The sequence below is a fragment of the Aphelocoma coerulescens genome, chromosome 4, assembly GCF_041296385.1.
Source record: "Aphelocoma coerulescens isolate FSJ_1873_10779 chromosome 4, UR_Acoe_1.0, whole genome shotgun sequence".
Lineage (NCBI taxonomy): Eukaryota > Metazoa > Chordata > Aves > Passeriformes > Corvidae > Aphelocoma > Aphelocoma coerulescens.
The window spans coordinates 60,674,632-60,796,527 of NC_091017.1; the positions used below are offsets into that span (position 1 = coordinate 60,674,632).

At 40.4% G+C, this 121,896-nt stretch overlaps 3 protein-coding genes across 3 annotated transcripts; 1 reads left to right on the top strand and 2 right to left on the bottom strand.

The window, feature by feature from the left end:
• Window positions 1-41,106: 41,106 nt before the first annotated feature.
• On the bottom strand, window positions 41,107-45,748 carry SMIM20 (small integral membrane protein 20). Its single transcript, XM_069014314.1, has 3 exons — window positions 45,572-45,748; window positions 42,823-42,879; window positions 41,107-41,549 (listed from the first exon to the last, which is right to left on the bottom strand). The coding sequence occupies exons 1-3, from the start codon at window positions 45,678-45,680 to the stop codon at window positions 41,512-41,514; spliced, it is 204 nt and encodes a 67-aa protein (XP_068870415.1). The 5' UTR covers window positions 45,681-45,748; the 3' UTR covers window positions 41,107-41,511.
• Window positions 45,749-46,214: 466 nt separating this feature from the next.
• SEL1L3 (SEL1L family member 3) lies at window positions 46,215-80,290 on the top strand. The gene is made up of 24 exons (XM_069014312.1): window positions 46,215-46,340; window positions 50,494-51,061; window positions 52,617-52,743; window positions 55,475-55,596; window positions 56,961-57,076; window positions 57,839-57,894; window positions 58,879-59,011; window positions 59,604-59,736; window positions 60,442-60,588; window positions 61,023-61,234; window positions 62,766-62,945; window positions 64,073-64,192; window positions 64,821-64,961; window positions 66,047-66,109; window positions 67,527-67,703; window positions 69,253-69,380; window positions 70,017-70,100; window positions 72,359-72,449; window positions 72,559-72,643; window positions 74,309-74,418; window positions 75,679-75,806; window positions 77,504-77,606; window positions 77,701-77,773; window positions 79,023-80,290. The coding sequence occupies exons 1-24, from the start codon at window positions 46,284-46,286 to the stop codon at window positions 79,187-79,189; spliced, it is 3,321 nt and encodes a 1,106-aa protein (XP_068870413.1). The 5' UTR covers window positions 46,215-46,283; the 3' UTR covers window positions 79,190-80,290.
• Window positions 80,291-95,368: 15,078 nt separating this feature from the next.
• On the bottom strand, window positions 95,369-116,095 carry SLC34A2 (solute carrier family 34 member 2). The gene is made up of 13 exons (XM_069014315.1): window positions 116,037-116,095; window positions 110,155-110,269; window positions 109,915-110,052; window positions 109,316-109,444; window positions 108,279-108,422; window positions 107,565-107,676; window positions 106,303-106,498; window positions 105,488-105,583; window positions 102,974-103,094; window positions 102,117-102,284; window positions 100,617-100,733; window positions 100,404-100,528; window positions 95,369-99,069 (listed from the first exon to the last, which is right to left on the bottom strand). The coding sequence occupies exons 2-13, from the start codon at window positions 110,258-110,260 to the stop codon at window positions 98,494-98,496; spliced, it is 2,028 nt and encodes a 675-aa protein (XP_068870416.1). The 5' UTR covers window positions 110,261-110,269; window positions 116,037-116,095; the 3' UTR covers window positions 95,369-98,493.
• Between the last annotated feature and the right edge of the window lie 5,801 nt (window positions 116,096-121,896).

The following is a 121,896-nucleotide window of genomic DNA, read 5'->3' on the forward strand; positions in this document are numbered from 1 at the left end:
CAATGACTGAGGGTAGAGCCCTCATTACTCATCCTGACATTGGAAGAGGCCCAAAGCTCAACAACTCTGCCTTCCTGCTCATCCCTGCCAAAGACCATGGTGACAAGCCAAGGAGCAAGACTTCCAACAGACTGAGGAAGCTGCAGAGCCTTTTTTGCTTGCCACCCTTGAAAAGGCTCTGCTTTGCCTGTGCTGGCACTTGGCCCTGACTGAAGCCCTCTGCAAACAGTGCTGTCTCCAGTGCCCCCAGCTCTCACTGGAGTGTGGGCCCTGGAGTGCTGGCAGCCTTGGCTGTGGGAGTATAGGAGTTGCTGCTGTCCTTGTGGGCTAAACCTTTGACTCTGACAGGACTTAATGCCAGCTTCATCTGAGAAGGGCTTTAGAAAATCTGTGCAAGTAATTAGGGGATGAACCGCCTCCAAGGAAACTTTCTCCCTAACCCTTATTAGTAGTTAGAGGTTGGCCACAAAGCAAGTAGCTTTACATTCTCAGACTTACAGACACCATTATGATGGACGTCCCGACAGGAGCCAATTCAAAACAGATACACGGTGCTTTGTTTGGTGATGTGGGTGTGCTGGTTTGCGTGAGGTACCAGCACTGCAACTCTTAATGGGATTGACATGGCTTTGTCTTTTCTAAGCACTGGTCTTTAACAGATTAAAAAAGAATTTTTTTTTAATCTGAAGCCAAAATTTTGACAAGACTTCAAAATGCCCTGAAACCAAATCCAGACAATCTACAAACATTTGAAAATTAAATCTGTTATGAAAAATAATTTATTTTTAGGGGATTTAAACATATTGTTATTGACATTTCATGCAGTAGTGTAGCAATGCTGTCTGAAAGGATGTGTAATGTACAATGCTGTCAATATTCTATGAGCTGATTCTCAGGTTTTATTTTATAAGTGGACAGCTGTGTCTAAGTCAAGGCAGAAACCCTTTACTTTATGGATTGGGAGGTCTTCTGTTTGTACTGTGACATTTTTAACAGAGTATTTCAACAGAATTTCCATTCCACGGGAAGTTTCAAACTGTTTTTATTCTGAAGGAGAGCAATTTGAAAAGTGACAATATTTTCCATGACAGGGAAATCCCAGCTTTTAACTCACTTCTGTCCCAAAGCAAGGAACTGTGTGGGTGACTCCTTCATCTCACTCCTAGCCCCAGTGCCACTTCCTGCATTACTTACTGTCGCTTTTCAGCATAGGATTTATGTCTCCAAAGTTAGCAGGTATGATTCTGAGTACAGGAATAGGAAGATTTCATAAAATGAGCACTCCGTATTTTTGGAGGAGTCTCTCTTCAGATCAGAATCACACTCTAAAGCCAAAGTCACAGCCCCAGATTTTATATTGTGTGTGACCAAGCCCTGCATTTTCCAAGTCATAAGAGTTGGAAAACCTGGTCATAAAGGGAGTCAGGTCCTGAGCAGTGCAACTATTTCTCAGATCCTTTTATTTGCATGAACAGCTTCATCTGTAATCATACTTGCACCATATGCAAACTTGTTTGCAATTCACATAAATTATTAATTCACAGCTTCAGCTGCACATTTCCTCTATTAGTCACATTTCTTGGAGGCTTCTTATTACTACAGCATATGGAAGTCTTCTTTCCCTGTGGTGCTGTGCGGTGATTAATTGTGGGAATCAAAGGATATGTAAAAGATATCATTTAGGACCAAACTCAACACAGAAATTTCCCTAGCGCAAACCTTGTCAAGCAAGCAGTAGAGTTACTGAAAGTTTACATTGTTGCAAGCCTTTTCAGTGTTTGAAGACAATGTATTTTTATCTTGTCCAATACCAAATGGACAACAGGAGTTTGAGAACTGTGTGTAGGGACTAATGACTAGCTGGGAGGAGCTGATGGCTCAAATGCAGTTGAGGGTCATTAATTGTGGGCAGTCATTAATTCTCAGACAACACCCAGTGTCAGAGTTGTTACTCTTATAAATAGTTGTTCAAAATCTTGTCTGTGAATGTTTTTAGGGTTAGGTAGTTATAGTCAGCACATCTGGGTCATTTCCAGAAAATTAATGCTTTGTATGTTGGGCAGATTGCTTATGTCAGCTCTCCCCATGGCTCTCATTTGCTAATATATTTTGAATGATGAATTGTGGTTTATGTTTTTATACACTCCCAGTATTTAAGTTACATCTATTGATTTTCAACAGCTTCCGTGTGTGTGTGTGTGTGTGTGCACATGTGCCTTTTAAGAGAGTGTATTTCAGAAGAGAAACTCCGTGTTGATACATCTGACATGACTTTTAACAACCAAAGGAAAGAATTTTAGGTGAATCACAACTGAAAGGGAAAACATCCCAGGATGTTTCAGGTTATATGAATATACAAGAAAAGGACAAAGGAAGGTAGAGCAAGTTGCTGCCAACAGCCATATCAGCAAGGTATTTTAAAGTCAGTTGCAAACATGCAAACACATTCCTGCTGGACACACTGCAGACTGCTCCAAGATGGGGACAGGACTGGTAAAAAAAGTGCAAGTTCAAACAACTATGAGGAGCTCAGGAAAATGATGTTGGCCTCCAATTAAAACCTCACCAATGATGACCTATATAATGTTTTTATGGGTTGTATGAAATGAAGATGTAGTTTCAGTTCCATTCTCAGAAAAGGCCTTTTTGCATCACGTAAGTCATCATCAGAGAAGACGTTTACGTAACTTCCTTGTTGGGGAAGCCAAGACCTAAGGGACTATGGAAAATGAAGCTTCCTTTTTCTATTAGAGTTGTTTGCTCCAGGTTGAGTTGGAAAGATATTGGTAGTGAAACACAAAAAATATTCCTGTCCTATGTATGTCTCCCAGGTATCTCAGCATGCTTGCTTAACAGCTTTCATGACTGCAGTATCCATTTTTAAAGGGCATTTTAAGAAAAGAAAAAGCTATTGTTTTTTTGAATATGACTACTAAAGCCAGCAAGCGGACATATAATAAAGAGAGCACATGAACAGCTGCAGATGTAATCCAGGCAGCCAAAAGACTAGTGTGAGCTTATTTTTCTAGAACTCAAAGCCTGCCAGAGGACATCTTCTCCTTCTCCTTCTCCTTCTCCTCCTTCTCCTTCTCCTTCTCCTTCTCCTTCTCCTTCTCCTTCTCCTTCTCCTTCTCCTTCTCCTTCTCCTTCTCCTTCTCCTTTTCTCCTTCTCCTTCTCCTCTCATCTTGCAGATCTGTTTATTTTCCCTACAATTCCATAGATTCTGGTTTTCCTCATATAAGAAAACAAACCAAAGTTACCAAGATAGGAAGACTTGAAAGTTTTACCGAGATCAAGTTACTGTAAGAACATACCAGTCTCCATTATGACCTTATTAGTAATTTTGCTTCATGCAGTGCTTTCTGTGAGGGCAGAACATTTTAGAAGCATTAGATTGTTCTAAAGGGGAAACTTTTATCTTCTGCACATGGAAAACAGGAGGGTCAAGGAAAGAGGTAAGGAAAGAGTTTAATTGTCAGATAAAATTAGGTACTTAATTCACCCTTATAAAACATAGAGACAGCCATGCAAATCTGAGAGTTGTGTATTTTCATGTCAGGGAAACTACCTCATCTGCAGATGCAGTCGTGTATTTTATGCACACCTATTTGACAGCACAACAGCTCAGATTCTTGATCTGATCACTGCAATGAACTTTTCACAAGCAGGTCCCTGTGCTTAGGTGCATTTTTAGAGAATATGGCCTCTAAGTCTTTCTTGAGAATAGTTTTACGGTTTCCATGAACTTTGCTCAAAAATGTGCCAAAAGACTTCCAAGTAACAAACATGCTTTTGCAATTTACTGAAACTTTCCCCTCGTGTTCCAGAGAAGCAACCTCCCCATTAGTCACCAGAGAGACACATGAGCCAAGGAGGAAGGAAAGGGAATCAGCTCATAAAAACAGGCAATTCCCTTCTTTAGTGTCTACACTTAGTCATTAAATAAGAAATAGAAGTGAAATCCAAACTTTTTTTTTTTTTATCTTTCAAATGGGTCATTACTTCAGTGCAGATTGAATAGATGAGGACTATTTGCATCTTGATTTTGATCAGGAATTTTTGTAATCAGTTGCTTTTTTCTGCACTTCATACCCAAGCGAGGGCTATTGTGCATTTGAGGTACTCTGCATCCTTCCAAAGGAATGCAGTCTCCCAGGTATATCTTTTTACACTTCTTTAAATGACCAGTGAACTATATTACCCAATAAGTAAGGGGGCTGGAGTATTTTTGCCAGATACTAATTTTACTTAGAAAAAAACTGAGTCAAGGCCAAGGCACAAAGTTCATACATAAATCAAATTCATTTTCCTCTAAAGATAGAATGTGTTGCAGTTTGAAGTTTCCAGCTGACTCGTCTTAAAAATGGACATTTAAAAACTTGTAGTGTTGAGCCTGCTTGAGTTCTAGGCTTGGTTCAGTTGGGAAATGTAAATGTAGATTTTGCAAGCTGTGTCACATGGAAGGACAAGCAAAGGAGATTATAATGTCTCTTCCAGCCTTAAGAATATGGCAGTCAATTAGAAGTTGAACTTTCAAAGGAAACTGTCAGTTGATGCATGATGAAATGGTAATTCCTGTTCATTTCCCACTACAATGTATTCAAAGCCCAAGAGTGACATTCAAACCTTACTTCCTGCAAGACAGTACTGTACTTAGTAACACACTGTGTAGTATGAGTTGTACACTTGTAACCCACAAATCTCCCTGCAATTTTTCAAGAATAGTCAGTGATAAGTAGCAAAACCCAAGCACATCTCTCCTTTTTCTTGAGATTTTCTCTGAAACCTTTCTCCACAAAATCACTTGAAAGGTTTTGGTGGGGGCAGGGAGAGGGGGTTAGCTCCTGTACACTCGCTATACTGAAGTGTAGAAATCCATAAATAATCAGTGTTACATTTCAGAGCACGTACTTTCCATGCATCCTGGCCAGAGCAAATTCTGAAAGACTTTCTGGTGCCAAAGCAGTTGAATTAAATTTAAAAATGGCTAAATTTAGCCATCCCTCCAGATCTGTTTCTGAGTATCAACTGGCTGCAGATGGAGGTGCAGAAGGACTCACAATCATGGGTCAACTTAGTAAATCAGCTGAGTCCCTGGAAATACCTGGCTGCACACTTTTAGTTTGGCCAAACGCAGGGTAGTATGGCTTAGTTTAGCAGGCAAAGCTACATCAAATTGCCTTACATTTTCCATGGGCTAAAAGCATTCACACTGGATTTACCACATTTCAGCTGACAGATGGCAACTTATTAAACATCAGTACGCTGATGAATATTTTGAGCCCACAAGACTTCTGAGACTTTGAAAAGAGGTAATTCCTAAAGTATGCAACACAGCTTCCGCCTACAGTGCTGGCTATATGTTTGCAAATGCTTTGTGGGTATGAGGTGCCATATTTGCAAAACCAAGCAGACGTGGCACTTCAGTCACTCTCTCCTCCCTCCTGCTTTAACAAATTATCATCCTATTGAAACAAGCAGGCTGTTTGGCACAGTTGAAAGTGTGGTTATATAACAAAGCCAAAAAAAGCAGCTCCCACAAATCCAAACCACAGCTTAAGTCCAGTTTTAGAAGATAATATGTACAGTAGTGACAATGAGAATTAATGCCATAAGAAGGAACAACTCTCTGGCTCCGTTCCTCACAATCATTATGTTTAAAGGCTCACATCTAAATATTCCAAAATAAAATAAAAGTAGACAATAATAGTCAGGATGGCATTTTCCATTTATATCTTTTCCCCACAGCTATAAGCTCACACTGGAGGTAACTAGTTTGTACTGGGCATTCCTTCACTAACATAATAGCTGTCTCTGGAAGCAGTACTTAACAGCATTTTGTATTTATATACACAAAAAGGTGATGGAATAAGGGAAAGGAAGAAAGGCCATAGGCTTCAGAACTAGTGTGTCTTGAACGTTTTCTGGAATGGTCAAAAAAGTGCACCCATAGAGTCATAAGTAGCCTTTGCTGGCCCAGAATACCGCTGGATTCCTTTCTCAGGCACACATATTTTAGAGACAGATGCACAGCCATGTCCCTCTACTTGTGGGTACTGAGTAACAAGTGTTTCGAGATTTTTGGTAGGTAAAACATTATTTTTCTCACTTCATTTGGAAAATGCTTCTCATTATTACCATTTCCAGCAGTTTGAAGTGAGTCATGAAAGAACTGGTTAGTTGTCAGATAAGCTGAATATGTGGGGCTTCTGAAATGTGTATCCTCAAGTGGAACTTGACAATCACCTAGAGATTCTTCACTGTTTATATTTGTTTTGTAATATTGCATTATCATTATTAATGAGGCCAAGAATGAAAACTAAAAGCTATGTGCTTTGTTCATAGGAATTAGAACAAGAATGACATGTCTTTGGCTACATTTGAATGGAACAGTAGTTGAGAATAAAATCAGAGAAAAGAACAAGAACTTTCTGAGGCTGTAAACTATGATACACAGGCTTAACAAAGTGTCACATATGTCTTGAGATTCTGACCCTATTATGTGCATTTATTTTTTAGTCCCAGTGGCTGATGTAGGAAAAAAATCTGCAGCTACCATTTTATAAAATACTTGATAGCTCTGGAATTGATTATGAATGACGACAAAGAGAAATGAGTTTCAGACATCCCAGAAATAGAGTCAGAGTTCTCATTTAAAACAACACAAAACAGAACAAAAAAACTCACTCAACAAACAGAGCAACCCATTCCTCCAATCCTAAAGCTAAATTGTAGTATATGAAGCACAAGAACTAATTCCTTATTATTACACTAATAGTTGTCTTAGATATGTAGAGAGCTTGAGTGTTGAGTAAGGACTAGATAGACTTATCCAGGACACAATTTCTGATAATTTTTGAGTCGACATAATTCTTTGAGAAGAAATCACAGAATGAACAGAGGGTGGCTGCATAGCAATTTTAAATCAGAATCTTCTACTGGGCCAGAGACCAGTAGGAAAGTAATATCTGTAAGGTTTTCACTGAAAGTGGTCAAAACACAGAAAGCACACTGGCTGAACAAGGTACGTGCCCTACAGATCTTACGCAGAGGACTGAACAGTTTGGAGTGGCTGATGGGAGTGAAACCAACATACCACTTTTTTGGTTTGATTTGGATGCTATCAAGCCCAAGTTTCGCCACTGCTTTCTCAGTTCTTTGGAGTTTTCTCACCAAACAGGTCCGATTCAGAAAAGAACCTTCTTGCTGGAAGTTCACTCACAAATACAGTACAAATAATGCCTTAACCAGCAGCCCAACTAGCTGATATTAATTGTCATCAGCATGTAAATTCCAACCTGCACACACTGATAGGAAATTCACCAGAGTTCAGAGATGGCTCAAGACCAATGAATCAGAAAGACAGAAATCACTCTTGAAAAAGTGTTGCACAGTTAAAACCAGAATGGGTAGTTCACTACACAAAACAGCTCATCAAGCCAGGCAGTTTAGTTGCAGTGTTAGACTGAAGCCCTGGAACCTGTGAAGAATCATCAAGATACAGGACTGGTAAGATCAAATAAATCCACGTAGGGAAAAAATGCTTCATCTTTCAAGAGATACCATTATCTTTTTCATCCTATTCCGTATCCATATGGCAAAGCTTAAGGAAAGTGCTAAAAAATTAAAGCCATAAAAATATGAATCACTTTTGTGGCTTTTTGTATTGGTAACAATGCAGAAGAATTTTGCCTGCCAACGATGGAAATAGTCAGTGCCTCAGTCAGAGAGATTCACCTATCAAGCTCCTTGAAAAGTAAGTCATTTTTCCACTCCTCAGGAAGGAAACATTATCCCTAAAGATGTCTGCAATTGCCATCTCATTTCTGGGCAAAATGATTAAAAACACAGTAATCAGAAAATGCCAACAGCATACAAGTGCCAGGTTTCTGGAGGCCTCACAGTCAGGGTTCACATCAGGACACAGAGTGGAAACTGTCTTTATTGCCACTCTGGCCACCACTAATATAGAAAAAACCCTGATACTCCCATATAGAGCCATATGTAGGGGTGCAATAAGCCATGAAAATGCTGGATTCAGAAAAAGGTGATCCTGCTTGTGGTACCTGCAATGTCTTGTTTGAAGCAGAGTTCAGAACGGTGTGTAATTGTATCTTCTGTCCAGGCCTTCACCTGCAGGGTCACACATATCCTTTTTCTTTGATCTCTTGTGGATACTGCAAGGTGGCAGAGGCATAGCTGGTAACATTGCAAGGATACTCATTCTTAACAGTTACAGCTATTACTATTATTGAAAAGACAGAACACGAACAGGAATTCAGCTCTTTGATAAAGTATGGCTGACTGGCTCAAGCTGAACTCTGACAAGACTGAGTCAGTGTTGGTCAGACTGGGGAAAATGCTTTAAGGGCCTGAAAATACTCCTGAAACTTTAAGAGCTATCACAGCCATATGGCAAAACAGGGTACTGACTGATGCCCTCATAGGTGTGGATGGCTAGAAAGCATCTCTTCCCTCCTTTGATCTGCTGGAAAATTTGTGGTAGTTCCTTACTACTTAGCGAAGATCAACCCATACCTTGGTCAGATCAAAAATCAGGCAGCTCTACTTGCTGTAGCAAAACAAATACAACTTTTAAGCACTAACACACTTCCTCTGTGCTCTTTCTCATGGACTCAGACCCCTGTGTCAAGATGCCCTTCCAAAAGCTGTGGAAGCTGGTTTGAAAACTGGAAGCTGGTTTGAAAACTTGGTCCTAATTTCTAAAGCAGTTGATGGACTGAACTCCAGAAACTAAAATTAATTCTGATCAACATGCCTCTGCAGCTGCTTTATCCTCTGGGGCAATGCAATCAATGCATCAAACCCTTCCTCTGCATCATGGACCTTGTCTCAAATAAAACCCAAATGAATTTGCAGCCCTGCAAAGAACTGTACCCTGAGCACTTTGGGTTTTCTAATGAGTATGGCAATGTACCAAAAACAGCATGAAATTTACTAGGCACGTTGATAATTTTTAGAGATAGCATTTGCACATCATGGTAATAGACAGTGATACTGATCCCATAAATAACCAAGCTCAATATTGAGGAGGAATGAAAACAGGAATATAGGCACTCAAGCAAAAGAGAGATGCTAACAAGAACAGCAGAATAAACATAGGAGAAGCTGAAGGAAAAGGAAAACTTTTTTTACTCTTGTGGAAAGAAGATGGTCAAGAACATAAAGGCAGAAGCACAAGCTTATGAAGATGGGTTTCTCAGCTGAGTGTCCTAAGTATTGCTCACTTTTGTGGAAGATATAATGAAATTTAATGTTTCCACTAGGGAACTTGGATAGTTCCTATCACTTTTAACATGGACCATCCTAAGAATTAAAATAGAAGTGTGACAGCCTGTGTATCTGGGCCAGAGTGAATGGGACATTTTTGTGCCATTCTGGTGATACAGAAGACTGGAATGGACCTTGAATGTGTCTCCACGATTTGACAACCTGGAATCTAAACTGACTTTTCCCCTTTTCCTTCTATTTTCTTTTAAACAGCCCCTCAGCAGTTCTCAGGAGGTACTCCTCCTGCACTGTGTACTAATCATTTCTGTGCTCCTCAGAATTAAGAAGTGACTTCATTGCATGGAAAGTCTTTAAAAACATGTGGAGGTGTGTGTGGGGGGAAGTAATTTCAAGTGATATTCCAAGCCCCTCCTCCCTGGCTCCAAAGAGTAATTACTCATCTGGAAAAAGAAACAACACTGCTATTTCAGTGTAGCTTAGGACCTTGGTCCTGGTTTCATGTTTCAGATTAATGCTTTCTGTGCCTTTTGGAGATTCAGAATAGCAAAAAAGCCACCCTTCAGAGAGAGCTGCATCCTACAGATGCAAGGCCTTCTGGAGACATGTATGACTTGCTGCCGCTTTCCTATTTTCCTGCATCCTATTGAGACATACAGCTATTTTCCCTCCCACTTGAATGAACTTCTAACCTGCATCTACAAAGCCACAGCTGTTCTTCCTGACCCTATGTCTGGGCCTCCAGTTGTTCTGTGATGAACATTTAGTATACTTTGCTGCAACATAACTAATAAAGGAAAACAGATTCAACCAAACAATTTAAAGATGAAGTGCCAACATGAGCTGCATCCAGTCAACTGAAAAATCTGGTGTTATGATATCTTATGATCCTACTTAACTCTAGTGGTAGTGGGGCATGGCTGGCTAGAATCCCAGATCTTTAAAACAGGAGACAAAATTCTTTCTTCAGCATATTATTTCATGTATCAGTTAACAACACATAAGTGTTTCAGTTATGATTCTACCATTTCTTATATGCCAGTGTGGTGGTCCAAGAATATGGACACACCAGGGCAGTGGTGAGATGCCCCACAAGGAGAACTTCAACATCACCTATCAGTCTGAGGAACAAATCAAAGCAAGGCAACACTTTACAGAAACTAGATGGCCTGAGACCAAAAGTTGGAACATGATAAGAATTCCCATATTGTGAGAATAAAGTGAAGAATAAAAATTTCCAAAACTAACACGATAAAGAAATTATCAGCAGCTAAGGAAAAAATTATTAGAACAGTGACTCAGTAACTTGTCTTTCCAATATAATAACAAATCAGAATGAAATACACTATGAACTCTGTGAATACCTGTATCCTCATTTCTACATGTTTAAAGAATTATGGAAAGAAATGGATACAAGTCAAACAGAATTCTATAAACTGTCAGCTCCTTTATTTGTATATTCTAGAAATGGTTTAATATAAGAATTGCCAGACTTACTTAAGCACAAGGTCCATTTAGGCCAGAACACTTCCATTTAAGTGTCCAGCAGGAAAGGTTTCAGTACAGGGCACAAGAAGCCTCACAGCAAAAAAAAAATCCAGATGTGGTATAATTTTACCACATTACCTTTTTTTTACCATTTTACCTTTTTTTTTTAGCCTCACTTTCCACCCCAGCTGTCTATACACTCTCTTCTTCATCACTTAATAAAATATGTGTGTCCTTTTCAAAAGTCTGGGTGCTCTTCCGTATCCCAACAATAAGAATCCATACTGCTATAATTTTTTTTTAGCAACAGTAAGACAGTTTATTTAACAAAAGCATGAGAAGAATGAATTCCCAAAGCTCTGAGAAGGACGTTCACCTATAAATCCCACATACACAGTTGCCAGCAGTAACAGGTCGTAGCAACTAGACTGTGCAGCTTCAGATCCCACCGTCTGCCCTCTGCTGAGAATATTATAGACCAGGTGATTGTCTCTGTGAAGTCTGGGAATGTTTTTAGTAGTGCAAAAGCAGACACACAGACACACCTCAGGTCTACCATATGTGTAGAACAAATACCTGGCTGATTCTGAAAAGTTCAGAGCTCTTAAAAATTCAGGCAATGTGCATTTCACTTCTGCTTTACTAAGGTAAGCCTAAAAAGTCCAAAAGTGACATATCACTACTTCAAATAATTCTTTCATATTTCAATAACTCAGATAATTCAAAATGTTTCCTTGATCTCCAACAGGCTGCCTAGAGATAGTCATGAAGACTCCTACAAAACTTCACATATTGTCACAATTTTCCTCCAGGTGCTAAGATATCCAGAGGTGAAAACTACCATCTCTTAGCTCTTCAACATTGAAAAGTAAATCAATTTCCAAAAAATCCAAATTATAACTCTCTTTCCCTTATGAAAAGTCAGCTAACTCACCCACAGCCAAAACAGGACTAGTTCACCACACAAGTACGTAAACAACTCCTCATTCTTTTTCATGTCTCACGTCCAAGTTACTCTTTGAAACCCCCAAAGCAATTCAGCCCTACCTAATGACAGTCATAAGAGAAAGTCAAAAGCTGTTCCTCAGGTGAGCTTTAATTTTTCCTTGCCTAGGTGCACAAGGGTCTTCCTGTTCTTAGAATGATGACACCAGTGCCACCAAAGTGGCATCATCACTTCCTCCTATGTGTTGCTGCATCTCTACAGGTGCTGCATAAAAACTTGCTTCAATCACAGCTATCTTGCAAGAAATTCAATTTCTGTCAACACTAAACTTAAGGTTTAGCCTTTGTTTAGTGGAAAATATTATTACCTTCAGTCTACCTCCAGAAAATGGTGGGACTTAGTTAGATTTTCTGGAATCTTCCAGGACCTACCACAAATTGCAGTTTCAGGGAGCAGTTTGAAGGACTATGAACCACGTTCCTAGAGAATAATGCAATATAGTGACAAAGTGACTTGGGCAGGGACATAAATTACAGGGAAACTGAATAAAGATGGCTCTTCTTCCTTGTACTAGTATGAGTTCATATCTCTAGCCAAAGCCACAATAGTTAATAGGTTTCTTTTTCAACACAAATAAGTTCACTTAGGGAGAGAATATACACATATTTTCTATCAAGCAAGGAAATTTACCCCAGAAAAAAACTACTTCCTTTCTTGAAGCCATGAGAGATTCCAATCCCATGCCCTTGCAAGCTAAGAAACACACAAATCCTTAGAAGAAATAAAACAAGAGACATCAAGTTATGTAATTCTTAAAACACTTAAATAAACCTGAGATTATTAGGGAGAGTTTTGTAGTAATTTGGTCAGTTAACTATGTGTTTGGACTCAACACCTTTTGTTTCACATTTTCTCTGCTTTTGACATTGTGACTGCAAAATAATTTTTATTCAAGATCACTGAAATTGGAGACAATTTCTACTGCTGTAAATGAAAAAGAAGGAAATATAACCTGAGCTTCAGTTTTTGAATGATGGGGCAACATTTTAAAATCTTCCCATTTCAGTCCTGCATGCCCAAATTGTTTCTCTGGAAGTTTGGCTGCCATAAGTGAATGAAATAATCTGAGGAATCCAAGCTTGAAGTCTTCTAACACCAACCAAATATTACTGCCAGTAAAATGTCTGGATCTTAAAAACTGAGGTTCATCCAAAAGAAGTTTAGGGATTGAATTAAAATACCTATTGAATCTTTTCACAGAAAGTTTTAAAACAAAATCCAACAAAAGATTTCAAGTCGAATGTCATTGGGGTTTTTACTCGTTTCATCCTGCTATGGAATTTAAGAAATTTAGTGGAGTTATGGGGATATTTCTTCCTTTACTTTTTTCATGTCTAATGTTTAACTTACTCAACAAACTTCTTTCCAACTGGGAAACCTAGGGAGCAACATAGCATCATGACTGTGGTGCCCTTGATAATCATGAAGTTATAGAGCAGGAAATAAGCTCTTTATATGTGATGATAACTGGACAGTATAAAATCTTATAATACACTTTCTTAAAAGGAGGAAAGAAATAAAAATACAAAACCAAATATTTTCCCCTTATTTTGATATGAAAATTCATTTCGTGTCAAGCCCCATGGTGGAATTGCAGCAGGATTTCAAGATTTAGTTTTAATTAGCTTTCTATTTTTTCACCTGCTGTATTCACTGCTCTGTCAGAGCTGGTGTGCATAAATTTTTCGTGCACAGCACTTACAAGAACTTGAACATAATGGCTGAAGACATTTGAGGATCAGGACAGATTTTACCTTTTAAAAATGAAGTGGTAGCAGCTAGGACAGTGTAATCTACCAGACCACCAGGGCCCACAGATTTCCAGTGTGTTGGGGTAATTCCTAGATTAATTTCCTAACAATTGCTTTGTCTCATATTTGTGTCATTTCTTATTTCTGTCACCTGTATGTCCTTCTTATTTTTGCTCCCTTTTCTTTACCTAACCTCTTTGGTCTCAGATGGGCATTCCTCACATTTTATCAGTGTAATGCCTTCAATACAAGTAACTTTACTGGTGCATTAGTTAACTGTATTTAAAACATCTACAGGAAAATAATATTAATAGTATCTCCCTTTGCGCCTATTGTGAAATGCAAAGGATTCCTCCCAAGCAATATAGCCCAAGGTCTCAGTGCTACTGCTTTTTCATATTGATCACAATTCCTTGCTGCAGGAATTCTACCCAAAGATTTATTAATCCCTTGCTTTTGTCTTCTTATTTCTCTCTGAAAAAGGAAATAACCTATTTCAAGAGACCAAAGATTCCTCGCTGCCCAGGAGTCATGACAAATTCAGCCCTGGGGAGGAGCAATGGCTCTACGTTAGCCAAAGTATACACTGAAATGCTGTTCTGGCACTTATGGTTTCCAAAGAAGTGTCATATGACAAAGATGTCACTTGGTACTTGATAGTTTAATCAAACCCTCAGGGGTAGAAGACATTAATTATCTCATAGTACAAAAACATTATTCCCTTCCCAAAGTGACATCATTTCAGTATGACAAATGCATCACCCTTTCACTTTTCTGACTGGAAAGCTAACACAAAATAGTTCATCAGCAGGATCATGTCATCTTGAACAGCATTGTTTCTTGGGTGGAAAATATTGCACAAATGAAGAATATTGCCATGAGTACAGAGGCAAAAGTCAGGCCTCTGAAACAGATTGAGGCCTTTCCCATCCTGCTATCTTTTCCTCAGCAGTTGTTAAGCAGCAGGTTATTCTCAGGTCCTATGTATCTAACCGTGGCATCGGGATCCTTTTACCTGTCTACAGATGTTTAGCTCTCTGTGAGATGACTTTTCAGATACTAAGTGCTTGACATTCTCTTTGGTTTTCCATTTAAATGTGCTCTGCTGAGGGGCAAGCTCACTCTGGTTAGCAGGGAGACTTTAATTCAAACAAGCACAAGCATTTTGATATATCCAGTAGGCCAGGCTGGTGCTGAGGGTTTGCACTCACCTTTAACAAATGGCTCTGTTTGCTGCCTGGCCAGATGATATTTCGCCTGGCTACACCCAAGGGACATCAGCGTTCCTGAAGCATCTCTAGCTATCCAGGAACCCAGCCAGATTCCAGCAGCCACCCTCTTCTGGCAGAAGCATTACAGTCCGGTATTCAATTAAATTCCAGGTTTATGACCCAGAGAAGGCCCTCAGGGAGGCCTCGGCATGGAGCAGGCAGGTGCGTCCGTCCCCAGGCCCACAGCCAGACAGCAGCTGCCAGCGCGGCTCCTGCACAGGCTGGAGCTGGTGCTGCAGAGCTGAAGTGGCTGTGAGGGCACCACCAGGGCTCCCACATTTCAGCCTGTCCAGGACCCCATTTCATTATCCTCTAGGGTCATCGGTCCCTGCCCCAGCGGCACTGCAGCAGGACCAGTCTCCAGCTCTCCCTGCCCAGCCACAGGCACCGTGTCCTGCTCCAGCCTCAGCCTGTCCCTGGGAGGGTGCTTGGTGCCCAGGGCTGGTGCTGCCGAGGCCGCCTGCTCCTGGCAGGGGCGGTGGGACAGAACCTGGCTGCCAGGCTCGGCAGCAGTAAGCAGCACTACAGTCAGTACTATCCAAAAGGGAGGCTCTTGCCAGCAGCCCGTCAGGCAACAAAAGCATCTTGGCACCATTTTAGCTGAGGAAAACAGAAAGAGCTCTTGGAGCTGCTGTAAAGTGCCGACAGCTACCAGCATGGCTTTCATTTATTTCTGTGAATGTCCTTACATGCAACCATTACTATGCAAGGGGTACATTTCATTGCAAACAGCTCAGTTTTTGCTTTTAGCTGGAAACTTCTTGGATATTTCAGAGGGGCTGGTTAACTATGGTTTGCTGGAAATGGCCATACCAGTGGTCATGGTCCGTGGTGCCTGGGCTGCCACCCCTGCATGAAATCAGCAGATGTCATCCCAGTGGAAACCCTGCAGCAAAGTGTCCATTTGGGAATAACACTTCTTGGGATGACTGTCCCCTTGAAATGTAGTGAGAGAACCTCTGACTCCCAAGAGCAACACAAAGCTGTCCTCTGGAAAGCCAGGCCCTTAGCAAGCAAACAGGCATTTAAACAGATGCAAGACTGCACTTAGACAGTATTTGCACAGAGCAGGCAAGCAAGAGATACAGCACCTGCTCCCAAGGAGCACTAAAGCTTCTGGCAGCACTGTGCACATTCTGCATGGTTCCTCAGTGGAGCACTTGGGAAGAAGAAACAAAGCACAAGACAAAGAAGAAGAGACAGAACAGACTCTTAGTCATAAAGCTTAACAAGGGGTGAATGAAAGCAGGGTGAAAAGATGGATTTTGGCTTGATGTACAAACACAGAGATTTCCTGTTTTCATGTGGAAGCAAGAGCTGGGCCATGCATGGTCAAATATTCTCATGGAGTTTCCTATCCCCCAGATTCACCCACTCCTACAGGCATGTTTTGTACCACAGACCTGTGTTGATCTCGGGCACACTGGCTTTTCTCCACATGGCTGGCAGATTCCGTAATACCATGGGTACCTTCACAGTGGTTTAGTCCCCTATGCACACTTTTCTGAGTGATAGTAGAGAGTCATGGAGAGAAGAAACAGCAAATATCATGAATCAGAGCCTTCTCCAGCAGTTCTGCTTTACATGTAGGTTCAGAGGAGTTAGAAAAGGATTTCCTCTCCTACAGTGCCATTTTCTCCTCATTCATATCTGTAGGTTTGTCCCAAGTTGCAATCCTATGATCTCACAACCTGCAGTTTTACCTTCTCTTGTGCCTTGTTGTTCAGCACTGCATATGCTATCTCATTCACTTGACCTGCCTACATGACATTTTGCTCCACTGGTCTTCTAACTCAAGTCCGTGCCATCTTGGCATAAGTAGGCTACTTAACTGCACACCAGTACTCCTCTGTCTAGGAAGCCACTACACTGACTCACAGGGTTTACTATAAGGTTCATTGCAGACAGATGTTTCAGCACTCAGGGCCAACTGGAAGCTATGTGGCCATTTTAGAGAAGTGTTAAGCCACAGCTGCAAGTTTATGAGTTGGGCTTTGCAACCTGCTAATTACAGGCACAGCTGAGAGCACATACAGAGGAAGCTCCTATCTGCTGGTGAGTGACCACACAGCTATAGATAAAGGTATAAGGAAGTGGGTAACAATAAGAAAAGCAACATAGAAAAATTTGCTGGAATGAAGATAGCTGGTATGTTTTACTTTGATGAAGTTCAAAGATGGGAAACTCAACTTTATGAAATCCAGCAATGAGGAAATAAACATGTATCACTGTAATAAGGTTATTAATCACAGAAGACTGAATTTAAAATGAACAGGACAAGGTAATAAAGACTATCAGTGGAAAGTGAAACATCACAAAAAACTGGATTATCAAAATAACTGATTTTTTTCAATGACAGCTTGATCTGCATTAGTGGGGGAGAAAAGTGTTTTTTGACAAGAAAAAACCTGTAGATCAAAGTAGACTGCAGTTTATCCTCTCTTATATTAGATTGAATCAGATTATGTGTACCAAGCCTCAGATATGGAGAAAAAAAATCCAGTTTCAGAGGATACCAGGCAAAGTATCCTCTGAGCCTTCAGAGCCTTCCTGGATTCTACCATGCTCAGATCTCAAAGCTTCATTGGTGGTTCATCTTATTCCACCCCTCGTTCCCCTCCTGCTTCCCAGCATTTGGTGCTGTCGTTAGTGATTAGGATATGCTTAATGTTCAGGTGACTTAAGTTACTCCTTCATGGCTGATAGCCACCTCCTTCCCACCCTCAGCTAAGATGTAATACTTCACAACAGATGAAAAATATGTATGTCTTGTCTAGACTATGATTTGCTTACACCCCCCAGAGATGTTTCAGGGTGAGGTATTTTACTTTACCCTGAAGTCAAACGGGAGCATGCATTTAGATACACTTACTTCATTCTGTCTTAGGGAAGAGAGGGATAGGATAACATAGGACTAACATGTGCATTATCTGACTTGTGCTTGGCACAGCCATAAGTTTTTACTATTCCTAAACTACTCGGGTCCCTCATCACATGGAAGAGGAAGTGCAGTCCGCTTTCTGTGATTCCTTCCATGTCCTGACTGCCATGTAGCTTCAAGGCTGATGCTTTAAATCTTTAACTTCTTTTCTTCTAATTTTCCTCCCCAGAGTCTCTTTCCTCTTTCAGGCTTACCTGTAAAGCACATCAGGAAGTGGTGGTAAGACCACAAGTCTCAATACTTGAATTACTAGCCAGGCATCAGCAAGCATCTGCCTACACACAACTACATATCTGCAGGAAGGAAGGGGCAAACCCACCTTAGACTGAAATCACAACCTGCCCAGCTGTAGTTCACAGTGTGTTGTAAGTAAAAATGCAAAAGGTACATATAAATTGCCAAAAAATGTCTCTGTCTTACCACTTAATTGTACATGGCAACTAAGGGAGCCCAAACACAGTAAAAATCAGTTTAATATAGGAAGTCTCTTATGTGATGAGGGACCTATAATACAGTGTACTGTCTTTATATTTTCCTATGCACTCAAAGGATATGCATCTGGTATGGTTACACATTTTCAGTGTATAAAAACTAATTGTATATTTACTAGTCAATAGAAGTCAAACAAATTCAGTATCCTGCATCAAAACTTTGATAATCAAATTACATGTTTAACACTACCCCATAGAATATAAGCTCTGACAGGTCCTGATCCAGCCTCCTCTCTCAGCTTCCCATGAAATCCACATTCTCATTCAGTCTTGGATTAGACTTGAAGAACTGCACACAGCAAAATGGTGTGTGTTGGGAGAAGGCAGGATAGCTGCAGCCATCACACCGGACTGTGTTGTCTGAGAGCCTTCCAGGCACAATGCTGAAATGCCCTGAAGGTGTTATAAAGTGATACCATGTTAAGTAAGGCCACTAAATGGGTTGGATTTATTCTGGCAGTCTCAGTTCTCCACAGCTAGAGGGAGGGAAACAAAATGTCATATGGAACAGATCTCTAGGCACCATCCAGCTTGTCCACTTTATTATTTCTTCTGGTTTTTGTATTTTTAACACAGGCTTGGAAATTTATATAATTTCTTTCTTCTTTACTGTAGTTGAAGATTTACATTCCTCCTCAACACAGTCATTTGTCATAGATATATTTTGGGTTCCTATCCTTTAAAAAGCAAAATAAAACAACAAATCCCATATTGTAAGTGTTGTTCAGTCCTTCCCAGGGTCAAGCAGTCTCACAGAGCAGGCTGTTGCACAGGGAGGACTATATGATATGCAGACCCCATCTGCCCCCGAAGTGTGTGTGCAGCACTGGGCCAGCAGCGTGCTGAGCTGCAGCTCCATTCCACGGAGACACTTTCCACTTTTATTGTTCTTGATTAGAAAAACATCCCAAATTTTAGAACTGACATTTAAGACTGAATAAAGTTCCAGTTAGGTTTTATCAGGGCAAACTTTAAAACAGATTGTCTATTAGCCTTTGTTGCTATATTTCTTTTATGAGTGTGAGTGGGAAGAGCATTAAGGAAGGCTATAAATCAAATGCATACTTCTGGTGAGTGCAGGAAATCCTTTAACCTTTATGTTTCATAGAAATAGAAATAGATGCAGATCTATTCCTATTGTCTACATTTTAAATATCATCCGAGGTGGTATTTCCAGAAGCAAAATTATCAGAAGAAAACAAAGGAAAAAAATCCCCCCAAAATACAGTGGTGCTTAAAGCACTGATTAAAAGCCATTACCTCCTAGACATACATGACAGAAGAGACAAAACCCCCCTTCATTTTTGTTTTCTTTTGTTTTTTGGGGGGCTGAGGGGTAAAAGCTACAACCAGTACTGAGATTTAAGACAATTCTCTTAACACTGATAGCGTGCCAGCATGTCCACTGGAAAATAATCTGCCCTTAGTGACTAATTCCCAACAGAAAACTTGGCTACTTGCCAAAATGTACATATCCCTCATGTATGCAGGAAATCATTTTCAGCAAACCCAGAGCTGGCCTAGCAGGATGGGAGATTCTGAGCAGGGCACCATTCATATATTCTATTGGAATGGGTTAAAAGACACTCACAGCAGCATGTTATGGATGACACCAGCGAGAATTTAAATATGCAGCATAATGGTAAAGCAATTAATAAGAGCAGTTGTTCACAGTTGCACAACAGAGGAGTGTTTTAAAATTCCTGTGTTCTTTAACAATAATGCGGAGAGACGCTGTGAAGGGGAAGGGGGGGAAAGCCTGGCATGGAAGGGACATTCCTTCAGTTCCTCTCAAAAGTTTGAAAAAACCTCTGGATAGGAAAATACTATTGAGCAGCCAATTCTTTCCACATTTGGCTAAGCCCAATGCCCAAAATACACAGAACACTACTTCACTTTGAAAGGATTGCAATACTCCTATCTGAGTCATCTGAAAGCAAATAAAATGAGACCTAAACAAATAAACCTAATTGTGCATGGAAACAAATCCAGCTCTCCAGCTTGGCCATGGCTTTGTTTTTGTTAGTTTAAAGCCTACATATGCAGCTTTAGTGGCATCAGGAGTTACACAAATATTGACAACAAATTGCCAAATGTTGTTTTTTTCCCTTCAGTGCACAGTGTAAAGAAGCTGGGGTAATGCTTCTAGGAACCTTCCCCAGTGCACTGAACCAAATCACAGCTTGATGGGATCCACTCCAGCCTCTTCTCTGAAGGGTAGACACTAATGAAATTGAGGTTGTTGATTGTTATCGTCAAAGAATTTTATTTTTCACCCATGAACTCTGCTGAACACAAATCCAGGCTTTCGAAACGTAGCTCGAATGTTTGCACCGTAGCCAGGTCATTGTCACATGCTCTGTCCTCCACCCTGTGATTTGTTGCTAGTTTGTGTCATCCTTAACCTGCTTCTGGTGGTTTGGCCAGGAGAGAAACAAATAATGATGACAACTGAGAAAACCAAGCTGCTCTCTGACATCCTTCTTTTAAAATGCTATTGCTACTTGCTGGCTGTGGAGAAGGGGCCGTCACCTTGAGATAGAAATCACTTATGAAATCCTGCTGTCATCTGTCAAAGGTATATTTCCATCAAGTTGGTCTGAATCCTTAGCAGCTTGCTAGGAAAAATGAGAATATGTCAAATCTTGATCTGTAACAAGCCAAAGTTAGAAAAAAGATATTTACATTTGACTTTTAAATGTAGCCCAGACTTTCCTCTCACACAGAGCCAATAAATTAACACATTTTCTTCTTCTTTGCCTCACGTTCACAAGATGCCTGCAACTTTTATTATTCTATCTGGCTGGATAACAAGGTTTCCATTTTGCAAAAAACATAAACTTTTAGTCCCAGTGAAAAAGAAAAAGAAGAATTTTAGAACTGGATGAAGACTGAGAGTTTTCACACACAGAGAAGCCACAGAAATGAAACTCATGCATCCTCCTCAAAAGCCCAACACTTAAGAGATTTATCTACAATACTGGAGAGATTAATTCATATTTATATTTCTTCTAATTCATCCAGAGAACTTACAACTCGGTCTTGAACATCTCAGTGATCACCTATGATCAGGTTATTGAACACCCTACAATATACTTTTCTTTCTCTCTTTTTTATCAGAAATTGCACTCTACCTATAAGAGAATCCCCAAAGAGTTTTATCACAAGTACCAAATTTCCATGAAAAGTTTTAGGGCTTAGTATTAAGATCCCCAGCAAAAAAGTTATTGACTAATTGCAAACTTCTTAGCTTTGACTGTTACACCATCCACTCTTCAGTTATTATACTGTTACATGCTCACTATATGCAGGAAGACCTAAGTATATGCAGGAAGACGCATGCAGAAGCATCTGCAAAGGCTTTCTGTACTGCATTGCTTATCATGGTGCAAGCACCCCCAAGCACTTGCACAGTAAAAGGTGGATCACTAAATCAGTGAAAGGGATGGTGGAAATGCATGAGAACTTGGGGGTTTGAGAGAAAGTGAAGGAAAAAAGATCCTCTCTATTTCACTAACTCTGGACCTTCATAAAGAACCAACACAATGCTTGGGACTGTTCATGCTGTGAGCAAACACTGAAATATGACAAGGCATCAAGGCATGTTGTGTTACATGATATTCAGGCAGCTGCTGTGATGGCAGTTTCAATCCACCAACTGGTGGAACGAAACAAATCTGAAATGTAAAAGCTAGATTTCCACCAAAATAGTTCATCAATATTACATGCATGTAAGTCAGGGAACTGAGACTACTAATCCCCACAGCTACCCTAAGTCAGCCCTGAAGGACAAAGCAACAATGCAGCTGCACAGACGGGGCTCAGAAGGTATTCTAGGTTTCAGTTTCCTGACTGAAGTATGCAAAACTTCCCTAACAATGTTTCTTTGAAACTTGTTGAAGGGGAAAAATACACGTTGTTTTTCAGTGGAATGTAAGTATGAAATGACTGTATACCAACATATGAAGATAGCCAGATATAGCCAAATTTGTGTGAACACCTACTAGTGGAAAGTTTCACCCTGCGCAACAGACCTCGGCAATATGCTTTAGGTCAGATGAGGAGAAGAGAGCTGAATCTTCTTCTGTCCTTGACTGCAAATTGAGAACCAAGGAGCTCCCACACCATATGCCACCCTTGAAACCTGGCCTGCACTTGTAACAGTCCCATGCCTGTCACTCAGAAGCCCCACAGGCCAGTCTGTCACCACAGAGTTGGTTGGTATAAGCCCTCACAAGAGGGGCAGCCCCACTGCACACAGCAACAGAGCCTTGCTTACTCAGCCAAAATACCCTGCAGATCCCACACCATGGGGGAGGAGATTTACCTATCCCCAAAAGTAATCACTGAGGCAGGAGAAAGACATATTCCTACTGAAAAAAGAGAGGAAGCAGGTGAGCAGCATTTGAAGCTGTCTATAAAACAGGGTATGTGTGGATAAGATTAGCAGATGTAAAGGGCACCTCACCAGCCTGCTCTCTCCCCACCTCTCTCTTTTTCTCATACACTCACCTGCTCTTCCTTAGGCTGGGCACCTGCTTGTCCACTGAGGAAAGTCAATTAAAACCAAATAAAACTATAATTATCACACATAGGAAGGAGACTCAGAAGCTACTACTTCCAGCTGGAACTGCGCAGGAGCACTGAGTGCTGGCCCTCCTGGTCCTCCCTCCCGCTGGCTCCTGCATCCTCCAGGTCCCACGATGTGGGGATGTCAGTCTCCCACCACAGCATACAAACTGCCCACGAGCATGACAAGGCAAACTGTCGCTTTCCACGCTAGCTGCCACTGGGGGTGGCCATGTTGGTGTCTGCTCGCATTTGCATGGTACTGGATGCTGTGGAGTGTACAAACTCTTCCATATGGCATGGGGAAGGAGAGAGCCATGCTAGAAGTGCATTACAAAGCTGCATTTATGTTACCATATAGAGCCCCATGACTGTACTTTTCTTAGCGTGTCTATTAAAAGGATAAATGAGAAAAATCATACTTCTCAGTTCATGAAAGTGCAGGAAGAGTGACTGGTACCAAGACTGTGCACTTTACCTTGGGTTTTCTACCTGTCACCCCTCTGCTTGGTATTTGTCACATGCTTAACTCTCCTGAGATCTTAATTTTTCATTTAAATAGCTTTTACTCCTTAACTTTCTAGGCTACTTACTTGTTTAATGTCTGATCTTTTCCAGCTAATTAGTTGACTGCTATTTCTGAGACACTGTCAAGTTATTTACCTCGCTGAAGTGACTTAAGTTCCTCCCCCCACGCCCCCATCCACCCCCTGTCTGTCTCATTTCCCCCTCTAGTCTAGCTGAAGTGACACACTCTCTCCTCTAGGCAAACATGTATTTTTACAAGGTATTTTTATACCATCACCTCTTCCCTGCATGTCCCCCACCTACCCACCACAAACATATGCTGTGGTGGGAGGAAATACTGGTTTCACATAATTTGCAATGTTAAGGTGACAAATTTCCCCTCCTTCATGTATTTTTTTTTTCAAGATCTGGTTTGTAAAATGCAAATGGTAATGGGTTAGTTTCTCTTTGCCTTTTTTACCCTGTGCATAGAGATGTCCTTCTTCACTTAGAAGAACTCAGTGGAAAACAAAAACCACTTGATTTATATTATTCAAAACCTATTTATGCTATAATAAAATACAAAAATATACATTGTCTAGATTGATAGATTTCTTTTATTCATCCCAAGGAAGACAGGAATGATGATAATTTCCAAGAAAGTAGGCAAATGTAACCACTCTACTGACTTCATTAGCTGGTCACAGTATGTTTTTCTCTGTATTAAAATCCACATGCAGTCACATTCACACAGTAAAAACAACCTCAAGCACTCTAAGCTTCAGGCTTGGAACCATGGAAAACATGACTGTGGCCTTCACCATACCCAATTAGGGGTATGTGTACTCCACAGTGATTCTGGTGTGGTGGATAAATGCCTAAGCCAGCTTTAAAGCAGGCAGGAACAATCTAGTTAAAACAGCACAGAGCCCAAATTTGGCTCAGCCACTCTAAATATTTACCGTATTCTGAGCTGGAGGATGCAGGGGCATGCATAGTACTACAATTGGAGAACTTCCAGTACCTACATTCACCACTGCAAAGCAAGGTCTGATGTGCTTCACATCCTGGTCATTCTAGCAGCATACATGCATGGAATGGGCCAAATGAAGACTATTTATTAAAACACTGAGTTTATGTGGCAGGATGACTGAAAAATGCTTTTTATATGAAGACTGTATCTATTCAGCACACACCATTAGACTTTTTGAAGTGGGATAATGTCATATTCCTCATCCTAAGACCAAACTAAATACTATTCCAGAATGTAATCTGCATTTTAATTCCCATTTTATGCAGAACTTTTAGTGCAGCACAAGACAACAAAAAAAAGTATGCATCAATAATGCATCCTTGTTAATTTAATCTTGTGACTTTGTCTCATATAAGAAGGGCAAAGAAAGGTAAAATTGAAAAACAAAACAGGGTAGGTCAGCTCACTGCCAGCAGCAGGAGAACAAAATGGGAAAGTACTAAACAGTGAAATTTATTTATACAGTGCAGCAACAGGCTCCAGAGAACAAATTGTTAGCAGAAGGAGCCACTCATAGTACATGCAAAGCTTCCCTCAAATCAAACAGATACGGCTGTCACTGTGGGAAGCCAAGGAGCAGAGAGAATGAAAGACAGAGGAAAAAACCCTCTCCACAGACTGAAAACATTTTGTAGTTAAGGGACTCAGAGCAGAACATGGGTAGCGCCTTCTGTTTCACTGTGGTTCTAGCAAGGTCATCTGGGGAAAATGTCCGCAGAAAACCACAGGAGTGAGCTGAGCAAAGGGAAAGGGAACAAGCAAGAGTTTCTGTGTGCAAATTGGAAAGAACTCGTTGTCTATTCCAAGAATTTTCAGAGATTGCCCCCTTTTGTATGTTGAGGAAAAATGAGTAGAGGACCACCAGACCATTGGGGAGGAGCCACCCACCCCAGTTGTCTGGGGATAGTTTGGCAAGGAAGAGCCATCCTCCAATAATTCTGGAGCTATCAGCCTCCAGGGCTGTGCTGGAAACTGTTCAGGGCAGTGCAGTTCTTCTGGCTCTTAACTCATCACCAAACTCCTGGCACACATGAAGAATCAGGTGATATTTATTTGGCAGCACATTCTTTTCTAGAAAAACAATATGAAATCCTTGCATTAACACCCTCTTGTTGGCTAAAGATACAGCTCTTTTCTGTATACCACTGCAGACTAACAAGTGACCTCTGCATCTCAAAAGAAGCATCCATGAGCTGGTCCATGAGGAAAATACACATGCACATGAAGAGACTACTGCTCTCTCTTCTGAGTCACTGGATTTCCCTGTATTAGACATTACCTGAACATTCACTCAGCAGTTGGACATGGTACAACCTAGCCTGAACCTATTCTCACTAGTGACAGTCTACACAATATTTCACTTTTCTCATTCCTCTCCCCTCAAAAGCAGCAGTAGAAAAGAGAAATGTATCTTTGGGACTGATCTTTTGTCTTCAGTCCAGGTCACAGATCTTCTTGCCTCCTAAAAATAGGACAAATGCATTTTTATACTCAAGTGACCACAGCTCATGTGTATCTACCTGAGCTAGCCATGCAGTGACCTGCTCAGGTCCTGTTACCAATATAACTGCATCAGCATGAGCTTGGCACCAGCAGCAGAAACCATCTATACAGTTAAGGAAATGGCTGGCCAAGCAGCCACAAGAGTACCAAACTCAGTATAGGCTATATGGATGGCAGCATCCAAAACCTGGCTCAAATACATCTGCAAACACAGGCATTAGCCTATCTTTCTTAATGTTTTCAAAATGTTCCGAGATTTTGGGTGAAAGATGCTGCATCAGCACAAAAGCATTCCCAGAGCAGTAAACATACTTGGCTGGACCACTGCCTTTGCTTGAGCTCTGATTTGCTTCAAGTAAATGCAGTCATTTATTGCATGTTTCACCTTCTTGTGGAACAGCTGCTGTCTGCAAGGAGCCAAATAGCAGATGGACTCTCAGTCCTCCTGAGATACCTCTGGCTAACAGCATGCATAGCTTTCCTCAGAGGCCAGCATGTCACTGAACAGTTGGTTTACTCTAAAACACCGCATGCTCTAGGTGTTCCCAGCTGCCTCAGGAGGTATTTGTGTCAAACCCATGTTCCTGAGGAGCCTGTGCAGTCTGAGCCATGTTTTATACCTATCCCAGGAACAATATTTATTTTAAAGCAGTTCTTTCCATATCACAAAGCAGAAAATTTAGAGAAAAATGGCCAGCTCTTCAGGGAAGGCCCAAAGTAGGGTGGAAGCAGAGGCTTTGAGAATTTGTAACATGCTTGTCTTAAGAGGAGAACATCTCTTTAGGAACAGGGAAGGATATGAAGAAAATTATAAATAGAGGAAGACCACAAGGATAGGGGTGAAGTCAAAGTTGCTGGACAGTCAAGATGTACGCAATGAACAAAATGCAAACACTGGCTTGAAAAGCACTGAGGAATTTACATTTCATTCAAAACACAGTAAACCAATAAAAATATTCAAAGGCAAAGGTAGATATGGCAGGAGCCAAAGGAATTTTTGCTGTAGGACTGTCAGCGGACTGAACAGAAAGTAAAGAAGGCAGGACTGTAGGAATCTGGCTGCAAGAAGTCTAGTCTGAATCATGCTGCTCACCACATAGGCAACAGTGTTAGAGATGAGGTCTGAGGGCATCATGAAGCTGCAAAAGAGAGAGAAGCTGAAGCAACCTTTGAAATAGACAACACACATTGCTCCTCCAAAATATGGAATAGGTTAAGGTAATGCCTAAATTCTGTATAATATACTTTTGGAGAAGGTGAGCCAGACTTTTACTGGTTTAGATGTCTGTAGAGTCTGGTTACTTTCATTGTCTGCAAAAGAGCTGCTCTCAGTTTACATCAGCTTAAGCCTTGTACCCCCTCTGCACTCAATATTACCCATCTTAGTTTTAACCATGTAACAGCTTCAAGAAAGAGCAGAAAGTCATGCCAATCCAGACAGGAATTCCTCTGTGCTCCCTCCCACTCAGAGAAGTTTTGGATATCACAAACACATAATGACAGATGGTGGCACACATACAGTCCCCTCTGCTAAACTAAAGCCCAGCAGCTGAGGCTCTCCGTATATATCTGAGAAGGTAGGCACACATCTATTCTTCCATTTCAGCTTTCAAAAGTTTGAGGAGAAAGAGCTGGGGGTTGATGTTTGTTTGTTTGTTTTTTTAATCTTTTTCCAAGCTGTTTTCTTTCACATTAACATGCTGTATTTGCCTGGCCAGTTTAGTATAGATACAGATTTCTTCACACGCCCCTTCCTCCCCTCCCCCCCCCCCCCCCCCCCCCGCTATTTCAGGAAGCTTGCCCCAGTCTAAAATAAAACAGAATAGAAATATCGCTACCTTTTATTAAAGGCTGAACAGTGGGAGCTGCTTCCCCAAGGGCAAGATACACTCAACTAGACAAACCATATCTGGTCTATGTGACAAGCAGAAGCTCCCCATCATCCCTGGGCTCTTCACCTGAGGAGTGATTTGCCTCGGTGTATGGCAGAGAACAGTTCTTGCACCTGCACCACACTGCCTGTAAGAACACAGCCTGCTCCAGGACTCACACTACCAAGCTGAGCTCCAAGAAGTGGGGACAAACAGAGCACACAAGGAGATGATGTGATGAACAACATACAGAAGTGTTATTGTGGCTAAAGGGAAACTGAGGACTCTGTATTCCTATGTGTACCTATGTGTTCAAGAAAAAGCTCTTACTCCTTTTAACAGGCAGTGTTCAGTAACTGACTTGAGGATAACACTTTCTTTAGATAAGTACATCACATGAAGTGTTAGCAGGAAGCAAGAGGTGTGAGCAGAGAGCAAATGTGGCCGGCAACCATGGCCACTCATGTAGTCTGTACAAGTCTGGGGCATCAATAAATGTATAAAAGTGACAACAGCTTTTGCAGGAGAGAATTGGAGAAGATCACCCAAAGGCAAGTAAGGTCATCTTGTCATTGGTACACTCTACAGGCACATGGAAGACTACCAGGGACTAAAACTTGGATCCTTTGCATCCCCATGAGTGTTGTAAACACCTAACTATTGGCTAGTTTGGGGGAGGGAACACACATTTCCATATCTTTGCACAACAAAACTTTTCAAAAGATTTATTTTCATCCTTGTGTAAAGAAAGGAACATAATTTTAAATCTCAGAATTTCAAGGAACAGAACGATTGTTTACGACACATGTTTGTAAGGAAAATAGTGCAGTTACGTCAAAGTTCGTCATTTACCCTTACAGTACAAAGGTAAAGAGCCTTCAAACTATGCTGTTGAACTAAGAGCCAACGACAGCTACATTTTAACCTTGCATTCAAAAAAAACCCCAAAAAACTTGACCATAACTATAAGGAGGCCTACTTGCCCCATCTACTGGTCATTGGGAAGACTGGATTTACACTGCAATTAAAAGCATTACCACCGAGGCCAAAATTCAGTTAATTCTCAGGTTATCAATTCTAAATTTAAACACATGTGGAAGTGCTACTGAGTAGTAAGTAGTAAGCACGAGTGCTCTACCGAACTGGAGCCTGAGGCCAATTATTTAGCACAGCAGAAACAGAAATTACAAACAAAAAGAAAAATGTATTATTTTTGAAGGAAATACTTGGGCAGTCTGTTCAGTAACACTACCTTGTTAACCTCGAAAAATTAAATAAATATGCCTTCTTTTGTTCTGAAGTGGGCCAAGGTAAATTAATGCTATAAGATAGCAGCCTGCAAAACCCTTGTCACAAAGGAGCAATATATACTGCAGCTCAGTAAGGTCATCACAGGGTTTCCATGCCATCTTAGGGATTTTTTAAATACGTATTTGTTTAATAAATAGTTAGATAGCCAGTTAGCTTCCCTAAAGGCCGGTTGACCTTATATTTTTCTACTCTGCATGCAGTGCATACATCCTTCTGAAGTGGGTCTATGCCTTTGAGAAACAGGCTGATGTCTAAAGGGAAAACATAAAGTTTGGGTTAACTCGATGAGACCTTTTACACTACCCCAGGAGCAAGACTTGCTGGATTTCTCTCTTTTAGCACATGCCTCACTCTCATCATGTTGTTCAAGGGCAGTGCCTGCACTAGTACTGTAGCATCCCTCTCCTCCATGACCTCCCATGCTGGTTGCAGGTTCAATCAGACGTGCCTAGAGAAAAGCTGCAGCCAAGGGAAAGACTATAAGATACCCAAGCTTCTTACCAGGTAACCCAATATACCTGCCATCTGACTCACCATGAGATCTTACACACAGCCATCCTCCCTCCATGTGACCCCAGCAAGCCCCTGACAGTCTGCTTAGGCAGATACTCAGTATGCAACTATATTTCCTGTAAGGCACACAAACCTCCTTCTCAAAGGACTTCTGGGTCTTGTAGATTCTAAGCAGAAACAGGACTATCAGCATGCCTACTTAGGCCCAGGCATGAAAGTTCAGAGAGGAGTTATTGTCACACCACAACAGAGAATGATGAACCATCTTCTTCAGCAAGCAGAGCTCAATATTGTCTTCAGGAAGTACAGGTGCAACCTTCTGTTTTGAGGAGCTATGACCCTAGTTACCCAGGAAATCCTGTGAGAATAAACTGGCCACAGCAGGGAATAGATTGTTAAGGAGGAGAAGGAACAGCATCCCACTGAGGTTCATTCAACTCAGCTGATAACTACATTTAAATATATAATTTCTATAGCAGACAGGGAAAGAAATCATTGACAGTAGATCTAGACCTGATGGTAAGCCAAGTGATGGGTTGTACATGAAATTTCAGAAAGTACATGCACTACTCTGAAGATCATCACAAAAGCTTTGCTTAGCCTCCTCCCAGAAGTGTATTTTAGGATGAGTTATTTGCCTTAAGGATATGGTCAAATGTTTCAGAAATCGCTGGAATCCAAACTCTATAATGTAAAAACCAATGGACAACAGTGCCTTGGTGCAAATGCCTGCACAGCCTCACAATTACATTGTAAGCTGGGATCCAGTATTTCTAGATGACATCCCTAGAGGTCACAAAAATGGCCAAGAGATTTTTCAGCTGAAGCATGTAACATCTAACACCTCAGTCATCTATGGACTGAGGTAAAAGAAATACTGTCAGTGTCCAGAAGTGTCTGCAAGGAAAGTCCACTGAAGGCAGGTCCTGAGCTCTCCGAGTTCTCTGAGCATCATGAGCCTACTGAGAGATCCCCTGCTGGCGCACAACTCATTGGCATACTTGCACTAGACATCAGGGGAACCAAACAGCTGACAGCTAAGGTGTCACCTGGGACAGTGCACAGAAATGGGGACTACAGGCAGCACCCACAGCTGCTTGCAGTGCAAGTCAGTTTCCTGAAGAGCAGGTGTTTTGGGAGTCCTGTATCTAAGTTCACCTGACTTCCTCAGTAATTCCTCATCTGCGTGGGACAAGTAGCACAGCTTAAGAGTACTTCAATTCTGCAGCCTATAAAACACTGAGTAATGGGAGAAAGGGCAGTATTTACACCTGAGAAAACAGGTGCCAACTCTGCCTGGGCTTGTGAATTCATGCACAAGTCTCCATGTGCAAAGACCCACCCAGAGAAATACAACTCCTAACAGCTCAGGGTTCCTCTGTCCTGAGAGGATGTACAACATTTAGTTCCCCCAAGCTCCAACCCTGTTGTGCTGGGAGGAGCCCTGAGAGCAGCCAGTCATGTGGAAGGTGCAAGAAAAGGAGCCATCACAGACAGCTGTGAAAGAGGTAACCCTGCTGAAGGAAGACACTGAGAGAATGCTGGCCCATTTTTAATAACCACAGAGTAGTACTGCTCTCAAAAGCAGCCTCCACAGCAGACAAGAGTAAGATTTCATTAACTCTCTAGTCCCTCATGGCAGACACCTTCAACAGACCAAGTTCTGGTTTATTAGGCTAGGAAAACCCACTCTGTTCCCTATGCAAACCAAATTTAGACATCTGACTTCTATCATGGGCCCAAAGTTTATTATGTCAATCCAAGCTGATAAGTAATCCCAAAACTAGCAAAAGTAAATGCTTGGCAAGAGCTTTGAATATAAACGAGGCTCTAATTGAAAGCTATGACCATGACTGCAAATAAACCATTTATTCTTTCTTTTACTGTTGCTATCAATGTACATGAGACAATCCTTATCCCACAACTTCCCAATCTCTGCCCCTTTATCAGTGTTCAGAAACAATCCTCAATTGTTATTTGCATTGCACTAGATAGATTGAGGACCCTTTTTTTTTTCCTTTTTGTAAAACAAGGTGAATGAAACATCCTTGTTCCTGGTTGTGAATAATTCTATAATGAATTATGTTAGTTACATACAGTACCTTTGAGGGGGGAAAATATAGCACTGTTCTCTGAAAGAATTTTCTTGGTTACATAACAGAACTAAACATCATTTGTCTTACCTTTTAACTTTTTCCTGGGAAGAAAGTCTGTATTCTTCAGCTGTGAACTTGGGTTACTGCTTTGTTTCGGGAGTTTTGTTTCATTTTTTTTGTTTAGCAATAAGAAAAATGCACAAGAAGGATACAAAGACAGGGTTCTCTAGAGACTGAGCCACGTATTTTATATCAAAAGAAAATTTGTTTCACTGGAATATAAGCAGCACAGAAAGTGCTAAATGAGAAGTTTCACTTGACATTTAGACACCTAGGAGTAGGCAATTATCCAGCTGGCTAGTCCCTGTTTTGGGGGTTCTTCTGGAGTGCAGGGGTAACTATATCTTTAGCCACAGACATACTAAAATTCAAGTTAAAAGAAATAGGCAAAAATAGTATATCACTTCTGGCTACTACCACAAGCATTAAAAATATTCTTAAACATGCCACTCACTCACCAGGAAATAAACATCAGAAGGAACTGGAAATCACTGCTTTGTCACCACTCAGCTCTGACACTGTTGCTTTTGACCGCCTTGGAGAAGTCCAGCAGCACCTTTCCAAGCATCACCTGCATCAGGGCACACTGTAATGTCCCACAGGATCAGCCAGCTCACTTTGATGTAAAACTAGGCATAGGTGCTAGAATCAGCCCGGAGGTTGAGTCCCAGCTGGCACATCTAAAATGATTTCCAGCCCAAGGGAAATGGGAGAGGAGTGTTTGGAAAGACCTTGTGTGTAGACACTTTCCAAATGTTAGTAGCCCTCCTTTAGAGAAATAGAAATACTGACTAGGCTGAAGACCAATAGATGGTGTGAACTGTTGGAGGTGTACTGGAGGGATGATTCTCTCCTTGTTGTGGACTGGGCTGGGCTGGGCTGAGCAGTCCCCATTCCTTTGCTGGTGAGTTTGCACAAACATGACTGTGGCTCTTGTTTTGCTGGGTGGAGAGAGATGTGACTACCATTCATGCCCCACTGCATGGTTGCCTTCCCGCTGCTAAAGCCCTTCTGTCAGTGAGGCTTCAAAATGGAGTATGGCTGACCAGTTCACCCAGAAATAGCTCCTCACTTCCCCTCTTCAAATACCTCTTCAAAAGTCTGTCCCATTCATACTCTCACTAGGAGACCACTCCTTCATCTGTAGTGAGGAAAGCAAATAGAACTCTCTAGATTTTCTTTGATTTGAATGAGAGTTTTCATTGAACAGGCCCTGCTCAGGTAAAGACTGAGACTTCACCATGACCTTCCACTTCCTTAAAAATACTGCAGATGGAATAGAGCCTCGTGGCAAGACAGATGAATCCATTCACTGGCATGTAGATCTCAGTGTTAGTACCCTCAAGAGAGAACAGAGACTTATTCTAGCACTCATTTATTATGTCATCTAAGTAACACACAGCAAAGGGACAAACGTGAACCCTTGAATCCCTGTAAGGATGTTTTTTCTCTAGGGCAGGCATGTTAAGTCCAGAGATATCAATACCATAGTGCCTGGTATAATTGAATGAGCTTTGTACCAACACACATGATGATACTACCACCTACACTTCAGACTAGTAGGTACTGATTCTGCAGTGCTCCCAGAGGTGATCTTGTGTACTGACTTATCTAAACTTGAGGAGCTAGCTACAAGACAGCACATAATCCTGAGATGCCCTCACACCATATAATCCTTAGCACCTTGATCTGACTCCGGAGTTACCCTGCTTTGAGCAGGGAATTGGATTAGATGACCTCCAAGTGCCATTTATAGTCTGTGATTTCCTGATACCACTGCTTTTGATACAGAACATTGTGAAGAAGCAATGGAAAGACCTCAGATTTGAGATAGGGGGTTCAATTACAATTAACATAATTCTGGCAAAGACTCTTGAAAGCCCTTGTGATCAATGAAATGCAAACACAGTGGAAAACCACTGGATAGATGCCTAAAATTCAGAGCAGACTTGTGGGCTTATGCTTTCACTTTGTTTGAGGCAAGGATATCCTTTCCTGTGCATAATTCCTCTTCAGAAACTCCCTGTCACTTCCCACAACAGCAAATATACAGAACAACACTCTGCTAAACATAGTATTTCCCCAGATGCCCAGACTCTGCAAATATAAGTGTATATATTCCTTATTTTATATGAAGTATCACTGTGATGTTTTCCACAATGATACAAGATGGTAAAGCCATTAGAATGATGAGGAAGACTTTTAACATAACAGCTAGCATTCAGCACAGAAATATTCATATGAAGCTGTCCATAAACAATACACACTTAGAATACTCAGATCATTTTAAGGGCTGTCCCCTGCAGTGTTTCAGGAAGAGAAGTTTAATGGTAACAGGATAGTCAACACATTAACTAACACTAGAAAACAGAGAGTACAAGTCCTCTGTCCATCCAGGTAAAATTAGAAAAGCAGACATAAATATTATCATATCTCTTGTATACAGCAGAGTTACAATTTCATAAGCTTTTCCTACACAAAGGAGGCTATTCACCCAGAACACAGTGTTGAAAATGTCAGAAGTTATTTTCAGATAGTTGGGATCTGAAAGCCTTGCTTGGGATCTATTTCAGGACAGAGTGAAGAAGATTGCTATACTATAAGTAGGAACTATAATTTTTTCCTTGATTTCCTCAATCTCAAAAATCACAGAGGAGACAAAATTGCTGAATCCTTAAAGAATTAAGTGGTTGAAGCTCCTCTCTGTTGTAGATATTTGCCCCAAGAGCCATGGTTCTAAGCAAGGCAGTCCTAAATATCTCTTTGGAATGAAACTGTTTTTGTGGTTATACATTTCTGTACTACCAGCAGACCACTTAACATGGACACTTCTGGTACTGGCACTGTCTGCCTGCAAACATAAGCAGGAAAAATAATCTAGAAGATGAGAAACTTTACATAGGTTTAGTGCTAGAATTAGAACCTAGTTGTGAAGATTCATGGTAGTTTCAACAGAGAGTTGCATGCAAACTCATTTTATCTTGGAAGGCAGAAAATAACAGGAACAAAATACCTTTTGCTCTTTTGAGACTTAAGAGATGATCAGAACTTTAGCTAGACCATGCCATCACAGGAAGATTCCTGAAAAGGGTGGGCAAAGTGACTGACAGTAAATAGGGCATGAAATGGGATAAAGTAAGACATCTTTAGAGTTTCTAGGATCCAACAGGGCATACAGATCACAATCCAAGTAGTTCCCAAAGGATGTGACAGTTCACAAATGAATCACAAAGTGCCATCAGTGTCATTCAACTGAAACTGGTGACACAATTGAAAAATTGCATATTTACCTTTATTTATATCTTTTCTGTGATTCCAAAGGATTGAAGCGAAGGGAAACTTCTTATGTTCTTCAAAATAGTCATTATCTGGTTGTCATGCCTGCCTTGTCAGGAGCCTTTCTAAGCAATAGGCACCCAATGACCTGTGGAAACCAGAACTGGGTGTGAACGCTTTTGCATCCCCTAAATAATTTTTCTAATGAATGCAGATGTGACAATTCACTTAATCACATTTTGTCAATTGGGCTTGCTCACTGCCTTTCCTCTTCTCCAAGTCTGATGAGTGATGGTTTTTCTGACTAAAAAAATCCATCCTTGTGTTCTTGTACTGTTAACAGCAATTTTCTATTAGGAAGCCTGGTTCTTACGAGTCAATAATCAGCAGCAAAAGACAGGATGATTATAAACTCCTGAGCTTTTGAAATAAACTGATAGCAGCAAACACCTCTCCATCCTGCCTGGACTGGAGAGGCAGGTCACTCTCCGATGTTTAGGTACTTCTAACAGAAATGGTTAATTTTATGTGCATCATGATGCATCCAGACAGAATGTCCAGGTACTTCTTTGGAAAACATCTGTCTACCTGTTCTACTTTCTGGAAAAGCATACAAGAATCATAGCAAACTGCAACATAAAGAAAAGTGGGGACAGTGAAAGGTCCCAAAGCAGAATATGTCAGAGTATTAATTATACTACTCAAATCAGGTAACGAGCGTGTCAACCTGACAGAAATTCAAGGGATATATTCCCTTTGGACATTAGCAAAGCATTTGGAATGATGTCACATGGGGAAAAATTAGTAGCTGCAAGAACTGTAAGCCAAGCATGAAAGTAGCTAAAAGCAGAAATGACAAATGGGAAGTCATTGGCCTGGATGGAGTTTACTGGTGGCATTCCTCAAGACTGTCTCAAGACAAATTTAACGTAATTGTTTGGCACAAAAATCGAAGTATACTAATGAACTTTTCTGATTAAACAACTTGAGAGGCAATGTCAGAGCAAAAGAATAGCTGGAATGGTAGCTATGGGACAAAATTTAACTGCTAAGTGCAATAAGGAATAACAAGTTTTTGCAATGAACCAAATATTTGTCAACTGAAAGCAACCAGGAGGAATTCTGAGACATATTGGTAGGATTGCCAGACTTGATGGGAGTCTGTCCCTCAGATCCTCACAGTTCCTTACAGGCTCCTTAATTTAGTGGTGCTGCTGGCATTGTTGCTTTGATCCAAAGGCACAGAGAGGTAGGCAGGCAGGCAGGCAGGCAGCAGATGCCACAAAATCACACAACCCATGTTAAAAACGTACAGAAAATGCAAGGAGTAAAAATGTCCCAAAGGTTCTGATGTGGCACATGGCATTTTGGATTGAACTATAAGCAATTCTTTGTTATATGGAACATCCAGCAAGCCCATGTTAGCCACTCACAGGATAACTCTAAGAACCAGAGGAAGACAGAAGCAGACAGTGAAGATTCTAAGATCAGCTGCTTTCCAGGCTTCAGAGAACTCCTAATGATGCTGTTCAGCCAGAAATGGCACAAATTACAGTTCTTGTATGAACCTTTCTCATATCTGTAGATGTGAGGAGTTATGGACCTAGAGCTGGCCTGCCACAATCACTGGCACCTGAAAATTCATATATAAGTAAGGGAGCAAATACTTCTGGTTAATATCCATAGTGGTTTCTCTTCATTCAGAGTGGAAGAATACATTCCTAGACCGTGTCTGAGCCATCCACTTGTGGATCACTGAGAACTTCTCCTACAGGAATTTCTGAAGCAATGGGAACACCTTCCTCCCCTACCTTGACTGGCACTGCTGATACTCACCTTTCTGAATTATGGGAAGAAGTTGATAGGAGGAACCTTTCCCTGTGACGTGGGCCCTGAAAGACACTTTTCAGCATGAGGTACTTTCCAGCACAAATTATTCTGTGATGTTTGGCCTCTTAAGGTAGGCTAGAGCAAAGGACAGCTATGTAATTCCTCCTTAGATGCTCTCTTCTCATGATAACCTTTGTCTTGCCTAGGTACTTTCTTTAGGAAGGTTTGCTTCCAATCTGCTGGAGAGGAAACAGAAAAGAGGTCAAGAGGTATCCCAATTTGCTCTGCAAGCTGCAAAGCCTATAAAGGCTGTATTCCAATGGATTTATGTCCTATGTCCCTCATGCTCCCATTCAACTGACCAGTATGCTGTCTCCTCTTCATATCCAGCACTTCACTTCCAAGTATTCCTCCAGGGCTACAGCAGCAACACTCTTCCCAGCAGTATCTCAAGTTCTATCTCGCCTCCTTTCACTGTGCCCCAGCCTCCTCTGCTCAGTGCCTGTAGCTCTCTTAGAAGGCTTTCGGTTACTTTTTTGGCATGCCAAGGTCAAAAGGGAGGACCCATTGTTACAGAAAATAAGGGAAATAGCAACTCAAAATATTGAAAATTGCTGAGTCTCACAAAATTGCTGAGGCACCTGGGCCATGAACAAAAGCTGATCACTTTTCTGCTTTTTTGTACAGCTGTACAAAACATTCATGTTGGGTTGGATTTCAACTTACTCAAATTTGCAGATCTTCTAAAAAATATTCGTATTGTGAAAAACAGATGAGTTTTGTTTGCCTCCCAAAATATAAAATTTCCGTTCTCAGAACATAGTATTTCAGCAGTAAAAATATCTGGGAAATTTCATTGTTAATTTCTTTTGGAAAAGATTCTTCAAAACATTTTAAATTCTTGAAACCAAAATACCTGATTCTCACACAAATTCAGACCAATCCTTCCTAACCTTGAGAAAAACTTCTCAGACAAGAAAAAAAAAGTTTTCTAGAGCATCAAAAAACCCCACACTACTGTATTTACCTTCAATTGCAAAGAAGGGGAGCACTACCTATGGCTATTTTACAGATGGAACTGAAGCTCAAAGGCTGAATTACTTACCTGCTGCCAGACAAAAGCGTGGTGGAATATGGAACTGACTACAACAGTCCTATTTTCCAAGACAGTGTCTTAAACACTGCACCATTTTTCTTTCAAGGCCCACAGTCTGCACTATGGAGAAAGAGACCTCGGATCACAGGGTGCTAAGGTTTGACCTGAACTTTGTGTTTTGCACTCACCTGTTGTACACTGTCCACCTAGAAACAGTATATATTCCACAGCACTTTCTCAGAAGCTGGAGAATAATTTCCTTCCACTAGCAAACATACTTTTTGGGTTGTGTGGCACAACAGAAAAAGCCAATACAGCTTTTCATTTACTGCTGTGTCTGCATGTTAACATGAAGGTCAGTAGGAGTGTACATAGTACAGAGAAAATGAGTAGTTAATTATTGCTAGACTGCAAGAAAGGAAAATACATGCTTTAATTTGGTTTAGAAAAGAGCAAATCATGAGAACAACTTCTTTTTCTGGACTGTTTTTTTGTAGGAGGGCATATATAGAGTAAAATCCATGATAACTGGAGACTATTTGATGTGCTTTGAGTATTGCAGATAAAAAAATCCCCCCTCGTCATTTAGAATAATCTCAGTAAATAAGTACAATATTCACCAAGAAAAATCCCACTTGATTTTTCAAAATCCCATGGGATTTCTTTTGCTGAATATTATATTCTTTTATCAAGATTGTTCCTTCTCACACATGTGTATAATCTGGCAATTTGCCCATATCTTTTGCCATATTTACTCCTTCTCAAGTGTTTGTACTTGAGGGTTTCATTGCATCATCAACAGTCTGCAATGCTTCAAAACTAAGCTGTGTTTAGACCAAAATGCCAGATTTGCTCTTTATGGAACAAGTTTTAATAATTTCAAAACATCAGCTTATAACAGGCCTAAACTTAGTACAACCAGTTTCTGCTGGGATCTCAAACCACTGTTTAAAACTTTTCTTCAGTCCTTCAAGTGCTAAAGGTATATTTGCTGTTCACTATATAAGGTATATTTACTACAGTCCAGCTATAGTAAGTAAGCAAAATGCATTCATAGAACAGATATTTTAAAATATTCTAAGAAGGCATTTTTATCAAAACAATCAGAACAACTTGACCAAAACCAGCAAGTTTAGTTGCTCTGCAGAACACAGGCCTAGTCCCTCCCAATCACCAAATTAATAGTAGTTGAAGGTTATGAAAGTAGCAAAGAGCTCTTACTTCCAGAGCAAGGTAAGAGTTCTGGAGAGCACAATTCACTACACTGAACTTCACCTGTCACTGGGTAGCTGGAAGAAGAGGCTTATGTCAAGCACCACGAGCAGAACAAAGCATTGTCTCAAAGCCAGCAGCACAGCTAGGACTTAGCACATGAGATCAGCCAAGTCTCCAGGCAGCTGGCACATGCCAGAGCAATCAGAAAATTACAGTGTAAATTCTGGATAATTATTGCAGTACATTCCTTATTGACTTTTATCCAGACAGGTAGCAAAAATTTGAAAAAGACATTCACCATCCTAATGCTTTAAAGACATGATCCATCAGCCCATTTTATTAGGTAGAACATGAGTAGGAAGTGATGCTCATTAATACCAATGTACACCATTTTTAGAGTTTAGATTCACTTCATAATACTCAACTGATATGAACTGTTGCAAATTCTGTACAAATTGGCAATTACAAAACTTACCAAGCTTTTCTGCACCGTAAGAGATTAGTGATCATGACCAACAGACATGTATAGTTCTATAAATACTAAGTAACTGAGTTCAGGTACTCATGTTTTGCAACATTTAAGTAACATGAAGGCAAAAGGCTCAGCACCTGCCAGCAGCAGCCACTGTTCAGAAGTTATCTAACTTTTTATAGGCAAGATCCAGACCCAGCAAATTGCTCAACTTCACAAAGTAAATGAGTAGCAGAGATTGTCTTATCTCTTAACCCCAAACGAAGTAATTTCACATTCTCTGTCACATCATTTATCCTGATGGTTCTACACTACCATGATGTATGTTTTTAAAGCATTTGTGTCACCAAGTGACAGAAGCTGCATAACTGAGCAATTCCCACATTCTCCTAAAAATCTTCGTTTTGCAGCTTGTCAGTTACAGATGGAGTTCTCTGCATTTCAGCATTGCTTTATTTTCACTGAGGAGGTATTTCAGATGAAAAAACTTTGCTGAAATGGTCTGATGCATGAGTATGTTTTGCTCAAGAAAACAAAAAACCAAGTTTCCCTAATTTTTTCAGTCTCACTGAAGAAAGGTTTAAATGATAAAAACCTCTTCATTTTTCAGCTCTATTCTTCTTTCTGCAGCAAACACTGAATTAGCTTTGTGACAATGTTGCTCTGTAGTGAAACTTCAAACTGAAAGAGGTTAGGTTTAGATGAGATATGAGGAAGAAATTCTTCACTGTGAAGGGTGATGAAGCACTGGAACAGATAGTTCCAAGAAGCTGCGGATCCCCCATCCCTGGAAGTGTTCTAAGCCAACGTGGATGGAGCCCTGAACAGCCTGGTCTAGTGGAAGATGTCCCAACTCATGGCAGCAGGGCTGGAACTAGATCATCTTTAAGGTGCCTTCCAACCCAAACCAATCTGTGATCCCTACACGGAATGAACACCTTCACTCTGGCTCCAACCATCATGCAAAATGACCCGAGAACTCAAAGGATTCAAACATGACCACATTTTCCCAGAAAGCAAACAGGAAATATTCTAATGCTTAGAGTGATAATAGAAGACTAAATAAAAAGTAACTCAGAGGAGGAAAGGTGTGTCTGAGTGGGAGAGTAGTGACAAAGACAGGTAGAAATGGAACAGCAAGTAGCAGAATGGCAGTTTGGAAAACAACACTGAAAACATGGAGTCTTTCATCTGTTGTCCCAATAAACTGTGTGATGTCCAAAAAATAACAAACATCTGCTAATGTTAGGAATAACACTCTCTGCGCGTACATTTTTCAAAACATACAGGATCCTACAGTGGTCTTTAAAATGTTTTATGTCATAATGCTACTTACTTAACAACATTAATTTTCTCCAAGTTGAGTCTGTTTTGCCTGCAAAAGTAACTGGTAGGCAATCTCCTTGTGCTTATCCAGACCCATGAGCTTTGTCATTCTGTTTACTCCCCCAGCCCTGTGGAGAAGCAGGAGTAAGAAGAATGGCCAGGGGGGACACCTGGCAGGTGCCCAAGATACCTTCCATACACAGTTGCAAAACAATGAAAAAAAGTACACGTTGGTTTAAAAATTTTAATGTACAAATTTACACACACCATGTTGTAACTTTCAAACTAGGGAGGAAAGTACAGCAGTCTGCATGATTTATTCTATTCATTATTACAAGTGTCTACAGATTAGAAAAAAATCCTTTTTCCTTTTCTCAAGGAAATAAATATTTCATGTCTATACTCAAGAATCATTCAGCTCTCTAACAGTCTGTGAGCTATGCACCAGCATTCTCTCTTAAAACTAGCGTGTTTTTATCTCTTGGGATTCCAACCAGTTGCCTTTGTTGCTCCTCATGCGCCCACACAGCATATTCAGAATTCTCCTCCAGCGACACCCAAAGACACACTTCAGTGAAAGGAGAAGCAGCTGAAGATGTCCATCTTCAGTTTTGCAATACACCCAACCACCAACATTATTTTCTTCCAAATGGATCCGACCACACTTTTAACCCTACAAATCAAATATGAGAATACCAGCAGTTGATAATTAGACTGTTGGAGAAAAAAAAAAAAGGTCTGCTATTCCAGCATTGTGTATTAAGCAATGAAAGAAGCCAACGATTTCTGCACTGAATTTGCAACTCTGCTTAAACTTGCAAAAATATATAGAAAGACAACCTCATGTTGATCTTAAGCTTCAGATAATGGAAAAATCTATCACAGTCATAGGTAAGGTGTTCTGATATTGTTGGATCAATCATTTAGAACTGCCTCTTACACTTAAATTTGTCTAGGTTTCATTTTCAACTAATGGATCTCATAACTTATCAGCAGCTAAATTCAAATTAAAAAGTTATACTGAGGAGAACTGGTCATCAAGTACGTGCATCTTGGATAAATGAGCCAGTCCAGTCCTCTTGAACATTCAGTAAAAAAGACAGGTTTACCAGATCTCTATTTCACAGTACCCTTCCAATACTTCCCTAAAAGGCAAGTCCTGCACTAATGATCTAACCAATACGTGTTGTAAGATCATGGTTTTAATCCTATTTGATTTTCCCCTGCTGCTGATGTGGGGCTTTTTCAAAAAAAAATACACTACCCTTTAACATATTCAGATATAACCTGTTTCATCAAGACAGGCACTCTCACATCTTTAATCAAGAAGTGCCAACCTTGCATAATGAACAGCCATTCCATTTACCATTATGAAAAAATGAACTATCAAGAATAGTCTGCCATACTTGAATTTTACTGCCCTTGTATGCTTTTCTAAGCCTTCCACTAGCAACAGCAAGGATCCAAAAGCTATTAGCATTGCATTCCAAATTTTCCTTGATGTGTAGTGGATTTCTGCATGGCCCATTCATCCATGAGGCTGGAAGGCACTGCCAAAGTGCTGATGAACTGTGTTTCAGCAGAATTCGGTATTCCACAAAACTAGGGTGCAACATTGTTCTTTACAGCTACAGCGCAACCTATCCATAGTTCTTGTTTGCTCTGAGCTGGTTCAGAAGTGGAAACTGGCATCTATTTAAGAAAGTGTGAAGGCAACAGAAACTCTGCAATTTATTTGGCCAGTTAAGTCAATTTAAGATGAGTGCCACTAAGACCATAATTTTTTAGTGAGGAATTAGCCTGAAAAATAATTTAATGGCAAGTTTATTAAATATGTTTTCTCCTAATATATTCTTCACTGTATTATTTAAATCCATATAAATATTCAGGCGTTACTTCAAGATGGTCTTTAAAACCATCAATGCAAACACATAAATCAAGTGTACCTGCAGGCTGAATATCCTCTTGAACAATACCAGCTCGGTTTATTGACTGTTCTTTCTCTGGAAAACACAACAGAAAGGACACGACTGAAAAAAAGAAAATACCAGATATCTTGATTGCTCCCAATAAAAGAATCTTAAAAATTTTATTCATTCTAGATGCTACACTGTAAATTCTGTTGGGTATCTACCTACACAATGCAAATGTAGTATTCCTACTTCACTAAGAAACTAATAGCTAGTCTGTTTTGAGAGACTACATACAATAAGATAATCATCTTAAAACAATGCCTACTGTTTAATAAAAGATGCCAAAACATCTGCCATGATCCCAGCATTTAATTAATTACTTCTAGAAGCTATGATTCATATGCTCAACATGAAACTAGTCAAAAGTTTTTTTTTCTTTTGGACAATTCCCATTTTCAGGCCGTTGAAAGATCTTGCAAACAGATTTCATGACAGCACCTACAAAATTATTGCGTGTAAACTTTGTGAAATTCAGTATCTGAGGGATATTTCTCCATACATTGGGCCATTCAGGCTTTTCTTTTTTCTCTGAAAGACTCAACCACTTCCAAGAAGAGAAATGGAGAAAATGATACTATTTTCCCTTACTAAATGCCCCTCCTTTTCTTACATACTTCACCACCACAGTGGTACTTTGAAGCAGGAAGTCAAAGCTCAGGTGAATTAACCTTTTGCCCACACCACTGAACTTCTGAGGCCTTTAAGAACCTGCAGGGTGCATATTCTCAGAGGAAGCTCAGAACTAAGCTCACCTTAAAACTGAAATTTTTCATTATCCTATCCCACTGGGAATGCACTGACACTGGCACTACATGTTATCAGGCTGTCTAGGTACAAGCCTAATGCTACTGGAGCCTAGCAGGAATATCACAGTAATTGACTCTCCTTGCAAAGGGACAGGCACTAGAGGCAGATCCACCTTCTCCAGTTCTGTTCACTGAGCATGGTTAATTCCATTTCATCTTTTTTAGCAGACAAAATCTCAAGGAAGTGTCTTAATTTCAAAGGAAAAGGTACAAAACCCAGAAGAGGAGAACAGAATAGATTAGGGCAAGGAATGAGACTTCCTGTAGGATATGAAGGAAAAAGATATTTAGTCTTAAGTGGAAACCTAGATTAGAAGAGAGGCAGGGACCAAAGCAGGAACCAATCTGAGAGTTCTGAGGACACACTTGGGTCGAGCAGCAGGAGCTGTTAACTGGTCAGGCAGGGAAACCAGTGCAAAGAAGTAAGAGATGATAAATATGCAGATAGGACACAGAACAGTCATTAGGGAGACTGATGTGGGGCCTGCAAACTGCTGGGAAGGCAGGTAACTGAAAGAAAGGACAACAAGGAAGATTGAGTCTTGGTGAGAGGAGAGCCACCTCACAGGATGGGGAAGGAGCCAAGTCTCACAATTCAGAAAATCAGCAAATCTGTGAAAATGTCACAAACAGAAGTTGTCAAACCACTGTTTTAATTAATCCATGTGGAAAAGGTCTGTGCTGAAGGTCTCACAGTTTCACAAACATAGCATCCTTCAATAAAAACTTGCTTTTAAGTTAAATTTTACTTCAGCTTTGATGCAAGGCCAAAGCCCCTCCAATAAGATCAGTACGTTTGTTATCATTTTTTATTTTTCCTTCCTAGAAATCTTCAGTTGTCTTGGCAGATTAACCACATGTACCTTCATGTGATCAGCTTGCTTAGTTTCATACAAATTAAAGTGAGGGGCGAGGCTGGTTGCACCAGAACTTTTTTCCTCCATTTCCTTTAGCAGTATTTCACAGAAGTCGAGGAGTAACGGGTGCTCCCCTATGGAACACCCGCCTGGAGCCACTGAGGCTTTGCACCTGGATCTGCAGGTGCTCTCTAGGGCTTCCTGGATGAGTTAGTTGTGGGCTTTTGCAGGTTTTCCTGGAAGGTGTTTCTGGCAGGAAAGTGGGGTTTTCCTCAGGTGTCAGTTTCAGAGACTCTGCAGACTGAGATCAGCTCTAGCAAATCATCACAACTGGTTGCCAAGTTTTAAATCACATTTTCAACTGCAGCTGGAAAACAAAACTCAAACAGCTCATAGAATCATTGAATAGTCTGGGTTCGAAGGGACCTTTAAAGACCATCTAGTCCACCTCTCCTGCACTGAGCAGGGACTTCTTCAGCTAGATCAAGCTGCTCAGAGCCCTGTCCAACCTGATCTTGAATGTTTCCAGGCATGGGACACCCACCACTCCTCTGGGCAACCTGTTCCAGTGGTTCACCACCATCGTAATAAAAAAAATGTATTCATTCTATCTACTGTGAATTTACCCTGTTTTAGTTTAAAAACATTACCCCTAGTCCTATTGCAACAGGCCCTACTAAAAAGACCCCGGCTTTCTTACAAGCTCTCTTCAAGTGTTCTACAAGGTCTTCTCGAAGCCTTCTCTTCTCCAGGCTAAAGAATCCCAACTCTCTCAGCCTTTCTACATAGGAGAGATGCTCCAGCTCTCTGATCTCAATTTCTTCAACTGCATCTCAATCCTCTAAGAAACAGCTGAAGGGTGTTCTAAATCACGTGCTGGCCAATAGCTCGAAACAAGGGTACTGCGAGCTGTATTATTTCGGGTTTTCAGGTATCTCCTAGGCGAGCAGGAAAGCCCTCGGGAGTCACTCACAAGCAGCAGCCCCAGCATTCCCCCAAGCCCGGGCACAGACCGCGCCACGGCCGGGCCCAGCCACGGCCCCCCGCGCAGGGACTCACTGTATTCCTCCGGAAGCAGCAGCGGCCGGAAGTAAATGGGGTAAAAGACGGCTCCCACCACGGCCACGAAGGCGCCGAAGATGCCGAGGGTGCGGGACAGCCCTGCCATGGCCCCGGCGGACACGGCGCGGGGCCTGCGGGCGCCTTCCGGGACACGCGGGAGCGGCGCGGGGCGGCCCGGCCCGGCGGGAGCAGCGCCCCCGCGCGGCCGGCGGGGCGCAGCGCGGGCACGGGCCCGGTGCCGCCGCGCTGTCAGGCCGGCCCGGGCAGCCCGAGATGATGCGCCCCAGGCCCGCCGCCCCGCCCTAAAGCGCCTCGCCCGACAGCGGGAACGGGAGCTAGCCCGGGTCGCGACTGGGCTGGTAACGCAGCGCCGAGGCGGGAGGGCGGGGGCCGCCGCGGAGCCGCCAGGGGAGCGGGCGGGCGCGGCCCTGCGCGGGGATCCTTCCCGGGCGCGCCGCTCCCGGGACGCCGCCCGGCGCCTGCTGTACGGAGCTGCGAGGAACCTCCAAAGAACTGCGCAGCACGGCCGGCGCTCCGCGTCTCCTGGCCCAGCCCCTCCGCACCTGCGGCGGCGGAGCGAGGCCCTGCCCGGCTCTGCCCTGCCCTGCCCGGGCGGCGGCCCCTCCTCCAGGAAGCCGGATCTGCCGCATCCTTGTCGCCGGGCCGGCCGCCCAGTCCTGGGCGTGCTGGGCACCGCCGCAGCAGCAGCATGCGGCCCCCGGCCGAGCCCCGCGGCCCCCCTCCGCTGCTCCTCGTCCTCCTCACGGTGAGTGCCGCCGGCCCCGCACCTGCCCCCGCGCCCCGGCCCAGCCCGGCGTCGCGGCAGGGGCCGGTCCGTGCGGGGCCGGTCCGTGCGGGGCCGCGGGTCGTACGCGCAGGGCGGAGGGAGCCGGCGGCCGGCGGTGCGCGGGGGGCTCGGTGCCGGGGCCGCCCCTCGGAGCCAGCCCCCGGCTGTCCGGCCTGGCCCCGCGCCCCCTCCCCAGGGTCACGCTGCCTTATCGAGCTGGGGGACGCCGAGTCAGCACATCGAAGTGTTAAGCTTTCTGCCCTGGGTAACGATAAATTTCTGGAGTGGATAGAATGGAGAGGCCTTTGACATCTGCTTACAGATGCACGACTGAGCATAGTGCTGCACTGGCTTATGGAAATATCCCCTTTTTAGGGGCACCTACTAAGCTACTTTTTCATCTTTTATGCTGCTAAGCATAAACTCTGGTCAAAGTCTTTGTATGCTTGTACTATGTTGGCGCTGATGGAGAGCAGCAAATCAATACTCCTTTTTGTCATGTCTTCTTTTCACACATCTTAAAATGTAGCATGACGTGTTGGGCATTTGCAGGTGAAGGACTGCGGTTATCTTCAGGTTTTGTGCAAACAGGTGCAGGTTTCATAGGGTTATGCGGAACTCGTGGAGGGTCCTGTTGAGATCAGCAAGTGAAAGAATACTTGCTCAATCATTTCTGTATTATTACACTTCTGAAAATGTTCAGTTTCCTAACACTTGCTGTGTTTGCCTCCCAAATTGATTTTTATACCAAGATCTGATGGGATGACTTGGGCTAATTCATTCAGATTCAGCAGGATTTAAGAAAAGAAAAAAAAAACTTTTGCAGCTTTAGTGGCTAAGTTGCCCCACACAACAAAGCCTTTATATCTGTCTTGTTGAACTTTACATAGTTCATGGTAATATTTCAAATCAGCATAGCTGGCCTCTTTACTGTGCTGGGAAACTTTTGTATTTAAGTCTCATAATCACTTTCAATGTATAATCCTTTCATCCTTACTCTATGTCAGACATGGTGCACATTTAACTCTGCCCTGTCTTACATAACAGGAAGGGAAGAGGGTTCCTCACCAAGTAGGAACATTTAAATGATGGACACTCCATGCACTGTGTAGAGGTAACCAAGTGGTAATGGAGACTCAGTCATGGTCTGAAAGTTTATGGTCTGCAGTCTCTGCCAGGCTTCCATCGCTGTGGGGTTGCTCAGGGTTCTTTGCTCCATGCTGTTTACTGGATGAGCCTCCTGAAGGGTTTGTTAGGTGGGATGGAACAGCAGACTCAAATATACTTCATGCATTTTGGCAGCACACGCCTCAAGTAATACCCAGGGACCAAAGAATGCAAAGTAAAATCTCCTGGAGCCATTTAGCAGATCAGGCACTACAGGAAAGGCACTAGATCAGCAGAGCTGAAGCTAAACTTACGCATCAGCAGCCACGGTGCATTGTGCTTAAGTGCTCTAGGAACATCATGGAAATTGTTCTGCAAATAACTGGCTTTGGGTTTCAGAGCTTACTGCTTTGGGATCCCCACCACAAAATTTCTGCCATTCACTGGAAATCAGATGAACGTATTCATGCACTGCTGCATATTTGTCAATGAACTGTGGCAGACCCAAACTGTCTTTGCTGGAGGCTAGTTCCCATATCTCTGTATTGGATAACCACTGAGAAAATGGAGAGCTGGCTGTGTATGTTTTGACAGTAAGTGTGTGTGGTGTGGTAAGCACACAGTAGTACCCCTATGCTTTGTAGTATCTACCTGGTAGACTTTTACGTCTTGTGATACACACATGGCATTGTGTTCATAGTATATTACCATCTTCCTCATGACACAGCCCCCCATATCACAAAGATTAAGCTACTTACAAGCACTCTTTATTGTAAGATCAAGAAATATGAATGATAACCATCAAGTACAAGAGGTTTAGGATGATCTGTTACTGCTGCTATGGGCTTTTAATGCTTTTGGAAGTATTTAAACCAAAGAATTATTACATTGGAAATGTAAAAGAATAGTATATTTTGTCAAGTCAGGCTCTGAAAGAGACTCAAATTAGTATTAAAATCAAGGCTCTCTCATCAACTTTTATCTCAATATTTGTGTATGTGTGTTATCCCAACATATGGTAGACACCATACTATGTGTTCCAATGGACACCAACTTCCTGTTGCTATTCATTTTTTAGCCCCTTCAGTTTGCATAGTTTTTACAATATAAAAAATCACAGAATATTCTGAGTTGGAAGGGACCCACAAGTGTAATCAAGTCCAACTCTTAAGTGAACAGCCCATAAAGGGATCAAACCCACAACCTTGGCATTATTAGCACCATGCTCTAACCAATATCCATTTTGTAGAGTGGGAAATAAGGCAGAGAGGAAGGCTGTCACTCCGAGACTGCCTGTTGTAGAAAGCCAAAATACTGAGTTGCATAGTGTATTGTGTTTAGCATTTTTTAGTGTTTGTTTGTTCAAGGTGTATATCTTGGTACTTACATGTGTTTATCAGTGTTGAGCATCACTGCACATCTTGCTTGCAGTGTCTCTTGTCAGATTCAAGAAGATAAAGAGCATTTGGTTGCAGTTACGGAAAGTGGTTCAAGTGACAAGTTCAGAAACCTAGGAACATTAAATAAATTTAGTGATCTAGAGCTACCCATCTGCTAGCAATGATGTCTAGCTTTTTCATCTAAAAGTTCCCTCATTCAGTTACATCTTCCAGTGTCTGCCCTTAATAAAGTCAAGGTCTTGAAGTAAATAGCCCCTCTATGCATAGTTGTGTTCCACTAACAACCCTTGAGCTCTTTTGTGCCTCTAAGGAGGCAGGGAACGGAGGGAAAAATAACCTTTGATCACATAGTTAAATCCAAAATCCTCATCTGTGTGAACAAGGAAGTAGTATAGGACTTAGTTCTGACTTTTCCTAATGTTAACACCTTCACAGGCCTTCCTGGCTTGATGTTTTTTCAGTGTAGCTCTCAAGGAGTGTCAACGTATTCTTAAGAAATAAAAAGAGTTTATCATTAGGCACTTCTACTGATCCACATATTGGACTGTGGGCAAGTCCTCCAGGTGCACAATACATAGTTTCTATGATTAGTTGAGTCATAATCATATGATTAGAAATGTATTAATGACTAGGCCAAACCTTTTAAATATTTTGAAAATCACAATGAAAAATCCATCAATCCAAGATAGGTATCCAAGACAAATTTTATTTTAATTTGTTTAAGCTTAGCGAATTTAAAAGTTACCCAAGACAAATCTCATTTTGAGCAACCTTAATGACCATCTTCCCTGGTAATCCTAAGTGACAATTCTGAATATTTTAGAGCAGGGGGCCTGGTGGAGCTGCTGTGCTGGTGGCTGGCCCTCAGAGCTGAGTAATCCCCAGGATCCTTGGCAGTGCATCAAGCTGGATGCTGACTGCAGGGCAGAAAGAAAAGAAGCTGTTTGAAGCCTTAGAGACAAGAACTTCAGCATAGAGGATATTCCTGTTGTATGTCCAGGCACTCACTGTCAAACTATATATAGCGTACATAGCTGTGGAGAGCTGCTCAGATTTCCACGTCCATCTTCAGGATAGGAACATGTCAAAAATGAAACACTTCATGAATATTAATTCATTCTCAGCAAACCTCTGTTGTTTTCTCCTTCCGGGACCTGCATGACAGGTAACAAAATTAGCTAACTTTTTAAGAAGATACAGAAACATCAGGCTAGGATGGCAATCCTAGGAAACAATGATAAGACGAATACACACCAGTACATTTTCGTGTACACTCCTTAGGCCTGATCCTAGGAACATGTGTAAATAGCATGACGTGTAAGTCCCTATCTTAGAGCAGATTCCGCTTGCGTAAGGGCTGAAGGATACACCCTGTAAATACAATTTGTTTGTAGAAGCATGTGTAACTTGGAGAACTTGATGTAGGGAAGTTGTTACCATTAAAATCTTGATGGTGGCTCTCCAGTTATCCATGTCTACTTGCTGTGTAAAAGAAACTTCATATTTTCAAGTTAAAAGTATGGTTTATAAACATGCTTATGCAGTGTTCTGTTATTACTGTGACTATATAATCATATAAACTTAGATTCTTTGATTAACATGTTTGTGTTTGGGTTTTCTTCCAGAACTTTGTGCTGTCCTTTGGAAAGGAGACATTACAGACAACAGCAGTTGCTCCACAGTTTCAGAAAAATATGGATTATGTGGACTTTATCCATTTAAACATTTTAGAAAAGAAAGTTCTTAACAATTCTGAGGTTTCAGTTCAATATTTATGTTCTAAGCCTTGTATTATCAGTTTGGAAGCAGTAGCTTCCTCTGAGTTCAGGACTGGTGTACCAGTGTATCGAAGGAGATGGAAGGATGAGAAGAACCTTTATGTTAGCAGAACTCGACAAGTACACTTGAAATTTCCAAGCATCATGGTTTACAGAGACGATTATATCATCAGGAACTCAATAATAGTGCACAGTGTGATACTGTACGCGTGGATTAGTCACAAATCAGCTAGCAACTATGATGATGAGCAGAGTGAAGACTACCAGGCTGCGGTTGCCAAGAATTACACATTCTTAGAGGCAGTTCCACCTTTTGAGCGGCCATATAAAGACCACAAAGTTTGTCTTCAGTGGGGTGCTGACTATTTGTGGATGCTCCAGGCAAATAGAATACCTCAGTGCCCTCATGAAAGTGGTAGGTACAATGTCACTTTTTTCCCTCAAGGAAACTTAATAACATCTCTGGTAAACTGTTAAAAAGTGCCTGCTGGTAGTAAATAGTAAATGTTACATACAGTGGTTTACTTGGGAAGCATTGCTGAACATGTAATCTCCGTAACTGTGAGGTTAGAGTTGCTGAAGCCATCCTGTTCTTCAGATTGTTTCTTCACAGCCAGCCTGGAGGTTCGTAGCAGCCTGGCCCTCTATTTTCTAAGCATATTCAAACAACTTTAGTCAAAACCCAGCAGTGTCAGTGGACATCATTCCTTTATCTTCAGAGTGAGTTGTTCAGTCCCTTGCTGCATTATTTCAGAGTCAGTTCTGCAGTTCATGCACACATAATTCTCGCACAAGTAGTCCTCTTCTGCTTAAGATGATGGCCTCACACTCAGAAACATATTTTCAAGTCTTTCTAGTGAACTAAACTTTATAGCACCACGTTTTTATCCCCTAGAACCATTATGAACAAGCATTTTAGGAAAAAAAATAGTGGTTTTAAATAAAAAAGCATATCTTGCCAACTGTATAGATTACTGAAACAACTTTGCTTTCTAGACTTTTTTTCTGCCTATCTTTAGCTTTACACTTGCTGATAATTCTTCTTGCCCTCAATGCATACTCAAAGCAGAACCTAAAAAGAAAAAGCCCATTTGTTCCTAAATTGTTCTCTCCTAGAAAGTCCCATAATGGTATTTGTGTCGTTTATTTTCGCTACATTTGCATATAAATGCTCTAAAGAAGAACAGGGAACATCTTGCTTCCCTTAGGGACTTTCTAAAATACTTATTGGAGACAGCATGTGCTATCTGACAACACTGTGAAACATCTTACTGTCTGTGTTATCTATTTCTTAAATCAGTATAATAGACAATAGGAGGAAATAATATTCAAATTTTGTTTCTTAAAATAAGATTGTAACAAATTGCTTAGGGTTTGTTTTGTTTTGTTGTTTTCTTGGGTTTTTTTGTTTGGTTTTTGGGTTTCTCTAGGCAAGCTGATGATACATCATGGCCTTGAAGATTTTTCTCCTGTTTCTCAGGAGGGGCAGCTTTATCAGTTTTATTACAGGATTATCTGTATCAGTTAAGAACAGAATTGGTATCTATGCGTACGTATAATACAGAGAGGTGCAAATGGAGGGCAAGTCCAAGAGATGTGGAGTAATGTCACTTAGGCATGACCCAAGATAGGATGAGATTTAAATGAGTGACATAAATTAAGACTTCTTGTTTACTAACTGGTTCTTTAAGTATCTTAGATTTAAATAAGTCTGTTCTTTCCCTGCTTCTAATTCCATCTGGAAACAGGCTCAATTTCACTTTTCATGGGTTATTTGGTCCAAGACTGTAATGTATTTAATAGCAGCAACTATTTAACTACAAGTGAACTTGTGTTTAAGGACTTATTGAAAGTTTGTGTTAACTTTTAATCTGTTGTGTGATTTAAATGTTTGACTGTAGGAATGTGATCTTATTAATTAGTTACCAATGCTTTCTGTCTGTCAGATAAAGAAAGATTGTATTTTGCAGATGGTGTCCAGCTTCTCGAATTTATATATGCTTCCAGTGGAGAAAAAACAGGAATTGTGAAGAAATTTGAACAGTTTGAAAACAGAGAACTTGAGACAGTCAGACAACATCAGATTGATTATCCCATGTAAGTATATTCAAGTAATTTAATGGGGCTGTATTTGGGTTTTGAAGGCTATAGAATGTACTTAAACTCTTGGGCTATACCACAAATTAAAGGAATACTGCCTAGTTATTTGAGAAAAGGTGCAAAAGGAACCTAGTTAGCAGACCCTTCTGATTCCAGTTTTGGACAGGCTTAAGCTGAACCTCAGGAAGATACTTACAGTATGTGTTAGTGCAGTGCTGTGTAGAAGATATGACTGGTAGGTGTAACTGAATGGGTTAGGTACAGTTAGGAGGCTGTTAGCTGTTACCTGCAGTCATGATCAGACTGCTGTCTCATGACTAGCTAGCCTGGGGTTTTCTGCTTTACAGACAGATCTGCATTTCTAACATTGTTTGCAGACCAAGAGCAGAGTAGGATTTCTTGCAAGGGCAAGCAGCATGAACAGCTTTATCCCTATAAATTCACACTGTAGTTTATTTCGCAGCTGACAAGCCCTTAGTGATAGAATCCTCTGCCTAGATAAGTCTTCCAGTTTGAGCTCACTCCAATTCCTTCTACCACTGCTGTGTAAACTCTCCTATTTAGACAGGAATACAACTCCTTAGCCCCTGCACACTTTTCAGTTACAGAGAAATCACTCTCATAAGGTCATCTTGCTCAACTCTGGTCCCCCTTCCCAAAACTCTCACAACTCTTCAGTCATATTTTGCAACTTGAGGGGAAAAGATATATATAAATATACCTCCCTTCCACCAGGTCCTCTTACCCTGGCAACATCATTACAGAAGTAAGAAATGATTGCAGGAACTGCAACTTGCCTGCTGGTTTGCATTTGGCCTGTGGCCACAAGAAGAGTGCCAAAGAAGACTTGCCAGAGAGCACAGTTTGCATGCAAATTACTAGCTCTCAAACCATAAATGAAGCCATAAGTCCAGAGCAATTTTTATCTCCTGGTCTCTTCAGGATGGGTGACAGCCTGCTGCCCATTGATCACCAACACAGTTGCATTCTGCTTCTGGCACTGAGGCACTCAAACTCTTATTTAGAGTATATGGCATGAATTTATGCAGCTTTGTACCCACTCCACATAGTTCTTGCCTTCAGGCGATGTCTTCAGTGTGTGTCGGGGCTGTGTGACGGAACAGTGGTTCCCCACTCTACAAAAGGTCAACAGAAGCAGGTGGATTTAGCTGAGGTGACTTGTTTGGCTCAATCAGGGATTTGTAAAGAAAGAGCCCGAGATAGGTAACTGTCATTTGAGGTGGCTACCAGTGGAGAGCCTTCATCAAGGACAGGCTGGGACTGTGAGGGACTACGCACGCTGTTTGGCATTCTGCAGCAATGGGGATATAAAATGAGTCAGCATTGTCCCAAACTCTGTCCCAAAAAATGTGTCCAGAACAAATACGGTCTCAGACTGGCAGTCAAGGATTAAATGGAGACTGAGGCAATTGAGTTTGCTGTATTGGCAGAGATGATAGATGAAAAGAACAATGTATAAGCATGGATACATGAGCAGTATTTCTGGAAGCAGTGTTTGCCTGTAGGTCCTAACAATCAATATACAAGTGATTGTCATTTACAAACCTTTCTACGTCATCCATGTACCATCTCTGGAGAAAATGGTGTTATTAGCTTTTTGAGGCATAGTTTCCATTAGGGAAAACTTAATCACCCTTGAATTTTTTTTTAAAGCAGGAAAGCAGGTGTTAGGCTTTCAGGCCTACAGTGGTTTAGTTTAGGAAAAGATACAAGGTACTCATGCTAAGCAATTTCTTGAGAGAGAAGCAAGGCAAGCTGACCCAATTCTAAAATATTATAAACAAATATTGACCATTTTTATTGATTATAGAAATGCAAAAGGTCATTAAGTCTTTCTGAAGGTCACTAAGAAAAGTGAACTATTTCATCAGATATGATAATAGTTATAATGCTTTGCTGAATTGTATATCGGAGGTACAATTTTCAAAGTCATTCAGCATTGACCTAACTTCTGTGGCAATGTTACAGGAATAAGTGATCAAATTTATGTTAAGAGCATAGAAGCAGATTTAGTCTGGCACAGAGGAACTCCTTAAAATTAGAGACTGTGGTATAAATTCTGCTTTTAGTGCCTCAACCAGCTGTGAATGGAAATTTCTAAGTACATAGCACTGTTGGTGTTTGTTTTTTTGTTTTGCACTGTTCATAGTTTGCAGAGGCTCCGCCTTTATTTATCCTATGATACTTCTGTGACACCTATTCATACCTATCTGCACTGTCCAGAGATTGGATTCATTTTTAACTGCTTCTCCCAAGCACATTTTCACAGTTCTATTTTAGTACAGAAGACACAGCTTATAGTTTTTACTGGCTTTGACAATCAAGATGACAAGACCATGCATCTGGGGATTTGGTTCTGTAGTCTGTATGTGGGAGGTTGGCTCCTGTTTTTCTCAGTTGTGTTTTCAGTTCCTTGTTGATGTGGGATCTGGAAGTAGCTCTGACCCAGCATTCTGGAATTGATTCAGATAATGCTTCCTTACTCTCTTCTCCTGTTGTTACCACAAAAGTCTGCCGTTAGAGATCAAAGATCCAAGAGTCTTAAGTGTGGTTGTTCTGAAGGTTTTCACTGCAGAGGATTTTTTCTATTCTGAAGATTACATGTGTGAAACAGATTTGCTAAATTAAAGTGAAATGCATGCTTTTCAAATTATATAGAGAGATTTCTCATCAGGAGTGGATTTTTTGTTTGTTTTTGCTCATGCAGGTTCACCATTTCAATCTGGCTGTATCTACTCCATCACTGTGAAAAGGATCTGTGTGGTATACTCTATTTTATTGATTCAAAAGAAATGTATGGTACTCCTGCTGTATTTCTAAATGAGGAAGGTAAGGGATATTATTAATGGCTTTCAGAAGAGGTCTAATACAGTCTTTTTAGATCTGTGCCTAGGAATAACATTTACAAAAGTATGTTATCAGACCTAGTTTGTGAAATTGATCCCTTGCAAAATGCTTCTTTTTGACTATAATGTCTCAGTAGGAAAGTAGCTACTAAATTAACAGGAGAAGACTGAGAAGTAGTTGCATAGCGTCTAGTCTTGGCAAACTTCAGGAAATGTCTGCTTTGTCAGGAGAATAGCCTGAATCTTAGAGCCAGGAACATAAACTGAGATTAAACAGTCTTACCTGTTACCACAATGAGCAAGCTTTCTTGTTATTATTGAAGTGTTATTTTAAATTGATCTTAATTCCTATATACATACAACATAAAAATTTTTGATAATTTGAAGTAACCTCAGAAGAAGCCAAAATCATTCAAGGTCTTGCCTGCATTGCAGTGTTCAAGAATCAGTCTGTTTCCACAATCCAGAAGAAAGTTAAGAGGTAGCACTGTCTTAGTCTCACAAAACTTGTAGTAGGGGGTCTATTCTTGTTAGAAGACAGCTGGGAGCTGGCTGCCAGGCTCACAGAGGAAATAAGCATGCAGAGTTTTAAAAGTGCACACCTGGCTTTCTCATCATACGTTTTTTTCATCCTTCCTTGCAAGTTTGACAACTGACCTCTTCCTCTCTTATTTTTGTCATTTTCATTTTCTCTGTCATGTAGCCAATTTTGATAATTAATCTGTCCGTTATAAACCAGATGCTTATCTTGGAAGAACAAAAAAATGGAAGTTATCAGCTTGACATTAGATTTATTTGGCAAGGTTTTAGGGCCAGTTTATTCTCAGTGTTGGACTAGATTATCATAATAGCCTGTCCTGCTCTTAAAAGCTCAGAGTGAGTGTAGCTTTTGCAGGTCCAAGAAGTGGAGGGTAGAGTCATCTTGTACTTGATCATTGCAGTCACATGTCACCAGTTGAGTGCTGAGTGGATGCCACTGTTTACTGGTCCCTCGTGCTGTTTACTGCAAGTCACAACTGCTTTCTGGTGTTTGAGGTCAGCTGTGGCAGCCTCCCTGTTTGCCTTAGGTTTAGTCTGTTTAACCCTCAGACAGTTGGTTTTCAGTCTGTGATTTCATGTGGGAGCCTGAGCATCAGCGTCTGAGATGTGTAACTGAAATACTGTGGAGCACTGTCTGTGGGACTCTCTGAGAGCTGGTGTATGGCTTGGTAAGTGCCCACATTTCTGGTGTTGGTGATGAAGAGGATGAAGAGGACAGAATCACTGTGAAGAATGTGTTAGTAAACCCATTCTTGCTGCTAATGTTTCTGTGGTGTTTATTTCCTTATTCTTCCTTCTTGCTGTCAGGTTATGTGCATATTCAGATGCATCTCGTGAGAGGGGATGACCTTGCAGTGAAAACCAGTTTCAGCCTTCCTCTGAAGCAATGGTTTCGACTGGATATCTCCTTTAAGGGTGGACAGGTATGCTTGCTAATGAATTACAGGATCAAGGCTGAGATTTGTATAATTTGATTGTTCCTCTGACGACTCGTTAGTAGCTGAGACTGAGAGAAATACTGTAAATTGTATATGCTGACATAGCAAAAGAAAATGTAAAACTAGAAGTTGAGGGCATGTTCAGACCATCCTGCTTTGGGAAATCAACTTTGATTAATTGAGTTGGATTGAGTGCACCCTCAGCAAGTTTTCTAATGACACCAAGCTGTGTGGTGTACTTGAGATGCTGGAGGGAAGGGGTGCCATCCAGTGGACCTGGACAGGCTTGAGAGGTGGGCCAATGTGAACCTTGTGATGTTCAACAAGTCCAAGTGCAAGGTGTTGCACGTGGGTCAGGGGATTCCCAAGCACAAACATGGGCTGGCCAGAGAGTAGGTTGAGAACAGCCCTGGGGAGAAGGACTTCAGGCTGTGGATTGAAAAAAAATCATTGAATCATTTGGGCTGGAAAAGACCTCAAAGATTATCCAGTCCAACGTTTGACCAAACACCACGATACCAACTAAAACCACAGCACTGAGTGCCACATCCACTTGTTCCTTGAACACTTCCAGGGATGATGACTCCACCACTAACACGGGCAGCCTGTTCCAGTGCTTGACAACCCTTTCAGTGAAGAAGTATTTCCTAACATCCAATCTAAACCTCCCCGGGAACAACTTGATGCTGTAATAAATGTACCCTATAACATTTCTTTTATTGTAATTAATATTTTGTGCTCTTTTAGATTGAAGTAAGCAGTGTTGGGAAGAATTTGAAAAGACATCATCATCAATCTTTTACGTAAGCAGCATTTTCCCCTTTGTGGAGTAATATGTGTGTATATGTTCAGATACAGAGAATAGGAGGAGAGCACAGGTTTGTAACTGAGATTCCAGTTGATTTGCAAAATGTCTGTGGTCTTTTTCCACACTATGCTTTCAAAACCAGTTTGCTTTAATGTGCTTACATTAAGCACAAGCTGAATATTTTTGTTAATGCCATGAGTTAACATGGTGCATGATCTAGAGTTTCATAACCCCCACTACAAACTGATTGGCAGGTCAGTGGCATTAAGATCAGTCTTCAAATGAACTTTCGGTCTTACTGAAGTCTAGTTTTACTGTTGATGTGAGAGGTAGTATTAAACCAGGGAAATTGTTACTTGCTTTGCTTAGTAGAGAACAAAATTGTTACTAAAAGTATTCTTGCTCTGTTCTTTATTCTAAACAACTGAATAATTTTTTAAATGGATCTTTACTGTTCTCTTTCACTGTAATTTAAGATGGACTCTTTCTTGTGCAAATAACTAAAAAAGGCCACTGTTAATAAGGGAACTACCTAACAGTGAACTGCATGGCAGACTTCAGGGTTGTTCCTTCTCTGCTGTGCTTTAAAAACCAGAAATTGATAAGTTGCAGATGATAACTCTTGGAGAAAGGTAACTTAAATTTTCATATGCTGATTTTAGAAAAGTGAAAGGGAAATGTGGAACTGAAAAAATTGAGGTTGAGTAATGATGCATAAAATATCAAAAGATACTTACAGATCAGAAAAATAAAACATCCTGCTTGTTTAACATGTTTGTAGACAAGGAATTTGTTAATTTTACTGCAAAATTTATCACACTAAATTGCAGAGTAGATTTTGAGAATAAATAAATGAGAAAAGGATACTGGCAGTGAGCTTAAGACTGTCAGTTGCAGAAATTCTGAGAAATACTAATTTCTCTTTCTTCTTTCACAGTACCTCTAAATAGTCAGCTTACTTCTCTTTCATGTTCTCAAGTTTTAGGGAAGATTTCTATTATGATGACACTGCTGGATACTTTGTTCTTGGGGGCAGTGGGTACGTAAATGGTATTGAAGCATTTTTTGGACCTGTGAAATATTATCGTCTCAGTGTGTTGGAAACAGAACAGGTAAGCAGAAGCACTACTTGGAAATGTTGAAATATTAGCAGCCAACTATGACTATTTTATTTTTTCAGATGGAGTGCTCATCAGGTGATAAACTAGGGATGAAACACAATAGTATCTGAGAACATATGTCGTATATGCTAATTTTCTGTTGAAATCTAGCAGTATTAGTTACCATTTCAAATGCTAAATGATAATACTTCGGGAAGTGCGAGTGTAAAGCAGTGTTTGTAAATCTATATTTAATAAGGATGTATTTTCAGTATTGCTTTGTTCGCAGAGTTTCTGATGATACAGAGTTGGACACATTTGATTAATCTATGGTTTTGATAAAACTGATGGTAAAAAGTCACATGGGTTTGGCCAGTTTTGCAAATTTGTCTGTGATTTTTGGATTATGCTGACCATTTAAATAGACAACAGTCTACTGTGGCGAGCATCACGTTGTCTGACACACTAATATGATGTGCCAGATAAGCTGATGGTAGTGAAGAATCTGTTTCCTTTTGTTATTTGTGTACAATGCATCTTTCTAGCTGAGCATGCACAACAACATACTGGCGATGTCATTTATCCATCATTTGCCTTTTTATAGATTTCTAACCCTCATCATGACAAAGACATAGTGGAACAAATTGAAGTTTACTACGAGAGATGTATGGACATTCAAGAAATAGTTTATGACTACACATATATTGTAAGACAAGGCGAAAAAATGCGCAGAAGTTGTAAGTCTTGATCTATGATGAATTGAAAACTGTCATCTTTGGAGACCTGTTTTCCTTCCTTTAATAATCTGGATATTAATCATCAAAAGTAAACTTTAATTCAGTCATAACAAGAAAAAAATGCAATTTGAAGAGTTTAGTCTTGTTACTGATAGCTAGAACTGGGGTTTTGTCCCTGCAAATACTTTTGTGTCATGGAATAAAAACTTAAATTATTTTGATATGTCTTCTCTAATAAGAGAGGTTCATAAAGGGACAAAGAAATACTTTCAAGCTTTCATGTACACTACACAGTTGCCTCTCTTCCATTTCATTTTCGAAATGACCCTAGAGGCAAATGGGTGGGTTTTGCTAGAATGTTTCTGCCAAAGTTGTCTTACATTCAGTAATTAACGGTTTTCTACCAAAGTGTCCACTTCGGTGAAAGAAGAATGACATAGCTTAAATGTGTGCTGAAAACTAGCTTATGTTTCTAACTAGAATTCTATTGCATGCACTGTGACTGGAGTATGGGAGAAGAAATCTAAATGAATTTGTAAGTGGCCTGTGCTAGCTGGTTGAGTTTTTAGCACTGCTTTGTGTTAAGGGTGTGTTCATCTTGTCCATGAATTTTTAGTGTCCTAGAAACATCTTTTCTTCTGTCATAAACTTGTTATCAAGACCAAAAAGTCAGCTTTCATGTCTTAAATATGTTGTTTTCTCTAGGTTACTATGAAAACTATTATTTGGAACTGATTCACAAATACGGAGAAAAATCCAAATGTGATGCTTTCATGTGGGGAAAAGAGCTCAGGGAAAAGTACCACACTTTGTTCAAACTGTTACAAGAGATGGATTTCAGTAGTCCAGATGGTAATCATGTTTCCTTTTTTTTTATTGCTCTTAAATAACTCAACAATATTTGTTGTGTAGTTTAGTATCATTTGACTTAAGTTCATGCGTTATACTTTTTTTTTCCATATCAGCTAACTTTATAAAGGAGTATTATGTGGCTTATATGTTGCAATATGCTGCAGATGAAAGGATGGCTTATTAGATAGAAAGAATCATAGAAGTATCCTTATGCTTTTAGTGGTTAGTTACTTTGAGATTGTCTTTTGGAATTTTATTCACTCTTCATATTCAATAATACCTTGTATCTCTAGGAATTTTGTTTATCTATGTTGAGAATACCATTCAGCATGAGAAATAACAGAATCTGTCTGAATCCCGTTAAATTAAGGAGGGGAAATTGGTTCCTAATTTTAACTCTTGCAATAACTGTGTGTCCTATATTTTATTTTTAGTGTTAGAAGATGGAAGTGATACAGTTGTAGAAGTTGGCCGGAGGATATTTGAGAAGGTTGTGAAAGCTCTGTCCAGCGCCAATGGCCTCAGCAATTTGGGCTCCTCTGTGCCTCTCCTGGTGGATTCCAGTTGTTGTGGATACCATAAGGCTTCCTATTTTCTTGCAGTTATATTTGAAACAGGGCTCGGTGTGCCTGTGGATCGTATAAAGGTACTACATTTAATATGTTCTGTTATGTCTGTGAAATCAATTACCTTTAAAGGCATTTAAGAAATGGGATGATCAGTTGAACTAAAAAAAGTGAAGTGGCCTTCAGATGTAGGTGGTGGTTGAAGGGATTCTCCAATAAAGCTACTAATTAATACCTTGATGGCAGTGATATCTATATGAAGGCCTGATGGTGGGAATCTTTATCCTGCTCAAGCAGAACAAGGAAATCAATGATTTAGTAAAGACCTAAAAATGGTGGTAAAGTGAACAGCATAGAGAGTACTGCTTTTCTAGTCACTGTGGAGCTAGGATGAGTAAGAGCCCTTGAGTCATCCACAGTCACTTGAAGACAGGTAGGAAAAATGTCTCAGATCAGGCAAATCTGAAGTGGAAAGGTTGCATGGTACAGTCAGGAAAGAAGTCTGATTTTAGAGTGTGCAAAAACGTGACACTGAGTATATTATGGTCAAATGAGCAAGGGTAGCCAAAGTAGGACAGTTTTCTTTTGTAAAAAAGTGACCGTGCTTCAGCTGAGCAACTGCAGAGTTTGAGAACTCCTGATGTCTTAGGCAGGTTGCAAATAACTGAAATGTTTCCATGTGATTCTGTTGCGAGGTCAAATAAAGGGTAGGTGTTCATATGTCCGGGGAAGAAGGCAACGCTAAAATTTCCATTAGATATTTAATTGTGATATAATAGTATAATACAAAACACTCATAAAGAGCAGAAGATGTGTCTGTTGTGGATCCAGGATTAGAAATCAGAAGAACCCCTGACAGGCCAATCGGAGACCAAGCTCACCTGCAGTTCTTCAAAAACAAGAAACCTTAGACAGGAACGTTTTTTATACCCTAATTATGGAGTATACCTAGTGCTAATTATGAAGGCTAAGTCATTTTATCATTTGATCTGCTACAGATAGTGTAGGAAACAATTTAATATCCAGCACAGATGGGACACCACTGGTTTTATTACTGTGTATGTAAAAAATAATAGTAGTGCTGAAAATGTTTTTTGGCAAATGTGTGGTGCATAGACCAACTAACATGTACCTCAAGGGAGATTTGTGCAGCCATAGATCCCATCCTACTAGTCCTGTCCGAATTCTAGGGTAAGATTCTCAAATGCTGTTTGTTAGCTTCCATATCTTTCCACTGAATTCGGTGTGAAAACTCCAGTTGGCATCAGTGGGAGTAGTTAAATGACTGCTGAGTATAAAAAGTGTCACAGTATAAACAACACTGTAGTAAAATGACATTAAAAAATTGCTGCACACTTAGTGGTGACAGAATAAATGCAATACTTGAAAAGTGTTTAGAGCCTAGTTTTTCTCTCAAGTCTTTCTGTGCAAACATAAGACATTTTAACTGCTTTAGGGCTGTGCTTGCTTCTGTAACTGTGTTTACATGATATAGCTAGTAAATCAGCTATGAGTATGAACATTCTGTTCCCTGTAAATCTCCTGCAAAGTGCTTAACTTGTGAGATGTGCAGTGAATTCACTCTTGTTTATGTCTGTTGATTTTTGCCAGGGACTGCTGTATAGTTTAGTTGGTGCTCAGGGGAACGAGAGACTTTCTGTGATGAATCTTGGCTATAAACATTACCAAGGCATTAATAACTATCCACTTGATTTGGAGCTGTCATATGCTTATTACAGTAATATTGCAATAAAGACATCCCTGGATCAACACAATATAAAAGGGGAACAGGTAAAAGAGTTATAAATATATCTGAATTTGTTTTCTGTGCAAGTTATTTTTCATATTCATTTTATGTGGCTAGAAGATATTTGTCTTGATGTACAAATACTAGCTCATCTGATTCCAGTCCCTGCCTGTGGAAGGGGTTTAGGACTAAATGGTCTTTAAAAGTCACTTCCAGCCCAAATCATTCTGTGATTCTATGATTGTTACAAAATCCCCCAAATTGTATGTAGATATCATTACTGTGTTTCTTAGGAAGGGGGAATCAAAATCAAAATCAGACTCAAATCCTCAGAATTGTCCACAAGCCTGTTTTTTGTTAAAGCCCAAGCCTTATTCTTGGGCCCTAAATCCTCACTCAGATTTTCAATTATTAATATAATTGGATGTGTTTATTAAGCAACTGATCTGCTGTTTCAGTAGACAGACATCATGAAGTTCCTGCAAAAGATGAATTGTCCTCTCCATACTTACACCTTTTCTATAATCAAATTTAATGACTTGGTTAAATAGTTATCTGATAAAGTTACAATAAAATGATTTTAGAATAAGCTGCTAAACAGGAGGTAACAGAACTTTATTTGTAAAGAATAGTCAAGGTAGGTTAGTGCTAGAATCCTGGCTTATCAGAAAGAATGATTATTATACAAAGGATAGAGAGATTTTAATTGCTGAAGAACTAAAAATCAGCAGATTTACCAAGATAAGAGTGCCGTGAGTCAGGTCTTCATCAAGCTTTCTGCTAGCTTTTTTTATCTTTTGAAAGAGATTTCTATAGAAATTTAAAAGTCTTAAAATGCTTAAAAACACTTCTTTGTCATTTTTAAGTGCAATTAAAACCAAAAGATGGTTTGGGGTTTTTTTTCAGTTGTTGGTGTCTTGGTATATCTCTCCGTGTAGAGTGGACCTACAGTTTTGGAACAAATCAGTAAATGTTTTTTACAGTAGAAGTGAGAATAGTTCTTAATGCACTGGCCAGCAGAGGAGCGATGAGAATTTTAAAACCGAGAACTGATCGTGAATTTTTAGGGATAAGCAGAAAATGGACAACATTTCCATTTTGGTAGCAGATGTAGAAATTCATTGTGAAATTCATGTGGAAATTAATTTTTTTCTGTTCACCTACTCTTCAGGCATTTGTTGAAACGATAAGACTGATGGATGATGAACTGCTAAAAGCTCAAACAAAAGAAAATGGTGATGTCTTTATGTGGTTAAAACATGAAGCAACAAGAGGAAATGCAGCTGCACAGGTATAAAGCAATAAATTTCCCCTTTCTTGGTTTTAGACACACTCAGGAATGTACATTTATAGACCACGTAGGAAAGTTGCAGAGGAAAGTGGACAGACATTTTCTCCTTTCACCCAGAATTGCTTTTTTTTTTCCCAGCTTGAACTATTTCCCACGTTCCTGTCCAATAATATCCAGTAACCATGCAAAAGCCATAACAATGATGCGAGGCAAAAGGGAAAAGTTGTCAAGTCTTGGCAACCTCTTTCTCTGATCGTTTTCCCTGGTTTTGTATTTGAGACAGTGCAATTACTGCTGCTGATCTGAGACCGGTAGCAATATACTGTAATACTGAGACATGTACATGCATCAAATCCATCTGTCACTTACCTCTGCTCTTAAATCAATCCAGACTTCTATGATACTGACAGCTGTAAAAAGAACCCTGCTGTAAAGTTAGTATCAGTACGTTCCACCACTGGAAAGGCCGCTGAATATTCCTGATAACCAATTGTTTTCAAACTATTGAGGGTGTGTAGTATTTTCTTCACATATTTGAAATGCATCTAAGTCTGCAGAAGTCTGCTCCTGCAATTCCAGTTTCAATACTAGCATTTATAGCATTACTCCTGATGTTGTTTTCTTTTAGCAACGTTTGGCTCAGATGCTGTTTTGGGGCCAACAAGGAGTGGCAAAAAATCCTGAAGCTGCAATAGAATGGTATGCAAAGGGTGCAATAGAAACAGAAGATCCAGTGTTAATATATGATTATGCCATTGTGTTGTTTAAGGTAAGTAATGTTTCATGTTTTCACTTCAAAATAATCATTCCTATAACATGATGTTTCTAAATTATCTGCAGTGACATGCAGTAAGAGTGTATACAAGTGCTTTTAGATTTACTCTGAAAATCAATCAATAGTTATGAAGCTAATGTTGACTTTTACCAAAAAGGCACAAAAATTTTAAAACTCACAATTTGAAAGCAGTCTAGTTACTTTGTTCCTAGCCAGATTCAAGATCAAAATACCAACCAAATTGTGGTTAGTAATTTTTCCTAATGTCTTGTCACCTCAAGAATCCAACCAGCTAGTAGGCATAGGCTTTGGTGTAGAGATGGAGGTAAAGTTTTGATCCTTTCTTAGAATGCCCTTTATTAGATCTCTAGGATTTTTTTTAGTTGGAATTAAATTATCGCTTCTTGCAGTTACTTTTCCCTGCAAGAAGCAGTAGACAGATGAGGCTCAACTGAGGCATAACCCCGCCTGAGTCAGATAAAGGTGTATCAGCTAAGTGATGTCACCCCTAAGACATTCAAGAGCACTAAAAGTTAGAAATATTAGTGAGGAACTGTTTGGTTGTCATTCCTTTGACAGTGGAGGGTTTTTCTCTAGAAAATGCTTGCTTAAGTTTTGCTTGTGCTGATTTTGAGGACATATAATCTATTTTACCTATGTCTGGAATTACTTTGTGTGAACATCATAAGCATGACATCTATGTATTTCCCCTAGAGACACTCTTAACATCCTTTTTCAGGAAAGCTGAGAGCTCTTGCTCACTGCCAAGTTGTGCACAACTTATGCCCTTTTGAATGCTATTCATTCTTCCTTAGCTGCTCAAAATTAGTGATCTGTGATATTATTTATCCATAAAAATCCCTTGAATATATTGGTGAAATAATTGTTTCTAGACTGAATCACTGAGATTTTGTGAAGGAAGGATGAACACAAAGCTGTTCATTTTGTTGTAACTGTTTAAAGCCAAATAACACTTTGTAAGTAAGGATCAACATTAAAAGGCATTTTGAATGTGCATAAGTGAATTTTTATCAGCCTGCATTTGTAAACAATGATTGTTTCATATATCCATTTCCTAGGGTCAAGGTGTGAAAAAGAATATAAAACTTGCATTGGAATTGATGAAGAAAGCAGCAGCCAAGGTAAAATGCAATCAATATTTTATTGTAGGAGTTCTGTACCAGGTGCTAATAACAATGAATTTTATATAAAATGCCTGTTACCATAATTCCATGTCAATACTGCTTGCTTCTTCCAGTGTCTTCACCATGAATGGTGAAAGCCTTATTTTCCCAAATTGGGAGACTAGACCACTCAAAATCAGCCAAAATTTCTGTGAAAGAGAAAGCATTCTCTCTACTTATATCTTTTGCAACTTGATGTTAGTTAAGTGATTTACAGAGTGAATATTCAATCCAGGACTATGTTTTTTGCCTTATGTTCCTAAGCATTAAGGGAGAATACCTGGATGTCCCAAAGCCTCATGGATTTTTCCATAGCAGGGAGAAACATTGATAGGTACCACGGAGCAGAGGAGCCTCACTCCATTTAATGATCTAGTACAGTCAGATTACCCAGGCCATGATTTGGTCCTTAGAATAAAAATGAAAGAGTACCTAGACCTGGAATACATTCCTAGCTCTTAGAACCAGAATTAGTTAAATTACTGATGATGACAGTAGGACTTCACTGCTGACCACCATGAGAAAAGATTTGTGTCAGTTCTGTGATTGCTTTGAAACAGGAGAGACTATCTGTTCTACTACCTGTTTGGGAAAGGCTTAAATAAACTGAGAGGCTTTTATGGTGTGATCAAAATTCCCTTGATTCAGGATCTGAGGAACAGCTTCCTGGAAGACTCCTAGAGACATCAATTTCCTTGCTCTCCTTGAACTCAGATATTTGGGTTCTCATGCTCCAATGCACATTTTCTATACAAAAAAAAAAATCACAAATGAAAAGTTTAACGGCTTTTGCGTTTTAATGGACAAGTTAATGACACTGCTGGCATACTTACAGCCCCAGATGATCCACCAGTTTATGCAAGGAGGTGGTGACTCATTATAACAAAAAAAAAACCGTCTCAAGATTTTCTCCTCTTGAGCCAAAATGAAAAGATGCAACTTGTTAATAGCAAGTAGCAATATCTTAAGCAGATCTGTATGATGTTGGTGAAATGCATTTTGAAAGCAGCATTACAAACTTCTGTGTTAATTGCTTTCTATTTATTCTCAAGGAAATGTTCTAGTTTAAAACAAGTGGGGTTTTTGATTGCTAATCCTGTCAACCAGTTTCTGGGAGTTCACAAGAATAAGTGTTTGGCTTTGAAGAGGAAACAGGAAAAATAGTCACAGTTTGTTCTTGTCAACAAGAGAAAGTCAGCACACGTGGCTGTAGAGTAAGATGACACTGGAGTCTTACTCCTCACTCTAAATACGAGGCCACAAAGAAGAGTAGTGGGGAAAAAAAAGTCAGCAAACCTTTATAACCCCTAGTCCCAGAAGTAACAAAAAGCAGAATCAAATGTATGACCTGAGACTGTTCTTCTCCTTCCCTAAGGGCTTGCCCCAGGCAGTGAATGGATTAGGATGGTATTACCACAATTTTAAAAGAGACTACAGAAAAGCAGCCAAGCACTGGTTAATTGCTGAAGAATTGGGAAATCCAGATGCATCATACAACCTTGGTGTCCTATATTTAGATGGGATTTACCCCGGAGTACCTGGTAGAAATCAAGTGAGTAAATATTTAACGGTACTACTTCTTACATTAGGGCCCAAGTTAGAAGTTTTTGCCTCATTCTTGAGATTGCTCTGTTCACCCTGAGTTGGATTTTGATACCTTTCATCATAAAGAAGGGTTTTACTGGGGGGTTCAGTCAGATTGCTTAGGGAGGGAGATATTGCTCAGGTATCTCAGTCAAAATTATGTGCATGTGTTTGTATTCTTTTAATTTAGGAACAAAACAGGTGCAGGTTTTTTTCCTTCTAGTGACAGCAGCCAGGAAGGATAGTGTGTGCTCTCACATCATGTGACCTTTTGGGTTCTCAGTTTTGGATTGGAAAAGTTTATAGGGAAAGGATTACACAATAAATGAAAGCAACACAACCTTGTCCCTGAACTCATGAACAGCTATGCTACATTCACACAGCTTCTGTGAGCCTCAGAACTGCAGTGAGAGGCCTTCAATCCAGACTTGAAAATGTAACTATTTCATACAGTTCTAGTAGGTGACAGTATTTTATTTTGTTTTTATGTGACAGAACCCATTAACATGTGTGCAAAATAAATTTTCCCCTAATAGGAATGGTCTACTTTATTTTTATTTCTTTTAATTTACTAGGTAGTGTATGAACAGCAGCAAAAATATAGTGAGGAAGACTTGTAATAAATGCAGGCAGACCTCATACTTAGAGCCAAAAAATGTTTTCATTGAGGCCTTTCAGTTCTGAGATCTGGATATACTCCAGACAGTGAGCATTTCTGCTACCAACATGCTCACCAACATGTACATGTGGCAAACACATTTTCCTTCCCCAGGGACCAAAATACACATTTCAGAGTGGACTGATTATAAGAGTACACCTGAAAGTGCCCAGGTTTCTTTATTCATCAAAGCCAATGGCAAGAAGTTATGGCTGTGATGGATACTGTGTAGTCCACAGAAAGCATATATTGATGGTTAAAAATTCCCTGAAATAAATTATTTCCGGATGTGTGCTGGTTTGGTTTACTTTACAGATTACTCTTCCTGAGGGTAAAATGTGGAGTCACAGCCTTCCCACTTCTGTAGCTCTGGCCCTGCTTACTCAATCTGTGTTATCTTTTATAAACCAGTTTCAAAGATTTGAGCACTGTGGTTGGTCTCTGCTGAACACACTGAGCATTGCTGCTGCTCCACAGCCTTCATTTAGCATCCTAAGTGCAAAAGTCCTGTTCTCCAGGATGCCTTAATAATCTTCCTACTAGTGAATAACTAATTTTATTTCTGTCAGTGCATGCAAGACTTTTATGTTAGCCAAGCGTTAGTTAAATGTTTAGACACTTTGCTGTTTGATGTTCCATATATTACCTGAATATATGTTTTTAAAAACTCTTCCTAGCCTAAACTATTAAAAAATTAGAAGAAAGAATTCATTTCATCTAAGTACAAAAGTAGTTAAACTGTCTTGCCCTCATTAGCCAGCTACCTATTTTAATTCATTTGATGAAATGAGTCCTGAAGAAGAAATCTCAGTGAAGATTAATAATGCAGAGTTGCTAATTGTGTCTTGTTTCTTCACAGACAGTTGCTGCACGCTATTTCTATAAAGCTGCCCAAGGAGGACATATAGAAGGGACTTTACGATGCTCTCTGTATTACATCACAGGAAATATGGAAGACTTCCCTAGAGAGCCGGAAAAAGCTGTAATGTAAGTAGTGAGACCATTTATTAAAGGAGAATATATTTCTGATGTAATTATTTTGATTATTGGTTATTTTTAAGTTCATAGTCTAAATACCTTGTACTTCATGGTGCATACCTCCCTGGCAAAAGGTTCTGCAGTAATATTTGATCTGCATGAATACGTATTATTTAGATGACCAGTAGATTTTGAGAGATTTTGAGTACTTCTAGTACTTTTCTTTTCCAGAAAAACTTGGACAGATTGTATCAAACAACTCTGAGAGGTTGTATCTAACAAAGCTTGCTTTTTTTAATTTTCAAAAAATATCAGTCTCCTGATGTGGTAGAATTGGCATTTTGCATCAAAAAATAGGCAGATAATTATTGATAGCACCTATTAATTTACGTTTGTTTTCTGAAAAAAACATTGCTGAGAAAAAAACATAGGATGCCTCTAATATGCTCATAGAGATGAATGGACTTCCTGTTCTGAGTCAATTGTTACAGGATTGATGCAGTGACTACTGTTAAATCCCATAATTTGTCTTATAGAAGAAGTCAGAGGGTGATCCCATATCCTTTTGTGTTCTTGGAGTCTGCGTGAGTTGGGATAACATTACTGGAGCACAACCATTAATTTTTTGTTTGTTCTATTCCACAGCTGGGCAAAACACATTGCAGAGAAGAATGGCTACTTAGGTCATGTAATCAGAAAAGCTCTCAATGCTTATCTGGAACTTTCATGGTATGTTTCTTCTGTTTTCTTTATTTTCTATTTTTCACTTACTTTATAGCAAGATAAAATAATTAATAATAGGCGATCACCTCAAAGAAAAAAAAAAAGTAGTAGCACTACAGAAATCAGTTGCAAAACATCCATTGACATAAAGGGAAGGAGGAGTTGACCCAAAATGTAATTCAACAGCTCTGACAGAATCAAATGAAAAACAAGGAGTTTGTAGTGTGGAATAGTTGTATCAACTGTCTGTGGTTCTCATCCCATAATATTTGTATAATGTGCACTGGATTAACCAGAGGAACACCTTTCACTTCTACTATTCACTCTGTTACAAATCTCATACTTTGCTTTTTCTCTTCTGTATAATTCTGTGTCATGAAAACTCAGGCTGCTGGATTAGATTTATTCGTTTTTCTGTGAATGGTTAATAGTATCTTCTGTGTAAGCATAATAGGAGGCTGTAATATCCGATGAGCCTGTCAAGAGGTTTCAAAATAGTGTCCAGGGTAATGCTCCACCTTTGCAGCCTCTGTAGGCATGAGCATCAGATACTGTGTGTGCAAACATCAGACTGTCATATGTGATTAAAACAATGGCTCAATTAGTCCTGCAGCTTCCCCCTGTAAGTACTGAATTAGTGCTTCAGGCTAAGGAGATCTACAAGAAACTTTCAGTGGACCGTTCTGGAGTAATGCATTCCTGGAAGAAGTGTCTTTTTACTCAGTCCATCACAGACATTTCTCCTTAGAACTGAGCTCACTTTTCAACACTGAAAAAATATGTTGACATTTTTCTAGCATGTTCTGTTGTGCAAGCCTGTGACTTTGCCCAGCTCACTTTTCATTTCACAGGTAGATGACAGGTAGAGCATTAAGATTCCAGAAAGTCTGGGCTCAACAGCTAGGAGGGAAAATCTGCTGGAGTCCTGCTTGAAATGCCAGGGTGTAAGTTGCATAGGTGTAAATTATTGTACTGCCAGTCAGACCGAGTAATAATGTGTTCTTCAGTCATTGTTTGCAGACACATGTTTCACACATCTGTCTGTCATGGTAGTTTGATGTTCGCAGAATGATTTAAATGCCGTAAATGTAATTTCTTTTCTTAGTTGCCCTTTGAGACTTAAGGATCAGATGGACCAATCTCCCCGCTTTCCCCTGAACTCCTTCTGTAGTCCCAGGTCTCTCTTCCACTAGATGTTTTCACAGGGCAAGTACAAGGAATAATTTGTAATCATGCAGAAACAGCTGGATAACAGGAGGTTACACCTGCTAGTTCTGTAAGGACAACTTCTTTCACAATTTGATATAAAGTTGGCTTTGCTTAAGCAGCTACTCTTGAAGTCAAATGTGTATTTGACCATATGTGCTTCCAGTAAACAAGCCACTGAACCCTGAAACTTGCCATGGTTTTGCCTTTGTGTTGTGGAGAAAATCATTGCCGTCATTAATCTTTAATAGGAAACTTCAGAAGGAAAAAAGTACACCAAGTGGGTTTTTTTATCATCTTGGGATTTTGAAACTACACACATGATTTTAAAGACTTCCTCTTAATTTTGCATGCATAGTCTTCATATGATAGAGTAGATGAGTGGCAGAGAACATGGGGGGCGCTCTTGTCTAGTATCAGAATACTGAATTGCTATACTGCAAGCATAGCATTAAATTTTACTACTTGCTTTACAGTCAGTGAAATTCATAGAGTCCTTAGAGGGACAGAGACTGTTGTTCTAGTCATACATTCAAGTATATGGAGAGAAAAATCCTGTTTCAAAAAGCTCAGTCTAAAAAGACAAGAAAAAACAAGTCACATAAATAAAAGGTAAAGCATGCCAAAGAAATACTCAGATGAATGTTAGACAGATACATACACAGCTAAGTTAATTGCAGATTTTTTTTTTTAAAGTAGAGTCTTTTAAGAATATTTTATCTGAAACATTATAATAGAGAATTGGGCTTAGTATCAGATCTTCTTTCCCATCAGTCTGGCACTTACAGTAAATGCACACTGGAGCCAGTCTAGCTTCAATGCAAGAGGGAAAAGGCTGCAAAGTCACAAGATCCAGCGTGGCTGGTTACACCAAGCATTGCCCCTATATGTCGCTGTTGCACGGGTTTCCCAGCCTCTTGCTCTTAAACTTTGTACCAAAATTTTGCTTGTCGGCAATTTTAGAAATTAATTTAGTGCTTTTGGGGTCTTTTTAACTGTAACTAAAATGCATGTTATTTTTGTAAGGTTTTTCATTCATTTATTTTATCTAACATTAGGCATGAAGCTCTGCTGCATTATATTTTAGCAGCTGAAACTGGGATTGAAGTGTCACAGTCAAATTTAGCACACATCTGTGAAGAAAGACCAGTGAGTAAATGTATTCACAACTCATTATCCTGAAAGGAGCACTTGTTAATAATCATGTGATCCTAGTCTCTTACCTGAGATATGAATGAATCAATTCTTTTCTTTATAGGACCTAGCAAGAAAATACCTAGCAACTGATTGTGTTTGGAGATACTACAATTTCTCTGTTTCTCAAGTCAATGCTCCATCATTTGGTATGTATAAGCAATTCTTTCTGAATTTTAATTTTACTTTTTTTAAAATTTCAAAAACTGTGTTTGTCACAACTTCTATGTGAGTAAGCAACTTGAGGGAATATTAATTCCTGCTAATCATACATTTCCTTTTTCATGTTTTGATAGGAATATGACATTAAATGGATAAAATTCTAATAAAATAAAATAAAAAAGCTAAGCCCTGAGGAAGGGCTAGATATTTAGGAGTCTAAGCAGTTGACTCAAAGTTTAAGGAAAAAAAGCAGTAGACTCTAGGAGCTCATGCTGTTTGGTTTATCAAAGGGAAAATCCAAAAGCAAATATACTTCCATATCATAATTGAGTCATGAGAAACTAATAAAGGCTAAGGGATTCCTTATCTAATTTATTACTAGTTTTTCTCTTAGGGTATAGAGTTTATCAACATTGGTTGAGCTTACCTTGGAGAGCTAAAGGATTCTCTGTTAAAAAAAAAAGGTCTGTTTGCAAATAAGTTACATTCCTCAGGCCTTAAATTCTACTACATCTATGACTTCAATAGCTAAGTCATTTTGGTGCCTCTGAAAGCTTTACTGAATATTTGAAAATACCTGATTGTCTCACAAGAACATTGAAGTAATTTGTAACATTCTTGTGGAAAAGTGGAGTGTAAAAATAATTCATGCTATTTAAATAAATACATAGTGTGGAGCATTTAAATGTGTGGAAACTGAATAGCACATGGATATAGCCTGAAGCCACAGGAGCTGACAAGCACTGTTAGCTTTCCTGAGGAGCTTGTAGACAGCTTAGCAAGGTGTAGTTTGGTTGGCCCTTTGGTAGATCCACTGGTATGATCTTATATTAGAAAAACTTTTGAAGGTCAAAGGATGGGAATGTCATTCCATTTCAGTCCACTGTAAAAACACGTGGGATTTCTAGGTAGCTGCTGTGGATGCACAAGGCAAAGTGTAGAAGAGTTTCACACTGTTTGAGGAAAGCTTAGGTGTGATAAATGTAGACACAATCATAGGAGTTTTTAAATTCATTAGCACAGATTAGTGCAACATCATGCTTGCTCCTGTCTGGGTCAGTGCCCTCTCTTTTGATGCACTTCATTACTGTACAATGTCCCAGAAAGATGTTTGTAAAATATTTGCTGGGCATCGCTTCCTTCTAGACCAGGAAAATTGTATCCCTACCATTGTCCAGGGCTGAGTTGGATTTGAAACTAATAAAATTATCAGCAGCAATGTTCTCTAACTTTTGGGAAAGGTTCAGCCACCATAGTGTCAGGTACAGAGCAAACACATAATTGGCATGGTTTTAAGCCTCTTTAACGTAGTAGGGCTAATCTGACTAATAAGACTTCAGGTTGCCCAAAGACAGATTCAGCAGGTGAAGAAGGAATGCAATATAGAGACTCTTAAGTCTCAGTTTTTGTAAAGGCAATGTCATTCACTAAATTCATTAAAGAGAAACAATGAGAGATTTCATCCAGGATAAATATTTTCAGTGGGAGGCTGATATAAAGTAGCCACAGAGACAACCAGAGAGGAAGAGTATGTTTGTTTTTTAATATTGTGCTTTAAATAGAATTACTATTAACTTCTCCATCACATTTATAGTTGGTTAATTCTATTGCTACAAATAGTCCAAATGATCTTCTGCTCGTTTCTTCCACAGCTTATTTGAAGATGGGCGATTTCTACTACTATGGTTACCAGAACCAGTCTAAAGACCTTGAGCTCTCCATGCGGATGTATGCACAGGCTGCCTTGGAGGGAGATTCACAGGTGGGTCTGCAGTTGTGGCAAAATATCATAGTGTAGAACAGTCTGGAAATTTAGCTGTGACTCATTCTTCTGCTTGGCCTCATCTGCACCAAAGAAACCTGCTAGAATAAGTTACAATTATTTCAATATACCCTGTAAATCAGTAATTGCTGTTTCATAATAGAAGATAAACTTAGCAGAGATTAATGGTCCTAGAATTAGGCTGCTTTGTAAGCTAAATGGCCTAATTCAGTGCTACCTTACCTTGGCACAATTGACTCAGTTATGACCTTGGTATTTTTGCTATTGCAAGAGGGAGAATTAATAGACTGCTAGGTTGTATTCCAGTCCTATCCTCTGCCATTTTAGGATATAAAAAAGAAGACTGGTCCATTTCCCTTGGTATATTGAGTGAATCCCAGGGTGAATTTTGTTCGCTAACAAAGGTTTCATCTTAAAATGTTTTATAATTAAAGAATACACCATGTCACATTACCAAAGACATGGAGTGTTTCACAACTGAGTTTCCTGTTCCCAAGCCCTCCTGAAGTGTCCTGGGTGCAATATTCTGTTTCCCCTGTCCCTATGGTAATATCCCCAGACAATGGCTTGTGTGTGAACTTATCAGAGGTAGCATAGGTGGGTTCTGTTTTGAGGTTATTGGGACAAAACATTACTGCTAAACTAGCAAAGGAAAGAAGGGATGCATGAATAGTTACTTTAAAGTATGAAAGTCAAAGTGATGGGGAATCGTGGAAGATGTCTCGTGGTCATCTTCATGACTCTGAAGAGACACAGGGTTGCCTAAGACTTGTGCAAATAGGCAGAACCGTACAATTAAGCACTTAAATTTTCTGGAGGAGATTTCTGCTCGCAATTTCTCTATTCAGATGCTGTTGATCTGTAGAGCTAGGTGAAGGGGAATTGAACAGTAACAGAACAGAAATCAATTTCTGCTTTCAGTCTGTATTTCCCTAGGAGATAAAATATTACAGTTTGATACAGTGACTGTGCTTAAAGAGTAACTAAAAATAAGAAAGAAACCATCTGGAAAAAGATATGAGCCAAGAAAACAGTGTCACAACATCTGAATGCTTCTTTTGCATTTTCAGTGTTTACCTGAGTACATGGTTTGGAGAAAGGGCTCTAATTATTCGGTGAATATCACATGATACTAAACAAATTTAGGAAAGACAGTTAGAATTATTCAGATACTTGGTGCTTAAATACAGATACAAAAATTTAATGTTTGAACAGCATGCATGTTTTTTTTACTGTTAGGGTTTCTTTAATCTGGCCCTTGTCATAGAAGAGGGCAACTCCATACCTTCCTACATTCTGGATCACTTAGAAATTGATCAAGCATTGCATTCTAGTAATACATCACTTCTTCAGGAACTGTATTACAGGTGAGTCTTTTTTACCTTTAATCAGCATTTTCTGGTTTTCCACATGAGTAGCATTTCCTCTGGAGGGCAGCAAATCCTGTAATTATTAACTTTGTTCACTTTTATGATTTAAGGCAGATTAAGGTCAACATACTTGAATTCTTAAATTCCCTAAATATATTTCAGTTTATGCCTGTTAAAGAGACCTGATTATATGTGGTTCCCTGAGATAGCAGGGACTAGATTCAATAATCTGGGAGATCTTCTTCAGTTCAAATATATTTAAGTTCCTAAGTTAGGCACTGGCAATTTGTGTGCAGTACAAACCAGTATTTCAGTTATAAATGTAGCATAATATAATACAGAATTTAAAAATATGTAACTGGGATAATAGCAATCCTTCCTCTTGATTCTGCAAATATGTTCCAGCCTGGCACAGAATATTAGACACCTGAGAAGCTTACAGGTCTGCTGCCTGAACAGCCTGTGCCAGCACTATTCATGCACAAACCACCTACTGTGCTCGGGTTCCACTACAGAACATGGGTTTCCTTTACCCAGGTTAAGCAGCAGGTGTTGGAAAGCACAGTGGGAATGCAAAGCCTGCACAATATTTGGTGAACTTGTGGAATTGCCTTTCAGATATTTAAAGAAGGAGGAGATAATGGTTAATACATGAGGCTGTGAATCAAGAGTGAGTGGTTTATCATCTGTTTTGCTACCGAGTGTTGTGTGACCCCAGAAAAGTGGAGATGATACCAGCATTAAAACCTCATATGTCTATTCACCAACAATCTGCTGAAATTGCTCTTCACTGCAGTTAGCCTGAACTTGTACCCTAAATTACTTCCTCTCCACGTGAAACTACTGGTCAGATACATAGGGGTTCTGGACTATCTGGGATTGTAAACTTGAGTTTGAATTCTGCCTTCACTTGGGCTGAATCCAGTCCTGCTTTGCTGTGAGAGTAATTCCAGAGTTGACAGTGCTGAAAGATTTTCCCATCACCATACACTTTTGTCCAAAAGGGCACATACTTTTATGTATTTATATATATGTATATATATACACATGTACACAATCTATGACTTAATAACTAAATTATATGTATAACAAAATTTATATAGAAAATGTACATATTGATACAGATACCCCACCACTCTCTCCTTAGCTTTGTAGAAAATAATCAATTGAAGCTTAAAATAGGTGCCTGTGATTTAGCTGTCTAAACTCCCCTAGTAAGTGAAGTCCTATTTGATGGAACTGAGAAAGCTGCTCGGCTCACCCCACAGGAGGTGGGGTGCTAGTCAGCTAGAACACTCTTCAAGCTTGGACTTCATTCTGTCCTATGCATTGTCTATTAAAGGAGGTTTAGCACCAGCATTCTCTGAGGACAACTAAATTTTGTGCATCTAATTTTAAATCAAGTCCTTCTGCTGTTAACTCACATTAGTTAGAACTTGAACTGTGACCGCTTTGCAAGTAGAGCCTGGATGCTTAGACCCAAAATACACTTCTAGGGTAAGGTATTCTGTACTTAATAAGTTTAAGATGGCATTTTTCTGAATTTTTACTTCACCATCTGTGAGATAGGGATGATGATACTTGTTTGTTTTTCCGGCTTACTGGTTCCACAAACCCACTTGAGATTCCCAGATGATTGATGCCACAAAATTGTGGAGGAGGATTAATTGGTTGTTTTAATGTTCTTGTTGTAGGTGCTGGAATAATAGTAACCAAGAATCAATTAGTCCATGTTCATTAGCATTGCTTTATTTTTACATGAGAGTTCTCTGGAACAATGTTTTACACTCTACTCTGGTATGTAGTGCTCCTTTATTACATGCACAGTTCATTTGGAACATGACCTTGGCTTTGCACTGCTCTAACTATGTTTTTAAAATTCCTGTCACAGATCTACTTCATGGGAACCTTTCTTTTATCTATTCTTGTTGCATTTGCAGTGCAGTCTTTTCAGTCTTTATCTGGTAAGTATGTGTCATAGTAAAACTGAAGAAAGAGGTGTGATCTTTTTATTTCAATAAGACCATCAACAATAAAAGCTGAACTCTAGACGTGATAGAAATACCTCTGAGCAGTAGCTTCTTTGACACACAAGTAACTTTTTTATCATTAAGAAGGAGTAGATGAAGAAAGGCATAACTTTAAACCCATTGGTTTCTGAAAAATTTCCCTTGATAAAGGAGATTCTTAATAAAAATATTAACTGCATGAGATTGTTCCCCATCTCTCAACATGCAGTATTATTACAGGAATTATATGAGTTGTATGAATTATATGCAATCAAAGTGTCTTGCCTGTTTGATATGACTGGATCACTTCAGATGCAAGGTGGGAGAAGAAGTGAGGTTCCAAGAGCTGGTACATTCGAGTAACTTAAGAAGAGTCAGTTCAGATTCTTCACACCAGTAACAGAATTGGCAAATACTTTCAGTCAGGAGTTGCAGACTCCTCCTGTCCTAAAACAGAAAGTTTTGCTCTATGTTGTCTCTTTTGATGGCACAAAGAATATTAATAAATAGAAGATCAAATGCGTGACTTCAGTCTGTTAAAAGTGCCATCATGTTTTCTACCATATTGAAAGAGATATCAAAGACAAAACTACATTGCTGAGGAAAGGGGAGAAAACCCCTACCATCACATGAAAAATAATGAATCATCATTTAAAAAGCATTTCCTGCTTCAATCAAGCATTTCGTTTCAGATCACAAGACTTGATCAGGAAATTGTGAATATTACCAGTTATAAAAAGAATTTCTTCCACTACATACGTTTTTTGATGTTGTGTTTTAACCCCAGTAGGCAACTTAAGTGTATGTCAGAAAACAAGGCTCTGATGTATTTCCATAACAAAACACCAAAAAAATTACTTTCACATTTATTTCCTATAGGTGTAGGTTGTCAAAAACCCAACACCATCAAATCTGAAAATATTATTTGAATTAAGACATGTAACTGTGAATAATATGTTGAATATGGAAATAATTCTGAAATCCTGCTTTGTTTTCTTACTAGCTATTAATTGATATTACTTGGAAATGACACAACATCTGTATAAAGTATGTAGTTATAGATATTCTTCTTCCAGTATTTCCAAACCTTTGAATATTATCTTTATATGTAATTTTACATCCACATAATACTTAAATATTGATTAATAGACTCCCTAGACACAGTGGGGTTTTTAAAATAATTTCTTTTGATGTTTTTCTGAAGCCCATAATTCTGCTGGAAGAAGATCAGAACCATTGTCAGATGCCATCCCTTCTTCCTTAGTGAATGACAACGAGCATGCTACCAGATTACAGCAAGATGAACCTACTCTTTCAAATGATTTATCACAGCAGGAGTCAAACCCTCAGAATCCTCTTGTTACAAGCTGAAGTGTAGTTTTCTTGACAGCCATTGGGAAGGTGGGATATGAACAACTGTGAATCTAAGAACTGGCAACCAACCCTGTACATGACATTAATAATGCAGGCTAACAGCTGAAGTTGTAGGGAAGTTCACTGATCTGACTTCTCCACTACAGAGGGAAACTGTCCCTATAATTTATTTAACTCCAAACAGATGATGCAGATTCTCTCACTGTACCCAACATGTGATCATACTGTATGTCATGGAAGGACCTGGAAGGAAACCTGCAAAGTCTTTGCCTAATTGAAAAATAAGCAAACATCCTACAGGTTTTAATGAAGTTCTGTTTACATGTCTAATCTCTTATTAAATTGCTTTTACTGCATTTTAGCTTATTTATTGGTGAAATTCCAAGTTTGAATCATGTAAGTTACATAAAAGCAAAACCCAGTCACCAACAGTTCCATGGAAACCAGTCAGGACTTCAGTACATGCAATGGTAACAATGAGTTTTTTGGCATTTTATATTCCATGCTAATTTTTTAATGTGAAAAGCATTTTGTTTTGAAAGAAAACACACCAGGAATATTTGCAATATGATCATTACATATTAGTGCTGCTGGCTAAGTTTTAGTCAAAGTTGTACAAGCATCCACAGTTCCCTGGTGGACACAACAAAATGTTTCCCTTCCTGCCAAGAGCCACTGATTAGAGAAAGGAGCTCCCCTAATGAGTAAATAAAAGAATATTTAAGTGTGATCAGGGGCCACAAAGTGAACAGAAATTTGGTTTTGGATTCTTCCATAGATAACACTGGCAAGGATTTATTTCATATTCTACAGTAACGCTAAAAGACACCTAGTTCAGTGACAGTTTATTTGATAAATGTTGGATGGGAAATATGGATAACGTGTATAGAGTGCAAATGCCTTTTATCTGATTTAAAGCTGTCTGTAAAGTGGCTGTAGGGAAGGTCTAAACTTTACAACAGGTGTGCAGGCACCTCTGCAAAATGATGTAGATCACAGACTATAAATTGCATCAATCTATGCATTACCGAGGGTTAAATCCACTCGCCTTGCACTACATTATTTACTCTTATAAATAAAAATATTTTTCTAATTCAAGCTGTATGTGGAGGAATTTCTTTTAAGGCACCTCTTAGATGAAATAGTATCTTGCTGTTGCAATCTCTCTAGATTATTATTTACATGACTGTTTTCTTAGCTTCAAATGAGACAATCAGCTTTTACTTTCATTGAGGAATACAGTCTTCTCACAGAGCAAACCTGTAACAGTTTTGTTTTTCAAGCAAGACATAGGAGGTTTCAGTAAGAAAGGAATCATTTAAAAGGAAAAAAAGCTCTGACCTTCAAGAGAGATTTTTATATTTCTATATAAATGTCTATACACGTTTCACTTGCAGAAACCTGAAAACTCAAAAGTGTTGAGAGAAGAGTTGATGCTTTGAGGCAGTGGTTCCATTGACAAGTCATGAAATAAAAATGAAGATGTTGAAGCTCCTCCCCCTCCCACTGAAAAAGTAAATTATGTGCCACATTAATGAGTTTTTTATTTATTTGATCAAGAACTGTGCAAGGAGTACTTTTTGTTCTCAGTACAGTTGTAGATACATATTTTGTTCTATGTGTAGGTCGGTATTTTATGTGTTACAAGGGAGCCTGACTTTTACATACTGAACTGTTGTACTCACTGGGGTTAGATTATGAGTTTTTGAGATCCATTGCAAATGGTCCCCATTATTTTTGAGTCTATTTTTAGTTGCAAAAATGTATGCAGCTAAATTTAATTATATCAAATTCCTTAACGCAAAGATATGGCTATTTCAAGAGCCCTCTCAACTGTATTTTTATCACCTAATAAAAGAAAACTGTGCATCTGTATTAAAACTGGAGCAGGTTTAGATGGTAAACACAGAAGCATTGCAGAAAGTCAAGTGTAGCCCTTGAAGACAAGTAGACATGTCCCAACATAGGCATGGTGTTAGGTTAGGTACCAACTGACATGGACAGTTAGATATTCACAAAAAACTATGTGGACATGCTTAAGACAAATCTTGCTTATAATTAGCCACATGTGAAAGGTGTATTTTGCTACAAATGTCACAATTAGCAAAACTGAAGCCCCTGGTGAAATATTAATCCCATGAGAGTTTGTCAGTGGTGGTGTGATTGCAACCCATGTGTTGCAATCCAGGAGTTCTCAGAGCAGCAGTGGTTTAGATTGCGTACATACAGGTCAGAGTTAAGCGTTAGCACTCAGGCTCACTCTGTTTTCCTCTCTAAAGCCCATGTTCTGAACTTTGTTTATTGTTAGCTATTACATCAGAAGTTGTACCAAAGTATGTTAAGATAAGCAACTCTTCACAACATACTGGCAATCCTGAAGGCTAAAATAATAACAGTTACATTATTATCCTTCACTTCTCATAAGATCCAGGGGGCTATTACTTGACAACCTAGAAAAATCAACCAATTCCCAGAGAGAAAGAATGGTTATTTAAGCAAAGCAGCTACATAGTTCTACTACACCCACAAGGAAAGCAGGGAGAAAAGGGGAAAAGAGTTGCTGTATCAAAAATTATTTTTCTTAAATTGAAACATGATCACTGAAGTTTATTGTTTCTGCAGCCCATGCTGAGTGTTCAGGGTGGGAATAAGGAAATAATAGATCACAGTTGTAGAGCTAAAATGCCCTATATACTTTGTTTACATGTATTTGATAGAAGTCCAGCCATCTGAACAACACAGGTCGCGCATGAGGCAGTGTGTAAGTGATGACCACTTTTTGATCTCCATTGGTTCAGCTCAGAATCATCTCTAGTACAGACAACAAGGAATTTTGGAGGGGTTATTTAAAAAGTAGGTGCCAAATTATCATCTGAAATGAATGCAGTTTACACCAACTAAATGAATTTGTGTTACAGACAGTGACAAGGGAGAGAAGTTGCTACATGCAATGTATCAAAGTGCCATGGGAAGAAGGGAGAATCAGGTGAAGATAAGCTAAAAATAAGTCAATGTTGAGCAGTTCTGAGTACTTAACTACAGGTTTATGAAGGAAACAATTCAAACCAGTTATGAGAGAATTTGCAGCTATGCTGAAAAGTTTGTTCAGCTCTGAATTGCAGAGTGTGGTAGTAGCAGGACAGCACTGAACGTGGGGGGCATCCATATGTGGGCAACTGACCACTGACTGCATGGTGTTGCTTCCCAGACCATAGAGTGAAGAGCTTTGCATCCCAATAAATAGGCATGAGGAGAGACTTAAAGTTCCATATTAAGACCTTGCAATAGAAATCTTATTTTGTGATAGAGGGGACAATACTTGCAAATTAGTCCTGGTATGCTGATTACATATTATAAACATACCCCTTGCTGGTATTTTTGTGTTCCCGTTTGAGCTACTGGAAAAGCATAGATGATCTTTAAAAACCATATGTGAAACATGGATTATCTGTGAGGAGAATTGATTTATACCAGATTTCTTGTCTGTGTAAGCTGCCCCCATTGACTAATGGACTATTTAACACTGGCTGTTGATCCTTATCCTGGATGAAAGGTAGCACAAAGGTATGAAACAAGTTGAATAAGTTTTGGCAGAGGAATTTCATCCCTATACCCTCTCCTTCCTGCCATAAATGTGTGAACTGCATTAAAAGACTGGGATGTAGGAAGAAAACAAAAGGCTGGATTCTTTAAGAAAAAGCCCAAGGGTAAGAAAACTAGAGAATGTCAAAGGGAATCTGAGCATGGAGCAATTTCCTATGCTGTCTTCTAAGATGTAGGTGACAGGGACAATCCCTGAATAATCAACAGAAAATTGTAAATTAAAAAAACCCAGCATCTGGAATATAGGTGTGTTGGAAATGCAGCACAGCCTCGATATTTATCTAAATACCTAATTCCTATGCCAGGAGACTAAATTATATTTGCAGTAAGGAAAGTAACAATGAGTCTATGCCAAAGTAGAAGGTGTCTGTGTAAAAGCAGCCACATACAGATCACTGAGCATCAAAATCAGACCAGATCAGGAGAAATGAGTAACCAAAATGGAAAGGAAAAGATCACTTGCATTATTGCAGTATATGCTTATGTACCAGTTAAAGTAAACGAGAAAAAACCCCAAGAAACACAACTGGGCAGAAACTGAATCACCTGCAGCAGATCAGATATTCTGAAGCACCAATGTTCCAAACTGAAATTGCACCAACAATGCTGAGTGCCTGTTGACTTCAGGGACTTGGGTTGTTTGACAAGTGCTATCAGATACCCATCCACCTTTGGGCATATTAATAACCCCTTAGAAGAAAACTGGCTGCAACAGGTTTGTTTATAACTGTGTTCAGTGATCTTTCTGCTAACGTATTTGTTGACCTTGCTTCCCTTCCCAGTCTGCATTTTCTGATTTCTGTTGTTTCTTTTGTTTGTCTGCACTGACCTCTTCTTAATCACTCATGACCTGTCTAGATAGCTTCTAATGCTCAGCATTGCTATTTGCTCTTATCGGTTCTGCCAGGTGAACAGGAAAAAGCACAAGTCCATTAGCAAACCTAGCACCCTTTTTTGACAGTCTGCCAAGGCAGGAACTGAGATACCTGCTTGGCATTATCTATCTGTTCATTACAGCATGGCCTGAGTAATGGATTTACACAGCAAGTAATTCTGCAAGTTATAAGCAAATCTCCCTAGATAGATTTGTATTAATAAACTAACCAAGGTCAAGCTCTGCTGCCTTTGTGATGAGTTAAACCCTTCCTGTGAACCCATTTACCTCATCTGCTGCTTCTTGGGACCAGTCTTGGTCCATAAAGTCCCCAAATGGTGCCCAGCCATTGTCTAAGGAGGATTCTTCTCAAATGGGCTTGAGCTAGGTCAAGCAGCACACCTCCAAATAGCTGAGATAATCATGACCCAGTGCCTAAGCATATCCTCCAGACCTCGTTCAGTTTAGTTGGCAGACAAACCAAGACTGTTTGCCTCTCTTACAGGCCATGAGGCTCCATTCCACCCCCAAGCAACAGCTGAGATTAGTCCTTCCAATTTCACCAGCCTGTTTATCAGTGTGAGCCTTCCAGCAGGCCCACTGTGTTCAGAGCGGTTTTGAAGGCTTGCTTTCTTCAGAGAGGTGTGCTTGGCATGTGTTTGTAGAACACAGCCTTTCCAAAACACACCAGTACTGACTAACTGGAATGAGAAAGCCTCCATGTTTTATCTTGTTTCATGAAGACCAAATTGTAGTTTTACCCTTCTGCTCTGTAGTTTGTAGTGGCAATAACACTGTCCCCACCTCCTTGTCCCATATCAACTCTGTCTTCTACCCAGGTGGCAAGGTTTAAAGGCTCCTCTCTCTCATGAGTGCTGCATTGCTCTTCCAAGCCAGGTCCAGTTGCACATGGACAGCCTTTCCAATAAAATTTTTGAGTTAAACACAGTATGCTAGTCCCAGAAAACGAGTTAACCTTTGCAGTTCAGTTGGTTATAGTAACAGTAGGGGAAACCCAGATACACCTCTAATGCAGAAAACTCTAGGCTAGTTCATTAAACAAATGTTAGAAGTTGTACAGAATCAGGCAGCCTGATCAGGAGAAGGAAGTGGGTGAGGCCTTCTACTGGCAGCTCTAAGTAGGCTCAAAATCACAAGCACTGGTTCTTGTGAGTGAGTTTAACTACACTGACATCAGCTGGAGGAGCAACAGCAAAGCACAGTCTGCCCAGGAGGTTCCTGGAAAGCACTGATGACAACCTCCTGACACAGGTAGTGGAGCATCCTGCAAGGAATAGTGTGCTTCTCAACCTCATGCTAACAAACAGGGAAGGCCTCCAACGCTGGAGATGTGAAGGCTGGGGGCAGCTTTGGCTGCAATGGCCATGAGATTAGGAGTTCGGTATCGGGCAAGGAGGAAATGGGGCAGGAAGCAAGATTGCAACCACAGACATCGTGAGAGCTACCTTCAACCTCTTCAAGGATCTTCCAAGAAGAAACCCATGGAAACAGGCACTAGAGGGAAAAGGGGTTCAAGAGAGCTGGGTGATATTCAAGGATCACTTCCTCCAGACTCAAGAACAGTGCATCCCAACGAGCAAGAAGTCAGGTAAAGGTGTGAAGAGACCTGTGTGGATGTTTAAAGAACTCCTGTCATTACTCACGTGTAAGCAGGAAACACACTCGAGATGGAAGCAGGGTTGAACCACTCTGAATGAATACAGGGATATTTTCAGAGTAAATAGGACTGAGACCAGGAAGGCCAAGGCCCATCTGATATTAAATCTGGCCAAGGATGTCAAGGAAAATAAAAGCTTCTTCAAATACATCAATAACAAAAGAAAAGCAAAGGATGATGTGGGCCTGTCACTAAATAGAGGGAGACTTTAGTAACAAAGGATGCAGAGAAGGCAGAGTTGCCTAACACCTTCTTTGCATCAGCCTTCACTGACAGCCTTCAGGAATCTCTGACCCATGAGACCAGAGTAAGGGAATGATGGAAAGAAGATTTTCCTTGGTCAAGGAAAAATGAGTTAGAGAACACCCAGGTAAACCTGACATCAACAAGTCCATGGGCCCTGACAGAACACATCAATGAGTGCTGAGAGAGCTGCCAGACACCATAGCAAGGCTGCTTACAGTCATGTTTGAAAGGTCATAGAGATCAGGAGAGGTGTCTGAGGACTGCAAGAAAGCAAATATCACCCCAATCTTCAAAAAGGACAAGGAGGAGGACCCAGGGAACTACCAGCCAGTCAACCTCACCTCAGTCCCTGGAGAAATGATTGGAGCACCTCATTCTGGAGGCCATCCCTATCCACATGGATGACACGAAAGTGATCAGGAATAGTCAGCATAGACTCGCTTAAGATAAATCATGCTTGGCCAACCTGCTTGCCTTCCATGATGAAACAACTACCTGGATGGATGAAGGGAAAGAAGAGGATGTTTTCTACCTCAACTTCAGCAAGGCTTTCAACACCATCTCTTGCCTTGACAAGCTGGAGAGATGGGGAGAGAAGAACCATCTAAAATTTAACAAAGGAAAATACAGGGTCCTGCACCTGGGGAAGAATAACCCCATGCACCAGCACAGACTGGGGGCTGACGTACAGGAGAGCAGCTCTATAGAGAAAGACCTGGGGATCCTGGTGGACAACAAGCTGTCCATGAACCAGCAGTGCCGTTGTGGCCAAGAGGGCCAGTGGTACCTGGGGTGCATTAAACATTGCCAACAGATTGAAGGAGGTGATCCTGCCCCTCTACTCAACCCTAGTGAGGTGCACCTGGAGTGCTGTGTCCAGTTCTGGGCTCCTCAGTAGGAGAGAGGCATGGAGCTCCTGGAACAGGTCCAGAGGAAGGCTGTGAGGATGATTAAGGGACTGCAGCATCTCTGTTACAAGGATAGGCTGAGGGAGCTAGGTCGGTTCAGCCTCAAAAAGACACAGCTGAGAAGGGACCTCCTCAATGTCTATCAGTATCCAAAGGGAGGGTGTCAAGAGGATGGAGCCAGGCTCTGCTCAGTGCTGCCAAACAATAGCACAAGAGACAATGGGCAGAAACTGATACCCAGGTAGTTCCACCTGAATGTGAGGAAGAACTACTTCACTCTGTGAATGACAGAGTACTGGAACAGGTTGCCCAGAGAGGTCTTGGAATTTCTGTCAATGGAGATATTCAAGAACTGTCTGAATGCAATCCCACACCAGGTACTCTAGGATGACCCTGCCTGAGCAGGGAGGTTGGACCACATAACAAACCAAATTTAGTCTCTTCCAACTTTACCCATTCTTGTGATTAGAAATTTTTCCTCTACATCTTTTTAAGCCTTTACTAATCAGCTGTGTCTGACCCCAATCAGTAAAGTTTTTTATAAAATCACCAGCAGCCTTCAGAAACACTAATAGGCCAGTATTTAAGAGTTATTTTACTGACCTGAAAAGCTGCCATAAAGTAGAGACACGAATCCAAATATTTCAAAGCCTAGAGTAATTGCCACATTCTTCAGATACCCAATTCAAATTAAGAGGATTAAAAGTGATTAAATAGTAAACCTACACTGATTAAAAGCATGTCCTTACAGAGGCCGAAATCCACCAGAGGAGTGACAGCCATGCAGCGATAACCATGGTGAGTGCAGGTGTGAGCTCTTTGTGCCAGGGGTCAAAGGCTGTCAGGCAGCAGTGTTGCTGCCCAGCCTGTTTTTTGGGCTCTCCTAGGGCAAATTCATCTATCCTGCATGGCACTACATTAGTGTGCTCTGCAAACATACCCTCTATGTCTTTGAAATGTTAAAAGGAGTTAAAAAGCTTCATTTTCATTTCTTGAATATCCAGTGCCAATGCATAGGATATCCTTGGCACTTGGATACTATTAGCCCCACAGAGGAATAGTTTAGGACAGAGTTGGTTACACTCCGTTGTTGATATGACAGATAGAAACCACCTTGTTCAGCATTTGAAATAAGAAAATACCCTATGCACCTTTCCAAGAAAGCTTTGGTACCCCATGTGATAATTCAGTTAGGAAGAAAGAGACAGAAAACAAGAAAGCACCAGATTAGCCTGCAAACCCCTGCCTATTTAACTTGTGCCCTAATGCCATTATGCCAGGAATATTTAGATTCTTCTCTGATGGCATTAGATGCATGTTAAGGGTATGTGCATAAAAAAAAAAAATAATCCCTCCTTCAAATAATTTTGATGGCCATAACTCTGCCTATAAAAACAGTACCATTTAAATTCCCCAGGAACCCACTTATGCCGCCACCACCACTTGCAGATGAAAGCAGAAATTTAGATATCTACCCTGTGCTTTGTGTACCTGCCTCATAAAATTCCAGAACTATTTGAAGGGGTGATGATGGGTTTAATGGAGGCCCCTTCTGCAAATGTATAAGATACCTGCAATTGATTCTTTCACTTAACCCAATGAAAGTGTTTGCTTTCAAACATTTAAATGCTTACACTAGTGTTAACAGACACATGCCTAGGACAAAGAAGTTCAAGATGCAGTTTTTGAAGATACACAATATTAATGCTCCTTTACTAAAGAATAATTGATCTAAAATATTTTAGATATTTATCTTACCCTTGATCTCCTTGACACATGATATGGGTTAACCCCAGGAGGTGACTAAGCCCCACACAGCCACTCGTTCACACACACTCCTCCGGGATGAGAGGAGAAAATTGAAAGAATAAAAGTGAAGAAACTTGTGTGTTGAGATAAAGACAGTTTAACAGGTAAAGCAAAAGTCATGCATACAGGCAAAGCAAAACAAAGAATTCTTTCATGCTTCCCATGGGCAAGGAGATGGTCAGACATCCCCAGGACAGCAGGGCTCCATCACACATAACAGTGACTTGGCAAGACAAACATCATCCCTCCAAATGTCTCCCTTTCCTTCTTCCCCCAGCTGTATGTGCTCAGTATGATGGAATCTCCCTTGGGTCAGTTGGGGTCAGCTGTCCGACTTCTCAACTCATTGTGCACCCCCAGCTTCCTCACTGGTGGGACGTGGTAAGGAGCAGAAAAGGCTTTTACGCTGTGTAGGCACTGCAATTTCCTTATTATCACCACTGTTTTCTGCAAAAATCCAAAACATGACCCCATACCAGCTACTGTAAAGAAAATTAACTCAGCCAAAACCAGCACAACAAACAAACCCAGAATTTTGTGTTGTAAATTGAGGCTAGCTGTAAAAGAAAGCCATTTTTGTTTGACTGTAAGTTGAAGCAATGGAAAAATAAAAGGAACAAGGACACACAGAAAACACCAAACCCTACAGTCAGTGGAGTCCTGAGAGTATTCCAAAGCCTTTTAAAGTCTCCATCACTCTCTATACAGAAAGAAAAGAGCAGTTCTCTGGGTCTTGATTCCATTTCTCTGATAATTACAGTGACTTTGGTTATAACAGCACAGAAGAGCTTAGAATATTCCCCTGGAAGCTTATGTGTAGCATGAGTCAAGACAGAGTACTTCAAGAATGATTCATCCTTGCAAGGACTATCCCAGATGCTATTAGAAAGTTGACCTCTACTCTTTAGTGAGGAGATAACTGTTCCCTTTCAGCCTCTGGGTGAAGTCCAGACTGCAAGTTCTTGAACGCAGCTTGAGTTCATAAGCTGTGTTAGATTGCTGATGTTGGGTGGCAATGCCACAGGAAGCATCTCAGACTTTGAACATCCATAACTGGTCCAGGACATGGCTGGACTGTGGTCTGCTGCTTGTACCCTGTAAATTTTCCATACTTTTGCCAAAGCTTCTGTGCCACCAGCCCCAGAATACATCTCAGCCACTGAAGGGTAGTCCACACCAGCATACATTAATTGGCACAGGTGGTGTAAACTCATGAGATGCATAACCTACAAGACAATTTATTTTACCTCCCTTAGAATCAGAACATAGAATCACTCTCTCAGTGTCCTCCTTCAAGACCTCTGTTTTTTGGAAGCACACACAACTGTGTATCCTCAAGGTTTGTGTCCCACCGATAAAAAAAGTGAAGAATTAGATTGTGCCCTGGAACATTTGACTTCAGAGGAAATATCATACACAACCAGCAGGACATTTTCTGATAGAAATGAGATATTTTTGCAGAAAGACTGGATGTTTTTCTCTCCTACAGACATAATAAAGAATCAGCTGGTATTTTCCCATCATGCCCACCACAGAGCAAGTTTTGACTGCATTCAAAACCTCCATGAAAGTTAGCTCATGACTCAGGGAGAGAAAGAAAAGAATAACACTACTGCAATAAAAAACAACAAAAATATCCTCAATGAGTACATCCTTCAGAACATTGTTGACATGCCCCAGGAAAAAAAAATTCCTTCCCCCACATCTCCTCTGGTTCAAGAAAATACTCTGAATAGAAACCTTGTTCCTTCCCACTATAATACTGTGGATTCAGACCAAGTAACATATACCAAATTATAATAAATTTGAACACTTACCTCCTCAGTAAACAGCCACAGTCTCAGACTATGTGTCTCCAGGAGCAGCCCTGCCTACCATGAGCAAAACTCCAAGCACACAAATACAGAGCTGCTTCTGGCTCATACTAGCAAAGGCTGTTTTTCTTCAGTCACTTTTCAGCTGTTTTCAATAACTTTATTTTGCTTTTAAGCCTCCCCAGCTGTGCCCCAGGAACCTTGATTTAGTTATTTCAGGTACTTTATTTCTCTAGGACAATTATTCTCATGCTTTTTGAGATGAAAAGCTGCTTGAAACTTTTAGCAGAAAGAAAAGTTTTCCAGCTTGTTTTGAATGGCATTTGCTTGTAATCCAATAGATATAAAGTAACATTTTGAGGACTACTTCATTATTTTTCATTTCTACTTAATTTTCTTTTTTCCACATATGGAAATACATGTGATTATTTAAAAATAAACAACATTTTGACTGCTTGTGATATCTTACCCAGCACCAGTTATCCTACTAGTCATTTGCAGGCCTAAGACTAAGAACTGCCTGTCATACAACATGCACATTCAGACAGAGGTAGGCTTTGAAAATTGTGCCCTACAGAGACTGAAGTCAATGCCTCTGCCTGAGGTGCACAAGGCACCTGGCCCAGATGAAGCAATTTTTAATTCCTCTGGGATTTGAAACTAGAATTGCCAGGACATGTCAATAGATGGTACTGAAATGGCCCTTTCTACTGGTTAGATGGGATGGGAAATCCATCCTCAGCTCTGTGATAGTCTCCATTAAGCAGAGTTTGCTTTGTTGAAGATGCTCTATGTACGCTACAGGAATTCTGCCATCCTGTCCCCCTTGTTAATTTTAAAAGGCTCCTAAGCCTTTTAAATGCTAAATTTGATGTGAAAGCAGTAAGTGTTCACTGTATACTGAGGAACAGAGCATTTTGTAAAAAACTCATCTATCTGACATTTTGGCTTAAATCTATGACTGAACTGATCTCCTTCTACATTCTGCCCTGTGCCTGAGCCAGCCCCAATCCCTGGTGTCCAACCCCCCAAGAACCAGGGTGTCCTCAAGACCCTACAGCTCCACCACATTGATGGGGTGAGTATGGGGACTATCCCAGAGGAACAGACCTGGCCACTGTATCCTACCACATCTCCCAAATCTTCACTGCCCTACAAATGCACTAACACACCCAGGGGTTATGTTTTGCCTTTGTGGATGATCTGGCTGAGCGGTCCTTCCACCTTGAGTTTTTGACCCCCAAAACACCTTCTGTGATGATGTCTATAGTGTCTCTGTGGAAACATTTTCATTGACCGAACATCTCATTAATTATTCTTGCTCAAAAATTACCCAGTGGGGTGTCCTAAAACTGGGTTTTAATTAGAAGTGACAAAGGCTGAGTAAGTGTAGCTTCAAACATTCCTGCCAGTACAGTGTGACAAGCCTTCCCTGGCAAGGTACTGCTGCACATGGCGAAGAAAGCCCAAAAGCTTTACACTAAGCTATGGCTCAATGTAATTTATTCAAATCACCTGTTACACATGGTCAAGACATCTTAACAGCTTTAGCAGTTGCCTCTCAGGTATTATACCTCTGACTCACAGCCAAGAGGGGTAACTTAATATGACTTGGTAAGAAGTAATTTTACTAATAGAGGAAGGCTATTTGTGGTGTTCTCAGGCAATATTCGTATCCATCACAGGGTAGCTCATTGCAGCAGTAGAAGACCACTTAATCAGAATCTCCAAATTCACCAAGAACCAGACCTCTCACTCTCTGGAGGGACTAATGATGACCTTGAATGACCCACACAATTATCTCCCAGACTCTTTTTCAGTTACCAGTTTCAGCAGTGTTGTTTTCCTAGATGTAATATCTCAGCTTTATAGCCACTAGTGTCTGGTTGCTTTCCCACATGGGTCATTCTTCCAGCTGCAGACGTCTGTCCTAAGTGTACCCACCTGAAGTGCCTGCACACATCAGCACCCCTCCATGTGTGTGCATACCCGAGGTGAGGTGGCCTGGCTGTGTCCTGCAGAGGGAGGGAGGTCTCCTCCATCCTTCCCCAGGCAGTGTCCAAGATGGAGCCCTGGGATGGGGTGCCCCTGAACACTGAGCTGCTTTCTAACAGCAACCCCAGTGAATGCTTTGAGCCCATCCTGTTGAGGGCTTTGTTGTGAATGCATGGCTGGTGGTCACCTGACTAAGAGGGGTGGACTGGAGCTGCTGTATCACATCCATAACCATGAGGTTCCTAGAGAAGTACTGCCAGCTCCATGCCAGCTTAGGATGTCTTGCTCAGCTCACCAGGCATTTTGTTTATTCCAAAGGAAGTAAAATTTATTCCTTTCCCTGTGTTTCAAGGTAGTGTTGAAATTGGTGCTGAGGAATGCAAAGTGCTCTCTGCCTGCTGCTGTGAACATGCAGATATTTAACCACCAGGTCCAGCCAGCCACACAGCCCCAGTATCAATTCCTCCTCATCCCACTCCTGGAAGTCCTGGCCTGCTTTGGATCTCTGTTCCTCCAGCCCCATTCCTGCTCTGTCTGTGATTCCTCAATCTCCAGCAACCCAAGCTTACAATGTGACAGAGGGAGGGGACAAAACAAAAGGTGATTCCTTGCCCCTCCTTTTCCCAAGCTGGGTGAACATCAGCTTGGGGATTCCTTGGTTTAGCAGCATTGCCACATTTGAGGGGAAGGAAGAGGAGCTGTCACAGGCACAAAGGACTGGAGGCAGAGATGGGGGTCCCACCTGAGACACAATGAGCTGCTTGGGATTTCTTCTTTCTCCTTTCCATAGATAGAAGTGTCAGCTCTGAGGGCAGTGAGGACATGCCCAGCCTGGCCAAAGGCAGCAACCAGGCTAAGTAGATTTCCCCAGGATATACTGTGACAGATTTCTGCTTCTAGCATACAAACCGGTGACTTGAGCCATTGTGCTGTGATTTTCTTCAGAAACGCTCCTGGTGTCACACCTGTCCTCAAGCACAGGCCAAAGGATGCTCTGCACCTTGTGAGTGGGAGCAGCCATATGCATCCCACTCTGCTGGGGAGTGTTTGAGACTGTTCTAGCACGGTATTTGAGGAAGATAGGGAAATTGCACTGGTAAATATCTTTAAGAATATCTTTTCAGATAATATAACAGCAGGAAGCAAGAACCAAGAGTCTATACCATTTGTTTGTACTATGCAGCAACACCAGAGCCAGCCTTCAAGCTGTCCAACATTTGAGATCCAGTGCCTGAGGCCATTGCATTAGTCAGTTAAAGCAGGGCTTAATGCTCTCCGCACTCACGTGAGCACCAATTTTCCTAATGTCTGTTATGGCCACATATTGCCTCACCAAGGGCAGCATTTGGTCCACAAATTGTTTGCATGTCCTGTAATTTATGCATTTTGCATTGTGTAAAAAACCCAGTCTATTAGCTGTGGTGTGGTTGCAAAATATCTGCTCCTGTAATTACTCTGATTGTTTATGTCATGGTAATATGTCCTTAGATGTTGAGCCACGTAAAAAGATTGATACACCAAAAGTGTAAATGGCAATTAAGGAATTTCATCAGGTGCTGAGTAAGATACAATGCTTGTGACAGTTTAATTCTAGCCTTTGCTCTGCTTGTCCATCTTGTTGAAACTCAGATCTCAGTTGTTAGGGGAAACCTGTTTAGAGACAGCTCCATGAAATCAGTGTGATTACTATCCAATATGCAAAGTGAACACTCAGTTCTCTCATATGGATCATGTGTTTTCTTTGTAGTAGAACTGTCATAAAGGGAGTAAGATCTAAAGGCTATTCACTGTAAAAATATCACAAGTGGGTTTACACATCCAGTGTCATGCCTCTGGCATGTGGTAACATCAGGAGTGGCCATTAGTGAAAAAGCATCCAAATGCAGATAAAGTCCTTGCACGGAAGCACAGCCCACTGAGATTATGCAACAGAAACATGGCCTGGCATTCCCTGGTATGAGTGTCATGCCCTTCCTTATGTGGCTCCTGAAACATTTTTGCATTTTTGCTCTGCACTGCTCACTATTTATTTCTAACAGACCTGATGAGATCCTGTGCTATTGATTGTGTTTTGGTTCAGCTGCTGCCAGGGATACCACATGAGCCTGCACCCCAAAGAATTTGCTGTAAATCAGAGAACAGCCTTTCTCAATGGCACGGAGAGTGGCTGTCCAAAGGGCCTGGCTGGGTGCCCACCACTACACGGTGAGATGAAGAAAGTGATGATGGAGCATTCAATACCAGCATTTCAGACTAACCAGAATGCTGCACAGTGGTAGACGTGGTGCAGTGCAATGCAGTGTTATAAAGAGTTGGAAACTGGGGGAAGCAAATGTGGCACTTCAGCAGAGACTAAAAAAGCACAGGAGCACCAAAGGGAGCTGTGGACAACATGGTTACGTTGCAAGCAGAGGGGAAGAGGACAGGGAACAGGCAATGAGCTGAAGCATTATTTGCGCATTTTGAAAGCTTCTGATGAGTGCAGAGCTCCATGACTTAGCTGCTATTGGTTAAATAGTGACAGGCATTGCTGAACTTTGTCCCAGCAGTTTGGAAATGGAAAGGTGGGTGGCACAACCTGTGAACGTGTCCTGGGTGTGCTTTGATTCCCAACAGACAGCGAGTCATGGAAGGTGATGAATGACAGTATTTATGCATGGGTGTAAGAAGTTTTAAGTTTTAAATCATGGGCCTAGGGTGCTTACTGCATTTTCAGAAGAAACCAGTTTACACTTTAGTGCATAAATATTGGTGGTATAAGAAATAATTCTGCTATCTTCATTTCAATGAAACATGGTGTAATTGGGAATGAGAGGTGCCTTTGGGCCTGGTTCCTCAGCTACTGTTGAGCTCGTAATTAGGAATTCTAATAACATTTTCAATAATCCTTAATGAATTTAAAGAGCACTTTTTATTTCTCTCTGTCTGGTTAATTTTAAACTCCATAGGTCATGAGTGATTTAAAAAAAAAGAGTAAGATGGATATTTTGCCAGTTACAAGCCAGACATCACTCAGGTCATGGGGTATAAGGAGCATTGTGGAGACACACTGTTTGCCAGAGAATACAGGATGAATCTGAGCCTAGTACAGTGATACAGATAATTTGGGGTAACTCATCATGCATCCTGCTGTCACTGTAGCATTGGCTTTGCTCTTCCATGCTTGCCTTCACTGAGGACAGTCTGTAGCACTCTGCCAGAAAATATCTTGACCCACACAATTGCACTGAGCAATTCTTTTTCTCCATATGAAAATCTCTCATTTATATAAAAATATTGGACACACAGATGCTTTTCTTTAGTGCTCAGTGGTAAAAATCCTCCCCATTTCTTGCACATTGCATCAGCTCAGGCTAGAGCTTGTCTGAATACTTATTTTTCTGCAGGATTCCATGATATGTATCTAAATAGATCTTATGAAAACATATTTTTTTAAACTTCTCTTTATTTTTACATTCAATGCATGAGGACAGACAAGATGAATATTCATGACAAAATATAGACATACTGTCCTTGAAACAGTTAAAGTGTTTAAGAGTTTAAAAAAGTGGTTTAGAAACATTGTTTTCCAAAATTTCTCATTACAGAAAATTCAAATCTTTTAGAAACATTGAGTTATTTTGCATTAAGCCATATTATGAAAGTCTATAGCTGTTTTTCGTCTTTGAGAAATGTGTCTCTGCATTAATAATAATCTTTAAGTAGCCTATTGGTGGAGCCAACAGCCTCCATAATACACAGTATACACAGTTACAAACAATTGAAAAGTTATATTACAAAATATACAGTAGTTCCTTTTTACATTTTTATAGATAAACATTGCATAGTTTTCAAATACGTAATATATAACACAATCATAAGCCTTTTTCTCTATAACTTATGAAAAATTCTGTACACTCAAACAATTATAAATAAAGTGTAAATATATTTTAGTAAGAGTATGGGGGGAGTGTACCAGGATATATCGTGCTGTCAAGTATTAAACAGAAATATTTGTTGGAATCTGTTTAACACAATGGCACAGTATGGCCTGGAGCAAGGAGAGGAGGTCATAGGGGAGATGTTACAAAGAGGAACCATAAAGTACTGATATCTCTGACAATTATTACGCTGATTCTTTCGTAAGAATTGCTTTCCCACAGTTACTATCACTGTTCTTGATGGCTTTAATTCAAGAAGCAAAATAAGGTGCACGTTGTTTAGGAAATGACTAAAAGTAGACTAAAATGTTTCCTCTTTCAATGGGTGGTCAATGGAAACTTTAAATAACTTGAAAACAATTCTGGATATTTTTCTCATATTTTTCCCAATGAAAGAGGGCATGAGAAATGCACACTGGGATTTAAAGAAGCAGATTCAAAAAGCATCCAGAATTGTGAGAATAAAATGAAGAAGAATTATTGAAAATATAAAAATTCCACTTTAAAAATGAGATGCTGACAAAATTCTGTTTCAACGATATGAAGAATAAGGAAAATAACTTTAAAAAGAACATTTGACATAATTCTGCTCTTTGTTATTGCACTCCAAAAGAGCAGAATTATACCGAAACTAGATGCCTTTGGAAATTCACTCTGGTTCTAAGCATTTTGTCACTGGCTCACAATTACAGAAACAGTCAGAATCTCAGTTTGAATGCAATTTGCAAATACATAGTTTGCCAGTTTTAATGTTAGTTTTAAAAAGTAAATTAAAACAATTTTCACTTCTAAAATGCATGTATTTACCTGATTGCTGAATTTAACTTACTGACTTCCAAGCTCTACAGAAAACAACTATTCAGAAGTAGTTGTGTTCTAGCAGCACTGAGTGGCTGTGTTACGCTAAGGGTCTTCTCAGCATTTTCATTACACATTTAATTTAAAATTCAGCCACTTAAATGGGCTTTAAATGATGCTTGGTTTACAATCAGCCCCCTAAATTTTTTTCTAATGTTAGTGATTGGACTTCAGATATTATTCCATACTCACTAAGATCTAAGGTATTGAAGACCAGCAGAAGTACTGAGTGCATCTTTGAAATGATCTTTTTCTGACCTTGGAATTATGCCTTCTGTCAGCCCATGATTCAGAGCAATCTCACAAGCATTTACTAAAAAATAAATAAAGATAACATTTGAGCACAAGCAGCTTCCTACCAAGTATTGCACTACCTATGGATTTGTTAGACATTGTAGTGACTAAAGTCCTTACGGATTTTATTTGGGATTTGGATTGCTACATACAATTGCCAGTAAAATTCACATTATTTCCAAGTAGGGTGGTTCGGAGCACAAAGGGGTGGTGAAAACTCCTTTCTCTCCAGTAAACGTTACCAGATGTCCTGTGCTATCCATCATCTGCTCTGCAGGCTCCCTCTGTTGTAGGTCTAAAGCCAGTCTCCACTGCTACTCTGAAAACTCCTTTTGCAGCTCAGGCAAATGGAGCCTCGGCTGCACACAGATTTTCTGGCATCAGCCCAGGCCAGCACAGCTCTCTCCTCTCCTACCCTGGCCACTTGTCCTCCTTCCTGTACCATCCCATAGTTGTGGGATTGTATGGTGAACAGGACTGAAGAGGACAATCTAGAGAGAGGAACGGCTGCACAATCACGTCCTCAGTCAGTCAAGAGCTTTGGTAGCCAACTGATGTCTCCATACGGAGTGCTTAACCTTCAGCAGCCAGAGGGAGCAGCAATTACTTTTATAGTCTTTAGCCAGAGATAATAAAAGATTATAACCCCTGTCTCCACTGTCAGAGGAGACAGAGAGGGCTCCAAATGGGCTTATGTGCACCCTTATGCCAGAGTAGGACTACCAGAGATTCTGAAGGATGCCCCACCATTTCATTTTCCTTCACGCACATAGAATAGATTTTGTCTATTCTAGGAAAGCTACTGTTTTCCATTTTGACCACTGCAGACAGGCCAATGAAAACATTAGCATTCCTTCCCCCCACCCCCCCCCCTTTTTTTTTTCTTTTTTATTTCCAGGGCTTTTTAGGTACTTTGAATTTCTGCTGAGTCAGTAGGTCAGAAAGGCTATTCTACAAATGCATTGTTTATTTGCTTTTTAAGTTTGAATTGATTGCCACTTCTTTCATCCCTCTCTTCATGGGACTACATCAGGATTTCTTTTGCTTGCTACTGATAACATTGGAGGAAGGTACCACACAGTAGATCCTCTGTGAGCAAATCTGTCATTAGCTTTGCAACTGAGCATAGATTTTCTAGGGACTCTGTCAAGCTTGTTTAACTCCATTCCTTGACAAGTGATGTATCACTGGCTTCAGAAACCTAACAAAATGTTCACTCTGTCCTCAGTGCAAAGTCCAAGGTGGTTTTGATGAGCCTGGCTGTCCTATGCTGTATCTCTGCTAATATGCATGGATCCAGTACTATAAGGCTGTGTTGTTTGTGCCTGTTTTGTCAACACAAGCTACAGCTGGTGCCCTTCTTCCACCTCTTTCTTCATCAGCCATTGCCATGGTGTTTTCATAAACTTCCATAGTTTTTAGCTGCTTGTCTTTGGCACCCTCCTGTTCAGCATTGACTTTGCAACACTTGCAGAAGCCACAGCAGTGTTTCCCACAAAAAGCAAGTGAAGACATAATCATATTGTCCCAGGGCTCTAGGGAGTGCATCCAGAGAGGTAGGAAATCCCAGTTTTGGAGCTTCTCAGGCAGTGAATGTGGCCGCCTTTTCTGCATAACGTTAATTACAACCACAGCAATAAAAAGAGCAAACAGGGGAAGGCAAACACCCAAAAGGACTGCCCAGCCTGCCAGTGACAGACCAAATACAAACAAAGGCAGAAGAAAGAAACAGAGGAGAAGATAAAATATAGCAAACCATCTGTACTGTGCTGTTATGTTTCCCAAGGTCTTGCACATGCGGATTGGCAGGCGGGTAAAAGGTATTGGATAAAACAGAATAATCCCAGAGACATTGAAGAAAAAGTGGCACAAGGCAATCTGAAAGCAAAAACGTGAGAATTTCATTAGCTAAAATGCCTTTAGATGCTCCTATGCACATGATAATTACTTCCATGTCTCAGGAAACAGTACTGTTGTCAATAAGGGTGGGAACCATGTGAGAATTGTTCATTATTGGGTTCTGCATCCACAAATTTCCAATGAAAACATGGGAAATGCAAATTTGATAATGTACACAGGTTACAGAGAAATTTTTAACGGTACAAACTTCGATTTTACAAAAACTAGCTCTAAGTTTGTAAGGCACTGAGGAGATTCCTGGAGGGGGTCTTTGTCTTTGGGTCTTTATAATTCTTTGATTCACATACTTTGAATGTTTGGGGTTTTTTAAAATTAGCATTAAAAGGTGCAGACTTGCTAAATCTTAGAAGTCACTTAGAATAAGAATAATTGAACAAAACAGTACATTCCCTGCTCACCTTATCTTATTTTCATTTTGTAAGTGTTATCAGACTAAAGTAAATATGAAAGTACAGGGGTTTTTTATAAAGTGCATTATAAAACCAGCATGTTATCATGAAATCTGAGCTTTATCAAGATAGCATCTTCTCATGATTACATCTGTTCTATCATGCCTGAGGACAATAAAATGACTTCCGTAATTTTCTTGATTTATTTTAGCTAGTAAAAACATTCATCCTATTCACCAAGGAAACGTCATTATCTTTTCACTCTTTGATGTAGAGCATTCATTCAAATGTTATCTGCTGCCAGGTTCTATACTGGGTGGAAAGTGGGAGGCCAAAGCCAGGCTTCCTACTTTTCAAAGAGTTTGAGGCAAAACAGAATTCAATAAAACCCACTCAAATTACATTTACAATGAGAAAAATAGATGCCATGATGCTCACTGCAACGTCAGGTAGATAGAGAGCTTGCCAGCTTAAGGACTGTGCAGCCTTCACTTAGGTTACAAGAGTCCCTGTACACTGCATGAACTGAGTTAGGTCCTGAGAAGGGAGCTTACTGAAGGAAGTCAGTAACCCTCAGAGGGTTGTCAGTATGTGGGCACTGAATTCCAAGCTGCAAAGACCCCACACTCAGGTCAAGTAGCCTCCCCTGTCTCAGTTCTGAACCAATTCACTCAGATCAAGACAATTTATGAAAGCAAGATTAACTATATATTGACGTTCTGAGAATGTTTAATGCAATCTTTTTGCTCTAGCAGTTGAAGTGAATGCACTGTCATTAACAGCACACACAAAGTCAGGCACAACATGAACGGCATATTTGCATCACAGCCACTTTTGTCAGGTTTTTCTTCAGAAAAGTTACAAATTCTAAATGAAGTCAAGAAAGCATTGTTTTATACTGACCTGTAATGAATATTTTAATGTACTCCCTGGACTTGCTAAAGCTGCAAGTATAGCTGTTGTGGTTGTGCCAATGTTGGCTCCTAAGGTAAGGGGATAAGAGCGCTCAATGCTTATAACGCCAATGCCTACGAGAAAAGAAACAGGATTGAGTTGGTTTCAGAATGATGGAAAAGATAAAATACGAGGATAAAGAACACAGGATTTACAACTTACCAACAAGGGGTGTAATAGCAGATGTGAAAACAGAACTACTTTGGACAACGAAGGTCATACCAGCCCCCGCAAGCATAGCCAGGTATCCAGCAAGCCAAGTAAAAGGAAATGGAAAATCTAAAAATTAGAGGGAGAACAGTGCTGTTAGCATAACAGAGTGATCTATGTTACTGCTGTGACACAGCAGTGAAGACTGTTAAGCACTTAAAATGTAGATATATTGTTTGCGTACTGGGTCTCAAATGACCATTTGGGGTCAGTTCTACTACTCTGATTTATCCTGTTTGCTGTGCTCCTTCTATAGTCTTGCACCACTGGATACACTTTGAGGTGGATACTAGTCGAGGTAGACATTTGTCCTGACCAGGGTAGCATGTGTGTTGTGATACAATTAGGTACCAGAAATGTTTCCGCAGAGGTCAACACAAAAGCTTCTGGGCGTCTTGAGAGCCTTGGTTTCAGCAACCAGGCACCCACTGCATGGATCAGATCTTCAGAAAGCTTTGAAGCCATTCTGAGAAAACCAAGCTTTTTGTTTGTTCTGACTTGTTTCAAGCAGATTATCTCCTAGAAATTCACTTGTTAACCCTTGCAAAAGACAGCTGATTACACTGATTAGGGAAACTGGGCACAAATGTCCCCTGTAGTCTGCATATTTATGGAGAGAGCAGAGAAGTGAGGACTTAATCAGTTGGGAAGACCCAGAGGAACACAGAGGAGATCCCAAATTAAATAAGCAGTACATGTCAACTGTTTGCTTTCTACCCCTTGTTTTTAATTTGGGCAGTGTTCTTTGCTCAGGAGAAGACAGCTTGGGGACCACTTTGTTGCCTTCTGCGGTTTCTGTGAACCCTCACTTCAACCACAGCCTGAGATCTGTGCCAGGATTGCTTTTCTCTGCTACAGTTTCTAATCTCTCCATTCCAGAGGGTATGAAGGAAAAGCAGCCTAGTGAAAAAAAACCCCAACATTTGCACTCAGTGGATCCAGGCTGAAAGAAACACCTGGACAGCACAGGAAAAGACAGAAAAATACCACTATTCAAGGCTGCCTTATCCTACTGAAGAGAGAGTTAGGCAGTGGAACAGGACAAGATCATTAATTACTATGAACTCCTTTCAACTTACTTTAGAAGGAATACACAAGCCCTGTGCCAGAGCAGGCAATCGCAATCTCAGAACTTTGATGCTATCTTTTGAGGATGGGAACACTACATTTCTAACAGCTAATCATTACACATCTAGGAACAGAGCCTGGACTTTGGTCTCTAATGCTGTTAATCTGCCACATTTCTCAATCAAGATGTTCACTAATAGATTTTTAAACTAAGGAAAAGGACATTCTTGGGAGAAAAAAATGTTGAGCAGTGTGCATGATTTTCATTCAATAGTATTTTCTTTAACTTATTCTATAATATCTTCCATAACATGAGACATCAATAAACATGCTCAGTGTCCTTATCATTCTTGAAAACAATCCTCAGGAAAAGCAGATAGTTACCAGTGTTGATTGTCTTCTTGATAACACTTGCCACTTGTCCTTTAAGCACAGAGTTTAATAGCTTAACAATCATTACCAAACAAGAGCACAGAACAAGCAGGGACAAAGCCAGAAGGATGAGCCCAATGGCAAGATCAGGCAGGTCTGAGTTTACAAAGAGGTGTTGGCCTGAAAAAGAAAAGGAAAATGAATTAGCATACCCACATTTTTGCCCAGCTCTGGTTTTCATTCACACCCCTAAGAAAATGGGACCAAAGCATACACAGCTTGAGGGCTTGATGCAAAGAGGGAAAATGCCACCTCCCTTCCTCCCAGAAAGCCATGTCTGAGTGCGGCAGGAGGGATGCTTCTGTGCACATGCTTATAAAATACACAGCAGGCTCCCCTATGGGCAGGCAGGAACTAGGTGACAATTTGCAACGGAGAGGAGTACAAAGGCAGGAGATAATTTGGGGTGCTTCAAGCTGTATGGTGGGTCAGCTTTGCCCAGAGATGGCTGCATGCCTGAGAACAGCTGTTGGAAGTCCTGCAGGACATGCATAGGGATGGAGATATCCTAGCAACCATTACAGCAAAGTAACCGTAGCTCCAAGCCATCTGAACATCGAAGGTGACATGATACTGAAGACCTCAATTACTGGTATCAGGGAGCATGGAAAGAGATCCTTCTGCAGCCAGATACCATGATGATGCTGGTAACTCCAGCTGTGCAGCTATACCAGCACTCAGGCTCCTCGGGCCATGTGTCTGTATGCAGGCAAGAGCTTCTGGATACACCTCTGAAGTGGTCGGTCAGCACTATTAGAAAGCTATATACATTTGTAGAGATATTGCAGAGAGGTAGTTCTACTACTTACATTTACTGATATACTCTGTTTCAGTTATATTCTTGAGGGTCCATGTCTCATTTCCATCAGTCCAGCAAAAGTCAGGAGATGTGCAGTTTTCTGAAGGTGGAATTGTGACATTCTGCAGTGTCTAAAGATTGCCAGACAAAGCAAATAGTTCAGTTGTCTACAAGAGCTCATGTAGAGTTTTCGAATCTTACTACAACCAAGATTCATCAACTAAAAAGTCAAAATTGTAAGCTAGCACCACATTAATGACAAGGTAAAATTTTGGATTTGTAAAATAAATGATTGTGATGTTACCCAAGTCAGTCAGTACAAAATTTAAAGATTAAAATATTCCCCAAATCTTCTACATCGTAATAACCATAGCACCAAGCCATTAGTAACTAAGGACCTTAACTAATGATGACAGGTTTTGTGGAGCAAGGTTCACGTTTGGCTGCAGCTGTGGGACAGTGGCGTTCCTTTTCCAGCCAGTGCCACATCTTCCTTGGTCAAAGAAAGACCTCTTTACTGACATCTCAATGCAGTTCATGGTCTGGTGAGTACTACAGGGCTGTGAGGCAGAATGCTGCAACACTAGTGCAGCCTCACTTGCTGGATGAGCACCAGCTGCTCAAGCTGATTTTCTGTGCCTCAGTTTCCATGTCAGTAGAAACACAGAAGTGCTGCTACTACTTTCGTTTTCAAAGTCCAAATGCTATCTAAGAGCTAACTACAAGCACTATGATTAGCATTACTAAATTAGTGAATTTCTGTTTATACCACAATAAAACCTTTCTTAGAAGCTCTCCTAGGCCAGACATACTGCATTCTGACACCAGGTCCATAAATCCTTATGCTGATTAAGAAAGAGTTTGCTGACTGAGCTGTACTTCCACACAAGAGCAGCTAACAGCCAAATGGACTCTGAACCATGCTCCTGAACACGAGGTGTCTTTCCAAAGTGCTTGAGTGATTTTCTTTTGCAGAAATGGGGAAAGAGAAATCATATTTTTTTGCTGGGTACTGCATACTGACACATGCATTTGTACTCCTCTCCAGATGATGCAGGTGGGCAAAATTGGGAATGGATCTAGTGCCCCCACATCTCCAGAGAGCACCTGGGCTCCAGGCCCCCCCATCCTGTCATCCTTTATAAACACAACACAATCTTGTTTCTCACCTGCCTGAATTTTTTTCAAACATCTGAGTTTCAAAGCAGCTGCATTAGATCAAAATGTCTGTTTTGCTTTAAACATATGGGGTCTGCATGTATTTATCCCTGCCATAAGTCTATTTAAAGATTTTTGCTAGAAATGAGTTTAACCCACTAGGAATGTAAATAATTTAAATTATGTTCCTTTTCCCCCACCAAGTTCAGGTCAAACTTCTGGGGGTTTCACATCTTTTTGTAATTTGACTGTAAGCTTGGGCAGTAGGTACACAGCCAAAAATATAGGCAAACACAGAAAAAAGTGCGTATCTAGAAATATACACGTCCCTCAGCCTACACTTTCTGTTCAGTTGCTTGTCTTGTGTAGGACTCAGGGGCCCGGAGCTCTCCAGCTGAGGGTTAGGCTGTGCCTGCCGGGGCAGTGAGGGGCAGCGGGCCGGGGCTCTGGCCGGGCTCTGGCAGCAGCGCAGCCGCCCCAGCCCGGGCTCCTCGAGGTGAAACACCCAGAGCCTCAGCGGCGTAACCTGAGCAGGTTTCGGGTGAGCACAACCCTGCTCCAGCGCTATCTCCGTAGGTAGCATTTCACTGCCCATCCAGACTGTCATTCAATAGGAGCTGAGCACTTAATTTCAACCTCCATGGTGTGTCCTAAAGTATCTTCTGCCCCAGGACTTCAGGAATTATTTTTCTATACACGCCAACAAGTAGAATACTCTAATTAGAGAATCAAAGGATATTTAATGTTGTAATTGCTAGTTAGCTGAACAATGCAAACCAAACACTCAGCTCCATAGTTTACCAAAATACTCATTGGTGTTGATCTGAGCAAGAGATTTCTCCAAGCTGCAGGGCTGGTTGGGTGAAGAGCAACAGGACACAGCCCCACAGAGGCTTTCTCCAAGGGCGTTTTTCCAAGAAAGCTGCAAAGAGCCAGCTGCCACTAGATCACCCTAATACACGTAAAACTAAAGCTGATTAGATCAGTAGATAAATGGTGGTTGAAACAATATTTTCTCTGGCCTATGTTGCAGATTTTTTTCACTTTCAGGAAGTTGGTAGGAGTATCAGAGTTTAAAGCCATTTGCATTTGAAAGGAGTAGAAGACTTGGCTCCAATCCACCAGTTCTGATCAGCAAAGGTCTGCACAGTACTGAAAGCAGTCAGGTCAAGGTCACCACTGGTGACCATCCTTAGTTTAAGTGAAGCAGAAACTACATTAAATTTTTTTCATTCTTTTTCTGCTGATAAAAACCCCACCCTCATTTAAAAAATCTAATTTCACAATCCTAGGACAAGGAGCATCAGCTACAGATCAGTAATATATTTCCTGAGGTACCTGACAATTAATTTAACATGATACTCACCACATTGGTTTCAGTGACACACCAGATCTTTACCAGGCTTTTGTTTTTTGCTGATTCATCATTAGTAGCAATTGCATTTATTACTGATTTATCAAGCTTAAAAAGAAGAATAAAAAGAATTTTAAAAATGCATTATTCCAGCTTGCGTCACATACTTCTGTTCAGCTCTACTCAAATAACCCCCTTTGGAAGCTCAACCACATAAAATCTCCATGACTCTAATGCTAGAACTGCTGCCCAACAGGTAGGAGGGAGGTTACTCCCAGGAAAAAGGTCCAACTCTACATGCACAAATGCTGTCTCATCCTCCCCACATCATCCACTACCCCATCTCACCCTTTCTGTTTACTCAGCTGCTCTGACACAACTGCCTAGCTGTATTTACTGTCACTTCAGGTGCTGTGTGCATCCCCCTGGCCACTAGGTGCACATGGTTATGTCCCATAATTTCAGTGTCATCATCAGGTCCTATGCTGATCCTCTGGCTGTGGCAGGTTGTCTCCACTAGTACTATCTGCCAACGTCCAGGCAGCAGGCATCCTTCCCATCCATCCCACACGGCTGCATTTGTCCTCACCTGCCTTCCCAGTCCTCCTAGCTAGGTCTGCCATCGCTAAGGTGAAATGTGGGGGAAATAGAAACCAGAAATACAGAGCTGGGGCTTTATGAAATGTGAATAAAAAGAATTCATCTGCTAATGAACTTTACCCCAAGGACACAGAGAAAGGAGTGGGAAGCCTTCTCATACTCAGAGCATTTTGATTAATTGTAACTGAACCTAGTAAGCAGCTTCCTTGAAATGAGAAAGAGCTTACCTCAATGATGAGCTTTGTAAAGGGATCTGTGATAACTTTCAGTAGCTCTGGGGCATCCTCACCACTTTCAAGATGAAAGGACTCAACTATAACATTGGTGAGATGGTAGAGATAGCCAGAAATAACTTCAATGGGCAACAGGGCAAACACAGCAAGCCAGTTAAAGAAATCATGGATTGTTGCCCCAGCAAAGGCCCTGCAAGAAGAAATTTTTAAAAAAGAGTTGCTTTTAATTAAACAAAATGTGTACAACATCAATTAGATATGAAATCATAAAAGAGGGGATGAAGGCTATTTCAAGGTGGGAATAATTTAATTTCTGGGGTCAAAGGAGATGGCTACTTTGTTATGGAGTGCTAAGTTGGCTCCACACTGTTGACCAACTAAAGAGCCAGACAGGTGAGTAAAACAAGAAAAACTAGAAAAAAACGATCTTTAACATGAGGCTGCCAGTACTTGTTTGAAGAAAGAAGTGGCTGTACAGCCTATATTTGTTTTGCTTCTCACCTGTTTTTGGTACATTTTTAATCCTCAGCCAGTCATTGCCTCCGGGACCTGTTCTCCCTGACTCCTGGGGCAAGAGGGCTTTGCAGCTCTCCCACATGTTCCTGCAAAGTGTTGGTGTATAGCTCCTTTCCATCTTCTCCTGCAAAGCCTGAGGAGCCACAGCTCTTCCCTCAGAGGCTTTGGCTAAGAGTATTTCAATATGCCCAGTATGCCATAAATGACAAGGTAACAAAGCCTCCTATCCCTCCCAAGTTTACTGCCCATCTCCATGAGCCATGAGCTCTCTCAGTGGCAATGGCAAGTGGCAGTCTAAAAGTTGATATTCAGAACCCCTCATTTCTCTACAGTTACCAGCTCTTGCTTACTGTAGACTTAAGAAGCCTTCAACACTGAAATCTCTTTTAAGGAAACCAGACTAAATTCATGTAATATTAACTTCTTGTACAGCCTTCCCATAACTAAGATATAATAAAAGGTGGGGAGTACAGTGGGAGCACTTGAAAATTTATCCTTGTGTAAGATCACTAAAAATGGTGAATTCTTACAAACCCACAAAACTTGCAAAGGAACTCGATGTCTTTTTCTTCAAGCATATGAAGCCATATATGTAGGCAGCACTATACGTTTGCCATGGCCATGCTTATGACTTTCTTATCTAGGAAGGCTGAATGTCTGTAGTAGTGATAGGGAATATAGAAGAAGACCTAAAAAAAAGGAAGAAACAATTTTCCAGCTCTAGAATTTAAGTACAATACCTTCTAAATTCATTCCTGTCCCCAGCTTGCATAAGTGCCACAACCGTGTTTGTAACCGAGGTGCCAATGTTTGCTCCCATGATGATAGGAATAGCTGCTCTAACAGTCAGCACTGGAAAGCAGAAAAGGAAACACTGAATGAAAAAGTCAGATCATCAGCAAGCTCTATGCTTCAATGAAAATTTCTGTTACCATCAGTGAAACCCTGACTTCCTTTGATGTTGGTGGGATTAGCTGCTCCAATCCAAACATGTTTGTTTTAATCAAGCCGTCTGGGAACATGGCACTCCCACAGTCCCATGATCCCCACTGAAACTGTGGCCCATAGTTATTAGTTTTCTTTCCCAGGCATTTGCCTACTTAGTGCAGAATTTTGAAATGATACCACAGAAACAATGAAATCCAGTAACTGCCTAACATGACAAAAGTATGCAGATAATTACAAAAATCAGTCATTCAGTGCCAAGGCTTCCGAAGATTTTCACTGCAATTGTGGTCTTACTACTATTACTGGTACTACTACTACTTATATTAATACCATTATTATTACTTTTTAAAATTTGATTTTATATCAGGGAAACAGCTGTGAAAATCTTTTCCTACAGTCTCTATTCGTATGCCCAAAGCTTCTACAATTTGAACACAAGTGGGAATGTTTGCACCTGAGACAAGGTTTATGAGTGATCTCTAGGAAGATACTGTGAGCAGACTTACATGTGGAGGACACCATGCTGACCACAATGGATGAAGAAGTACTGGAGCTCTGCACCATAACCGTCACCAGAACTCCAATCACCAATCCCGCAACAGGATTCGAGAGCACAGAATCATCTTTAAATATGTCCCCTGCTGCTTTACCTATAAAAAAAAATATATATATTCTCAGAGTGAGGGAAGTACAAGGTAATGTCCACAGAAATTATCAGTGTTTAATTAAAGATCATTCAGCCATTTAATTGATACATATACGACCATGTTTGCCATCCCAAAAAGTACAATGTAGCCCAGGGATCCACATTCACGTCCTGGACTCTCAGCTTCTCAGCTATTAGAGAATACTTTATATTCTCTCATTTCAGTGATTATAAGCCCTGCTGAACTCTGCAGAGAAGAGCCACAGCCATCAGAGGAAAGACTGTAGGACAAAAAAATCACACATACCTTGGTTTAAATGCTTCTACTTGGTATTTTTGGATACTGAATTAAGGAAAATGCTTTTAATAATACTGATTAATTCTGTTCCTGTACTTTCCTGTGTTTGCAAAGTACTTCCTCAGGAGGACAAATATATCTTCATAACCACTCCTGAGTCCATCACCTGAATTCAACACTTGGAGGTAAATGTAAAAAACACATTTCAATAGTTTTCATCTTTGAAGGTTTTGGGGGACATCTCAGTGTTAGATGCTTTGATCAAGAGGAAAATTTTCCTATTTCACCTTGTTGAAATGTCTTTTACATGGGGTAGATTTATGCACAGACGTATTTTTGTAAACTGTCCCTAAAGTAACAGGAAGCTACTAGGAAATTGGGGCCAATAACCCCTACATCAACAGCTCTCTGGAATTTGAGACAGAAAGACCTTTTCAAACAAATGAAGGTCAATGTTCAATCAGAGCTACTTCTTCTGAATCATTATCTCAACACATATGAAGAATGTTTTTGAAGAGTAATAGCTGTAATTAAGTGTCTCCGACAAAATTTACTGCCTTATTCATAATTTATTCTTGATATTTTAGATATTTTCATACCTCCTACCAGTTGAAAAGCAGAGCTCAGTACATCCAGAGAACAGACGAACATGTAGAGTAATCCAAGTAGCATAATGAACTTCCCTATCCCGTAGAGTACACGAATGATTTTTCCTTTTCTATCCAGTTCTGCAAAACAAATACATTATGTATAAAAAATCACTTGATTTTTTCTCTGGAATAGTCTAGTGCACAAGCAGAGACAGTGGAGACAAAGACAGTGATGTGGCTCCAGTGTGTGATTAAACCCAAAAGAATGTTCTTAATCACATTTTAACTGCAGAAGCAGGTATTTTGTTTACCTACTTTTACCACAAAAAAACCTTTTTGGTATGTGACAAAAGCCTTATGAAATCTGAGATTGACCCTTGGTTTTATAGTCATCCTACTGGGTAAAAAAAGACCAACAGGTGCCTGGATATAAGACTATATTAGTGCTGGACTGTTTTCCATGTATCTCCTTGTGTTTTAAGGGTAAGAAGCATGATTTCAGGATTTTTCTTAACTGACTAAATATAACATGCCCATTAAGTCTTGGAGGAAGTGAGATAAGTGATGGGAAAACAAGGTAGGTAACTTATTTATGGAGAAATGGCTACCTGACCACTTGACCCCAGTGTCCTGCAGTTCCGGCAGAGCCCATGGATCATCTTCTTCTGGCCTTGTCTCATCTATCAAAGCTACTGTGGAAAATGCAGGTTGAATTTCCCCTTTATTTCCAAGTGAAGCCACATTGCCTGATGAAATAAAACATTAAAAAAATTGTTTAATTACTTACCATCTTCTCCAAGGATCCCCAAAACTTATTTACCTCTGTAACTCACGAGTGAGCACTTTACCTTTGTGATTTTCTCCTTCTTTCCCAGCCATGTTCTGGTTTTGTTTGGAAGAGTCCCCAATATAGTTATTGGTTTCAGGCTTCTCTACCTCTGGCCAGGGAGCCATGATCTGTGACTAACAAAGTAGTGTTGATTGAAATGCACGTGCAGTCAAAATATTCACCTCACAAGAGTGTATGTGAGAAATATGATAAGGATTAAGTGCAAAGGAGATGAAAATGAAATAAAAGAAATTTTCCCTTGAACACAAATTTTTACTAATCTTTATGAGTTATTCCTCTAGTTGGGAAATTGATTTCTCAATTATTTTTTAAAACACAATTTATTTATTAGTGTACACAATTAAAAAATTATTTCCATCTCGCATTTATACTTTCATACACTTTTAATGGTCATGAAAGCCAAGATTCCTCTGCTTTCCAAAAGGTAGGCATTTCTTCTCTTTAATTAATTTCAATTCCTTTCAGCAAGAAGTCAAGAGAACTGTTTTACTTTCTTCCACCTTCTGGATTTAAGCAACTGCCTGGTAATTCAATACTTCAATACATAGATTTTTTAGCAAAAAAATTCTTCCCTAAAGCACTGCTCGGTTTGGGTCATGAATGCTAGACACAATGCCTTGTTGCCTCTACTGGTTCATTCCATGGAAACATGAAGAGGAGAATCCTGGACAAGGTGGAGGAAGACCCCAGGGTTTCAAGCTTGCTGAGTGCCTGGACAAGAGGACAATTAGAGACCAGTGGCCATTTGCCGGTCTGTATTTGCCTGTAACTCACAGCTGATGCTGCAAGTGAAGCTGAGCTGGTGGGAGCAAGGTCCAGCTCACCCATCTCACACAGGCTCTCTCTCTGAACCTATTCCTTCCCAACCCCTTTTGGGCACATTTGACATGCACTGTAATATTAATAAATAATAACTAAAAGTATGACATCACATGGCCAAATCCTGCCAGCACAGGCGCAAGCCCACATGACGGACCTAGTCCAGGCACAAGAGGAGGCCAAGCCTGGAAGAGTCCTCCCTGTTTACTTCACCAATATTGGAAGCCAGAGGGAGGGACATGAAGGAGGGGGAAGATGACTACGGAAAGACAAGACAAATATGTACCACAGTACTTCTGCCTGTACAGACTTGGTGACCACATCCAAAAACTCAGTGGAAAAGATGGGAGAAGTAAACCCTGTCTAGGAAAGCCTCACCTTCAGGTCTGTCTTGTCCACCCTCTCTGCCACAGAAGTCAGTCAGTGCTGCAGTCAGAGCTGCCCCATAACCAGCACATTTGGCACCCATGTGTCTGAAACACTGGTCAGCACATTTGCCTCCAATGCTCCTCATAAACCAGTGCCCAACCTCCAAAAGTCAGAGTTGGTATCATGCTCCCGTAAACAAGGTTCACCAGCAGTTAGCAGTCACTCTAAGGGAGTATAATTAATCATTCATTTAATCATAATCCTTTATGTAGCTGATGGTGAAAATCTTTCGTCCCTGCCCACATCAGTAAGCCACACATCCTCCTCCTTTAGCCAGGAAGGAAGAGTCACAGACAAAATCACTCGTGTCTTACTGTAACACAGGTGGGTGTTGTTTTCTGGCACTTTACGAAGAAAAGAGTATCTCCCCTTCCACATTACCAGGAAAAGTTATTCTACAATTCCATTAGCAAAATCTATGCTTTTCACATTCTTTATCTGCGGTGTAAGACTCAGAGCAGCTCCCAAGATACACAAAGATCTTAGAACAGATGAAAGAAAGTCACTCTTGCTTGTTTCAACAAGGATTTCCATTTCCTTGAAGCAAATTCTTGCATTTTCATCCATGCCAAAACAACCTCCAGCCCCACCCAGACAAAAGCACCTCCATCTTGTTAAACAAGTTTCATTTATATATGTTCAGCATTTAAAGAGCTTTTTAAAAAATAACTGCTCTGCACAAGTGATTCTTAAGTGAAATGCAATCATGAAAATATACTGGCAAGTCAGATGTGAAGCTGCAACTTATTCCAACCATGGAGACACGGAATATGCTGGATGCTGCCATCCCTGGAGATGCCATCAGTGCTACAGCTCTTCTGTTACACTTAATATGGAAATGAAGGATTCAGCCTGCATGATTACTGTATGGAAACTGAGCTGATGCATTCAATGAAGAAACTGGAGCTTGAAAAACTGGAGCTTGAAAAACAGCCTCTATGTCTCCTAAATAAACTCTCCCCGTACAAGAATTCGGCAGAGCATTTTTCCATAATAAGCATCTCCCATGTTCCTGAGGTGCTCAGGATCCCACAGGTACGTCATGTATTATTATTGTTTATGCTTTATGTGATTAATCATCATAGAATGAGAGTTGATCACCTCTGTGGAGGAAGTTTTTTATAGGTATGTATATAAAGTTATTCATACGAGCCCTAGCCAACCTCTGATTTGAGAAAGTAGACCTGAATACTGGAGGCCTTTACAGCATTTGCCTTGAGCATTTGGGCTTGCAGAGGTATTACTAGAACAGCCCATGCTGTGTGAGTGGTATCAAGGACTGATGCAAGCAGAACTATCTATATCCTTGAAGTGCTACCAAAGCTGTCAGCTTTCACAGATCCCAGCTCTTGTTAAGAGGAACAGCTGAGAAGATAGTCGAGAGACACCTGCTACTCTCTTTGTTGGAGTCCTAGCCACAGCTACTTACTGTAATTAATCACTGTGCTATAAAGAGAATCTACATTCTACATTTTTCCCTTTAAAGAATTCTTCCTTGGCCCAAATACAGACATTAACACCCTGAGAAAATGCTCAGAAGACAATCTGTGTGCCTTGGAGGAGCAGAGCACTGGGGTGGCAAAGCGACCGAATAGCTCCCTGGCAGCTCACACGCGCCCTTGGAAAGGCTGACGTCAGGTGTGGTAGAAAAGACCAACATTGCTGACGCAAGATATAAATGACAATGAAAACCCTAAGAGTGGTTTACTTTTGAGCATCAAAGACAACTACATGCAAAGGAATATATTAGAGAATGGGCCAATGACAACGCACACTGCAACAACTTGCTGTGTTCAGCTGGACACATCAGTCCAGATCCAAAGGCAGGATAGCCACAATTGCTGGATGAGGTGCTGGAGTGATGAGCTCTGCCCACCCTCGGGCCAGCCCTGGTGTCTCAGTGCTGTGCCTTGGCTGGCAGGACAGCCAGGGTGCCTGCACACAGGGTGAAGTCACGGAGCTCATGTCAGGACACACGTTGGTGCTTTGGATATCCACCTGTTGGGAGCGGTGCTGAAACAGGACCTAATTTCCTCCTGAAAGTGGCAGGTCACAATATGCTATGCATATTGCAAAGGTCTGAAAACTAATGCCTGTGCAAGATGTAATCCAGTCCATTTCAGTGAACCTCATGGCAAATCCTCTCACACCATCCTGTGTGCTTCTTCTGTTGTGAGTATAGTCTTTCCTTGCCTTCGGAAAATGCTAGCCATGTGTGACATCCTTTCTAACTTCAAAAGAAACTGAACCTTCCTCCTCCTAAGAGGGAGATAGACAAAAAAAAATCAATGGCATTCAAATTCTGAAATAAAATGTGAGAGAGAAAAACTCAGAGCCAAAGCGGGCTCCTGTGTTTTTTATATCCATACTCTCTCACTACCGCATTCCAAAGAGTTAAAGTCTCTCGGGAATTATCTGAGTAACACTAGGTGTCATGCAGTTGCCCTATATTGCATTCCTCAGTGACTCACTGGGCTGTAACAGCTTTGCTTCTGTTGCAGAGCTGCACTCTTCATGCTTTGCAGTTTTAAATCAGAAACAGTTGTCAATGTGTTTGTTTTGCTGGACTTAACACAGAGAAAATGAACCACCACCTGTGTGTGCCCGGCTGGCATTGTTCGTACCTCTCCACCCATGACAGCTCACTGAAAGGCCACACTGTGCCTGACAGAGCTACAGAGCAGTAAGCCTTAAAGAAATCTCACTCCTGGGGAACAGACCCAGTCAAACCAAGATGAAATTAAAAGTACTGAAGAAAAAGCAGTATTTTCAAAACTAACTGATAATAACTACAACAACCACCAACGTGACCATACATGCACCTACAGGCTGCTTGAGCAGCTTCATATCAGATTTTGGGTTCAGCCAGGCTTTCCCCATTCCCTCTCCCTCTCCCTCTCCCTCTCCCTCTCCCTCTCCCTCTCCCTCTCCCTCTCTCTCTCCCTCGCTCTCTCCCTCTCCCTCTCCCTCTCCCTCCTTCTGTCTCAGCTTTTCTACAAAAATACATCAGTTCTCCATCATTTACCACAGCACTACAGTTTTTATCTTAAAAAGGGATTTATCAGCTAATCTGATATCCAAATATCTGACTTAGTAAATATGAATATTTATCACACTTAATTCATAGGAATAATAACCAAGCTACATAGCAGCCTTTCTTATATACAGCTTGAAGAAATATTGTCTTTTTTCCCTCAAAATGTACCACTTGCAACATAGAAGCGCATTCTGTAGAGATGGGAAAAGAAAGCTCCGCAGCCAGCACACTCATTCAGTAGCTTTACATCAGCTGATAGTTTGCCCCAGAACCTGTTGCATGGTTCTCAAAGCCCCAGGTGCAACAGCACCACTAACAACTTAAATAAACACCAGCAATGATTCAGCCTTGCTAGGAACAAGTCTTGCCTTTGCTCTGGCAGCAGCCGCTTCCTTGGGGCTTTTTCTTTGAATAAGTCAGCAGGTTTATCCAGGATGTAAACTTTCAACTCATGCAGTAGTAAAGGCAAAAAGAGATATGTGAAAGCTACAAAAACAGAGCACTCTGCTCATTTTTTATGCCTATGGATCTGTAAGACTCATTGCTCACAAGCCTAAATCTAACACATAGCAAAACTAAAAAGAATCATCAACTAGCAAAGAGAACTAATATCTAGGTATGCACAGAGAGAGAACAGATCCCAAAGATTCATTTTTGAATTCATGACCAAGCAAAACACTGGACACTTCCACGGAGGAGCCAGAGCCAGGAAATACCAGTGAATTGCTTGAAATGCCTCGTATTTAAATAGAACAATTACTTTTTCAGAACAAAATGACATGAAAATTAATAACCCCACCAACAAGGAAATAGAATAGAATAGATCTACCTCATCCAAAAGACAAAACATATAGTAAAGAATAAAGAGAGGAAAAAATAATGACATTAAAAAGACTTACTGATCTAGTGGAAGAGCTGATAATAAAAGTTACTGAGAAACCAGTTGATTTCTGCCTGCTGCCACATTAGTTGAGCAAACTACATTAGACTCTAATGTACTCCTTTTACCTCCGTGTACAAACCAAATTAGCATAAGAAAATGTTTCCATCAAGAATAGCCTGACACGGCCATCGTGAGGCACACAGGCTTTACACAAGATCTATGCTAACACACGAACTGACCCTATTTCCTTCCAGTGTTTCATTAATCATATCCTAGACATTTTCCAGTATCCAATACCACTGATTACTGTGACTTAAAATCTCACTTCTTTTCAATCCAAATAATAGTTAAACCAATACTTTCTTTTGCTATAGGCAGTTTCTTTGAGGGGGCGGGGGGTGGCAGCTGCCAACGAAATACCTTATTTCTTTATCATATTTCATAAAAATAAACCCAGCTAATTGTAGAAAAAAAGCACAATTTGTTTTCAGAACTACATTTTTTTTAATCCCTTCCTTAAAATATAGATGCAGTTAAAGGAAAACAAGGTGAAAATGTTAACAAGAGGATGACATTTCACATGCCACTCCAGTACCCCGCATTACCTCTCTGTTGCCATTCCTTGAACTGCAAAAGCAGAGTTTTAAATTTGCAAGCTAAAAAAGTTCAAAAGAGAAGAAAAGAAAACTCAGTCTTAGTTGCTCTTACTTACCACGACTTAATTCCCAGACAATAGAGTGAACGGATCAGCTGGGCAGCCACTGAAACCTGCAATATATATAGACAGGTGTTGAGCAAAGTTTGCTTTCATCACTGCACACTAACATTCCTATTTTACAGTCCAGAGGCACTGCCTACCTGCAACTTAATGATCACAATAAAACTTTTTTTGCAGGCGTGGGCAGCAACCAGCACTGATAAAACTGCAGGCTATTTCACACTTATCACATTCTAAAAAATGTCCCATCAGCATTTAAGTACAAGTTACAAATGTGTTCATGTGAGTGCTGGGGAACCGATTGTTCCAGCCTGAAAAATTGCCGTCCACCTGATCATTCAGTAATCTTTTTTCCAATAATAATTTTCCAAAAATATTTTGCACTCTCAAAAGTCTGTCAAAAGGGTGTGAAGGAGATGTAGTACTGTTATTTGTCTGTTCAGGTACCTATTAATCTGCCTAAGAGCAGAAGTGAAGGAGAATCAGATAAAAAGTGGTGTAAGTAGGAAACACGTAAGAACTCCTTAGATCAGAGGATGGAGTTTCATTCTTATCAGTGCTCAGTGTTTACAATTAAGGCAAGCTCATTAGCATTTTGGCTGTGGCTCTACTTCCAAAGTAGATTTAAAGGTGTAAGGACACCTTTGATAATTGCATTCGGAACGCAAGTGATGAAGACAAATAAATGACAAATAGATATGTTAGTCAATAAAACAGTGTGGTACTGTAGATTAGACAAAGCAGCCACCAGCACTGATGTCTGTTCTAGTGCTGATCTTAACAAGGAGCTGGATGGGGGGGCTGTATTAGGCACTGAAGCTTTATTATTTTTGATTTTTTTCTGTTTCAGTAGGCAACTTACACTGAGAAAATAAACTGTAAACTTGCCATCTAACCAGCAGACCTGCTTTGTCTGCTTGTATGCAGTCATATCTCCCAGCAGCTTAGTGACTTAGTAACTTAGTAAAGTAAAACTCTTGCTTTTTGCACCTTTCAGTCCCGTGGAGATGTCCAGCCTTTGGAGCAGTGAGTCACAACTTCCCCTTCTCCTGAGTTGGCATCAGAAATGTTTAATAAGCAGTGACCATGAAAGCCTCTGCAGCCCCGTGCTCAGCATCACATCCTGGCAGTGGAACCACCAAGCACCTCCCCTGCCTGCAGTGGCTCTGCTGGTGTTGACCCCACTGCCCACACTACACTGGGCAGGGCTGATGGTGTAGCCCAAGGATGGAAGCACCAGCCCTGCCTCACTCTCCCCACTTGCAGTTTTCACAGATGTGGAAAGGATGAAAAGGAAACAAATTTTTCTTCTGTGTGTAGTGGAGAACTGTCCAAAAGTAGAAAGAAGTAATGGAAAATGGACCCAAAGTCTACCTTGGTGGTTCACAGGCTCAGTTTTTTTAACAGAAGTGTACTTAAACATTACATCTAAAAATAGTAGGTTTTAATTGATGGCCTACACATAGGAAATCAGGTGAATCTTTAATTGGGAATACTGGTATTTCTTTGAGTTGTGGCTTATTCTCTTCTGAGTCACTGTTTGTGAAACCCAGCTCTTCTGAGTGGGAAGGTGTGAGATGTGCACATTTCAAGTACCCTGTCATGGGTCAACCAGAGTGTGGTGATGTCTTCTGCAGCATTTTAATTCCAGCATTTGGATTGCTAAGCACAATCCTAAGTGCTGAGCAAGTTAACATTTTAGAAAGAGAAAAATTCTATATCAGACCTATTGCAGTAAAGAAAAAACTTTAGGAATGAAAAAACAGTCACTTACACAAAGGCAGACAACCTACAATCTGTCTTTGGAAGTCCAGGGTGAATCTTCTGCAGAGTCACTCTGGAAGAGCCTCCATAAGAAACTTGTCACAAGGGTTGAAGGTGGGTGTTATTTGTCCCAGAAGTTTTCCCTTCATTCAAAATCAAATGAGAAGAGGCTGATGTTCTTCCCAGAACACCAGGGCAGTCAGAGTGATAGTCCAGAGTGCTTGTCATGTATCTGGCACACATTCAAAAGATGCTGCTGCTGCTCAAGAAGTATAAGGCAATGCTCTATCTTCCCACTTTAGAGTTTAGTTTGAAACAACTGACCTAATTAAAAAAGAATATTTTGGATAGGAAACACTTAATAAAGCAAAGCATGCAAGCAAATTTCAAGGGTCCTGGTTTCCTCTAACAAAGGTGCTGGATTACTCTGCAGCTATTTGGAATAATACCTGTGAAAGTCCAGCATTTAGCAGGAACTGCAAACACAGAAAATGTCTTAAATACAGAATAAGAAAAAATTCCTAGCATGTGCAAATCCTGTGAGGGGTGAACTCTGTCCAATCACTGTTACATGTTGCAAGAAGTTATAACACAGACAAGAAATATATCTACAGAACAGACATCTGTGCTACAAGCTCTCTTACAGATCTCCCCCACAAAAGGGATACCTGCTGGGCAAGTGTCAACCCCATCCATCTTTAAGACCCAGGCCCTAGTACAGTAAACCAAGGGTACTTAAGTCACAACTAAAATAAAAATAATTAAAGAGAAGTAAAAGAAATGGCCATTTATCCTGCAAAGGTGTCGGTGCTGTCCAAGATACATATTCACTAACAGTAATACTCACATGACGAGGTTTGCACAGCTTCAAAAGACAGCATGCATGAGCATGGCTCTCAGCTAACATCAGGAGAGAAACTCTCTCTCTCTCTCTTACATTTTAATTTAATTCTCAATATTCCACAAATTCAAAGAATGCACACCTAAACAATGTACATTCAAAAAGGTGGGAATCTAGAAAACCACCATATGGCTCTTTACTGAAGAGAACAGGTATTGTTTCCATCATTTGGAAACAACAGTGTCTATTTTATCTTGTTCAGAAACCTTGAACAAATCTAGTTGTCTACATTTGGGAACAACAGGAGTGTAAGTCAGCCTTCCCTCTACGGATATGTAAAACACAAAGCCCAGATCATTAAAGAGAGAGGCCAGTGATGATTTCAATAAGAATTATAGCCAAAAGAGTTATTTGGTTAAGGACTTACACTCATTCAGCTGAAGAACATTTCCCTTGTTTGTGTAGTTACCTGGAAAAAATTAAGTCTCAGCTTTATCTATTGTCTGAAAAGTATTCTACCTATAGACATTTTAGCAGTGAAGTTTATTAATGAAAACACCCAGTCAGATGTGTTTTGTGAGTATGAACTTCCATATTGGTACACAGCTGGGTATTTATTTGGAAACAATATTTGTAGCAGACTTTGACCCTGACATTATATAGGACGCTTTGATTTTGGAACAGAGGGTAAGTGCTACAACTTTGCTGTTCACTAATTAATTTTTTTCCATTAAGAAGAGGAAAATTGTCTTTGAAGGAAATAATTGGCTTTTAGCTACCCTGTACTCTTCTGCTTTAGGTGGCTATTACTGCAATTCATACTCAGAACTTTTTTTTTCCAAGTATTTCTGCTATAGTTGGGAATAGTAAAGAATAATTCCTAAATCTACTTTGACAGGAATAAGAAAACATCTAATTTAATGTATAAAGAAGCTGGATCCTATCACGAGGTTCTGTGTTACAATACTGTGCATTTCATCTTACACCAGTGATAGGCAAAAAAATTAATGGAGTTACAGTAGTTAATATACTTCCAGGACTGAGTAATGAATAAAGTCATAAAGAGACAGCATTCAACAGAACTAATGCCAGGAATGGAAGGCGGAAATAAAATGTGAATTGAAGGAGTCACAAAGAGAAAAACTACAGGAAACGCTTTCAGACATACAAAGGAAAAGAAATACTTCAACACAGGAGAAATAGGTTTTATGAAGCAATAATATGGCAAACAAGTTTAGATGAATAGAAGTGTTTGAAAGGAAAAAGAAACTCTTTTGATCTTATAATAACTGAGCAGGTCTTTCAGTATAGAATGACTTTATTCTCATTACCACCCAGTCTCAAATTTTTTTGTCAGTACAAATGCATCCTTGGGACATGAGTAAAGGGGGTTATTCTGTTCATATTTTCCATGATAGCTGTGTTTTCATTAAAGCCACTTATTACAATTGTTTTTATTATTCTTGAAGTATCTTATTTTAACGTCCTATTTAGTTGATGTTTTGCTGCTAAGATACACCGTTCTCAACATTTGCTGACATGTAAGGGACTGCTCTTATGGAGCCTGCAGTCCAGACATTGGGGTGAGGGGTTCAGAGCAGGGGCAGCTCTGCTTACCCCTGCAGCAATCAGGCACCACAGCTTCTGACTCTCTTCCAGGGGAGGCATGGCCAGAGGCAACAAGGCACAGGCTAAAACAGGACATGTGAAAAAATAACACCAACAGTAGCCTGCATTTGATTTCAGCAAGAATGCCAAAAATGTGGATCATATCATTTGCTTTGACCATTAAATCCCAGAAAATTTTTTAAAACTGTGCTTACCATAGCTGTTCTAAACTTTTACTTCTTGTCTAAAAGGTTTAACTAAAGGTTAAGATAATTCATTAAAAATCAATCTCCAAAACAAAGACATGGTGATGCTTTGGCATCAGAAATTTTTAATCACTAAAGAAACCCAATATTATTCCCCTCCTGCTAACCTTTCCTTACACTTTTTGTAGTCTCTCCCCTTACCTTGCCCACCACACCCCTCTTTCCCCACTCCTGTTCACTCTGTCAACCAATCTATATTCTAATATAGCAGCCTCTGGTTGCCTCCCACTTTGGACACATATCCATGAATGCACATAGCATCTTCCCAACAAACAAGTAACAGGGAAGAGGAGAAGAAGTGAAGGGAAATGTGAGAGCTCTTAAATAAGTAATAATATTCACACTCTTAGGTAAACCTTAATTTACAGATACAAGTGCTTTGGAAAAGTAAGTGGTGTTGGCTCCTTTATCGTTCACAGACAGTTTAAAGATACGTTTAATTTTAAGAAATCCATTGTTTTTTTCCTACATGATTTGTTATCTCTGGGCTGACACTGGGCATGGTGTTGCTGGTAGCAGGACAAGCAAGTATAATTACTGGCAGCCAGCTGAGCATGTTTGCAGAGATGAGAAGCTTCATCTCACCTTTCCAAGCTGTGGACTCCTTCTGCGCCTGCGTTGTGCAGCCTGCTGGCCTCCACATGCTGCCTATGGAGCAGCTGCTCAGGTTCCACAGCCACACTTATTTATCTTCTCCCAAAATGAGTTCTGCCAAAAAGACAGATTTGAGGGTGACATAAAATGAGGATTTTTGACAAAATAGTCTCCCAAGAACACACTACTCATTCAAAGGCCATATGCACTAACTCTGTACAAAAAATGTACATTCCAAATAAAGTATTAAACACCTCAAACTACAGGTGAAAAATTACAAATTATTTCTTCAATGACACTGTTCTGTACTTATTGTTGCAAAATGCTTGACAGTATCTCCTTTCTGAGCCTTCATGCATGAAAGAGCTTTTGGACAACTCTAAGTGACTTACCTAAAGGCAATCTGTTGGCATAAGGTAAGAGAACAAATCTCTTTTCTTTGAACTTACTTTCCATACAACGAATTGTCCAACTCACTAATTCTGTACAGGTCATTAAACTAGATCTGCAAAATTATCACCAAAATCAAAACAACTGGTATTTAATAAATATCGAATACAGTAACTTTCCTTAATCTATAGTTCATAAGTAACTGCCCGTGACTATCATCTAATACAAAGGTCTTTGAATGTGTCTGGAGAAGGGCAACAAAGATGGTGAAAGGCTGGAAGGAATGTCCTGTGAGGAGCTGCTGAAGACTCTGGGTTTGTCCACTTAGGAGAAAAGGAGGATGAGGGGTGACTTCATTGCTTTCTGCAGCTTCCTGAAGAGGGGAAGCAAA

Bases quoted from the DNA above. Each gene is read 5' to 3' on its own strand.
- SMIM20 (XM_069014314.1), bottom strand. From the start codon at position 45,680: ATGGCAGGGCTGTCCCGCACCCTCGGCATCTTCGGCGCCTTCGTGGCC. The intron at 42,880-45,571 runs GTGAGTCCCTGC...TGTGTTTTCCAG, and splicing joins GCTGCTTCCGGAGGAATACA to AGAAAGAACAGTCAATAAAC. The intron at 41,550-42,822 runs GTACACTTGATT...TTTGATTTGTAG, and splicing joins AGAGGATATTCAGCCTGCAG to GGTTAAAAGTGTGGTCGGAT.
- SEL1L3 (XM_069014312.1), top strand. From the start codon at position 46,284: ATGCGGCCCCCGGCCGAGCCCCGCGGCCCCCCTCCGCTGCTCCTCGTC. The intron at 55,597-56,960 runs GTAAGGGATATT...TCTTGCTGTCAG, and splicing joins TGTATTTCTAAATGAGGAAG to GTTATGTGCATATTCAGATG. The intron at 61,235-62,765 runs GTACTACATTTA...GATTTTTGCCAG, and splicing joins TGCCTGTGGATCGTATAAAG to GGACTGCTGTATAGTTTAGT.
- SLC34A2 (XM_069014315.1), bottom strand. From the start codon at position 110,260: ATGGCTCCCTGGCCAGAGGTAGAGAAGCCTGAAACCAATAACTATATT. The intron at 110,053-110,154 runs GTAAAGTGCTCA...TTATTTCATCAG, and splicing joins AGAAGGAGAAAATCACAAAG to GCAATGTGGCTTCACTTGGA. The intron at 100,529-100,616 runs GTAAGTTGTAAA...CTTTTCTCGTAG, and splicing joins TGCTATTACACCCCTTGTTG to GCATTGGCGTTATAAGCATT.